The sequence below is a fragment of the Phyllostomus discolor genome, chromosome 3, assembly GCF_004126475.2.
Source record: "Phyllostomus discolor isolate MPI-MPIP mPhyDis1 chromosome 3, mPhyDis1.pri.v3, whole genome shotgun sequence".
Lineage (NCBI taxonomy): Eukaryota > Metazoa > Chordata > Mammalia > Chiroptera > Phyllostomidae > Phyllostomus > Phyllostomus discolor.
The window spans coordinates 192,875,227-193,019,405 of NC_040905.2; the positions used below are offsets into that span (position 1 = coordinate 192,875,227).

The window sequence follows — 144,179 nt, forward strand, 5'->3', positions numbered from 1 at the left end:
TTTAATTCTCACAATGAAGCAAGTCTATTATTAGCCCCATTTTGCATTTAAGGACGTGGAAGCTTAAAGCAATTATGTAATTTCCCCCAAATCACATGGCAAGTAATGGGCAGGCTCTCCTGCCTGATTTATTGTGCATGTGCCACGTGCCACTTGCCAAGTTAGGGCCTACACAGAGGTTGTTCCACACTGTCCTCGCTGTGCAGCCCAGCACCAGGAGGTCGGCCGGGGTGGGCCTGGCTTAGACGGATCTGATTAAGAGACCTCCATCATTGGATTTCCTTTCAGAGCTGCAATCATATCTCTGATCATTAGGAGTGCCAGATAGAATGCAGGGCACCGAGTTACATTTGAATTTCAGATAAAAATAAATGCAATAATTATGTAGTGTAAGTATGCCCCAGGCAATATTTGAACATACTTAGACTAAAAAAAATTATTCACTGTTCACGTGAAAATCAGATTTACCTGAGTGTCCTGTGTTTTTATACATCAACTCTAACAAGTCTAATGATAATTAACAAACCTGCTCAAAGAAACAAAGGATGTTGTCCAAAGCCACGATACAGGAAGAATTTCTAAGCATTGCCGAAGGTGCAAAGCCAGGCATTCTGATGAGAAGGATAATGATAACAATAGCTGCTCCACTGAGCACCTCTGTACTTGGCAGGCACTTTCCTAAGTAAGGCCTTTTATGTAATAACTTGCTCCAAACTCACAATAAGCCAGGGGGTGGGCATTACTGGGCAAACTTGCCCAAGGACGGACAGCTAGCAAGCTGAAGAGCTGGGATTCCAGCCATGGTGGTCAGTTCCTGATAACCCATTCTCCTAAACAGTATGGCTCAACTGGCCAAACTATGCAGGGAATACTCCACTCGGGTTTACACAAACGCTAGAGGTTCCCTCTCCACCTGTTCTTCTCTGGTCACCACCAACACAGGCCCCCTTGTTCTCCCTCCTGGGTGTCACACCCATTCTCCCTGGTCTGGTAGCAGTCTAACCAAGGCAAGCTAACCTTTTCAACTTTGGAACACAAGTGAAAATACAGGAAACTATGGAAAGGATAAAGAAACTTAAAATTACCTTCATTTCCATTCTTAATAGTCTTGCTATAGACACATATATTTGTTTTATAAGACACTGTGTCAGTCATACCACACACACTCAGTTTTGTGACTTCAGTTAACAAGATGCTGTGGCCCTGGCCAGTGTGGTTCTGTTGGTGGGAGCGTTGTCCTGTACACCAAAAGCTGCAGGTTTGATTCCTGCTCAGGGCACATACCCAGGTTGCGGGTCCCCAGTTGGATCATGTATGGGAGGCAACTGATGGATGTTTCTCTCTCACATCAATGTTTCTCTCTGTCTCTCCCCCCAACCCCCACTTCTTCTCTCTAAAATCAATAAACATATTTTTTTAAATAAGACATTGTGAACATTTCTTCTTCTCTACAAATGGTTTTCGAAAATGCTATGGACTGAATTCTGTCCCCTGACACTCATATGTTGAAGTCCTAACCCCCGACGCGATTGCATTTGGAGTAAGGAAGTAACTGAGGTTCAATGAGGTCATAAAGTGGGGTGCTGACTCCAGTGGCATTAGTGCCCTTATCAGAAGACACACCAGAAAGGCAGCTCACTGCTCACTCCGTCTCCTGAGGGCACAGCAAGAAGCAGCTATCTGCAACCCAGGAAGAGAAACCTCACCAGAAATCAACCCTGATAGATCTTGATCTGGGACTTCTAGCCTCCAGAAGTAGCACAAAATACATTTGTTGTTTAAGCTCCAGCCTGTGGTATTTTGTCATGGCAGCCTGAGCTGACTAATAGAGAACATGAGGTTTTTAGAACTATTCCATCTGATGGCTATACCAACACTTCTTCGACAAATTCCCTATTGTGAATTCCTCAGACTGCACCCACATTTGCACTTTGACAGCTAATATCTATTAAAAGTATCCTCTCCTGGCTTGTTACCTCGGGCTAGATTTCTAGAGGCAGAGTCACTAGTAGGGTGATTGACTGTCCCAGTTTGCCCTGGGCTGTCCTGGTTTTTGCACTGAAAGCCCCACATCCCTGGAAACCAGGACAGTTGGTCACCGCATCCTTGGGTCAAAAGCAAGGACACATCCCAAGACCTTCTTACACACACTGGTGGATTGCCCACCACACGTGCTAATTTCCACACCCACCATAAGAGGTTTCCCTCCCAGTCAGTTACAGTCCCTCATCTGTAATTTACATTAACGTGCTTCTGCATAGACAGTGAGAAATATGAGGTGTAAATTAAAATATACCCTAGAAACGGTTAATTAATATGTGAAGTGTCCTAATCAGAAATCCACATTCCAGAGGTGGCTGGTTAGCATTTGAAAGACCCTAATCAGGAGCCCCCACTCTAACTCCAGTGCCTGCTACAAGCACCACAACAAGTGCTTGCTTTAAATATCACTACCTGAAGCTGCATACTGATCTTGTTCATTAGCATAAGAGAGTTTAGAAATAATGATTCACTGGTGAAATGTGAGCTGTTCCAGAACCATCCTGACTTGAATTAACAGAATATTTTGAAAAATCATGGTATCAAAACCAGATTTTTTTTATCAATACTTTAGGTCAAGAATTCCGTTTACTCCCATCAGCCCTAGATTTATCAGAGGTTTGGGAAATGGATGACTAGGGAATGGTGGTTGTGGGGAGCATGATAGCAGAACTCAGGGCCTGGGTCCAGGGTGGATAAATACCCTACAATGTCTGGAAAAATCTGGCACCCCAAATCTCAGGATGCAGGAGAAGTTTAGCCAACCCTCAGAACCTTGTGATATTTTTGCCTCAAAGTCAACCTTCTAGGTTGGAGAATCACAAGAACAAAGGGTCCACACTTCAGTGGGCTTACAAAACAGATCTACCATTTTTGTGTCTATTATTGTATTGGGTTTTGCTTGTTTGTTTATTATTTTGTTGTTAGATGTGGCTTGCATTGTAACACATCACCCAAAAGTGAGGTTTTGGGAAAGGAGACCTACTGCTCTCACTCACCTTTAATCATTGGAATCCATGTCTATGCAATGAAAAAGAAGCCAATCCTTGTGAATGGGCAAAGGAGTTTGGGTGAGGCCACAATAGTGGGTGCCTCTAAAGTTTGCTTTATCATGTGAATATCCTTTAAAGTGCTGTTAAACACCAAGAAAAATGAAATGCAGTAAAAATGAAACTAGTAAGCTCCCCTGTTTTATTTAATACAATGCATAAGGCAAAATTGTCTGATGCTACAGTTTGCTGAAAACTATGCCTGATAAATGTGAGAGTGTGTACATGTGCGTTCTCTCTGGTTCATCCAGTTACACGCGTATTCATTTTGTTTCACTGATAGGCCAGCTTTAAATTCAGTCCTCAAAAAGGCAGGCTGAAACTCCGAAGCAATGCCACTACTGGTGGAAAAGGAATCCCCCTAAAGAGTGGTCTCCTCTTTTTTCCTCCCTCCTCCCTTCCCTCACCCCCCACCAAAGAGCCAGCACAGAGGCTTGTGTGGTAGTCCATAGCATAAGAACCGCCTGGAAGGTCCTTAAAACCCAGATCACTGGGCCCCACTGCCAGAGGTTCTGATTCAGTAGGGCTGGGCGGGGCCTAAGAATCTGCATTTTTAACAAGCTCCCAGATACAGCTGATGCTCCTGGTCCTAGATAGACACATTGAGAACTATTGATCTGGTTCTCAAAGTCGGCTGCACCTGGGGAGATTTTTAAAGGGTCAAGACTTGATCTTATTTAACTATAGGAGTGATATTGCAACACACTCACAGGGCCCACTTAGATTCAGGGTGGAGGGAATTAACATGAGGCATGTCCACCAGGGGAGAGAAATCTTAGGAGGCACCTGCCTGTAACATCAAGGAACCTAACTGGCAACGAGTATCTTTGTGGTGATCTTTGGCCGAAAGGCACCAACACTTTTCAGCTATCATTTTCTACCAAAACTTGCCTAAGACTTGTGCATAATTAGACTACTTCAAGTCAATTCATAACACTGGGATGGGAAAGCACAGGGCAGGTTTGCCAGAAGACTGTTGAGCTCCATCCAAACCATCTGGGTGAATCTGTCCCCTTTTTCAGTGACAAAGATATTTGTAAGCCTCTCCCACCAAAAGGCAAGTGGAGTTTGATACCTGGAAAAATAAAACACCCATTTATTCAATGATCTGTTCATCAAATTTGAACTACTTGTTAAACGACCTATTCCCAAATTATACCAACTTTACCCATTTATTAAAATTTATCCTAAAGAATATTCTGCTTGAGTATATTAAAATATTAACATATTCTGTTCTATAGAGAAATTACTAGCATTTCCTCCCTGCTATTAGAAGCAAAGACTACTTGTTAAGTGAGCAAATGAAAGGTATTTCTATTACCTATAATTCTGAGCACCTCCTGCCCCAGGAGTCCAATTTAAATTATCCCCTTGGAAGAAAATATCAGAATAGTTAGGGACCTGGAATTCACACCCAATTGAAATATCTCTATGAACTATAACAGGTTGATATGCACCCTGAGGAGGTGTCTTTACAACCCCAATTATCTTTTAATTTATGTGGATCTTCCCATTATCTTCTGTTTGGCTTTTACTCAGATTAGCAGCATTATTCATTCATTCATTTGTTGAATAAATATGTTTTGAGCACCAATTATACGTCAGGTGATCTATATGGAAGGACAACAGTGGACCATAGAAATTTCCTCCTTTGTGGAGTTTTTAATATAGCAGAGACCTAGATGGTCAAATGAATAACTCCAAATTAATACATAATTGCAAATTCTGATGACTAATAGAAAGGCAAAGTATAACAGAAAAACAAAGCCACGTGGTTGAGGTAGTTATAAAGTAGAAATTATGAGTTGGGACATTGTCTATTTCCTTCTACCTCTACAAAGATTGATTAGGAACAGACATCCAAGGAAATGAAATCACTGTCTTGAAGAGAAGTCCACATCCCATGTTCACTGCAGCATCACCCATAATCACTAAGATACGGAAACAACCCGAGTGTCCATCGACTGGCGAATGGATAAAGAAAATGTGATACACACACGCACACATGTATATTACTCAGCTATAAAAAGAGAAAATCCTATCATATGCAAAACATGGATGGACCTTGTGCTAAGTGAAATAAGTCAGACAAAGATGAATACTGTATGATAGTCTTACATGGGGAATCTAAAAGAGCCATACCCAGAGAAAGAGAGTAAAGTGGTGGCTTTCAGGGGCTGGGCGGTAGTTGAAATGGGGGGACGCTGGTCAAAGTATACAAACTTCTATTTATACGATGAATACCTTCTGGGAATGTAATGTACAACATAGTGACAATACTTAACAATACTGCATTATATGATTGAAAGTGGCTAAAAGAGATCTTAAATGTCCCACCACTCACACACAAAAAATATAACTATGTGAGGTGATGGATGTGTTAAGCGACCTATTACAATAATCGTTTTGCAAAATGTGTGTATCAAACCATCACACTGTATACCTGACACAATGTTATATGTTGATTATATCTTAATAAAGCTGGAAAAAAGAGGAAGAGACACCCACCTTCCTGGTACATGCAAAGGACAATTGGAAATATGCCTGCTTATCTGAGGAATAAAAGATCTACTTAATTGAGTTTATTTCAAAGATTAAAAAAAAAAAAACAAGTCAGCTGTGTGACCATGACCTTCCACTCATCTCATTTCAACTAGAAAAGCTAGAGCCCCACCAACTCAGTCTCTACCTCCTGATATTTCTTACCCCATCAATCATTTGTTTGGCTGTTGTAAACTCAGCCAAACAAAAAATGCTGAAACTGTTATGAATAAAAAGTAAAGATACCTACTCTGAATATATTTAATGCCCATTAAAACTGTGTATGAAAATCAAGAATCCCTCATGTTTAAATATTTACCACACACAGATAAATCCTAGGTCTTAAATAGAACAGTATAATTTAGTTCAATTTCATTCATTCTAAAATAAGGATTCTCCACTGTAATTATCCAGGTAAAGTCAGTTACTCTCTAAAACCTTCCTTGATTCCCCCAGGCATACTTATTAATAGTTACGTCCTTCTCCATGCTCCCACAAGACTCCCATTACAGCTCTTTTCAGCATTGTACCATAAATACCCGGAGGCCTTTGAAATTACTTTCCTGGCTCTCTTACTCAGCTGAGGCCTTTGAGGAGAACAGCTTGGTCTTATTCATTTGGGCATCGTTGGTACACAGCAGAGTGCCAAGTTCATCGTAATAAAACTCAATAAAGTTTGAGTAAGTAAATAAGAGGCCTAAATCAAATCTTGCATAAATCAAATCTTATAACACATGGAGGAAGGTGGCATTTGACTTTGACTTGGGCCCTGAAGGAGACAGACCTGCAAAGATCTAGCATTCAAGAGAGAACTGCAAGGGCCAAGGCTGTAAAAGAAGGAAAAAAGATATAGAAAGAAAGCTACTGGGGAGAGTTAAAGAGAGCGGAGGAGACGAGGCGAGTAGAGCATGCAGGACTTGAGCGAGGGCACATGCCAAGGGAGAAAACCGTGCTCTAGAAAAAGGGAGGAGATGTTCACAAAGCAGCTGTCAGTGAAACTGGCTGCAGCAGAAAGAACGCAATGGGAAAGAACAACAGGTAGGGAGCCTTCAAGGCCACGTTCACAACACTCATATGCTTGGCCCTTGTTCAGTGAGCCGTGGGGGCTTTTGACACGGAGGCCAGAGCTGAACTTTAGAAAGAGTACGGTGCAGGGGGTAAATTGAAAAGGATGGAGGGAGAACTCAAAGCCAAGGCTATTGAAATGATCTAGTGAGTGGTTATAAGGCTCCCCTAAGGCAGAGGCCGGGCAGGGAGGGAGGGGAGAGGCACACAGTGAGATGAAAGTACACAATATTTTTCAAAAACGGCATTAAAGACAGGCAAAACTAGGGGTCAAGGTAAATAGTTCTCTTTTGGAACAGAAGCAGCAACAGGCCTATGGTGTTTTCATTTAAACCTATATTTGTTAGATGGCAAGGACAGCAGCTGGCCAGCAGTAAGCTGCCCCTTATCTCTAGATCCCGGCTATTTCATTCCTCTGCCCAGAGTCTGACTAATGAACGCTCTATTCTTCAAAAGAAAACAATGTCATTGAATGAGGTGAAAATATCAGAAATAGGACGGTCTGATTTTTATGGACAGAGTTTCATATGATAGATTAGAATCCATCTATTTCTTTCCCAATTGACCCATCAACCCAACTACCTGACCTTGAAAAGTCATTTTCTTCCTCTTTCAGTACAATTTTTAAAACCGAAGTGTTTTTAGAATTGGAAAGACTAACCTAGGATTGAGGCTTGCAGCAAAGAAAAAGAAATCGATCTGTTCAGAGAATCAGTGCTCTCCTGATTAGACAGACGGAAGGGGAGTAGCTGGAAGCCTGTCCCGTGGAGACCACACATTATGCAATGATGGGAAGGGAACTAATTTATTGGCACCTGTTACCCTTCAAATACTGAACTTGGTCTTGTGGACTTAACAATGAACAACAGAGTCGTGGCAGGTGTGGCTCAGTGGGTTGAGAGCCAACCTGCGAACCTGAAGGTCACTGGTTCGATTCCCAGTCAGGGCACATGCTTGGGTTTTGGGGCCAGGTCCCCATTTGAAGGGGGTGGTGAGAGAAGCAACCAATAGATGTTTCTCTCTCTCTCTTTCTCCTTCCCTTCTCTTCTCTAAAAAATTAATAAAATCTTTAAAAAAAAAACAACAGTGAACAAGACAAGACAATCCCTGCCTTCAAGGTGCTCATGGATATATAGGACACACCACATACGGTGAGATGGGAGCAACAGTGGAAATAGCAGGAGTGTGGGGAGCCAGAGAAGGTTCCCAGGGACTTCAGCAAATAGGCATCACCCAAGGAAGAATACATCAGGGCCCAGAAATCAATGTCTCCTGAACTTCCGTATCACACTTCCTGATTTCAAGGTACAAAATGATAGTGATCAAAACGGTATGTTCCAGCATAAAAACAGATACACAGACCAAGGTTCAGAGCCCAGAAATAAACCTTCACATACATGATCAACTAGTATTCGATAAGACAGCCAAGAATACTCAACGTGGAAAGGACAGTCTCTTCAATAAATGGTGGTGGGACAACTAGATAATCACACAAAGAATGAAATTGGGCCTCTATTTCACACCATTCACAAAAATTAACTTGAAATGGATTAAAGACTTAAACATGAGACCAGATGCAATAAAGCTCCTAGAAGAAAAGATAGGGCAAAAACTCTTTGACATTGATCTTGGCAATATTTTTTTGGATTTGACTCCAAGAACAAAGGCAACAAAAGCAAAAACAAACAAATGGGACTACATCAAACTGAAAAGAAAATAATCCTCAAAAGGAAAAGGGCCATGCCCTGGCTGGGTAGCTCAATTGGTTGGACTGTTGTCCTGATACACTAGGGTTGCGGGTTTGATCCCCAGTCAGGGCACATGCAAGAGTCAACCAATGGATGCACGGATAAGTGGAACAACAAAATCGATGTCTCTCTCTCCCCCTTCCTCTCTCTCTCTAGAATCAACAAATAAACAAAAAAGGGGAAAAAAGGGGAAAGTGTTGTTCCAAAATGGGGTAAACTATCTTGAGAAGATGTGTATCCTGTTATTTACACAGATGTTCAAACACAAGCAGGGTGAGCACTGGGCAGAGATGTGGCAGAGGGTCTCAAAATAAGAGGCAGATGGAATGGGCGACTGAAAGCTTCCTTTCAAGCCTGACACTCTGTGAGTCTACACTGAAGGTTTATGTGAGGTTTGCTCCAATGCTCTCTCTATCCCTATGGAGCTTCCTGCCCAGGGAGTATATATTGAGAAATAACAGGCAGCACCCTAAACAACCAGGACTGGTGGAATATAACCAGATGGTGATTTTATCTGTGTCACCCACTTTCCCTTCAAATTGTATTCAGTGAGATAAAACGTGGGCAATCTCATGATTTTTGGACCACTATCTGATCAAGAGTCTGATGGTTACTTCAAGCTGCAAACAGTATAAATCCAGCAATTAAAAATCCAGCCTCCTGCGGTAATAATCAGAGTTTCCAACTCCTTTGAAGGTAAGACTCCCTTTCTTCCCAAAGGGGGCAGGGCCTGGAGGGAGGGGTAAGGAGTGTGGTAGCTTCTTCCACTGGCCAGTTCTTGCCTCTGCCAGCTTGTCAGCTGCAGTCTTCGAGGCCCTCAGGCTTGGGGTTGGGCAGGATCCAGTGGATATAGTTGATAGGAAAGGTAAGAACAGCAGAAAATGTTTTACCTATTGTGAACAGGGTGGAAAGATGTTAAAGTTGTTTACTGAGGCAGTTTGCTGATAGCTCGCACAGGCCATGACCTTGACCCAGGAGAAAGCCTGCTGGTCTAGTGTTACTTACTCTCTCTTCTGCCATTAGGAATCCAGATACACAACTTTGGCTTGTCTTCTGTTGAGGCCACTTCTTCCACCTTAATAACTCTAGTGGGAGTGAAGGGTAATTCTCTTTCGCGGCCCCATCAGCCTGATAGCCCAGGTTCCCTCGGATATCCTGGGAGGGGCGGTGGTATGGTGTCGGACAACAGGCCTCTGTGTTCCCCTAACTGCTTTCTGTTCCCACTGGAACTCCTCTCACTTGACAAGGTGAGAGGGGAAGATCCCCTGAACTCCCCCCCTTAGATCGAAAAGGAGGACTTATAGCGCAGCCACTCTCTCTCCAAAGAAATTCTTGTAACTTTTCCTAACTTTCCACTCTTTCAAACTTGTTATATCCTTGATATGACTGGGTGTTTGGTGAGCTGTGATTTCAATTTAACTTCTGCATACGGTCTAGAATCTCCTTTGAAATGTATGTGGTTGCATCAATTGAAACCTCCAATATAACATCCTGTTTAATTTTAAGTGACCAAATGGGAAAGAAATCAGAGAACTTATTAACAGCTACATAAGCACTTGATGCTCCAATGCAAAGCCTTTGTAAGAGAATAAAGAATGCGGAGGAGGCCTGAAGCCCCTTGCTTCCTGCTCCTTGAATGTCTGCCTTTTCCATTCCCCAAATGCAATGGTGGGATGTTAGCAGTGCAGTGAAAAGACCAAGGTGAAGTGGCCCCTACAACGACCAGGGGAAGTGAAGCAAATTAAACCACTAAAAGACCACATTTGATCCCAAACCTGGTGCTGAGTCTTCCAGGCATCTTACTGTGGGATGAGAACAGTAGACAAGGTCAGGCTGTTATCCAAGAGAAATGAAAGCTGGTTGGAGATGACCAAGTCTCCACTGACACAGGAGAGAAAGATCTCAGTCTTTCAACAAATGTTTGAAACGGGAAGTAAAAGAGGAAGGGGTAAGAGATACCACCGGGCATAGATTCAAGAAGTGAAAGAGAAAGAGGATGGCTTTGTTCCTGTCACTGAGTAATTCAGAGCTTCCCAAGTGGCCCAGTTGCGTGCTATGAATGGGCTACCGGTGTGCCACAAGACCTTAAACCCTCAAGCCTTTGAGGCTGCTGGAAACCCTGGACTGGTCACCTCTGGCCATAAGCAGCCTTACTTGGGGCTCGGCAGGGGGTGGCCCAAGATGAGTGAGAGCTGTCTGTACATCACACAGTCCCTGCAGGCAGGAGCGGAGTATGTGCTACTGAGTACTGCATCAGTCTCAAGGCACTGGGCGGAGCCAAGGAGAACCCTGCCACCTGAACAGCCACGCTAGCAGCTAACCATGGAGCCCAGGCTACCCAGTGCGGACAAGTGGCCCGTGGATCTTCCAGAGGAGTTTGTGTTCCCGGCAGACAAGAAGCACGATTCACAGCAAGGTGCCTCCTGTCTGTGTTGAGAAGGGGGAGCGGGAAGGTTAAGCTCCTGCTGGTGGCCTCATATATTGGGGATTTCTGCCTGTTTGTAATTGATGTGTCCTTTCCATGGGGACTGCTCTAATGATATGCGACAGGCTGCACATTAGGGTCACATTAATATTTTGAAATACTAGATATAAAACAGCTCAATTAGATTTGAAACCATTGAAATGATTTGCATTAGCACAAGAAATGCAACATCAGTCAATAAAGGAAAAGGATGAGCTGCTGTAGTCCCTAAATACAACAACAACTACTATGAATTTTGGAATAGTTGCAAAACACTGGTTTAAATACGGTTTTATGCTCTCCTCATGCAAAGTTACTCACTGGTTGTGAATGTCCAAAATTCGAAGAGATCATGATTACAACTTTCTTATTAGAACTGGATACAGCCCTTTCAAGCATCAAGCTTGAGTTTTAAAAAGTTACATTTTCAAAAGCCAACTTGTTTTCTCATTTAACAATTGACTCTGTTTGGGTGTTTTATGCAAACCTAATATCTTTCTCAATTTTTAATTTTCCTTGTATTTACATGATGTAAAAAGTGACTTCTCACCGTCTCACATAGATGTCCCAGAACCCCTTCAGTCTACCTACAAGGTGCTGTGAGAATATCACCATTTTCGGTATGAGCCATGATACCGCGGTAATCCCCTGCCTCTGAGTACACAGGGTAAAAATCAGTAGTAAGGGGTCTTCCCAGCACTATCTTGAGTCGGCGGAGGAGTTTAGAGGGAAACTTTTCTGTTTCCCTCTCCAGTGTCACATTTGTAAGTTTGCACGCTCCATCAAGAACCTCTCCATTGTGCACATTGTATTAAGGACGTTTCCTAGAAACTTCGATCCTCAACTGTGGATCTCATTCTCCAGATGCTTGCAAGAATCCCATCTTGGGAGGACTGTGCGTGGCTGCCTCATCCCTCAGGCTCTGCCCTCCAGTGGGAAGCCATACAAAAACCTGGGCCCTGCACTCTCCCGGGTGTTTGATATGACCAAGCCACATTTTAGTTGGTCATTTGGCCACTTTGAAAGAAAAAAAGAAAAGCAAAACCAATTTAATCTAGGTAAGGCAGATGCTGCTCCCCAGACCACACCTGAGTGAAAATGCGCACGTGGTCTCGGCCAGGTCCCTCCGGGCCCACTGGCATCCCGGAGATGGCCCGGAGAGAGCTGTCGAGGTTATCATTTACACTCATTTTGCCTGCTTTCCCTGACTGGCTTTTGATCCGGGTTCCAATAGGTGGCTAGCAAGAGCTAATTACAATCCCAACTAATACACTGTGTCAGTTGTTATTCATTAACAAATTATGTTCCTGACAAACTGCTCTAGTGTGGTACCCTAAGTACTGTAATTAAAATCTTAGAAAGTTGCATGTGGGCCTAATTGATTTCCTTAATGTATTACTCAGACTAAACAGTCCATTATTTGTGTCTTGACGGTTATGAAGGGGCAAACTGCTGCCGCCACCCAGGCAGCAGAGGGGCAGTCTGGGTTAGCGGGGGAGCCTGCCAGCGCTGGGGGGCCCGCCTCCCCAGCGGTGCCACACGAACGTTCCAATGACCGTGGTGGTTATTCGCCACCAGAAATGTTCACACAGAAAGGGTGGAGGGTAATTTGATTTGTGTTTATAATTCGTGTGTCCTCCTTGGATTTCCAAATGTTGGGAATGTCAGGATGACTCCCTAGTGTACCGATGGAGAAGAGGAGAGATGTGTCCTCAGGCTGTCATGGCCCCACGTCCCACAGGCTCTCCCCTCTAGCACTGAGCACCACAGGGCAGAAAGGGAGAGGGGAAGTGCTGGGGACAATGCCTGCACTTTATCTAAAGTCATGTGTGATGCAGACAAGTCCAAATCTGGACATGTATTTGGCAAATCTGGGATGACATGGATGGCCAGTATCTCCACTGAAAGCCATTGAATTAGATTGTATCTAGGCATTCCTTCAAGTGTTCGACAGCCTCTCAGTGAGTACCTGGGATGGGTAAGGCCCAGAGCTTGGCTTTAAAAAGGAAGAACATGCAAAATAAGCACAATCATAATAGTGGCAAATGTGTATTATATGCCAGGTACTATTTATTCTAGGAAACTTAAACATATTAACTCATTTAACTCTTGCTCAGCTCCTATAACCTAGGCACTCTTATCATCCCTGTTTTACAAGTGAAAAAACTGAGGCAACAGAGACGACAAGGGACTTGCCTCAGATCACACAGCCAGGATTTAGACCCGAGCAGTCTGGCTCTGACTCCTGACTTGAACCCTTGTGTTATACTGCCTCTCTTAAGTCTAGTAATAGCTAATGAAGACTTCGCATGTCCTTACGAGTAATTTTATACTCACAACATCTTAATGATGTAGGTACCATCATTATCCCTGTTTCACAACTGAGGAAACTGAGGCACAGAGAGGTTGCATAACTAACCCAAGGTCTTACGGCTTATAAGTGGCCGAGTCAGGATTTGAGTCCAGGCCCTGAACCTACATTTTTAATCTTCATGCATTTTAGATAGAACTAGCAGAGATCTGAGAAATCATACAGGGATCTGGGGCCTACACAGGTCAACCAATGTAAATAATTAAACTCTAGGTGAGCCTGCCCTCATTTCTAACAGATGGAAAGTAAGGTCCAGGTAAAAAGGTGCACAGCTGGGATGTTACAACAGATGGTCTGATGCCCAAAGCTGCCCTTGACCTCTGTATTATCGTGCCTCTTGCACACCCAGAGTTCTCAGACACTGCTCCCCTGCCCTCTGCCCTATTCGCCCTCACTCAGCATCCTGCAGAACAGGGATGGACCACAGCATCTGAGGATAAACTTAGCAGGTTAGCAATGCATTCCATTATTTGCTACACACTGAAGAAACTAAAATGTGCTTAATTTTGGAATTTCACTTTCATTTTTTTAGGAGGACACATCAAATAAAATGCAAATTATAAAAGACATTTCTCACATTTTTCTGATTCTGAAAAGAAAGCGTCAGTTGTGAGTTCTCTTGGAAGAACTGGACTATTTTGTTTGGTGGAACAGGCGACTGGGCTTTTTCAACAGGTTCTATTATATCTCACGCTGTACTGAATGCACTAAATGAGAACTCTTATTGCCCACTGGCTGCCCTACACATGAAGGGCTTTCCTGGGGCTTTCAAGCTCTCTCCTTGGTTCTTGAACTGCAACTTGATGTGACTCATTCCCACTACCCTCTGAGTCACTTCCTGGTCGCTGGTTCATGGGATCCATCATCATGAATTGCGTTATTTCCACTTCTCTCAGACCAGTGTCTTTGCATATAACCCAGCGCAGGCCTCCCAATCATTTTACCCCCAGACTTCTACTCTGGACATCACAAATTCCTTTCCCTTTAGTTTCTGTGGATACAAAATAAAAATACTGTCTGAAGTTAATCATCACTCTTCGGTAGTGCTACCTTTACATCAGAGTTCTTAAAAACACCTGATCAAACTCGATTGCCTATGACAGATTTTTCCCTCTACATGTCACTGTGTGCGAGCAGATGGAGACAATACAATCATCAGAAAAGCTCCACACACTCTTTTCAATTTATTTGATATATAGGCAAACATCTGGTGTAGGGTGAGGCAGACATGAAGCTGGAACCTAATAAAGATAGAATTTCTTCTTCTCCCTCGCCCTCTCCCCCTTCTTCTTCTTCTCTCTCTTCTTCCTGGAACTTCCACTGGGTGGTTGCTGGCAGTTTTTAGTTTTGGGAGGTTGAGAGAGCTCTCAGAATCTTTGGAACAAATAGATTCCTTTGTTTTTTTGGAAAAGTGTCAGCATTGGCCCTGTAGTTATATTATACAGGGTGGGGCAAAAGTAGGTTTACAGTTATTCATATGGAACATAATACAATAATAAATAATAATACAAGAATAAACTGTTTCACATGCTCACAGCTGTAAACCTACTTTTGCCCCACCCTGTATAAGTAAGTACCCACCCAGTATCCTTGGTGACTACAGATTTCTGGTCACCAGAAATCTGAATGATGTTGCAGATTAAGATGCCAAGTGTCCTGCCCAATGATGTAAGTGGGGTACCTTCAGCCAGAACCATGTCCAGAAGCACATGTCTAAGTGGGAACCTAGAGTAGGACCGCTGGTATTTAAGTGGTATTTAAAGACTGAAGAACCCCAGCTTTTGAAATGTATTTTCAACTATTAGAGTTCATTCACAACTTTCTTAGTACACATTTTTTAAAAGATATTTTAGAGAATGTTTTATATTTTACATAGTATTCCAGTAAACACATGCCAGAAATATCCAACATAAACAAGTTTCATGAAATAATATTTATCCTTAACACACAAAATGCTAATATTTCTATATATTCTATGTCATTGTTTTTAGTGTTGGTCATATCCTATGGAATTCATATTATGACTTCTTAACTGGTCATAATTTGTAGTCTGAAAAACATCCATCTATTGTGATTGCTTTATCTGGATCCAGGAGCCAATCTGTGGAACCCAGGAGACTTGGGGCCTTCAGCTTTGAAGTTCAGGGATGTACAATGATGACAGTAGTTGACTTTAAAACTTTCAGGATAGACTGCAAGATATTATAGGCATGCCCGTTAGTTTCAGCTTTAACTCTGGGGGCACCTGGGGCGGGCAGTAGGCACCGTCCTCTGAAGTCCATCTGCCGCGGCTTCTGCCACCTGTGTCTCAGTCCATAGTTAAAGCTTTGCTAATTTGCACTCAGAATGTCAAAAAATGGGTTTTTGTGGTGGAACCTGATATCCTGGGGATCGGCAAAAAATGTCAGAAATGGGCTCTTATTAGTGAACTTAAAAGTATTCTCTGTCAAATATATTTCAACTTTAAAAGTTTTTTTAAAAAAGAACACTCATAACAAAGATGTTTCTAATAATACTTTTTAAAAGTATCTTTACAGCCCTGGCTGGTATAGCTCAGTGGATTGAGTGCAGGCTGCGAACCAAAGCATCGCAGGTTCGATTCCCAGTCAGGGTACATGCCTGGGTTGCAGGCCATGACCCCCAGCAACCTCACATTGATGTTTCTCTCTCTCTCTCTCTCTCTCTCTCTTTCTCTCCCCCTCCCTCCCTTCCCTCTCTAAAAATAAATACATAAAATCTTTTTTAAAAAGTATCTTTACCACTGAAATAGAGGACAGACTGACAGTGACCAGAGGGGAGAGAAGAGGGAATTTCAGGGGAGAATGGGTAGGATTTACAGGAACAAATTTAAAGGACACATGGACAAAAACTAGGGGGAGGGTGGTAATGGGAGGGAAGTGGGGAGGGTTGGGTAGGTGGGCTGGAATGAGAGTAAAAGGGAGAAAACTGTACTTGAACAATGATTAAAATTAAAAAATAGAAAAAATTTTTAAAAAATTAAAAATTTTTTTAAAAAGTGTCTTTACTTATGTAGACTGGCTAAGATTCCCTACCCTGTACAATTAGGGTATCAGAACCCAGAGAGCACGCAGCCGGCAACACCAGGGAGACCTGGTTGCTGCCAGAAGCTCTGTGTGCACCACCAGGGTGTGGCCACTGATGTGAAATGTCCTTGTCTGGTAGTGACTGAAAGGGTGACACAACCCTGCCTCTCTAGTCTTTGCTTTGGTCTCCAGTGAGCAGAAGTTCATTGGGCCATCCAAAGGGCCAGACAGAGGCCGTGACTTCATCAAGCCTCCAGAATAGGTTGCGTGAACTGTTTTGCTCCTGCTTGCTAGTGAGTGTGTGTTTGGCACATGTCTGCTTGTGTGGCAGAATGTGGTCTGAGATTTGCTTTCACTATAACGTGGTAGCGAGGTTATGTGGGAGAGTCAAACAATCACCCACCTCAAACTTCTTTGGGGTGACTAGTGTTATATCACAAAAAAAATAAGAGCTGTGATTACCAAATTGATTAAATCCAGTTCATGGGCCCCTTCTGCGAGTGTAAATCTCTGTGGAGAGCAAGGAACGATGGAGAAGCAGGCCACTTTGGGGGTGAGTGGCTGACAAACACAGCCAGCAGAACGGACGTGTAGAACAAGTCATTGTTCTCTTGACCCTCAGAATTCCTTGGTGAGGAAAACCCAGCAGAGGGAGGGTCTTCAGAGGATGAGGACCTCAGGCCATTGGTCATTTTACTGTAGATCATAAAAGGAACTATGACCTTACCTGGTGCTCAGAGGCTGCTGAGTCCTGGGAATGCACGTCACGTTTGGAATCACAGTACATAACAAGAAGGATTTATTTCATTGATGTTCTGTTCTACTTAAAGGCTGGTGTTTTACTTACAAAGTTCACTTTCTCAGGATAAATACGGTAAAAGAAAAAAATGGTAGGAACCCATCTAAGTCTAAGGTATATCGACTGCTGAGATTCAGACCTTCCCAATGAGTCAGACAAAGGGGCAGGCCACAACTGAATAACCACAGGGAAGGAGCTTTCTGAATTATGGGGCTATTTGAAAAGAAGCTGGCAGAGAAGGTTTGAAAAGTGAGAGAATGGAGACGGCGTGTTTTGGGTCTGCTTTGTATATCGCTCCCTGGCCATGAATTGGGTCCGATCCTGGCCATGAACTGGGTTATGGGCGGAATAAAAGAAAACATGTGGATATTGTTCCCAGCACATTGCACCTGGGGAATTAAGTGTACCCCAAACAGGGAGAGGGATCTCCTCACTGCTGTATGGGTCCAACACAGAGAACACTCAAGGGAGTGCAGAGAGTCAGGGCTGACATCTCGGGTATCACTTGGAGAGCAGAGACATCAGTGTTGTCACCCCAGGCCCTGGCATCAGCGACGGGGTGAGGCATGACCACTGAGGAGCTTCTCAGTGGTGGCCAGTCACTGTGTAAGCCAGAGAGACAGAACTTGAGATCAGTGTTTGTACACTCACATGGTTTGGGGCAAAAGCCAAAAACTTTTGGTCATTACCCACACTGAGCTCCATTGCACCTATTTATGCAGGTAAGGGTTAAGGGAACTTAGATTAAATTTGGGGATCTCATTAAAATTGTGGTGATTTGGGATTCTCCTCGAAAAATAGAGCTTGGGAGGCGCTGCAGGGACACATGAGCGGCTGCTGCCCCTGGCCCCTACAGTCACCCCACTTCGGGCCTCCAGGGGGACTCAGCCAGCCAGGGAGCCTCAGTGCTGCATGCACCGGCTTTTCTGCCAGCTCTGGGCCCCTAGGACCTCCTCCCCAATGCTTGAGCACAAGCTGCTGGCCACACACATCCTAGAGCTGGGCCTAGGGTCGGCGGCTGCTCAGTGTGGCAGGGCTGGGCTCTGCGGCGAACCCATGGCCATAGCTGGATGATGGGACAGCTCCATCCAGAAGTGCCGGCTGCTGGTGGTTGGTGTGGACAAGTCAGTGCTCACCATCCAGTTCGTTATGATCCAGCCATGGAGGACTACACAGAGCAGTGTGCGGTAGATAGATGACAGAGCCACCCAGCGAGATACTCTAGATACAGCAGGACGAGAAGAGTTTGGAGCTATGAAAGAGAGAACAGTACGTGAGAACTGGTGAGGGTTTTCCTGTTGGTCCTGTCAGTCACAGAGGCAGTTTGAAGATATCTGTAAGTTTCAAAGACAGATTCTCAGAGTAAAGGATCGTGATGAGATCATGATGAGTTTCCAAAGATTTTAACTGGTAACAGAGCAGGTCTGGACCATCAAAGACAGGTAACACAGAAGAAGGACAGCAGTTAGCACAACTGAAGGTGACTTATACGCAGGTGTCAGCAAAGATTAGGATGAATGTAGATCAAGCTTTCCATGTACCTGTCTGGGTTATAAGGGAATTTCAAGAGCAGGAATGTCCTCTTTCACCAGAACCAACGTGGAAAGAAAAAGACAACAAAGGCTGCCACTGTGTCATTTTTTAAGAATCCCTTGAGTTTTAGCTACTGCCAGGAAAAGCCCTCATTTTCTTCTGTCCTTGGAGTTTACAGCAGGTTGATACTTTTCTAGCCTCAGACAAATGATCACCATGCCACCAAGAAGCGGGCTAATCCTTTCCGTGAAACTAATCTAATCCGATGGTCACTTCAAGACAGATTTAAAGGAAACACTAAGGCTGCTTCAAAGATTTTCTAACTTTTAAAAAATATGTATCTATGTACACAGACACATTCTTTTTTAAGGGCTTACATTTTAATAGGGATTAATCAAATTTGGAACCCAAGCTGTTTGCCAAGCTGAAGTCACAGGTTTTGAAATAACTTTTAACTTCCAGAATCATACTGCCGACTGTTACTCTGAACAGAAACATAGGGAGCTTTTTTTAATGTGAATTATTGCCTGTCTCTAAAACATTCGCTGTCAACTTCAGTGACCTTAAACACACTGATTATCCAGAATTCTCAAAAGGGAGACATCTCAGACCTTTACAGATGCCAGCACCTTTGTTTTCCATTGGCCCAAATTATGCCTATTGTATTCATACACTAAAAACTGCTTTAAAAGCCTTTCTTGTTACTGCTACTCTGAAAGATGATAACATTCTATATGGCCAAATATTTGCATCATTCTGGACTTAGAAATTTCAATGTTCTTGGTTTCCAAATTTAACTCTTCTTACACCCATATTGACAGTAATATAAAACATTTATGTGTGTCTTTTTAAGTATTTCTGGATAAGGGATTAAAAAAACTAACACTGTTTTTGTTTGTAATATAAAATATGGAATTGATCTTTCCAGGGTCAGAGATGATTAATGTTTTTGCTATGTGCTTTTATACATTACTTTCTTATCAAACTAGTTAACAAGTACTTTTATATGTTTGTAAGCAACTATGCTTTCACAGCACACCTTGTGTATGTGAAAAGATAAATACTGAATTCTCACTTTTTTTACTTTTTATTGAATTTATTGGGGTGACACTGGTTAATAAAATCACATAGGTTTCAGGTGTACAGTTCTACAACACATCACCTGTATGTTGTATTGCGTGTTCACCACCCAAGTCAAGTCTCCTTCCACCACCCTTTATACTCACATAACCTTTTCTACCTTCCCTTGTCTTCCTTTCCCTGTAGTAATCACCATGCTGCTGTCTGTGTCTATGAGTTCTCGCTCTCACACTCTCTCTCTCCCTCTCCCCTCCCTCCCTCCCTGAGTCTTTCTCTCTCTCTCTCTTTTTTTTTTTTTGCTTAATCCCTTCACCTTTTTTACCCAGCCCCACAACACCCCTCCACTCTGACAGCTGTCAGTCTGTTCTCTATCTATGAGTCTGTTTCTATTTGGCTTGTTTGTTCACTTTGTTCTTTAAAAAAAAGATTTTATGTATTTATTTTTAGAGAGGGGAAGGGAAGGAGAAAGAGGAAGAGAAACATCAATGTGTGGTTGCCTCTCAAGCACCCTCTCTTGGGGACCTGGCCTGCAACCCAAGCATGTGCCCTGAGTGGGAATTGAACCAACAAACCTTTGGTTCATAGGACCAAGCTCGATCTACTGAGCCACACCAGCCAGGGCCATTTTGCTCTTTAGATTCTACATATAACGGAAATCATATGATACTTGTCTTTTTCTGACTGGCTTATTTCACTTAACATAATGCTCTCTAGGTCTACCCATGCTGTTGCAAAGGGTGAGATTTCCTTCTTTTTTTTACGGCTGTGTAGTATGCCATTATGTAAATGTACCACAACTTTTTATCCATTTATCTACTGATGGATGCTTGGGCTGCTTCCAAATCTTGCTGATTGTAAATAATGCTGCAATGAACATAGGGGTGCATATATTCTCTCAAATTAGTGTTCCAAGTTTCTCTCTATATTTCCCAGAGGTGGGATCACTGGATTATAAGGCAGTTGCATTCTTAATATTTTGAGGTAACTGTGTACTGCTTTCCACAGTGGCTGCACCAGTCTGCATTCTCATCCACAGTACACAAGGGTTCCCTTTTCTCCACATCCTTGCCAACACTTGCTGTTTGTTACTGTTCACTTTTAACTGACAAAGAAAAGTGGAAACTACAGAAACTGTGGTAGAACTTTACTTGCTGTTCTGGTCCTGGTCCTGCTTGTACCCACCTTTGGCCAGTCACATAGCTACTCAGGAAACCTTCCCAATAAGAGTACAACAGGTGAGGATCTGAGACCACTTTCAACATGCCTATGAGATATTGACAGTTACACCAAGTAGTACATGCAAAACTTTAAATTGACAATTAGTATAACTGTGGGTGGCTTCTGATTTTGTTTTTTATTCTGTGGATTGTGTTTGAACAGTTCAAAAGTATGTCCCAGATTTTGAGATACTACGTGGTATTGCATAGTTGTCACTGTATTAAACATGTACAAGAGTCCCATGAGGTTTATAAAGTGTACCCTTGTATAGCTTCAGGCAGTAGAATTAAAGTTGATCTTTCACACACACACACACACACACACACACACACACACACACCCTGAATAGCATAATCAATAAAATACAGTTTTAAGAAACAGAGCCTCAGATAAGAGCTTGGATGCAAGGAGTTCATTTAGGAAAGAATTCAGGAAAGATGGAGCACAAGAAAATAGCAATACAAGAGTACAATATCAGGACTTCTGGTCAAGATAATGGCTAGCCTCCTTGCACAAGCACATCAAAACTGCAACTAAACTATAGAACAACCAGCATTCAGACCCATCAGAAATTGAGCTGAATGGAAGTCCTTACAACTACGGATTTAAAGAAGAAACTGGTAAGAGGAGAGGAGACATGGGATGGGCTGGTCCCACACCAATGTGTGGCGGATAAAAATCAGGAGGGATATCTAAGGAGTGAAGGGTTGCAGTTCCACACCAGGCCCCCCAGGCCAGGGTTCCAGCACCAGGAAGATAAGTCCCCCTTACAGCTGTAAAAACCAACAGAGATTGAGGTTGTGAAATACAGAATCAGCTGCAATCCCAGTAGTTCCTCTTAAAGGGCCTGCACATGGATTTACTCAGACTCGCTACCATTGAGCTCTAGCACTGGGGCAGCAGGTTGAAAGGCATCAGGAACATACTGAATTGTCAGGCATCAGGGAGAGAGCTGGGAGAGCAGCTTTCTTCCAGACAGAAGTGCTGACAGAGGCCATTGTTCCTTTTTGGGCTCTGTTCCCTCAGAGTCACAGAGCCAGAGCCAGCAGACAGGCACCATATCCAAGATTCCATAAACCTGGCTTGATGATGAAATTCTGGTCAAGATGGTAGCACAGGCAGACATGGCTCGCCTCTTCACATAACCACATCAAAACTACAACAAAAATATAGAACAACCATCACTCAGGTACCTCAGAAATCGAGTTGTATGAAAGTCTGATAACTACAAAATCAAGTTGAATGGAAGTCGGACAACTATGGAATTGAAAAAACTACATCTATTCAGACTGGTAGGAGGGGCACACACAGAGAATGGGTAGGCCCCACAACCATGTTGATAAAAATTTGGGAGGGATATCTTGGGAGCAAGGAGTCCCAGACCTACACCAGACTCCCCAGCCCAGGATCCCAGTGCCAGGAAGATAAGTCCCCACAACTTCTGGCTGTAAAAACCAGCAGGGATTGAGTCAGTGGAGGAGGCTGCTGGAGACCTCCTCTTGGGGAACACACACAGGGACTCACCTACTCAGACTTGCTCCCTCTGAACTCCAGCCCTGGGGTGGCAGCTTGAAGGGCACAAGTGGTATATAGGGAGAAAATGAAGCGTCTGGAATCAGGGTGAGCAGAGGCTATTGTCCGTTTGCTGAGCCCTCCCCGCCCACACACACACAGCCGGTAGGCTAGTGCCATATCTGAGACTCCATCAACCTGGCTAACATGGTGTGACCCACCCTGGAGACCCACAGATGCTCTACATCACCCAGCTTATGGGCCCACCCAAGCTGCTTTTCCACAAGAATGGCTCTCTTGGCTCCAAAATCCTATCAAACAAGCAACAGCTGGCTTCAGTGAGCCCTAGAGGCAGCCAGATTATAGTCACGGCTTGCCCCCACCTGGGAATCTCCAAGCCCAGCACAAGTAGCAGCCATCTCAGATTGCTTTACCACTCAGGAGGGTGTGTTGGGCAAAACACAAGTGGGGACTGACCTTGGTCTGCACCACCCATGAAATCCCATGGCCAACATACCCAGTGGATACCTACAGACCATGCTGGAGCACCATGACTCTGCCCCTGCACAACTGATCCTCTATGGAGGGAGGGGTTGGTGGTCAACGGTCACAGCCAATCCTTGCAGCTGACTGGAATGGGAAAATCCCTCCCATTGATCTGCCAACAGCAAACAAGGCTCAACTACAAGAGGAAGATGTACTTAGCCCACACAAAGGGTGCATCTCTTTTTAAAATTTTTTTATTGTTATTCAATTACAAAGAGTACATCTTGAGTACCCAGCTTGGGTGATAGGGGAAGCTGTGCCATTAGACACTATAGGACACCTGCTATAGTGGGCCACACTACCAAGACACAGCGTCACAGCTGCTCTACCTAATGCATAGAAACAAACACAGGGAGGCTTCCAAAAGGAGGAGACAAAGAAACGTCACCTGAATGAAAGAACAGATCAAAACTCCAGAAAAAGAGATAAATGAAACGGAGATAAGCAATCTACCAGATGCAGAGTTCAAAACACTGTTTATAAGGATGCTCAAGGAAGTTAGTGAGGACCTCAGCATCATAAAACAAATCCTTAAGTGAGGACCTATGCCAGAAAAAAAAATTAAAAAATTAAAAACCTATTCAGAAATGAAGGATACACTAATTAAAATAGAGAACAATTTACAGGGAAACAACAGTAGAATGGATGAAGCTGGGAATCAAATCAATGATTTGGAATATACAGAACCAAAAAATGACCGTGTTGAATAACAAGAGAAAAAAAGAATCCCCCCAATATGAGGATAGTATAAACAGCCTTTGGACAACTTCAAAAGGTTCAACATTTGCCTCATGGATGCCAGAAGAAGAGAAAGAGTAAGAAATTGGAAATTTATCTGAAAAAATAGGGAAAGAAAACATCCTTAAAATGGTAAAGGAAATAGACATGCAGGTCCAGAAAGTACAAAGAGTCCCAATTATGATGGATGCAAAGAGGTCCACTCCAAGACACATTATTAAAAGAACAAAGGTTAAAGATAAAAAGAGAGCCTCTTAAAAGCAAGAGAAAAGAAGTTAAGTTACCTGAAGGTTTCCGGATGGGAGAGGGAAGGAGAATGGGGGAAGAAGTGAGGGGATTAAGAAGTACAAATGGGTAGTTACATAATAGCCATGGGGATGTAAAATGCAGTATAGGAAACAGAGTAACCAAAAAGCTTGTATACATGACCCATGGACATGAACAGTGGGCGGGGGCAGGGATTGCCTGAGGGAGTGGGGGGTGCTGGATGGAAGGGGACAAAGGGGGAAAAATAAGGACACTGTAATAGCATAATCAATGAAATATAATTAAAAAAGAAAATTGTGAAAAGAACAAAAACCTGGCTGTCACTGTTTGCCCCATCCTGGTGATTTCCTGAGGCCCTGCCAAACATTCAGGCCCACCCAAGCTGTTTCCACTGGCTCTTCCACATGAATGCCTTGTACTGGGCCATGCTTCAGATTTTCCTGAATTCTCTCAAGCAAACAGCGTCTAGCTTCAGTGAGCCCCATACCTCTTGCTAAGTTTCCTTAGGCCCAGCACTAGCAGCAGCTGACCTTAGGAAACCTATTTCAAAAAATAATGAAAGAAAACTTCCCTAATTTGGTAAAGGACATAGACATACAAGTCCAGGAAATACAGAGAGTCCCAAACGACATGGATGCACAGAGGCCCACTTCAAGATACATCATAATTAAATGCCAAAGATTAAATAAAAAAGGAGAATCTTAGAAGCATCAATAGAAAAGCAGTTAGTTACCCACAAGTGAGCTCTCATAAGACTGTCAGCTGATTTCTTAGAAGAAACTTTGCAGGCTAGAAGGAATTGGCAAAAAATGTTCAAGGTGATGAAAAGCAATGACCTAAAACCAAGATTACTCTACTCAGCAAAACTATTATTTAGAATTGAAGGACAAAGAGCTTCTCAACCAAGAAAAAGCTAAAGGAGTTCATCATCACTAAACCAGTATTAAATTAAATGTTGAAGGATCTTCTTTAAGAAGATGATCAAAAATATGCACAAAAATGGCAATAAATACATATCTATCAACAATTGAACCTAAAAAACAAAATAAACAAATAAGCAGAACAGAAACAAAATCATAGATATAAAGAATGTGTTGATGGTTGCCATATGGGAGGGGTGTCAGGGTGATGGAAGAAAAAGGTGAAGAGATTAAGAAGTACAAATTGGAGTTACATAATAGTCATAGGGATGTAAAGTACAGAATAGGAAATGGAGTAGCCAAAGAACATATATGCAGGACCCATGGACACAGACAATGATCTGGGTATTGCCTGAGGGAGTGGGGGGAGCTAGGCAAAGGGGAACAAAGGGGGAAAATTTGAGACAACTGAAATAACATAAACAATAAAATATAATTAAAAATAATAAAATAGTCTAGACGAGTGCAATATCAAGTTGGTCACTGCTGTGTTACTAGGGCTTGACCCACTAAGACTTTCCAAGGAACCACAGAGAATATGCCTCATTTATGCACCAGCTCTCATCTCCCATTAGAAAAGGGATGCCCCACTGGGCATTAACTCCCCACCCTTTCAGGTTCCATGTGCCTGAGTGGGTTTCCACAGCCACCTTACAGCACAGCATGAGAGAAGTCCCTGGGCAGGAAGATGAGATGCAGGCGAAGTGAGGCACTGTCAGAATATATTTGCACGAAGCTAGCTGTCACCACAGTTGCTAGAGGACAACGCAGGCTGAGAAGACATTAGGATGTGCAGCAACACACATGAAGCATCTGATATAGAACTTTTCTTGTGCTGCTCAAATCTACTCTTGCCCTACATTAAGTCCCGCTCATCAGACAGCCTTCAAGTGGTGGCTTTCCACTGTCTCTACAAAAGACTTAACACAGGAGGCTTCCTGGAAACAGCTACAGTTCCAACTACCCCAACTGGTGCTGCAGAAAGGGGTATGATATAATCAACCTACTGCCAGGTACCTGGCTGACACCTTCCCCATACCATCACAAGAAAGGGAAATTATCAATTATGTGAGTTGCAGTTCAGTTTCAAGTAATGGATAACTGACCCAAAGTGGTTTAAACTAAAAAGGGAATCTATTGGCTCATGTAACTGAGCAGTCCAGGAGTAGATGTGAATTCAGATAAGGCTTGTTGTGAAAATGTATGCTGTTATTATACAGGAACTGAAAAAAATTGATGCATGGCAAGAAAAAATGGATATATTATGTCAATATTTTAAAATATTGCATCTATCCTGCATCCTCCCTGGTTCATGTGGTCCTGATGGATCTGTGAATAAGGATGCCTCCCTCTTCCCAACGCCAAAGTGGTCATGTGGCCCAGGCTGACCAATCAATATGCCTGTCTCTATGGTCATGGTGAATGGTAGAAAGATAGGCCTGTGATAGAAGCAGAGCCATGATTAGTGAAATGGAAATAGAAAACATACATTATATTTAAGGAAATTTAAGAATAAATACCCAGACTGCTAAAGAGAGAAAGGAAAAGCAGAAAAAAACCCAGAAGTAATATCAGTGACTAAGTGATTTTAGTAGTAAATAATAGAATATGAAGTGCAATAGTGCAATTTTCCTTTGGCAGTCCAGCAATACACAGCTTAGCAGAATCTTCCCTGGGATTTTTCTGCCAGAGTAATCAAAATACCTCTTTTCCCTTGAGTCTGCTATCCAGTGGCATCCCGGAATTTCCAAGTCACGTGAGCCAATCAACTTCCTATTTTGCCTGAGCTGATGTGTTTAGAGTTCTGTTTTCCAACAAGAAGTGTTTCACCATCACACCAGCTCACTCTCAAGTCGGCTGTAATTCCTTTTTCTGAGTCTACTTATGGGAGATGCCTCGTGTGCAGGAGATGGCCAGGTGGATATTTGAGATCGATCCCTTCTCACCAGGGATCCATGGTGACTGTAACAGAAATAAAAAGAAAGCAGGGCAAGTGTGATTCTCACTGCAGATTCCAGGAAGCGCATTCATGGCCCCAACATTCCTTAAATATGACCCCAGACCTCTTAGTTGAGAGACATTTAAGTGATTTACAACATGTAAAAGATAAAGCCATTGTTGCATGAGAAATGAAAAGTTAGTTCCTATTTACAATCCTTCACACAAGCCAGATTCGGGACCACGTACATTATCAGCTCTCATCTGATCGGCCCAAACAGTGCTTTGTAAACAGTCCTTTCTAAAACTAGTCCACTAGAGCCAATTTATCAATCCAGATGTGAGTTGGAAGCAAGGTTGTGATGAATAAACACTAACTGCAGCCAAATTAAAGCCTTTCTGAGAGCCTTTGTAACGGGGGGTTTCAGGGGAATAGAAAAAGGAGCTTAGCTGAGTCTCTCACCCACAGGTGGCAAACACAAGGCCCTCGGGGCCAAATCTGGCCCTCCACCTTGCTTTATCCAGCTACCCAGCAGCAGCATTGAGCTGTCGCTTAGCTGTTAAGGAGCAGTTACATTTAGGCAGGCCTAAAATTACGTTTGGCCCTTCGAAGGCAACCTCGAGGCTGATGCGGCCCCCAGTGAAAAGGAGTTTGACACCCCTGCCCTAACTCTAGGCTCCATGCAGGAGGGGAATAACATCAAGCCAGCAATGGCCACCGCCTGTGGAGCTGCACGTTTTATCCCACTTTATTCCCACAACTGTTTTTTAAGGGAGGCATTTTTAATTTACAGATATTCACATTGAAAAACTGAGGGTCCCAAAAATCAAGGGGTGCCCACGGTTGTATAACTGGCCCGTGGGAGAGCTAGGAGTCAAGCTCGGCTCTAGCTTGTCCAAGGCCTGTGGTCTTCTCAAAAGCCCATGTTTTATTCCACAGCACTATGTGGCCATTAATGGATTTGCATTTAAGGCATTCCTTCCAGAATTAGACTTCCAGGCAAGACTTCTGAGAAATCAAATCACACTAATTCTTACAGTATTGTTTGGTCTTCTCTTCTAGAAGGACACTCTTCTAGAGAAACTGTTTACTGCCTTGAAATATTCTCTTATAAAACCTCAGTTCAATGGTCGCCTGTGTCCCAGTAAACAAACATTTTTTTATTCTTTGCCACCGGCTTAACAACACATTACTGCTATTCACAAGAAACTGTATCCAAAGCTTTGCCCTAATTATAGGTATCCGTAACTAAAAGGTTTATATAGTGTGATGGAATCAATTTTATTAATTTTGCAGTATCCACAGATTTCCCCTCTCCCCCAGTCTGCCAAAGAGATCTGTAATTAATTACCTGCCCAGTTTTCCTCCTTAGGAGACACAAAAACATAAAAGCATTCCTCTAATTACTTGGTGCTTATTCGTGCCTCTATAAATCTGACTCTTCTCCAAGACTGAACCACCTGGGACTAGTTTCTATCACGCTGCTGTGAAAAGCTAGCAGCACACCAGGTACAGAAGCACACACGCCTGGCGGCACGGCAGGGTGGGGTGATTCCTGGAGCCCGAGCATCTCCGATGTGTTTTCCCACAGTGTTATCGGGGGGGATTACATGAAACAATATACACAAAATTCTCTCTGAACTACAAAACACTGTGCAGACGCGTGCTGCTACAACCAGGTGGTGTGTGCCACGGAGATTACCTTTTGCCAGGGGGTGAGCATTTCAGTTTACATAACACTTTTCATTGCAGGAGCCCCCAAACCTTGCGAATAGTATCCCAAAAAATAACACTTCAAATACAGTGCATATAAATAAACAGAGTCTAGCAAATGAGGGCACCAATTATGATGACAATGATGAAGGTCTTAAATGAGCACATCAACACTTTGACATGTCAGCTCTCAAGGATGTTGCCATGTAAGTCACAACAGCCTTCTGAGAGAAAAACAATTCTCATCATGAATGTTTCCCATCAGCATTGGCTGTTGGGGTGAGGAGGGAGGAAGAGGGAAAGGGAAGTGGGAAAATATTCTAAAATACGAATTTTATTTCCCACAGCAGGACATCAGAAAACTCAACTATAACTGCACAACTCTTTTAAGAGTTTCTCTTTGTTTTCTGATGGTAACGGGAGAAAAAAAAACTAAGCTGTCATTTTCAGAATGATTAAACGCAGAGAGAAAAGAGGCAGAGGTTAGTGAGAGACCAATTACGGCACTGCTAATCTGTGTGAGTTGGGCTCCTTCCAAAGTGCAGTACAAATGGATGTGAGGAGTTGGGGAAAGGACCGTGGGTGTGAGGAAGAGAGGGCTGCCAAAATACAAGCCAGGGAGGCCCAGGGAAAGTGCCCCTGGTGCTGTGGCAGCCGTCCAGTGGGGCGCAGCCCTGACCATTCCCATGCACCAGCTCCACTGTGGCGTGCACTTACAGATCTGGCTTCTGGCTCATTCCCTTTCTCTGGTAGCTGGGCATGAAAAACAACCATCCGCCACCAGAGCTCAACTTAATTCCCAGTTCCTCTCTGGAAACCATCTGTTGGCATCGTGAAATATTCTGTGTAAAGGCTGTGCTGTGGCTGGTCGGAAGAGGAATTTCAGACCCTCCATCAGGGTCTTTGTGGATGAAGCTAAGCCAGTCCTTGGAAACTGACAGAAGAGTCTGTGCCTCTGCAATCATTTGTGTTGCCCCGGCATCTCACCGCTCCTGCCAATGACAAACAGAAACCCCTGACAATGTTTCCTCTCTCCTGGCAAATGCGATGATGGCACAGCTGTTTTCTCACTATAAAAAGACATTCACTCCTCTCTGTCATTCCAGATTATAGCAAAAGGTCAACTTACACTAGTGATTGAACCACCATGTGTTATGTGAAGAAATGCAAATTCACCAGGAGAATCTCTAAGATTTTCGATCATTCTCTCCATGTGCCAGTGCTAAAATGTGAGGGTGGTGCTCACTCAATTTTGAATGAACGCAGGACAAGGAATTTGGGTAAAGACTGCATTATCTGCTGTTTTTTTTAAAGTATCACTAGTTATGTTTTTTTATATTTGTTGTTCAAGTACAGTTTTCTGCCATTTACCCCCATCCCAGCCCACCCACTTCCAGCCCTCCCCTCCTCCCTCCCATCTCCCCTCCCCTCCCCTTGTTATTGTCCATGTGTCCTCTATACCAGTTCCTGCAAACCCTTCCCCTGAAATTCACTCCCCTCTCCTTTCTGGTCACTGTCAGCCTGTTCTCTATTTCAGTGTCTTTGGTTATATTTTGTTTGTTTGTTTTTTGTTGTTGTTGATTAGATTCCTGTTAAAGGTGAGATCATATGGTATTTGTCTTTCACCGCCTGGCTTATTTCACTTAGCATAATGCTTTCCAGTTCCATCCATGCTGTCACAAAGGGTAGGAGCCCCTTCTTTCTTTCTGCTGCATAGAATTCTATTGTGTAAATATACCACAGTGTTTTGATCCATTCATTTACTGATGGGCACCTAGGTTGCTTCCAGCACTTGGCTATTGTAAATTGTGCTGCTATGAACATTGTGATGCATAGGTTCTCCTGGATTGGTGTTTCAGGGTTCTTAGGATATAGTCCCAGCAGTGGACTTGGTGGGTCAAAAGGCAGATCCATTTTTAGCTTTCTTTTAGTTTTCTTTAGTTTCCCATGCTGTTTTCCACAGTGGTTGTACCAGTATGCAATCCCACCAACAGTGCACTAGGGTTCACTTTTTTCCACAACCTCTCCAACATTTGTTGTTTGTTGCTTTGTTTATGATGGCCATTCCAACCGGTGTGAAGTGATATCTCATTGTGGTTTTAATTTGCATCTCTGTGATGGCTAGTGATACTGAGCATCTTTTCGTGTGTCTCTGGATCCTCTGTATGTCCTCCTTGGAGAAGTGTCTGTTCAAGTCCTTTGCCCATTTTTTAATTGAGTTGCTTATCTTCTTAGAGTAGAGTCATGTGAGTTCTTTATATATTTTGGAGATTAAACACTTGTCTGAAGTATCATTGGCAATGGTCAATTAATATTCAATATAGGGGGCAGCAACATAAAATGTAGTAAAAATAGCCTCTTCAACAAGTGGTGTTGGGAGAGCTGGACAGCTACATGCAAAAAAAATGAAACTGGAGCACCAAATTACACCATACGCAAAAATAAATTCAAGGTGGATAAAAGATTTAAATATAAGTCGTGACACCATAAAAGTCCTAGAGGAGAACATAGGCAGGAAAACCTCAGCTATTCCACACAGCAATGTTTTCACTGATATATGTGCTCTAGAGCAAGGGACATAAAGGAAAGAATAAACAAATGGGATCTCATCAAAATAAAAAGCTTCAGCACGGCTAAAGAGAACAATGTTAAAATAAAAAGAGAACCAACCGTATGGGGAAACGTATCTGCTGCTTTCAGAAGTCTTCATGCAGAGCCATTTTAATTCCTGCCCTTTTCCCCTCTGGGTCAGGGAAGCCACTCGATCATATTACTATGGGGGTGGCCAAAAAGTCTGTTACATTTTTTTGTAAAATAAAAGACACATTTTCTGTTTTCACCAATAACTTTACTGATTGGGATATTTTGAGTACGTCAGCTATCTCCCGCTATTGGCCTGAAGTGGGTAGAGGCCAGGGGTGCTGCTAAACATCTGCCAGTGCATAAGACAGCCCCACAGCAAAGAACTATCTGCCCAAAATGTCAATAGGACCAAGAATCTTCACAAACCACTTTTGACATGTTTGATCAGTCACAGCACCTTCTCCATATATGACACAATCTAGTTTTTTTGCCTTTTAGTTGCCTTTTTACCTTTCTTGAAATAATAAAGCATAATATACCAAAAATGCTGCATGTTTTCTCCCATCCTCATTATTAAAATGGCTGCAGCGCAATTCACCAATGTTGATTTTTTTAAATGCAAGCTGATATAATAGCTGTCACAATACAATCTAACAAAATTGTTTTGAATAAAGTAAAAGACAAGTAAGTGCTACTACAAACACTGTAGGAAAAGAACAAGTGAACTTTTTGGCCAACCCAATATATAACTGCTTTGATTTGTATTGAGTACTTATTGGGTTAAGACACATTTGGCAGTGCTCTGAGAAACACGATAAAAACTGGGAGGAAGGATAAGCGGACTTTCAGTAAACATCAAAAACTACACACATGAATTTGCCTTTCCCTTCCCAAACCCTCTAAAATGACAGTAAACATTTTTTTTAAAAGATAAAACATGAACCTACAGAAACAAAGAAGAGAGAAAAGGAGATGACAGCCACAATATTTTGGAAATGGAAATCCAAGGAGAGGAAAGAAACGGGGTACAGGAGGGGTCAACCAGAAGCAAACTAGTCCATGCCTCGGAATCCCCAGGAAGTCTCGGAATTCACGCCAGGTGCCTCTGCAGGCAGAAATGCTGAGTGGGTTTGGAAACAGGGCAAGTGATTGCAAGTCTTTCAGGAGTAAGCAATTTCCCAGGCCCTTCACCAGCTCTTTGTGGTCAGGCAGCCACAATCCCAACTCCAGGGGAATGTTACAAGTGTCCTGGACTTGGGGACACCAGACACAGCCATAAATGAAGTGAGTCACCACAATCAAATGGGTAGACTGAGTGAAAAAATCACATAATAAACAGCAAGTCCAACCCAACTCCACTCCCTCCTTTATGTTACTTCTCAGAAATACTGCCATTCAGGTTTAAAACTGCAGACAGGAGAGAGAAAACTAGTCACAGAGAATTAGGGACAAGAATGGCATCCTCTTCTCAACAGCAGCACTATCAGCTTGGTCTCCCTTTTGCTCTCCAAACACTCGGCTGGACAGCTTGGACTTCGTACAGAGGCTCCCACAACATACTGGTAAGTGCTTGGTGTGGTGTATCCACCCAGCCCGTTCTCACCAAAACAAAAACAAAAACACAAAAATGTTTTTTAAAAAGCCTAGGTTATCAATCTACTGAGACCCTGAGGAACTGCCTCACAAAGGCCAGCGGGGATTGTTCCTAGGACCCTGTGTTCTTTGGGTAGTACTCTCCACTCCCTGTTCGCCTCTTGGGATTATGACCTAAAATGTAAGTACAGCAGCCAATCCCAAACACGTTTCTGACTCCTGCAATGTAGCCAAAGACTGATTTCATCACACTGTCCTTTTCTGCTGACAGTGGGAGAAACGACTGGATCGTGGGCTCGCTCGGATGAATAAATAAGTGGCGTGGTGACATCTGGAGCGGCAGCCTTCCAGGTCTGCAATTGCCACAAAACTGCAGACATGAATACTGAAGCTGGGGAGGGGACACTGGGTTTAAGGACCATTGATCTGACATTACCTCACCCCTTGAACATCAGCCTTGATTCCCCTTTCTTGGCTGCATTTGGGGGCCAAATGCCAGCTCCTCATAGTCTGTGTAATGGAGACAAGAAGGTGATGCTCAGAAAATCCACAGTTTATACAGCCTGCAGCAGCCAGTATGCTTAACACATACTGTAGTCCTGTTGTTACAAGTGTTCTCTTAATGAAAAAAAAAAAAACCAACCAAGAAAGAAAGAAAGACAAATACAGAAAAAAAAAAACCGATAAAGCTCATCTTTTCAGGTGGTAGATGGAGAAGCTGGTCACTTTTGCCGTCAGCAAACCAATGGAGGACTAAGTCAAATCCTCCTGGTCTGAAAAAGGAAAGTGAGAACCTCATTTTTATATTTGGAAGAATTTAAGAGAAACAGTTTCTAGGAACTTGAATGGCTACAACTTTACTGTGCCTCTGGTTCCTGGGTTTTGTGTTTGAACTCGGTCTCTGCAATTTGAACCTTCTTCTGGTAAGGCTGGTCTCCCCTTAACTCATGAGGAGGAAATTTGCACATTTCCAAGGTTCAAATGCTGAGTGAATTGGGAAAAATAGTGTTATTAACTGAAATTTGCAACAGAGGGAAAGAAGATGGTAAGTTTGTTTGGGGGCTCGTGAATTTGAGATACCTGCAGAACATTCAGGCTGAGGTTCTTATGAACACCAGAAGCATCACAATGTAACTTGAAAACTGAGACATGAACTCAAGGGATCAATCGTGTTTACTTCAGTTGATTTGGAATTCCCTTGATTAGGGCAGCAATTTTCAACTGGTATGCTGCAAGAGGCACACTGATGTGTTGCAAGCATTTTTAAAACATGCAATACCTGATTATTTAGTCAGGGGCACTGACCTCTTTTCCTTTAGACTGTCAAAAAAAAAATGACAACAGCACAATAGCCATCCAGTGTGAATGAATCGAAATTACACCTATGTTTTTTGTCAGATTGGCAAAACATGTATTCTTTTGGTGTGCTGCAGAATTTTAGTACTTTTTATGTGCCATGAGATGAAAAAGGTTGAAGATTGCTGGATTAAAGGATAAAGTTAAAGCCATAATCTTGGATTAACTCACCAGGGGATAAAGTGAAGAATTTGTTTAAAAAAAAAAAAAAAAGGCTGTTTCAGTCAGGGTACAGCTAGATTATGCGGCAGAACTAACAACTCCCAAATCTCGGTGACTTTTTAAAACATCAAAGGTTTCTTTCTTATCTGGTTTATGCTTCGAGTTGACTAGGAATTCTGCTCAGTGTCATCTCACTCTGGAATTTTGACTATTGGGCAACCACCCATCCAGAACACTGCTGGTCTTTGCAGCAGGAGAAAAGAAGGGTCTCTGGCAATTAAACGTGCTAGCCCAGAAGTGACAGACGTTGCTCCTGCTCATAACTCAAAGGCCAGAACTCATCACTTAGCCCTACCTAACACAAGTACAAGGAAAGCAGGACATGCTGCCCAACCATGCATCACGAAAGAGATGAATGCTGCCTAAGGAGCCACATTAATGACTATCCCCAGGCCCAGGGTGGAATTTGTATGGACTTGTTATACTCAAGATGCAAGAACTAAGAGCCAGCATGGAAAGAACAGAGAGAAATAACACTTAGACATAGGAGGAGGACCAAGAAACCAGGAATCGTGGATGGCTGACCAGGAAGAAGGAGAGAAAGCGAAGAAAGAAGCAAGTTATCAATGCAGAAGTTTCTAACAGAATGGTGTACCATGCACAGTAAGCAGGGGTATTTAACAAGGCAAGCTGGCTGTCACACAAGAGGCACTTCCAGATGGCATTCGTTTGCTTGATGAATTTCTCAGAGTCGCGATTTCTGTTCCTCACCCTAACCCTAACCTCTCCTCTCACCTTAATTCTAAGAATGCATACATAAGGCTGCTTTAGCCTGTGGCTACCGAATATTCTTGCTCCGATTTCATTCTTATTAAGCAAACTTCTGCTTCTGATTTGACTTTGCTTGAAGGTCTGTCTTCAGTAAGAGAATGTGTTAATCACAGGAGAGCATTTCACACCACATGAAAACTCATGGCTCATTGGGTAAATTTAAAAGCTGGTGTTCTGATCGTCATGGCAGTGAACTTGGTATACAGTGATCTCTCAACTAGAATGTTCCACCCTGGACATGCAGGTACATGTATGCTATGTAGACCAACATAATGCGCACAGCGTATGTATAATACCTGATTTTTGTCTACAATGAGCATTTAGAAAAATTCCAATGAAAACAAACTCCATGTTGAAAAGAGACAGAGGAAGGAGTAAAAAGAATTCAATAGCGAGGAAAAGCTGGATAAGGAGACTAGGGAAGTAACAGAAAGGGGGGAAAGAGAGACTCTGAGCAAAGACTGCAATTTCAGAAACCTAAATGTTTGGTGGCCTTTTTATTTTCACTGAATTGAAAACAGGGCTGCAATTGTTTACAAAGTCTGCAATTTGGCAAAAATTTAAGTTAAGGTTATTGATGGTGGGATGAAAATACCAAAACTAAATACATGCATATATGCCAGAGGCCAAGTATATACCAGGTTTTTCAATTTCTAAAAATAAACATGCTGGTAATTGCTAAATAAATTACAACAAGACCAGATTATATATTAGGATGTTATATACAATATGAATTACAATATAATAAATTATAACATTCTAATATGATGAATTCGGTCATTAAAACTAGATTGTTGGAGAGTGTTAAATAGCATAGGAAAAAAGCTTCAGTACATTGTTCAGTGGGAAAACAGCAGGATTTTAAAATGTGTCTGCATTATTTATCACACCATGTTCGAAAAATAGAAGAGACTGGAAGATTGAGTGTGGAAGAAGTGATGAGATTTAGGCTGGGTTTTTTTTTTGTTAATTTTATTCTTTATAGTTTCCTGTGACTTTCAAATTTTCTATAATGAACTAAGAATTCTTTTAGATAATGTAAATTACTTTTGTACAGAAGCATGCTCCCATTGGCAACTCAGTTTTTCAATTATTTTTGTTAGTTATATTGGAATTAAAAACTCATTAGATACATTAAATGTAACATTTTTAAATGCTCAGGGTATATGTGCTCTCGACTGCTTTTAAAATGAAATTGTAATTAGACAAAATAAGAGAAATGAGACTAGAAGAGCTCTCTGAGGGTAATGGCAGAGGCATAAAATGCCCTATTTCAAATATTGCGAAATACTTAGCATACAAATGGTAATCTTGTCGACATATTTTGCAGAATGCAATACATATAAATTAAAACTTGGTTTTAGATCCTCTTGTCGATTTTAATATAAACAGAAAAGTTTTCCAAATTTCAAATAGAGTTAAAAGTTTAATTTTACATTATTTGAAAATGAGATAAACCAATACTGAAAATAAGATTATGGAGGAACTAGTTCACCTGCCTAAGAGCATATACTACTGTCAAATAGTGGAACCACCCTTTACACACTTACAATATATGCGTTAATTTGCAACACTATTAGTTCTAAGGTATATCTGGTGATGCAAAAGAAATGAAGACAGTTTCCTGTCATCTAATGGATTCTGCAAAGACTGAGGCAAAGTCAGCTGAGAGTAAGGGAGCATTGTGAAGTTCAAGGCTCAAAGAAGGCAGAGAGGCTTTTAAGGTAACTTTGCATAGAGTAGGAGACTGCATCCACCAGGAAAGTGTGATATTGCCATGGCTTAAAGGTTGAGACCTAGTTGTGGATCCAGAGTATTTCAGTGATAGTAATTAAATGATCTCATTGAGCAAGATGGACTCCTAAGGTGCAAAGAGAAAACAATTTCATTTTTCACTCTCAACTGCCCATCTTTATGCTTTCTTCCAGACCACTGGGAATGGTTCTTTCTGATTTCTTCCTTTGCTACCAGTTGGAGAAAACTCGCTGCTCTTAAAGGACTCACCTGATCAGAGCAGGCCTATGCATGAAAATCTCCCTTTAGTCATATCATAATCAATAAACTGATCTCTCATCATATTCATATGCGCCACTCACACTCAAAGGGGGAGAGATAATACAAAGGCAAGGATCACTGGAGGTGATCTTACAATTCTGCCTACCACATTTTTTTTTTAACAGAACAGCATGTATGTTTCTGGCACTGCACAAAGTACAGTGGGTACAAAGATTAGATGCCTTTGAGTTGCTCATCCTCTGGCCTCACACTATCCAATACAGAGGTCGCTGGTCATACACGGCTATTGAGCGCTCAGAATGTGGCTAATCCAAGTTGTGAAGTGTTATAAGAGCAAACTGCGTACTGGATTTCAAAGAATTAGTTAGTATCCCCCACAAAAGAAACAGTAAAACATCTCATTAATGTTCATATGTGATTTTCATATCAAAATGATAATATTCGGGATATATTGGTTTCAATAAAATATATTGTTTAAATTAATTGCACCTGCTCCTTTTTACTTTTTGAAAGTGTCTATTTAAGAAAGCTTAACATCACAAATGTAGCTCACATATTGAGCAGTACTGGTCTAGACCAAGAAGAAGACAAGTGCTTCCAAGGGTCCCAGGTGCCATGAAGGAGGAGGAGCCGATTGTGTTTTGAGCGCACACACGGGGAACGGTCAGTTAGCTGGGGAAGACGATGTGAATAGGAAAGGCTTCAACTGTCTGGCTCCCCATTCATCGCAGAGAAGGTAGAGGGCACTTGCCCACACAACAGTCCTTCTCCAATAGATAGGAATCCTTTATATAAAACTGCAAAGCAATTAGCACTGACTTTCTATTTTAGAAGCCACAATTCAGAGTAAGATTTCAAACCAGGGGCTCACTGTAGAGCATCCCCATGCCTTTTTCCCCCCAGGAATGTTACCTTTTCTCTCAAGTTCTAAGGAGTCTCCACAAGACTTGCAGCCAGGGGAGCAACAGGCAGCAGCAGCTCATCCCAGGCTTACCCCTGAACCTGTCTACAAGGCCCCCTTTTCTCTGACTTTCCAGTGCGCTAACAGCAGCCCTGCCGTGGCTCACTTCTTTCCTGTAACATTTGGAGAGAGCCAAAGCAGAGCACCGCCTAGGCTCTCTCCTGGTGCTTCTCCTACCCTAAACCCTTCATTTCACTGTCTCCAACTTTAATAAACATACTCTCAACATGAAAAACTAACAAAATAAAACAAATACAAGTGTCCAAATTCAAGCGAACACTTCTCCGGCAAACCGTTCACTGTTATCCATCCACCTAGGCCTTTCCCTGCTTTCTCCTGGACCCTGACCGACAGCCAGCTCTCTCTCTCTCTGAGCTACTTTGTAGGGTCAAAAGCTTCAAGGCTGTCATCATTGCGAGCAGCCTGTCTTCAAAAGTCCTTGTAGGCAGTGTTTCTCTGGCTTTTGATCCCTCCCATAGAGGGCAGCTATTACCAGCTTAATTAGAGACTACCTAATTACCTTCTTGGCCCTCCCAATTAGTTCAAAGAACTCTCTTTGGCTCCCTCAACTTATGACAAATCAAAAAAAGAATGTTGAAATGTGATCTATAAAATTTTTTCTATAATGGCTTTTTTTTCTCATGGGGACATTCCCAGTTAGTTATCTTTTATCTTTAAGACTAGATCTCACTTCCCATAATGGCCCATACAAATAATGTTTACTCATTAGGCAAATACTTTTATAGGCAGATAGTTAATACTTGTTAAGCATATGCTATGTATTAGATGTCATGCTAAGTATCTACTCACATCATCTAATTTTTGTAATAAAAAGGTAATAATGATGAGGGACTCAAAAATTGGAAAATTGTAGTTTAAGTAATAGCTAAATAGCTTAGTAATCCATGCATGTAACAGCTATTGTTCCAGGAACTGAAGGTGTGACCCACCCTGAGTCCAGGAGATCATAATCAGTTCCACCTTTGTGCCCCAGGAGGACTGCAAGCAGTTCAAGATGGTATGTGAGCCACTGCACTCCAGTGAGATGGCCACTGCCCAGGACACAGCTAAAGACCACTGCCCAGGGCAAGAATGCTGCAGTTTTTTTATTACAATTAACTTTCCCCTGAATTTCAAACCCCTCACCTGCACTTTGTTCTCCTTATGAAAAGAGCCATTTTAAAGTGGTATTTAAGACAGTCTATTAGGGTACAAACCTGCCATCTTCTCAGATCGCCAGCCATCTGAATAAAGCACCCATAAAGCCTCAATCCCTGTCTCTGCTTATTGGGTCTGGTAGGTGACAGACAGCACAAACATCTCTTTTTATTTGTGATAAAGTTAAGGATTAAATGAGCAAAATCATGAGGAGTGCTAAGAATAGTGACTAGCCCTGGGAGAAATGTTCAATAAATGTTAACCTATATTTTTTATCCTCACAAAGATCCTGTGTTGTGCCCTGGCTGGTGTGGCTCCATTGGCTGGAGCATCATCCTGTGTAAACTATAAAGGATGCAGGTTCGATTCATGGTCAGAGCACATGTCTAGGTTGTGGGTTCTCTTCCCAAGGGGGATGGGGGGAGGGATGCAGGAGGCAACCAATCCATGTTTTCCACTCCCATGTTTCTCTCTCACAGCGATGTTTCCCTCCCTCTCTCTCCATTCCTTCCCCTCTCCTAAAATCAATGAACCTGTCCTCGAGTGAGGATTAAAAATTTAAAAAGATCCTTTGTTGTAAATAAGATGATCGTTTCTGTTTTACAGAGAAGTAAACCAAAGCTTAGAGGGCTTAAATTCCTTGCCCTAGATCAGTTGTTCTCAAACCTGGAGGGCTTATTCAAATAGCTTGCTGAGCCATGGCTGGTGTGGCTCAGTGGACGGAGAGCTGGCCTTTGAACCAAAGAGTCTCCAGTTCAATTCCCAGTCTTCAGCACATGCCTGGGTTATGGGCCAGGTCCTCAGTTGGGGGCGTGCAAGAGGCAACCACACATTGATGTTTCTTTCCCTCTCTTTCTCCCTCCCTTCCCTTCTCTAAAAAAGTAAAATAAATAAAACCTTTTAAAAAAATAGCTTGCTGGGACCCACCCTTGATTCACCTCGGCCAGCCACCTTTGGGCCTGCTCTTCACCACTTACTTCCTCAGCAGCCCCTCTTGGTCATGCTAACGCAGCTTACAGCATCTAAATATCAAGCTGTTAGAACTTGGACAACTTTGAAAAGATTACAAAATATTTTTAAAATACAGTATAAAATGACCTACTACACTACATATTAGGAAATCCTGAACAAAAACAGGGCATCAATTCTTTTTCTAAGGAGCATGTTATTCATAAATTCTCATTGGCAAGGGTCCTCTGCTGATTTTCAGCCAACAAATAATGCTGGTGAAGATGAGTAACATCTTTTCTAAATAGGCACGTGGATGGACTTTCCCATGCAAACTACGGCTCGTTCTTATAGAGGGATACACACCACCTTCATGACGGTGATTTGCTCCAGAAGGAAAGGAAGGCTGTGGGGCTGGGAGGAATTCACAAAGGTTTTAATATGAATACCAATCTTTTTGTTCTCCAAAAAAAATGCGAATCAATTCTGGAAAAATACTGAGATTTGTTAAAGCTGGTTGATCAGTACACAGGTGTTTATTATACTATTGTCTCCATTTTTCTAAACCTTTGAACTGTTTTGTAAATGCATATTTTTAAAAGGCCCTATGCCTACTAGTTAACAGGAAAAGCACCTGGAGGAAAAACAGACACAGCTCCACCTTCCACAGGTGGTGCGGAGGAGGTGGCCCTGAATCAAAACAACCACAGACTGGTACAGAGTTACAAACTGCCAACCTTCCTACACAGCCAAGGTCTAGAGTGCAAGGGAATCCTTTAACCCTGGCACCCGACCTAGACTTGGGAGTCAGGGACTGTTCCCCTGTGGAGGTGGAAATTCAGCTACGAGCTGGGGGACATGTAAGTGTTAATCAGGAACAGGCAGGTTGGGGCATAGAAAAAAACTGTAAAAAGGCTAAATGTTGGGAAGAAGCAAGGACTTTTAAAGGAATGAAAGCATGTTTGTGGGTCTGAAGAACAGTGAGCAAGGAAAAGGCGGACACACGGCAATGCTTAAGAGATGGGCAAAGGTTACATTGCACAGAATTTTCGGTATCCGGCTGATTTCTTTGAACACTCTGTGACCAGGGTTATGGTTACTTGTGGAGCTGTTAATATGCACCCCCACCCCGTGCCCCAGACTATGAGCGCAGAGAGGAGAGCCACCAGTGGGCAAGGGCCAAAACATGTAGAATCGTGTTGAGAATGCAGACTTGATTAATGCCTTAGCAGAATGTAATGAGCCTTCATGGTTACTTGCAAATAGGTCGAAACTGTAAGTATGAAAGCCTTGACTACTAAGCATCTATAGTATTACAAGTGGTATACTGGCAAACTGGTTTTTCAAAATAAGAAAAAAACAACTCCTGATTGGAGTGTTTGCCAATTTCTATGGTGTAAACATTCCCACCATGTCTGATTTCAACCACCCGGATGGTGTTACAGAACATGGAGTTGGAAGGACAGGTGTAGATAGGCTTTCCTGGGCTGACACAGGCTGCCTTCTGCTCACCGTTGTGTTACAACTCTATTCTAGACAAACTCTAAACGCATATGATATTGTGTACTTTGGTGCCAGTAAGAAACAAGCAGTTGCTGATGGCAGACAGAACAGAATGCATTTTTTCACTGAGATATACAATGCTCTCTTATTTTATGGATGTCACCAGGATGACTTTTAGGTCTTGCCACTATGTTGTCAAATCAGAACAAACCATGATTTCAATCTAACCCTGAGCTTATAAGCCTCGTTCATCCCCACCTTCCCTATGTGTAAAATGAGGAGTCTCTTGAAGGGACAAACTCTTTATTATTTTATGAAAAGAGGTCTTTTATCATCAAGATCTAATTTATGCCCATTAAGGGTTGTAGCTTTCTAGCTTCATTGTCAGGGTGTGAGGACACAGAAAAAGTCAGCCATCTCCTTGCCAGTGCTTGCTGACTCCTAAATTTCTCCTCTTCTCTGTACAGCAGAAGATGACCAGTGGAGCTGGTTAAGAGATTTGACTTGGCATTTTCAACACGTAGTCCTTAGCCTACTATGAGGAGGCATCTAATAGGTCAAATGTCTATATAATTATGTAAACATTCTTTGTGTCCTAAGTTAATTCCACCAGGACTTGAGATTAATTCTACAATTAAAATTTTAGACACCTGAATTCCTAGAGCCACACTAGGTGATGGCCTACTGTGTATTAGGTCCTCAGGCACCCCTGACTTTCTAAAGAAGTATAAAAGAAAAAAATCACTGTTATCTCATGAATCCCAATTCAATACAACATAGGTGTTTTCAGTATCTTTCATAAGCCAGATCACACAGAACGCAGAATTTCTTGATTGCTAATTTTTTTCTTAAAGACTGCCGCGTTTTAAAAGAATGGTCTCCTTGGCAGAGGGTATAAGGCAGAATCCTCCAGTGTCATTGACAAGGGGTTACAATAATTTCCCTTGTAAAATATTCCTATATGATTCATTTAATGCACGAAATAAAAGTGAATGGTGGCACACACTTGCATGGAATATCATTTGAAATATCTCCAAGGACGTGTTATTACTTTAAAAACATCCCATTACAATAATTTATCATGAAATCTTTATTCATTCATGCTTGCTTCCAGGGCTGCAGTTGGAGCCCCAAAGAGCCACCCAGGGGCACGTGGCCATGAATTAGCCATATTGCTCTGAGAGATGTTCTAAATTTTTATTATGGACATGAATTTTCACACATACCCAAATTAGGGAGGATAGTAAAATGAATTGCCATGTACCCACCACCTAGCTTCGATAATTATCAATTCACAGCTGATCTTGTTTTATCTTCACTCCCTTCCCATTCATTCATTCCCACGTTGAATTCCTGAGAGCTTTCAAAGGAAGTTATGGAATCTTACCCTGTGGCAATAACAACGACTCGAATTCTCTCACGGAGACTAGACTTTCTTGTAACATTATAGTCTGAGCAGAGGCATCAAAGAAAGAATTAACATATTTTTCAAGGCACTCTACTTACATGCTCAGGGTTTTTCATCAATCATAGAAAAGAAGGTGGCAGTGACTCATCAAGCCAGAGGGCTGAGTCACTGAGTACATATGACACTTTCCAGTTTAACCAGCTCTTTGACTGTGAGCACCTGTCACAGCTGGCCGTCCACCTCTCCCTGATCTTCTGTAGTGGGAAGCACTGTTTACTGAATCCTCTACCCTGCCGACACAGTAAGAAATGGTTTCAACATTTTTGCAGGATCATCACTTTTTGGAGAGTTTACATTTAAGTCACATTCCAAAGCAAATTCATACCTTTACTTTAGAAGTAAAGCAAACCACTGGAAAGAGCATTGGGGGAGACAGAGAGATTCTTTCAACCAGCAAGTCTGCATCTCTCAATTTTTCTCAAAGAAATAACCAAGGAAGTCTGCAAAACTATATATATTCGGGTATTTATTGCAATCAATTAAATATTAGTAAAATATTGGAAACAATTACCGAACAATAGAGGATTGAAGAAATGAACTGTAGACCATCTACCCAATGGAATATTATGAAGCCTTAAAAAATGATAAAGAAATGTTTGCAATATATTAACTAAAACAAAGTTATCTTTTTTTAATATATTGGAAATTATTATTTTTTTAAGATTTTATTGATTTATTTTTAGAGAGGGAAGGGAGGGAGAAAGAGAGAGAGAGAGAGAAACATCAATGTGTGGTTGCTGGGGGTCATGGCCTGCAACCTAGGCATGTACCCTGGCTGGGAATCGAACCTGCGACACTTTGGTTCACAGCCCGCACTCAATCCACTGAGGTATGCAAGCCAGGGGCAAAGTTATCTTTAATAAAATGTAAAAAAAAAAAAAAAAAAGATGGCAGAAGAGCCTATAGCTTGAGACTTAGGAGACATATTAACTAATTACATTGTATTCATTGTCATACATGTCTCAAACTAAATACATCAGTTATAAAGTGACTTTGACCCAGCTGGCCTGGGAGTAATTTGTGTCTGAAGCAAGCAAAGAGGGAAGGTTTGAAATCTTGGGCTTTCAAGTTTCAGCACAAAGGTAGACCATCATAAACAAAGCAAGGAAGCAAACTGAATCTCCTTACAGGTGAGTGTAGAGATTCAAACAAAAGCTTACTTTACATAAATGATTCCGATAGTTTATATAATTTTAGGAATAATTTTGGTGAAATTAGTAAGAAAATGTGATTTTTCCAAGTACTAATTATGCTTTTACTTTGTTAAGGCAGCTGGATTTACCTGAGATAGGGTAAAAGGAAGTCACCAAGACATTATACTTTCAGACTCCTAAAGAGGCATTTTAGCCTTAAGAGGGCCTTCCAGAAAGTGGCTGTAAGCATACAAAATGAAATTAGGAGAAATTAAAGTACTTAAACTATCAGAACCTCTGTTAATGGGTGTGTTGTGCTATGTAGCCTGGTCCTGCTTAAAAACTCAACCACAGCTCCCACATGCAGGAAAGAGAAAAATCAGGAAACTGGATTTTTTTGATCCTGCTTGTGTCCTCCAAGCCCCAAACTGTTTAACTGGCTAGAACATACTGCTTTGCCTGTAGCCTTGGTCCCCCTTCCCTGGCCCTCTACAGGCCTGAACCGCATTCCAAGTGAGGTTCTGTCCCACTCCAGCTCCCGAGCCCGAGTTCATCCTCTGTGTAGAACGACTCTTCGCCCCACCAGAGAGTGGGGCCCAAGATGACCTCTTGTGTAGCCAGAGGAGTGCGAAGAGCAGAAGCCTTCTTCCCTGACCAACAGTACCTCAAGAATCCTTTTCGGTTTCCTGATTGTTCTCTGATCAACACCCAGAGAGAAGCCCTGAGTGTAGCCATTTGCCCCTGAAAGTGGCCCTTGATCGTCTAGAAACCACAGGTCTTGCTCCCTACATCTGGGACCACAGTGCCCCCTGGTGGATGTTTCCTGCCTGGAGATCCTTGCAGCCTCACTCCACAAGTGGCACCACAATATCTCCGTAGGTGGGGACTGAACTGTAATTTGCCAATCCTGTGAAAAACATAATTAGGACTGGGGGCTATCCCTCAGTGGTATGCCCACTGATACATTTTCAGGCTGTTTACAAGTTGGACTGTTAAACACAGCCATTATTGAAATTTAAATTACATAAACTTATTGACTTATATCAAAAGCAAAGATCAATTGACTTATATCAAAAGCAAAGATCATAAATACAACTCATCACTTCTTTTTTTTTAAAGTTTTTATTTATTTTTAGAGAGAGAAGGGAGGGAGAGAGAGACAGACAGACAGACAGAGACAGAGAGAAAGACAGAGACAGAGAGACATCAATGTGTGGTTGCTGGGGGTTATGGCCTGCAACCCAGGAATGTACCCTGGCTGGGAATCGAACCTGCGACACTTCAGTTTGCAGCCCGCGCTCAATCCACTGAGCTACGCCAGCCAGGGCCAACAACTCATCACTTCTTAATAATCTTATGACATTTTACTATTGTGTATGCCTGTAAGTTATTTTCACCTATTGTTATTTGGATGGTGGAAATTACTCCACTTGTCCAGTCATGGCTGAACTGAAACCGCAGGTTGGCTATGGCTCTAAGTTCAGCAAAACTCAATGAAAGTCAGAATGAGTTGGCTGTATGGAATTTAAAATAAAGAATATTGTATGTTTCATTAGCACTTATAAATTGTGTGCTACACACCCTTCTACAGTAAAATGTATAAACTGATAGACTGTTTTTCTGGAGAGCTAACTGTTAAATATCTTGCAGCACACTCCAGTGCCCCTTCCTTCCACTCCAGCCCCAGTTAAATCCTCCTGATTCTGGTCGTCTCCCACTACTGACTCTGGGCCAGATGGACGTTGGAAGCTCATTCCCAGCCCCCTCTTGATTTACCTTGTCCAGGTGGAGGGACACCCATTAGCACAACGCACCTGGCTTCTTCTGCTCCCTCGCATATTCCTCCCCCAGGGAGGTGAACTGACTTACCTGGCCGCTGTGTTTAGAAGGAGAAAGAAGTCACGCATGGCTTAATTCCTGCCTCTGTTCCTTTTCTTAGGAGCTACCCACACAGGGAGCACCTTTTCCACACGAGGGAGCCTGCCCTGTTCTGGTGTTGCCCAAAGATGGTGAGTGGTCAAATTCTGGAGTCTGTGTTAACAACTCCACTTGCTCCAAGTCAGAAGCTATGCTCTGTAAAGTAGCATTGATGACCTGCTGACTCCTTTGTCTTACTTCTCAACTGGTTAAAAACTGAATGGGGAAAAAGGAGACTACTTATTGGGCCCCTCAGAAACTCCCAAAGCATCCTCCATCACGAGCCTTTGCTTCTGAGGTCCCAGAATGCCTTGTGGCAGCGCCTATATATATATATATATATATATATATATATATATATATATATATATTGGTATGCACAAGCCTTTAAGTTAAGAAAAACTGGCAAATTCATTTGACTAGAATTCCTCTTATTACCAATATATGTATGTGGTAATAATAATGCTTACACAATAGAGCATCCTTCATGTGCCAGATATTATACAAAGAGAGACCTTGAAAAACAAGTATCATCACTGACCCAGAGTGTTTTAGTAACTTCCCAAGGCCACAGGTGACGAAGCCAGATGTCAGGTTTCAAGGCCCTTGCTCTTTCCATTACACTTTAACTGCCCTCCCCTTTTCTTTCTCTTTCCTCCCACCCCATCCCTCTAGTCTTCCCTACACTCTCTCTCTCTTTCTCCTTTCTTGCACCAGTCCCACCACCACCTCCCCTCATTTCCGTTGTTTAGCCCTCTGACACATTGAAAAATGAAGACAGCATTTGTGACCTCAGAGATCGCAGCGTATATATTTTTTAAATTCTACAAATCTTACCCCAACAGCTGGGCCCTCAAGAAACTTGGCAGTAAGCAGTAGGAAAACCATGGCTGTCTTTTTAATATCCTCCTCAGGTTTCTCAGGAGGGATGTTCAGCATCCATTCAAGGTCCTGGGGGAGGAGGTCACAAAGAAACTAGTGTGCATCGATAGAGACCGCAGGACTTCGCAGGACGGGGGGTCTGTGCAGGTTTGGCCAGGGGGCTGGGCTCCAAGCAGAAAATGTAGCCTTTCCGCAAATGGAGTGTTTGCTGTTGCTGCTGAATCGAGGTTTCTTTTGCTGGTGTCCACAGTTGTATAATAGGTTCAGCAACTGAGCAAACAGTTTAGAAATTACCTGAGAGAGGAATGAGGAGGGAAAGAAAAATATATGTAATTAATATATTACTGCTTATATATCATGATTCATATATTTACATATGATTAATATCTGTAGTAATACATTTGTATATCATATATAATGCATTCTCAGTGGGGTAATGTGGCCCTCAAGGGTGTCAAAATTGGTTCTTGGGAAAGAGGGTGCAAACACACCACTCTTTTTATATATAAAATACAGACAATACCTACATACATAGAGGACCTAAACAAATACACACTATGTCTGTGGTATCAAAATTTCATGGAGGGAATATTAAGAAAAACATGCCTGAAAAGTCTCCTTAGGGGAGCAATAATTTCTTTAAATGACTGAAAAATACTGATGTATATAAAGAGCCTCGCAGAATGTGTGACACATGGTAGGTATTTAATACATGAGAACCGCAGTTGCTATTGTCATGGCTGGTTGTTACAACTGTCCTACAAACTAACGAGAGAACCGGGCCATCCCATCCTCGTCAGCGTAGAGAGGGATGTACTGTGGCAAGTTCCCAGATGAAGTTAGCTTAAGGTGGACCCTGCAGGAACTAGAAGTCAGAACTGCCCTGGCTGGTGTGGCCCAGTGGACTGAGTGCCGGCCTGTGAACAGAAGGATTAATGGTTGATTCCTGGCCTGGGTTGCAGGTCATGTCCCCAGTTGGGGGTGTGCGAGAGGCAGCAGATGGATGGTTCTCACATTACTGTTTCTCTCCCTCTCTTTCTCCCTCCCTTCCCATCTCACTAAGAGTAAATAAATAAAATCTGAAAAAAAAAAAAGAAAGAAAGAAAAGCGGCAGATTCTTGCACATGACCGAGATGATGGGACGACCTCTGGGACGCTCAGAAACACTTGTGCATGACGGTATTCAAATCCAAAGAATGAAGCGATGCACAGATGTTTGCGGGCAGGGCACAGGCTGCCGCAGGACCCACGGTAATCCTCTGGGGAAAGAACATGCTCCCAGATTCACTTTCCTCCTGGCTGAGAACTCCTCCACCAAGCCTTGTGCACCTGCCTTTGTTTCTCCTTACAGAGGATCTGGCTTCTAGAAAGCACTCAATAAGTGAGTTAATATGGGGTTTAGGCAAATGTTGAGCAACTTGTCATGCATTACTTTTTGCATACCAAGTGGTTTCATATATAATACCTTATTAAATCATCATAATAACCCTGTAAGGTCGGTATGACACCCCCACTGAAAGGATAAAGGAGCTGAGCTTGGCGAGTTCACTTAGTTACTTGTCCTCTTCGGCCACCCAGTAACGCAGAGCAGAGCAAGCCTCCTTTCGCCTGTACTGCAACACCTGTGATATTCTTCTCCCACAGCGGGGGAAGACACACGAAATGGTAAAGCTACGGAGGAAAAGTCACACACTGAGACTTGGGGGCTCCCTTGTGAGGGACATAGTAATGTCTGTAAACTGACACAATGAAGGCATGCAAGAAGGGGTGCTGTCTCCATGGGTATGGAGCTAGCATGTGGCAGAGCCCGCTGAGGCTGGGCAAAGCTATCAACTGCCCAGTTACAGGGAAATGAAAGCCCATCAAAGTAGAGACGCATCTCAAGATGCTGTGAAATTTGGGATGTAAAATAAAGGACTGAGAAGGGGAAGAAGTGTTGAGAACAAAATATGATATGAATTATTGGACACACACTGGTGTCATTTTTTATTTCAGGGCCAGAGCTTCAAAGGTAGGAATGACAGATATTTGACTAAGAATGGAGAGCATTTTTACAAAGGCTGAAAAGAATGTGTTTAGTCAGAGACCAATTCATCTGGCCCAAAGGGCTGTCAATGGAAAACAGATGGGAAGAGAGGGAAAAAAAAAAACACCTAGATAAAACTGAAAGGGGGGTAGTCATTAAGGGAGGTGGGGAAGAATTCAACTGGGAGGGTGATGCTGGGTAATTCAATGAGAAAACAATTGGAAAGGACATCAGAAATGGAATGTACGCAGCAAACAGCCAGGTATCGTGCACAGAACATGACCAACACAGTAACCTTGAAATTACAGCACAGGGTGACAGACAAGACCTCGTAGCAACCACTGTGAGTTGGCGGGATGAGAGGATCCATGGGAACAAAGTGATGGAAGGGTGCGCTGTGCACCAAAGACCTGTTGGGAGGAGGAGGAGCAGCCTGGAGGCTGTGATAACAATAGATCAGAGGAATCCCAGGACACTTGGATGAAGATGAAAGAGAGGAGCAGGAGTGATGTTATTGTGGAAGCAGAGCCCAGCCACTTGGAGCAAAGCCACAGAACTGGCAGAGCACAAACAATGGAGATAACATTCTGGACACTTCATTCAGATAAGAGCAGATTCTTTCGCTTGCCTTCCTAACAGTTGCAGGTCCTGGAAGGTAGAGGAAAAAAAATAAAAACTGCTCTGATCCCAAACACTGGGAAAAAGTCAATTTGCGGGAGTGGGTGGAATGAGCTCCTTTCACAAGGAAGAGCAAGGCTGAGCAGGATAAAATGTGTCCGGAGGACTTTAGGAAGCTAGATTTCAAAATATCTGAAGAAAATATAGGCCTAATCTCACAAGTTTCCAAAAGAAGACAGTACCAGGAAGTGCTCAGAGGCATGACGGTGGGCAACCCCACTGAAGAGAAAAGAGGGGAGGAGGTTCTCACGGAAATGAGCGTGATGGCACACAGCACTTGAAGCCAGGACGCAGGACGAACATTCAAAAAGATGGAGGCGAGGACAACTCTATGGTGGTGATGCAGAACCACATGAATAGCAGCAGTCACGTGAAAACCCTCGAAGAACCGAAGCGCGCAAAAACAGTAGGAACCAGAGAAAGTGTTTGGGACCAAGGAAATTGTCATAATAAATGGTAGGAAGGACATACTATGATCTCAAATGAGACCATATTCCTTTAGGCTCGGACAAGGACCGTGCCTGTGGGCCTGGAAAAACAAAAGTAAGAGTGTGTTGAAATCTAAGGTGGGAAAAGATGTAACTGACGCCTTTTGAAATCTAGCCTGAGGTCAGAGGTGGTGGTCCACAGTCTGTGAATCAAAGGGCCTACATTTGCTTATCTTCGAACTTTCTTATTGCTAAGACTTTGGGTCCCGGGCTCTTAATTAAAATGGGGTATCACAGCTCTGCAAAACACAGGCAGGCATGGACTGCAAAACCACAAATAATAAACAGGGTCTATGACAGAGGAACTCACACTTTCCATTTAAAGTTTAAAAAATATTTTGATACATCTTTTCTTCTATATACATTGTTGAGTAGAATTGGTTTCATAGTTTCAAGTTCCCATTGGTGTTCCCAGTTTGTCTCCTTTTTTCTTAGGTTTCCTCACTGCCAACTCCAAATTATTATAATGCACATGTAGCATAATTTCTTCAAAGTCCATTTATGTTGTAGCATGTATCAAAATTACCTTCCTTTTTAAGGCTGGATTATTATTCATACACATGCATCCTATTGTATGTGTATACCATATTTTGTTTACCCATTCTCCTGCCTGTGGATATTTGGGTTTTTCCACCTTTTGACTCAGGTGAATTATGCTGCTACGAACATGGGTGTACAAACATCTGTTTGAACGTCTGCTTTGAATTCTTTTGGGTATATAGCCATGAGTGGAATTGCTGGATCAAATGGTAATTTCATGCTTAATTTTTTGTGAAGAACAGCCACAGTGGATGCACCATTTACATTCCTACCAGAAATGCACGAGGACTTCAATTTCTCCACATCCTGGTAACCTCCTGAGGGCAGGGTTTCAGAGACCCATCCAACATGGGTAGGACCTGGAATATCATCGCTTCCCAATGAATATGTAGAAGTAATGATAATAAATGAATTAACAGATAAACATGATGTCAACAAAAAGCCAGATATGATTTTTATTTATTTTTAAAGATTTTATGTATTTATTTTTAAAGAGAAGGGAAAGGAAGGAGAAACAGGAGAAAAACATCCATGTGTGGTTGCCTCTCACATGCCCCCCACAGGGGACCTGGCCCGCAACCCAGGCACGTGCCCTGACTGGGAACTGAACCAGTGACCCTTTGGTTCGCAGGCCAGCACTCCATCCACTGAACCACACCAGCCAGGGCATCAGCTATGATTTTTAGTTCAACAAGCCTGGTATGCTCGAAATAAACGTATTAAATCAGCTTTAGCTAGAAATGAAAAACCTGTTGAATGAGAGAAAAAAGTGTTGGGCCAGGAGAAAAGAAAAACAAAGAATCCAAATTGTTTAAACACACTGAACTTTAGCAGAAGATCTGTTTCACAATATATTGCTAACAATTTTTCTACTCTGTCTTGCAAAACTAATGAGAAAATCAGGTCAAATGAGAAAAAAGAGTATTGGGTTGTGGAAAGGATACTGTTTAAACATAAAACATGTGAGTGCCAGGCCTTTGCCCCAGTGGATGGCTGACTGCACCATAAAATCGACTTTTTTAATCATAACTAGATAACTGAGTGGAGATAAATACTACTAGGGATACAAGAGTTGACATTCTAGAAGTTAAGAACCACCTATGCGGCTAACTGGCTTTCCGAAAGGTTGGGAAAAAATTCCAAACTATGAAAACATCTTTCCCATACACTTTTCACAATAATATTGGAAGCCTTAACTGTCAATTTTAACACATAACAATATCATCTTGTTTCAAAATGCTTGTTTTGGTGGGTGACTAAGTTGTCCTTTCATTATTAATTGAGCTCTTCCTCTGTTCCAGGCAGTCCTCCTGGTAATTAAAGAATGTGAATCTTCTAGCAGGAGAGACAGACACGAATCAAGAAACATAAATAAGCGATATAGTGTGTTAGAAGACAGCCAGTTCAATGGAGGAAAAAAGCAAAGCATCAGCAATGATGGACTGGGAAGTGTGGGACATTTTGTTGTATTAAATAAGGTGATCAAGGGGTCAAGGTAAGTTTGTAAGTCTCACTGGGAAAGTGAGATTTGAGCAAAGATTGGAGGAAGAGAGGAGGGCAGATATCTAGAGGGCATTTCAGGGAGAGAGACAAAAGACCCAGGTGGGGTGAACACGGCCAGTTCAAGGGACACCAAGGAGCCCAGTGTGGCTGAAGCAGAGTAAACTTGGGGAAAGGTGCAGCCGATGAAATCAGAGAAGTAATGGGGAGGAGGGGGAAGGGAAACCATTGTAAAGATGGGACTTTTACCGAGTGAAGTGCAGATCCATACAGGGGTTTGAACATGAGTGAACTGATCTGTGTTTTAAAAGGACCTGGCTACTGTATTTAGAATAGACAAAAAGGCAAGAGCGAGACCATGGTGGGCACATGAACGGAGTGACCATGGTGGCACAGATGGAGACTGTGCATTGCCCCTTGGCATGGGCTCTTCCTAAGGCTGATCTAGCTACCATAACCTCTAAATGCCCAATCTGCCAGAGAGAGAGCGACCAGCGCTGAAATGCAAAAATGGCACTATTCTTTGAGGGATCAACTGTCCAGTCGATTGCAATGGCCCTTCCTGTGCTGGAAGGGCAAATAATTTGTTCTTGCAGGAATTGGCATTTATTCTGAGTATGCACTTATATTTCCTGCCAGCAGAGCTTTAGCCTGTACCACTCACCATACAGGAGTTTACAGAGGGTCTGACCCACAGACATGGAACTCCACCCATTATAACATCCCACCAGGAGACCCACTTCACAGTGAAGGAGGTTTGGGAGTGATCTCATGATCAAGGGATCCATTGGTGTTATCACATACCACCATCCCCAGAAAAGTCAGTTTAGCAAGAGCAAGGGACTGGCCCACTGATGGTGCCGCTGAAGCACCACGTTGGAGGCAACACTGTGCAAGAAAAGGGTCTCATTTGCCAGGGTGCAATGTACACACTGACTCAGAGAATCCTACAGTGCACTGTGCCCCAGCAAGAAGACCAGTTGGGGCCAGGAACCGAGGCAGAGAAGCAGGAGTGGTCCCACCCACCACTCCCAGTGATACACTGAGGAGTATTCTCTCCCCACATCCTTGGACCCTGCAGAGTTAAACAGCCCTGGTCCTCAAAGGGGGAGACTTTTGCCAGGGGACAGAGCAATGGTCTCACTGAACTACAAGTTATTGCTGCCACCGTTTATGTTAAGGAATCAATACGCAATGAGAGTCATCAACTTGGCAGGGACAACGGATCCTTATTAGCAACAGGAGGCAGGACCACTGTCACACATCAGGGACAGGAAGGAAGTATATGTACAATTGGTCTCAGTGCCTCTTGCTACTCACTCAGCCATCTGTGACTGTGAATGGACAAGGGCAGCAACCCTGGCCTGAAAAGAATGTAATCACTGAAGGCACATTCTGCTCAGGAATAAAGGTCTGGCTCACACCACTAGGTAAACCAAGAGCAGTAGAGCAAGGGAACTTAGTATGTATAGTGGAGGAGGGAAATGATGACTACTAGTAGTTGCCCTCAAACCACCTGCCGGTGTGGGCTGTGTAGCTTGTCCCACCACCCTACCTCTTCTAAGTTTCCCTTTACTAAGAGATGCTCAAGGGGCCCCTGGAGCAGCAGCTTCCTGAGTGTGTGTGGGTAAGTGGGGTTGCAGGGTGCAAGCAGAGGCCTGAGGCCTCCAAAGACACCCACTGCTCAGATCGCCTTTCAAGAAAAAAACAGACCTGTGAGAAATTCAGCTAGCTGACAGCTCTTCCTAGGCAGTCCCTGGCCACTAAACATGACAGGGACACCAGAGTCTGGAAATTCTGCACAAAGACTGACTGCTGTAACAAGTAATCTTTACTCCAGAGGCGCCTGATACGCTGCCTAAGCCTGTCAGCTCTGCTCCACAGTCTGAGCTTTTCTCTCTCCAATTCTGCTTCCTTCCCTCTTTCCCTTTGCAGCAAACACATCAGCATTATGGTCTGAAGGCCTTCCTTGCCCAATCTTGCTTCGTCCCCTTTATTTTTCATAGCTGATACCCACCAAAAAAGTTCTTGTACTCGTAACTCTATTTCATTGTTTGCTTCTTCCAAGAGACCTAAATTGACAGGGTGACTGAACATGTATGAGATTCACAGGGCTGAGAAACTTGGGGTGGGGGAAGATGGTGTTTGAGGAAGACAGCAGCCTGAGCAAGAGGCCCAAAGATATTTTTAAAGCTCAGTTGACCCTGGCTGGCGTAGCTCAGTGGATTGAGCACGGGCTGGGAACCAAAGTCTCCCAGGTTCGATTCCCAGCCAGGGTACATTCCTGGGTTGCAGGCCATGACCCCCAGCAACCACACATTGATGTTTCTCTCTCTCTCTCTCTCTCTCTCTCTCTCTCTCTCTCTCTCTCTCTCTCTCTCTCTCTCTCCCCCTCCCTCCCTCCCTTCCCTCTCTAAAAATAAATAAATAAAATCTTTAAAAAAAAAAGCTCAGTTGTCACGGGCTGAAATTGTTTTTAAAAGTAGATATATTTAATTGAGTGCAGAATGTATTTAGTTGTATGCAGAAATACTCTTAATAATGAGTTGCCCTACTTTACAAACATCTTGAGCTGTCCTGGCTGGGTGGCTCGGTTGGTTGGAGCGTCATCCTATACACCAAAAGGTTGTGCATTCAATTCCCGATCAGGGCGCACACCTAGCTGGCGGGCTCCATCCCCAGTCAGGGTGAGTACGGGAGGTAACCAGTCAATGTTTCTCTCTCACATCAATGCTTTTTCCTTCTGTCTCTCTGTCTCTCTCTCTCTCCCCCATCCTCTCTCTCTAGACTAAATAATCATCCTCGGATGAGGATTAAAAAAAAAAAGTCTAGAACTTGGAAACAGGTTCTATTAACATAAAATTTATGTCATAAACTAATAGGTTTTAGAAACAATGGAGATGGAAGGGCTTACGACAAACACCGTTATTTTTATGAATACAATTCAAAATCAGACATTGTCCATCACTGTATTTCCAACACAATGCTTGCACAGAATAGGTGCTCACAGAACATTTGCTGGATTCGCTCGGTAGCCTGCAGAACGCTTTCAGTGAGGGCAGCCACTCTTGAATGAGGAGGACTGTTCCAAGGAAGTTTCCTAATGTGAACATATGTGTGGAGAGCCTCTTTCTCTTACACCCCACATCGACTCCCATCAACAAAGCCTGTAAATCCTACAATAAACCCAGAACCCAACAATTTATCACTTGTACGGCTTCCACCCTGATACAAGCACCCACTCTGTTCTGGATTCCTGCAATAATCTCCTAACTCAAGTCTCTAGTCTGTCTGTCTTTGCCCACCCCACCCAGGAAGTTCTCCACACAGCAATCAGAGTAATCCTTTCAAAACACTAGGTCAGATCCTGTCACTCCTCTGCCTTAAACCCTCCAGTGATTTTCCATGTTGCTCTGAATGAAAGCCAAAGTCCTTGGCTCTGGCTGGTGTAGCTCAATGGATTGAGTGCTGGCCTGCAAACCAAAGGGTCACTGGTTCGATTCCCAGTCTAGGGCACATGCCTGGGTTACAGGCCAGGTCCCCAGTGGGGGGGCATGCAAGAAGCAACCACATATTTATGTTTTTCTTCCTCTCTTTCTCCCTCCCTTCCCCTCTCTATAAAAATAAATAAAAATAAAACAAAAGAAATAGCACTTATCAACACCTGATCTAGTATAAATATCTGATTTTAGTTTATTATTTATCTATTATCCCACTATAACAGGGTTTTCAACCTTTTTCATCTCATGGCACACAGACTACTAAAATTCTGCAACACACCAAAAAAATACATTTTTTGTTGATCTGACCAAAAAGTAGGTGTAATTTTGATGCATTCATACCAGACGGCTACTGTTGTATTGGCTGTTGTCATTTTTCTTTTATTTGATAATCCACAGGGATGTACAACCATTTACTATCTCTGGGCCACACTGGAAGAAGAGTTGTCCTGGCCCACACATGAAATACACAAACACCAATGAAAACTGATTAGCAAAAAAAAAAAAAAAAAGAGTTTAAGTAAATTTATGATTTTCGGTTGGGCTGCATGAGGGCTGGACACCCCTGAAAGGAAAAGAGGTCAGTACCCCTGACTAAATAGTCAGGCATTGCATGTTTTCAAAATCCTTGCAGCATACCAGTGCACCTGCTGTGGCACACCAGTTGGAAAACTGCTGCACTAGAATAAAAACTCCTTGAGGGCAGGAGACTTCGTTGTGTTCTCTGTTGTATCCCCAGCACCCAGAACACTTCCTGGCAAGGAGACAGTCTCAATAACGATTTGCTGAATGAATGGTTTTAAGTCTAGTGTTTTCACCCTGATATTTTCTAAGTCAGCAGATGCTGCATCTCTGCTGGCTCATCCTCTTCCCTGAAATCATTTGACTGATTTCCAAAATACACAAGCAAAATTCCCTGGCTTGTTACCAAATACTTAGAATGATGACTCCACTTGATTTTTTTTTTATCTTGGTTTAATAGCTCTTGAAGAAGCCCAAGCCTATCCTACAAGGCCTTGCTCCTGGAGTGCCCTACCTTTGATGGCCTTTGATTTGGCGGTTGTGGTCCTATCATGTGTCATGTGCACTGTGGGTCTCTGGGCAAAGGCAACTACACCTTACAGGGACGCATACGGCCTGTCCGAACTGTGCCATTGGGTCAAGAGTGGGTATGTCTGGCAGTTTCTCCAGAAATTAAAAGGAAAACAACTTTTTCTTTTTTCTTTTTTTTTTCCCGTGTGGGAATCTGGAGGCTGGCCAGTGGTAAATTATATCCAATGAGAACACTAGACCAGTACTATGATCCCAACTCACTCTGTGGCTGTGATGTTTGTGTGGATGGCAAGACCTGAATGCAAAACAGCAACTTTTTATCTTAGCACTGTACTTTAGGAAATGTTCTCAGGCCAATCTGTCAATTAACTGACATTTAAAATCTACTGTTGTCACAACTACTTGGGACAATATATTGTATACATCTAGAAAAATTTTAGAGACACTGAAAACAATGCTTATTTCTAGGAAGGGGGGAGAAGGACTTTTACTTTCAATCATTCCCCCCCCTTTTTAAGATTTTATTAATTTATTTTTAGAGAGGGGAAGAGAGGGAAACACCAATGTGTGGTCCCCTGCTGGGGACCTGGCCCACAACCCAGGCATGTGTCTTAGACTGGGAATTGAACTGGCCACCCTTTGGTTCTCAGGCCGGCACTCAATCCACTGAGCCACACCAACCAGGGCACAACCATTCCTTTTCTATGCTGTTGAATACATATACATATATATAGTCATGAGCCAAAGATTAGTTTTAAAAAAATACATACTAATACTGCCCTGGCTGATATTTCTCTTTCCCTTCCCCTCTCTCTAAAAATAAAAATAAATTTTTTTAAAAAATTAAAAAATGCATACTAATACATGGAAGGCCATCTCTCATCTCCTCTTTCTTTTTTTTCCCCTGCAGACAATAGTAGTTGTGCCAGGAAACTTTTAACTCTATACAGTAAGTATATTCTAATTTTTAGAATGTCTTCGCATGTTTTCCTACAACTGTTGTCAATTTTAACTAAAGGGACTGCACCATTTTTTCAATCAATGTATTTGAATATCCACATTGTGCTGGACTCTGAAGGTACCATTATTTTTTTAATATATTTTATTGATTATGCTATTACAATTGTCATATTTCCCTTCACTCCCCTCCACCCTGTACACCCTCTCCCACCCATATGCCCCCCTTTAGTTCATGTCCATGTGTCATAAAGTTCTTTAGCTTCTACATTTCTCATACTATTCTTACCCGCCCCCTGTCTATTTTCTACTTTCCATCTATGCTACTTATTCTCTGTACCTTTTCCTCCTCTCTCCTCCTCCCACTCCCCTGTTGCTAACCCTCCATGTGATCTCCATTTCTGTGGTTCTGTTCCTGTTCTAGTTGTTTGCTTAGTTTCTTTTGGTTTTGCTTTAGGTGTGGTTGTTAATAATTGTGAGTTTGCTGACCTTTTACTATACATATTTTTTTTTAATCTTCTTTTCTAAGTCCCTTTAACATTTCATAAAATAAGGGCTTGGTGATGATGAACTCCTTTAACTTGACCTTATCTGAGAAGCATTTTATCTGCCCTTCCATTCTAAATGAAAGCTTTGCTGGATAGAGTAATCTGGGATATAGGTCCTTGTCTTTCGTGACTTGGAATACTTCTTTCCAGCCCCTTCTTGCTTGTAAGGTCTCTTTTGAGAAATCAGCTGACAGTCTGATGGGAACTCCTTTGTAGGTGACTGTCCCCTTATCTCTTGCTGCTTCTAGGATTCTCTCCTTCGTTTTTACCTTGGCTAATGTAATTATGATGTGTCTTGGTGTGTTTCTTCTTGGGTCCAACTTCTTTGGGACTCTCTGAGCTTCCTGTATTTCCTGGAAGTCTATTTCCTTTGCCAGATTGGGGAAGTTCTCCTTTATTATTTGTTCAAATACGTGTTCAATCTGTTGCCCTTCCTCTTCCCCTTCTGGTACCCCCTATAATTCAGATGTTGGAACGTTTAAAGATGTCCTGGAGGTTCCTAAGCTTCTCCTTGTTTTTTTGAATTCTTATTTCTCCATTCTTTCCTGTTTGGTTGTTTCTTTCTTCCTTCTGGTCCACTCCATTGATTTGAAACCCAGTTTCCTTCCCATCACTATTGGTTCCCTGTGCATTTTCCTTCATTTCTTTTATGATAACCTGCATTTGTTCATCTAATTTTTGCCCCAAATCAACCAATTCTGTAAGCTTCCTGATCACCAGTGTTTTGAACTGTGCATCTGATAGACTGGCTATCTCTCAGTCACTTAAAATGATGAGTCCTGGGGCATTGATCTGTTCTTCTGTTTGAGACATATCTCTTTTTTGGGGGGCGGGGGTCTGGTCGCTCCTGTTACGTTGAGGGGCGGAGCTTTAGGTGTTTATCAGGGCTGGGCACCCCCGTCGCTAGATTGTGACGTTGTATGTGGGGGCGGGGCGGGGGCGGGAGGGAACAATGGCGGTAGATCCGTGCTCCGTGGGATCTCAGTCCCTTCCCTGGGATCCTGGGTTGTGCATTCTGCCCTGCTCCACAATCGCCACCTCACTGGGTCCGCCAGCTGCCGCTTGTGTACTCAGGGTCCACCGGCTGCGATCTTGCACGCCCCAGATGCCTTACGCACTCCCGGTTGCCTTACGCGCCCAATTCTTTCCGCTCTCTGAGCCGTGACCCACCCCTGGCTGCTCCTCTCCGCCCCTCCTACTGGTCTAGATGAACGGGTCTACTTCAACTTCTTGGCTGTCCGACTTCCATTCAGATAAATTCTCTGTCAGTTCTGGGTGTTATTCTGCTTCTAAATTATTGTTGTTCCAATCTTGGTTGTGCGTGGAGGTACAGTGCATTCACCTATGCCTCCATCTTGGCCGGAAGTTGAAGGTACCATTATGAACACGAGTGACACACATCTGGTCTCATAGAGCTTACTGCGTTGGGAGTCAGTCAACATATACAATTAGCACCTACTGTGTTTCAAGCACTGTTCTTTGTGCTGGGAAAGAGCCTAGAATAAGATAGTGAGTTCCTCTACACAAGAAGCAGACATGGCAAGTGGGGTAGTCATGTGAGACAGACAATATACAAGTTAAAAAATAATAATTTTAGATAGATCCATGAAAACATTTAAGTCAGGGTAATGCTGCACCTAGCTCATGAAGTTCTGTGTGACTTAAATGACAGCATCCATGTAAAGTGCCTATAACAGTGACATAAGGAAGTAAAGTTTAACTTGGAACCTGAATGATGAAAAGGAGTTAGCTCTTTAAAGATATGGGAAGACTGAGTTTTAAGCTTAAGTCATCTCAACTGCAAAGGCCTGCAGACTAGTACTAGCTTAGCATGTTTGAAGGATGCAAGAAATATAGTGCAGAGCGATGAAAGTAAATGAGCAAAGGAATGAGATGAGGCCAGAGAATCTGGCAGCAGTCAGATCATGCAAGCTGTCCAAGGACAGGTAAAGTGTTTGAATTTTATTCTAAAATGTAATTAGGTATTAGTAGTAGAAATGACATGATTTGATTTATTGAAAAAACCACTCTGACTGCTGGTGTACCTGTTGGGGAAAAATGAGTGGAAGTGATCACTTGGGAGGTGGGTAAAGGGTAATGATGGATTAGCCTAGGGTAGCAGAAGTAGAAATCATGAGGAATGACTGAATATTGGGATATAGCATGGAAAATAAAGTTCACAGAACTTGATAATGGACTAGATGTGGTAGCTGAGAGGGAGGAAGGCAGGAAGGAGACCCATCAGGTATGATGACTAGATTTTTGGTCTGACCATCTGGGTAAGATGGTGGTACCATGAACTATGATGGGAAATGAATGGTTCTGTCTGGCTGAGTTAAATTTCAGAGGCTTGTTGTATTTTAAGTGAAGATATTACAGAGGCAATTGGCTAATCCTATCTATAACTAAGGGGAAAGGTCCAGGCTGGAGGCATCTCAAAACAAGGACAAGATGAGATCACTTGGTGACTCACAGCAGAGATACCAAAAAATGGAAGGCAGAGGGTTGGATGTTGAATTACAATGAGTAGATACTTGCTGTGAAGGGCAAATACCTGGTTAGAGAACAGGGAGGTTGGTCAGGGAAACTTCCACAGAATATATGAACTCCTAGTATGCATGGAACACCAAGCAGTGACATTGTATCCATGAGGACACTGTCCCACCCAAATACTTGCAACTGATCTCATAGCTAGTGGTCTAATTGTAACTTTGCTTTTTACCCAAACCATGGAAAGTCGGAAGTGCCACAGCCCTGGCTGCTGTGGCTCAGTGGACTGAGCACTGGCCTGTGAACCAAAGAATCGCTGGTTGGAGTCCCAGTCTAGGGCACATGCCTGGGTTGTAGGCCAGGTCCCCAGTAGGGGGCACATGAGAGGCAACCACACATTGATGTTTCTCTCTCTCTCTTCTTCCCTTTCCCTCTCTAAAAAATAATAAATAAAATTCTTCAAAAAAAAAAAGTGCCACAACGTAGTCCCTTAATGTTAATGTGCCCTATGAAGAGACAGAATAGCCAGGCACCTAGGAGCAAAGGCCCTGGAGCCATTTTGTTTGGGTTCAAATTCTGGATAAACCACTTTCTAGGATGGTGTCTCCAGGGTCCTATATATTATCCAATATATCTGTACATCAGTTTTCTTTCCTATAAATGGACATACTATTAATAGCTAACTACTTATGGGCTGCTTATTATGTTCCCTGTACTAAGATTTTAAGATTTAACATATTATTCAACACCCCGCCCCCTATAATCAATACAGTTGAATGCTGTTAATATCCTCATCTTACTTATGAGGAACCAGAAACCCATTCACCCATTCCACAAACATCTGTGTGTCTGCTCTGTGCCAGACATGTGTCTTCGTGCTGGGAGTAGTACACTGGTTAACACAACAAGAGCCTTGCCTTCGCACAGTTTCAGTCTGGAGTTTAGAGAAGGGAGAAATACGAAAAACATAAATAAGTGTATTGTAAGGTAATTACAAGATGATAAATGCTATGGAAAAAAACTGAGCAGGATAACTGAGCTTTGGAAGTTGCGATTTTAAGTCGGGTATCCAGGGTAGACCTCACTGAGAAAGTGAATTTTGAGCAAAGATTCCGAAGATTCCAAGGAGTCGAGACAGCGAGCCACCCAGGCGTCCGGGGACAGAGCACTCAGAAGCGGGAGCAGCGAGTGCAAACCCAGGTGGGAGCATATGCTTAGTATCCACCACGAACACCATCCAGAGGAAGCAGGCGAGTAAGACGTGGTGAGGCAAGGGCTATGCACCCAGTTTAGAAATTCTGGCTTTTACACTGGTTAAGACGAAGAACTAATGGGCAGTTCTCCCCAAAGGAGTAATATAACGTGATCTCCTGTTATTGCTCAACGTTCACACAGGCAGTCCGGGCGCTAGAGACTCTGGTCCCAAGGTTAAAGAACCAGTCGCCACCACAAAGGCTCAGCTACGCAACAAGCGCCCTGTAAGCGCCGACTCATTACTCTGGTGATCAAGATCCTTTCACTTAAGCCTGGCCCCGACCTACCGCCCTCTAGCCTCCCAGCTCCGGAGCTCAGCATCCACCGAATCCGGTCTCCACGTAGCGCTTTCCCCGCTACCGATTGCGCAATTCGAGCCTGGGCAGCCGGGCGGAGTCTAGACGTAGGCGGAGCGACGGCAGGCGGGAGAACACCCAGGGTTGCAGACGCAACTAGGCACCCCTGGAGTCCAGTAGACACCGGGACTGCGCCTGCGCACACAGGATCCAGGCCGCGGACATTCCAGAGCCGCCTTCACCCCGTCCCAATTCCGGGACCGAGTTCTTAGTTGCGCCTGCGCACAGTCTCGCCGCAATTTACGCCTGCGCTCTTTGCGCGCCCGGCCCCATCCCCCAGGTTTTTCGGAAGGGGGAGGGGGCGCGTCTCGGCGAGTCACGGTGATGGCGGCCACCGGCCTGTGGTGAGCTAGCGGATTCTCTACTTGTTTCCAAGAGGTCCTCGAGGCTCCTGTAGACTCAGTGGCTGGCGCCAGGAACTTGACAAAGCACGGCGGCCCGAGGTCGCGGGAAAGGCCGCAGTCGCGGAGGTAGCGACGCGGTCCGAGGCCACGGCTGGGGGAGAGGCCGATCCGCGGAGCGAATGTGACAAACCCCCACCCCCATCGCCTTCCTCCCGAGAGCACGAGGAGCGCGGGCGACCCCGGGGCCCCGCCAGGCCACAGACCCCGCCCAGCGGCCAGCACCCGGAGCAGGCCCGGCAGCGGAGCGGCGCGGCGGCACCATGCAGGTCACCCTGAAGACTCTGCAGCAGCAGACCTTTAAGATCGACATCGACCCAGACGAGACGGTGCGAGCGGCGGGGAGCAGGGGAAGGGGCGGACGCGCACGGGCCACCGGGCCTGGGTGGAGGGGCGGCGCGACAGTACGCCGGGTCCTCGCCTCAGCTCTGAGCAGGGCCCGGCGGCGCCCTGAGTGGCGAGAGCCAGTGTGCACTTGGGAGAGCGTGGCGTGGGGCTCAGGCTCCTGGCTTTTGATGAGGCCTGCGGGCTCCAGGCGCGGGCAGGGTCGGGTGTCCCTGACCCAGTGGCGGGCAGCTGTCCGGACCCTTCGGAGTTGCCCACGGGCTTTGTGGCAGAAGTAAGGGGAAGCCGTGGCCAGACGCCGAAGGCCTGGTGGCAGATGGCGTGGAGCGAGCGCACGCACGCGGGGTACTAGAGGCCTTGTGCTAAGAGCTCAGTCTGCTTCGCCGGGCCAGAGGTTGGGGGGGGAGGGGGAAGTGGTCAAGGCTTCTTTGCGGTGTAGCTGGGCACTCTGGTGTGGGTGCTTAGGTGGGGGAGGGAGATGTAGGCATCCCCACTACCCCTGCGTGGACCTGGTTGGGCGCTAAGCTCTAAGATAAAGAGCCTTTTAAAAAAGGGTGTCAGGTTCCGTCTGCCTCAGGGTGAGAGGTGAGGCGTGGGGAAAGTGAATTCTGTGCCCTCTACCCCCCAGAAGTGGTATATCTTGGCTGCAGTTCTCCCGCCACCAAACCCACACCTATACATAGATTGCTCTTTGTGACCTATTTGGTGGTGAAGATTTTTGCTTTAGACCCCTTTCAGGCCCTTGATATTAAAAGTTTTGGAATTGTAGGAGTTGGAACCCTGCATCCTCCCCTTCCTGCCCCCCAGTAATAGCACTTCGTGGGAGAAAAACGAAAATAAAAACTTGACTCTTAATGCAGTTAAGCCTTTGAAAACTTCGTAAGTCCACATGGTAAATTCTCAGGCCATCCTCTGAATGTTTGACTGCCAAAAGAGCCACTATGTTGAAGTCAGTACAGTTCTATGCCAAGAACCTAAAAATGCCATGGGCAAAATCCATATGTTGTGGAATTGTCACTTTCTACACCGTTGAAGTTGTCATAATGCTAAATTTAAACAAGCAACTTTTTGCCCATGTGTATTTTTAAAAAAACAGTTGATTCTATTCTTGGTGTTAATTAAATAGATCTGAATTTCATTGTGGCTTTGTACTTACTTGCTATGTACCTGACTTGCAGAGATGAGATGATTAGATGGTATTTGATTGGTGATCGCTTAATGGAAGTGATTATTAATTAGTGAGTGGATAGATACCTTTGAGTGAGGATATAGTAGTGTATGTTTATCTCATTTAATCTAAATTTTCTACACCTTTAATCATTTAAGAAACAGTTCCCAAACTTTTTGGAATTGTGGCACAAAATGATTTTATTCAAGATACGCGTAGAAGTATGCTGTGTGATTAAATTCTTAAAGATGCAGAAAATATCGACTACAGATGAGAAACTTCAGCATCCTCAGAAGTAATTGACAACACCCTGTGGATTGATGTCACTAATAGAAGTCAGATTAATGAACGTTTCTACTGCTTAGTGTGTGCCTAATAACTTAGAGGATGAAAGTTAGAATGCAGCTGTCTCTAATGTTTTCGGATAAAACTTTTCATAATTGTCTATTTGATTTTGGTTCTTTGTAGTATTAAATGTTGGTGCTGCAGGAACTTTACCAGCTGATAATATTCAGAATTAATTCCAGAATTATTGAAACAAAATTTTTAAAAGTATCTGTGAGTTTATTGAAGCTGTTTAGTCACTTTTTTTCAGCTCCACTGAAGTATCTATATTCTGTAAGATTTGTATAGCTCTTTGGGCACTTTGTATTACCACAGAGCCAGTATTATGTTTGTATAGATTTTTAACTATTTGCTATTTTCCAGTTTATTTCCGAGGCAATGTATTAGTTATATGAGTTACAAGATGTATATAATTTCAGAAAGCTCATTGTTACAGAGTGGCTTTTCAGCCTTATTTTGCTATTTGTATAAATGTACAAACTCCCACTGTCTGGGGTAAGAAATGAAAACATTTCATCTGTGATATATAAAACATTTACATTAAAAGGAATTGTAGTGTTTCATTTTAGTGAATTTAAATTTCAGAAATGTTTTTTAAGATGGAACTATATTAAATTTACTTTATAGTGGTTTTTAAAATTAATATTTTTGATACAGAATTTAAGTGTAGAATTCTAGTAAGAAAAGTAAAGATTATGTTTATTTATAGAGAGACTGAGTATCCTGTTTCTAATCTGTTGTGAAAACCAGATAACCGAGGATATTAGAGATTTAAAATAAAGAGGGAAATGGATTTTAGTGAGATTTATGTAGGAAGATCCACATAGAATGAAAAGATTTCATTTTCTGAGACCTCTATTTTGGCTACTCAAAGGTTTGTCCTTGGTTGGTATTTGCTTAGAACTGAGGAAGTGAAGTAACTTGAAGTTTTCAGTAGAGAAACTTCTTGTGGGGCATGAGTAGGAGCAAAAATAAGTGAAAGAAAGAACTGAGATAAGAATCATAGGAGTGATTCATTTGCTGAATAAGTAAATGTTAAGTGAGCTTTGGCAAGACTGGATGGAGGGTGCAGGGACTTGTAGCAGCTGGTGTGGGTCTTCTGGAAGCCTAAGGGACCTAGTTAAAGTTTAGGGGGCTATGCAGTTGAAGTTGTCCAAAGGGGAAAAAAGCAGGAGGATTTAAGGTGTGTGTATTTGCTTTAGTTTCTGGCTGATGAAAATCCTCTCTCTAGTTTTTAACTAACAGAATTTTCTTAATATTTACTAGCCATTTTGAACCATTGCACGTCTTTTTTTATTTGTAATAGTAATGCATCTCCTCTTATAAAATATTCAAACTGTATATATAAACAAAATGGGAAGATGGGATGGGGAAAAACCATTGCTTGAAAGAATATTCTTCATTATGTGGAGAAATTTAATCTAAAAAAGCATTTTCAGCTGTCTGATAGACTGATAATAATACACAATTCTTAAAAATTCTAAAGATTGGTGGTATGATGGAGATTTAGAAGGAAATGGAATACACAAAGTTTTTAAGCTCATATCTAAAGTCACTTAATTTTTTGTTTGTTTTGCCATTACTTAAACCCTTGTTTGAGAAAAGGTGGATTAAAGAACAAAAATTAATATTATTGTAATACAGTGAAGATCTTATTGTATCACTGAAAATGACAAGGAAAAGTGTGTGTAAGCAGATTTAATCCTTCAGTCCGTTAACTCCTTCCACTGTTGTGTACTTTCAATAACTGGACCAAAAAAAAAAATGCCCAGCTGGAATGACACTTTAAATGCACATGCTAAAATGTAATTATATTACTGTACTTATAATAGTGATGTCAAAGCTGTGTATATACATTGGAAGTTTTTGCTAAGAGAATTGTAAAGATACAGTAGTTTTAATTACTATAAATAGCATAGTGTGCTGTACAGTAATCTGCAAACAATTGTTTCACTATGCTGTATATCTGTATAATGTTGATTATCATATAAAATATTGCTTTAGTTCTTATTCTATATATGGTATTTGCTAGCCATTTTTATGAGTGAATTTTTCCCATTATGCTTTATTGCATTTTAATTTAGTTGTGCTGGAGTTGTGCCTTAAGATGTTTCCTGGATTATTGAAACATCAAGTAGTAAAGTATTAAAAATCTACATTGCAGAGATGAAACTAAGGTTTCTTGACTTACTGGTATGGTTTCTGCCAGACTTTTGCTCTTGCTATCCTGGCACAGCATCTGCATTTAACAAAGATCTTTTGAATGAATTGAATATGTTCTTTCGGTGAACTGTCAAGTCATTGACCCTGTATGTTTGCCTATTGATTCATTTATTTAATATTCGTTGAGTACTTATTAAATGTCAGGTCCTGCTGTCATAGTGCATACATTATAGTGGAATTAACTAGTTTAAAAGAAGATTTTTAAAACCTGATAATTATGAGAGCTATGAAATTGAGGTAATCTGATAGTGCATGACTGGGTGGCTACTTTTGAATTGGTCACAAAAAGCCTTTCTGAATAAGGTGACATTTAAACTGAGATCTGAATAATAATAAGCATTCAGATGGGGAGAGTATTTTCTATAGGTAAAGACCTTTAAAAAGAGTGTTTTGGGAACCAAAAAGTCTTGTGTTGCTCGGGGAGGGAGAGTGCAGATTAGAGATTGGAAGGTTAAGCTAGGCACCAGAGCCTGTAGGTCTCTGTAATCACCTGGGGGTTTTCAAGGTAGAGTAGGAAACCTGGTGGGATTTTAAGCAGAGGAGAAAAATGGTGTTCTGTCTGATTTTAAAGAGTTGGACCACTATATGGAGAATGATAGTAGAAAGAGCAGGAGTGAAAGCAGGGAGACCAGCGAGAAGACTTGCACAGTAGTCTTCTACTGGGCGAGTAGTCTCAAGCAGTGGAGGCTTCTACCAGGGAGGTACAGTAGAAGTAGGGATATGAAGAGAAGTGGATGAATTTGAGATAGTTTGGGAGTGTAAAGCTGAGAGAATTTTTTGATGGATTAGAGTGGGGGAAAGCGAGAAATCAAAAATTAAACCTAGATTTTTGGTTATATAAATTGTATGAATACTTACAATTTTTTTTTCTGAGATGTAGAGGGCTGGGAGAGGGGTTGGGGTGGGGACTCAAGACCTAAATGTAAAATACCTGTTCAACATTCAGGTGGGGATGACAAGGAGATCCCAGGGAGAAGTCTCCTCGAGATAAAGACTGACAATAGGCAGCAGATAGTAGTATGGTTGACTTCAGATGAGATCATCCAGTAGTCTTTTTTTAATGCCTAGTCTCTTTTGAGCCCTAATGCCCATCCTAATCATTGTTTGCATTTAATTAGCATCTATTTAACTAGAATTGAGGAACCTTGATGAGAATGTTGCTGGGTGATAGGGTGTGGCCTAGGGCTGAATCCTGGGATGCTCTAACAGTGTGAAGATTGAATAGTGACGAGGTCAGTCAAGGAGCAACCTTTGAGGTAGGAAGAATCCAAAAAAAAAATGTTTCGGGGAGTAGGACAAGGTCAGATGTGTCTGATAATTGAGAAATCAAAAGTAAGATTTAAAACAAGACACAACTTTTGGTTTTGGTGACTTGGAGGCCATATTTGACCCTGATGAATAGTCTCCATGGGCTGGTGAGGCCAGAAGTTAGATTAGAGTGGACTGAGGAATGTTTGAGAGATGAGGAAGTGGAGATAGTACCTATAAATAATATTGATAATTATCCTTGACATTGTCCTTTTTCCTGGTGTAGCTTCCTTTATCTGTGGAAATTATTACAATAATTCTGAGTTTCATAGCATGTGTCAGACATTGTTTTAAAAAGAAACCCACACCTGAATTGTGAAAAATATGTAATAGTGAATGTTTTAAAAAAAAAAAAAAGACTGGCATCATTAGTAACTTGCCTGGGGTCACACAGTCAGTGACCTTGGTATTGATAATTTTAGTATCTAGGAAAGATAGTCTTGCCCATACCCTGGGTTTCTATTCCTTAATTTCTCATCCAGTGATCTTTCCTTCTACTCTACCTCAGTCCCATTGATAAGTAACTAGCACTTATCATTACTATTAGCTATAGCTCTTTCCCTATCCCTACTAATCTGTTTTTGGTATCCCACCTGACCTTTCCTCTGATTCCAGTTCTAATGAGACCTGTAGTCCATTTTATCCATACTCCTTTTCCCTGCCCCCTATCCCCAATTTACTGCTTCCACCCTTGCCCAGCTACAAACAGGCCAGATAATTATAACTACCTCCATGGGCAAAGGGTCAGCATGACCTCTCTCTTGAGCCAAGTTGCCAGAGTTTTGATCCTGGCTCTAGCATTTGCTGTGTTATCTTGGGCAAGATGCCCAGTTATGTGCCTTTTTCCTCATCTATAAAATAAGAGCACTGCCATTGGAAGTCCTAACCTCACAGGGTTGTTTCGAATGTTATACGAGTTTGAAATAACATACATAGAGTGCTTAGAGCTTCGCACCATGGTCCCACTCACACTCGATTGTTCTTGCTTGGAAAACCCCAAATGTGATTAAATTGAACCTTCTGTGCTTGCACTTGTGCAGCTACATGATGAACACATAGCCACATTGACTTGTCTCATTTAAATTCATGAACATTAACCTTCACTAGGCCCATCCTCTGCCTCAATCATACGTTTCCCTGATCCAGTCACAGATTTCATGTCATCTCTACTTACTTTCTGATGACAGTAGATTTCATATTTTATTGAAATGTTGTAGTTTATTGAGAATACAGAAACTACTGGGGTTTTACAAGGGCCTACCAGAGCTACCTGCCTGCTAACCTTTAATTGTGGATGGCTGTCCATTGAGGATGGTGCTATCGGAGGCCAGTCCCTTCACTTTTCTGCTGTATCCTGTACTGCCATGTCATCTGTGAAGGACATGACTCCATCACTTCTCCTTTCCCTCTTCTGTGTCACTGCCTTTTCCATTTGCAGAGTATGCATATTTCCTCGATCTTAAAGAACTCCCCCTCCCCCCTTCCTTGATCCACCTCCCCCCTTCCTTGATCCACCTCCCCCTTTGGCTACTGCCTCCTTTCCCTCCTCTTCCTTACAGCGAAACTTAGGGTCAGCTCTTGAGTCTGTTTACATTTTTCTTATCATACTCTCTCTCACATATATCATACCGTTCTCAGCTTGAAGAGTTTTCTCCCACTTTGTAGTTGTCCTGTGTCCTTGAGCACAGTACTGAAGTCTCTTTTCTCATTGGTAAAACGGAGTAATAATAATAATAATTTACCTGTCTTCATAGAGCAGATGTGATAATCAGATGAGATTGTGGATCTGAACATTTTTAGCGAATTGTGAAATTAGAAGTAAGTGTATGCAATTTTAGAAATAAATTCTGCTTTCATCAGTTTTCCGTTATTGGTGGATGTTTTCATTGTCCTTTCTAGAAGAGGTTTGTGTAACTGAGGTGTCCTTTTCATTCTCTCAACTTGCTGTAATCAGCAGTTTCAAACAATTTTGAAGAGAAGTGTTCTTCTTTTAGCTTGAAAGTTGTGAGATTATTTGATGGGTAATGTATAAAATTCTTGTCACTTTTGGAAAGAAATGTGCTAAATTTAAGCCTGCTATAGCACAGCGAATCCTGCCGAAGGACACCGCACCATCTGTTCTCTATAAGTTTGGATAAATAAATTTCTTGTGTGTCTAAGAGCTAATTTTATAACTGAGTGAACTTTATAAACCCTTTAAAGTATTACATAAACCTTTTCTAGCAGAGGAGGTAGACTGGCTATAAATGACTATTACATAGGAACAGGTCCTAGGTGCTTCAGGAAGTAGAGAGAAATTTATTTGTCATTCCCTTACCCTCCCCCCTTCTGGTTGGATTAGGTAGTTGGCTTTTTTGGTAGTGCGTTAGGTCGTTCTCTGCCTATATAAAAACTTAAAAGTTACAGGTATCTTGGGAGTTCTGATTTTCTACTTCCTCAGTCTTTAAACTCTGTGCCTCTTTTGATCTTGTTGAAATCATACTACTAGGAATATGTTTTATAATGAAATAGATTAAATTGGCACTAATAGGTTGACTTAGGAAACCAAATACAATAGTTTCTGTGGGAGATATGGATTCTGAATAGTATATTTAAAGTAGTAGATTTTGGGATCATAACTCTAATTTAAGAATTAATTGCCTTTGTTTACTGTCTGTAATACATTATTAATACTGTACTCTCAGTTATTGTTTCAGTAAAAGATATCACTTCTCTTGTGCTGTATTCTTTCACTCCTTGGCCTGATGGGAAGATTTTTCCCATTGCACTGAAGTCGACTAACATATTTATAATCAATTCTATTTTAAGAGTTAACAGAAACCTACTTTGAGGGAGAAGTTCAGGTAATGCTGTTAGGTGCCTGTGCCAGTTTCTGGAATGGAAGGATACCACCCAAGGAATCAAAAAGGCAGGAAAAGGCTTTGCCCTTAGTGTAAATCTGTGAAATACTTTTATAAACATGCTAGGTTTGGGACTCTCTTTCCTATTGCTAATGATTGTCAAAATTGAGTTGCTCTTACTTTTTTATTTGCTAGGCTGTATAGTATTAGAACTACTGCTTCAGACCCCTGCTCCTCCCCCCCCCCCCCAGTAAAATCTGCAGATTGCAATATATTCTTATATAATATAGGCAAGCAATGATTGGGGGAGTGCGATGAGATCTTTTGTATTTTTTTGTTTTTATTTATATTTTATTGACTGTGCTGTTACAGTTGTCCTGATTTTCCCCCTTCAGCTCCCTCCAAACAGCACCCCCCCCATTCCCTCAGGCAATCCACTCACCATGCTTTGAGTCCAGGTGTCATGCATTTAAGGTCTTTGGCTACTCCATTTTCCATTTCCTATACTGTACTTTACATCCCCATGGCTATTCTGTAACTCCCTTTTTGTACTTCACAATCCCCATTCCCCCACACCCCCCTCCCATCTGGCAACCATGAAAACACTCTGTATTCAAGATCCCATCTCTGTTCGTGCATGTGTGTGTGTAGGACAGGTTTGTTTGTTTGTTTGTTTGTTTTTAGAGAGGGGGGGAAGGAAGGGAGAAAGAGAAGGAGAGAAACATCAATGTGTGGTTGCTTCTCACATGGCCCTCACTGGGGTCCTGGCCTGCAACCCAGGCATGTGCCTTGACTGGGAATGGAACTGGCGACCCTTTAGTTCACAGCCTGCACTCAGTCCACTGAGCTACACCAGCCAGGACTCTGTCTCTGTTCTTGTTTGCTTAGTTTGCTTTTAGATTCAGTTGTTGATAAGTATTTTTGCCATTTCATTGTTCATAGTTTTGATCTTTTTCTTAAATAAGTCCCTTTAACATTTTCTATAATAATGGTTTGGTGATGAAGTCCTTTAGTTTTTTTCTTGGCTGGGAAGCTCTTTATCTTCCCAGCGATTCTAAATGATAGCTTTACTGAGTAGGGCAGTCTTGGTCTTAGATCTCTGCTTTTCATGACTTTGAATATTTCTTGCCCATCCTTTCTTGCCTGCAAAGTTTCTTTTGAGAAATCAGGTGACAGTTTAATGGGAACTCCCCTGTAGGTAACTCTCTGTTTTTCTCTTTCTGCTTTTAAGAGTCTTTCTTTATCTTTAACCTTTGGCATTTTAATTATGATGTGTATTGGAGTGGTCCTCTGTGCATCCATCTTGTTGGGGACTCTCTGTGGTTCCTGCACTTGGATGTCTATTTTCTTCACCAAGTTGGGGAAGTTTTCTTTGATTTTTTTCAAATAGATTTACAATCTTTTGCTCTTTCTCTTCTCGCATCCATCTGATGCAAATGTTGGAATGCTTAATGTTGTCCCAGAGGCTGCTTATACTATCCTCATTTGTTTGTTTGGATTCTTTTTTCTTGTTCTGATTGGTTCTTTTTTGCTTATTTATCTTTCAGATTATTGACTTGATTTGATTCTCAGCTTCATCCACTCTGTTGTTTCCCTGTAAATATTCTTTACTTCAATAAGTGTATCCTTAATTTCCTTTTTTTTTTTTTAAGATTTTATTTACTTTTGGGGGCGGCAAAGAGAAAGGAGGAGAGAAACATCAGTGTGTGGTTGCTTCTTGTGCACCCCTTACTAGGGACCTGGCTCGCAACCCAGACGTGTGCCCTGACTGGGAGTCAAACCAGTGATCCTTTGGTTCACAGGTTGGCTCTCAACCCACTGAGCCACACTAGCCAGGGCTATCCTTTGTTTCTGGCTGTATCTTTTTTATGCTCTTGAGGTCCCTCACTAAGTTTCTTAAGCATCCTTATAACCAGTGTTTTGAACTCTGCATCTGATAAGATTGTTTATCTCCAGTCCATTTAGCTCTTTTTCTGGAGTTTTGATCTGTTCTTTTATTTAGGCTATGGTTCTTTGTCTCCTCATTTTGGCAGCTTCCCTGTGTTCTGTGTATTCGGTAGAGCTGCTTTGACTCTGTGTCTTGGTAGTATGGCCTTATAGTAGGTGTCCTGTAGTGGCACAGCCTCCCCTATCACCCATGCAGGGTACTCGAGGTGCACCCTTTGTGTGGGCTGAGTACATTCTCTTGTAGTTGAGCCTCGGTTGCTGTTGGCAGATCAATGGGAGGGATTTGCCCAGGCCAGTCAGCTGCATGGATTGGCTGTGACCATTTACCATCAACCTCTGCCCTCCATGGAGGATCAGCTGTGCAGGGGCAGGGTGGTGGTGGTGCTCTGATGTGGTCTGTAGGTTTCCACTGTGTGCACTTACCCTGGGGTTTCTTGAATGATGCAGCTCATGGTCATCCCTCACCTGTGTTTTGCTTGGGGCCACCCTGCTTGTGCTATGAAACAATCAATCTGAGATGGCTGCCACTTGTGCTGGGCTTGGAGATTCCCAAGTGAAGCCAAGTGGGTGGGCCTGTGGCTCTCTGAGGCCAACTGCTGCTTGTTTGAGAGGATTTAGGAAGTTGTGAAGCATGGGCCCAGACCAGCTATTCACATGGAGAAGCAACCTAGATGGGCCCATGCCTTGGGTGTGGCAGAGCCTCTGGGGACCTCTAAGGTGGGTCAAACAGTGTTAGCCAGGTTGATGGAGTCTCAGATATGGCACCAATCTGCTGGTTCCATGGCTCTGCAGGGAGAGAGCTCAGAAAAGGGGCAATGGCCTCAGCTCACCACGATGCCAGACAGTTCACCTTCTGTGCCACTTGTGCCCTTCAAGCCTCCATCCTGGTGCTGGAGCTCAGAGGGAGTGAGTCTGAGTAGGTGAGTCCACGTGCAGGTTCTTTAAGAGGAACTGTTCCGGGCTCCAGAGGTTTCTTCCACGGATTCAATCCTACTGGTTTTTGCAGCCAGAAGCTGTGGGGACTTATCTTTCTGGCAGTGGAACCCTTGGCTGGGAGACCTGGTGTCCAGCAGGGACACCTTGCTCCTGAAATATCCCTCCCAATTTTTACCCACCACACATAGGTTGGCACCAGCCCATTCCACATTTGTGCCCTTCCTAGCAGTTGGGATGAGTGTGGTTTCTTTAATTCCGTAGTTGTCAGACTTCCATTCAACTCAATTTATGACAGTTCTGAGTGACAGTTACCATATTTTAGTTGTAATTTTGATGTCATGCAAAGAGGTGAGCCTTGTCTACCCTACGCTGCCATCTTGACTGGAAGTCAGTCAGTTTCTTCCTTCCTTCCTTTCTTTTTTAAGTTCTAAGTTTTCTCTTAATTTTTAAATATTAAATTAAGGCTTGTTATAGTAAATAAAGTAAAAAATTGATAGGCTTTGGGCCACTGGTATAAGTAAGTACTGGACTCTGCTACTAGTCATATTTCTATACCTACACTATACTTATTTTTGAAAAATAAATTGCTTAGCAACTAGCTTTTTTTTTAAGATGATTGCAAATATTTAATTTACTCATATGTGCATATATATTGCCTTCCTTGTATACCTTTCTTATATAGTCATCATTCTTGTTGTACTACATAGTATTCAAATGAATATATGTGCAATAAATGCATTTTATCATTTCACCATTGATGGATTTTACTGCTTTTGGTATTACCTGCAAAAGTGTAGTGCACATATTTTGTACTTGTGAACATCTCTTTAGGATTGATTTCTAGATAGGGAATTTATTGGATCAAAGACTGGCAGGTTGCTTCAGAAATGCCTGCATCAGTGCTCACAGATATTACAGCATTTGTTTACCAACACCTACTTCCATATGAGTAGGTAGCTGGGACTCAAATAGCGATATAGCACAGATAAAATGAGCTAAATATTGTGAAGTTCTTGGCATACTACTGGGCATCTGGTAAGTTCATAGACCTATGAGCTGTTACTCATTTAGCCATGATGTTTCTGGGCAGTTGGCATAATTCTTTTTCCTATGTATAGCTGTAACCGCCATAAGGAACAACATAGTGACACAGTAATAAGGAAAATATACTGTAACATTGAGGAAGCAGGATTATCAGAAATACTCAGTTGCTGACCTAATCAATAAGCCTTGGTCTTAGATATTTTATGCAAAAGTCGTATGTAAGAAGACTGACACACAACATACTGCTATGAAGGGAATATAATTTATAAGATACTATTTTGATATCTGAAACATACTACTTGTTAAATAAAAATGACTGTTTTTAATGGTTATTGGCCTGAACTAGGGTAGTGCCATGGGATGCAATGCGGTGTTCAAATTGGGAAATAGGTGGTACATTGGAACCACGGGGAAGTGGTTTCATGTGAGGGATATGAGAGAAGCAAGAGAAAAGAAAGCATCGCACAAGGGAGTGGGTTAAAAGGGGTAGCCCATCAGCTTTTGCATTAGCATTTTTAAATAGGCTACAGGCATACCTCAGAGATACTGCTGGTTCAGTTCCAGACCACCACAACAAAGCGAGTATCAGAATAAAGTGGGTTGTAATGTTTGTGCTGGGGTGGCGGGGAGGTAGCATGCCTTCAGTTCATTAAAAAAAAAAAACACAACATCTGTGAAGCACAGTAAAGTGAAGCACATTAAAACAAGGTATGCCTGGATGATTATGGTTGTTTCCCTTTTGGGGGAAAAAAATTAAAGCCATGCCAGCTGTTTAGTATGAGATACCAAGTATGCTTTTCTTTCAAAGTGCACAATTTCATGAGGGAAGTGTGTGTGTCGGCTAGAAAAAGTTTGATTTCTTGAGTGTTAACCATGCTTTGCCTGTAGTTGAATTAGTTATAAACTCTGTTCTAAATTGCAGCAAAATGACAGTTTAGTCCCTGCTTGTGTCTTAGTCTTGGATAAAGTAGTCCTGATTATTTCCTGGGACTGGTGAGCTCAGTTTTAGATCCATCCTGTTGAGATGACTTACCGGAACCGGAGCTTTGACACGGGGCTTGGCACAGTTACAGGAGTCATAACTGCAGGCCCTGCTGGCCATAACCTTTTCAAGAGAAACCGCATACACTGTTGCCACCTGTTCCTCCTTTGCCACACCTGGAAAGAAGGCCTTTCTTTATAAGTTCTTTCAAAGTGCGCACAATTTGATTGGGTTAGGGAAGGTTTAGGCAAAGTACTGTAGAAACCATCCTTCAACAAATACAGTGATGTTGAATTGCCCACGGGACATCCATTAAAGGTGTCCAGTAGAGAGTTTGGGTATACATTACCGAAGAAGGTTAGGAGAGAACTGGGCTAGAAATACAGATGACATCTGGATGGTTATTAAAATGCAGTGTGAAAAGGAGACAGATCAGTATTGTCAAATGTGATAGACAGGTCAAGTAAAATAGGGAAGGACTAAGAAATGTCTGATTATGATGTTGCTGAGATCAGTAATACTGGTAAAAGCAGTCTAAGTGGAATTGTGGGAGTATACACTACTGGAGAAAATCAGCGGCAAAGTGAGAGCGAAGTGCATGCATCTGTTTATCAGGATTGTATTGCGCACTTGAGTAATAGGTGTGGGGTTACCAGTGAGTGAAGACAATGTGTAGTTTTTGAAAAACACTTGAGACTAAGAGGAGAGAGTAGCTAGCAGGAGACAAGGGGTTGTGAATTTTATTTGTGTTTTTTTTTTTAAAGAAAATAGAGAATTGGATCTATTTAAATGTGAATGAAAATGAGCTGGCTTTGAGCGAGAAGTTGAAAATAAAGCTGAGGGAGGGTAGGAAATATAATGACTCGGGTATGGGAGAACACTGGAGGGAGAACCTGGGGGTGGGAAAGAATTACATTTAAATGAAAGCACTACTGTCTTTCATTTTGTAGGCGGGAAGGGAATTAGGTTGATCTGGATGCCACCCTCCCTCCCCCCACCCCCAAAAAGTGTCATTTTGGTGGCCGAAAATTGAGGGTGAGTTCCTCTGATGTCTTTTTTGTTTTGGGTGAAGTAGAAATGGACACAGGCGGTTAGTGTTGGGGATCAGATTTAGAGGGGGAGTGCAGGTTCGAAGTACCCTCTTGGAGAATGGAGGAGAGGGCTAACCAGGAGAATGGGAGGATTTAGGATATCATTCATTTTCTTCAAAAGCATTTAGAAGACTGGATATAAATGTGGGCAGGCAGTCGGTTAGGTAGTTAATGGTGAAATTTGTTAGCTAAATGAGACAGAAGAGTGTGACACCACGGAGTGGTTGAAAGAAATTTATGTTCAGTACTGATGATTTAAGTGTGTCGATGCAACGTGAACTTGTGCCTGGCAGGAGTGGCAGAAAGACAAGAAAGTCTGTGGTACTGGGAAGAAAGTGGTAGAAGGTAGTGACTTTGCTGTCTAAGCTGAATAGAGCTAACAGTAATGAAATGAAAGTACGGGATCTAGGGACCAAAGTCTTAATAGTGGATGCAGGACCAGGTGTAATGAGCAGTTGCTGGGAGAGTTGGTAGGAATATGGCATTGGTACTTTAAACTCCAAAGATGGAGCAGTTTGGGGATAAGAAGATTCAGCCCGTGTTCTGTGAATACTAGATGACTTAAGTGGATTAGAGGTAAAGGTCATTGTGTTCAGGGTAAGGAATAATGCCAGATTTTGGATAGGGGAGTGACCCTGGTTCCAAAGTCTAGTTCAGTTATTTTCTTCGATACATCCCCTGAAGTGATACTGGTATATTACCTGAAGTGATGATACCAGGTCAAATCCCCCTCCCCCTCAAAAGTTCAGGACTTTTGACATATCGCCCTCAAAACAGTTATTATTTGACACATTTTCATTTTGAGGATGTATCTCTTTACCCTTACTACCAAGAATTGTATACAGGACAGTCTTTCCCTGTATAACAGTCTATTGGACTAAGGATGTCTGACATTAACATCTATGCTTTTGGTTACTGAAGACAATTGAGCTTTTCTTTTTGACTCTGTAATTGTGAATTGCCTGCCCCTGTCATTTGTCCATTTTTCTGTTGCCACAAGAACCATATTCTACCATTTTACTTTCCTTAATTTGTTTGATTTGCATTTTTCCTTTTGATATTTATTTTGTTATTTCTATTTAAGTGTGTGCTTAGTTTATTAATTTTTCTTCTTTGTTTAATAATAAACACTTTTAGTGTTAGTCTGATTACTTCTTTAGCCAAACCACATAGGTACTGATGTGCATAGAGTTTTCCTTATGTTCTTAATATTCTTTAATTTCATTTTTAATTTCTTCAGAGCAAATGTTATTTAGTAGTAAATGATTAGGGGTATTTTGTTGTTGTCTTTTGTCCTGCTTTAATTTACAAGGGTAAGTACGCCCACCCCATCCTGTTTTTATATATACAAAGCTAGAAAACAGTTATTACTTGTTTAGGTTTCTAAAAATAGTGAAATAGTCAGTGTGGCCTAAACTGTGAAAATAATTCTAAACACGTGCGTGGCCTAAACTGTGAAAATAATTCTAAACACGTGCTAGAAATAAAAATACAGTTTCTATTGGATAGAAACTATGTATATCAATTAAATCTTAATTGCCTACTCATCCTGACCTGTCCAAGAATGAGATTCCTGCTTATTTCTTTATTTTTGTGTGTGTCATATATTTCTTTTTTATTTTCTTTTTCCAGCAGTTGATAACTGAGTATCACCTATGTGCTAAACCATCACGTACTGTTCTGAGAACTGGGTTTATTCATAGTGACACATGTGGTCTGTAATTCATGATTTTCACCAAGCAGTCACAGTTGCAAATATTGTATCACTTCCTTTCTCAAAAAAATGTGGAAGGAAATTTATCATTCACCACAGAGTGCTCTCACCAAGCTCTGCCACCACGCAGTTGACTTTGGGCAAGTCAATGAGAATGTAAGATAGCACTTCAAACTGCTTTTAATATTCCTTTATAATTATAAATTATTGAGGACTCAAATAGCTTGTCTGTGTGCTTATTTATTGGTATTTGTCATATTAAAAATTAAGACACTTAAAAATGTTTTAACTGATTTTGCTATTACGGTTGTCCCAATTTTTCCCCCTTTATCCCCCTCCATCCAGCACCCTCCACTCCCTCAAGCAATCCCCAAACCATTGTTTATGTTCATGGGTCACACGTATAATTTCTTTGGCTATTCCATTTCCTATACCTGCCCTTTATAGCATAAAGGCTATTCTAAAGCTGAAATTTTTAAGGTGTTTATTTAAAAGTGATAAACCCACTACATGTTGTAATGTATCTGTTTTGGCATGAATTATGTTCTAAACAGCAAAAGGCAGTAATGAGAAAATTGACATTGTTTTCATCTTTTGCAAATTTCTTTGTTTACTTAATAGAAAATAGATGGATTCTCATCTGTTTCTGTATTTAGTTCTTGCGGTATCACATGCTTTGTAGCCTCTGGAAAACATAACTGTATACATGTGAGAAAATGAGAGTGAAGAGAGGCAAACAATTTTTCTTGACATTGCAGACCACCTGGTAAGGTCGTATGAACCTTCAGGGCTCCCTGGACTATGCCTTGAGAATCTGTAGGCCTTAGCATCAGGTAGCAATATAGGGTTTAACTACATTGTCTTTAAAGGTCACTTTATCTCAGAAATTTAGGTAGTATTCGGTTGGCCAAAAAGTCCATTATGTTTTTTTCTGTACGATGGTTCTAGGAGTGCTTGGTTGTCTTTAACTTCATTCAAAACAATGTTCAAGTATATTGTAACAGCTGTCATATCAACGTGCAGTAAAAAAAATTACCAAAATTGATGAATTTTTGTACAGCCATTTTAATATTAAAGATGGAAGAAAATTTGCAACATTTTCAGCATATTATGCTTTATTATTTCAAGAAAGGTAAATATGCACCTGAAACACAGAAAAAGATTTGTGCAGTGTGTGGAGAAGGTGCTGTGACAGCTGGAACGTGTCAAAAGTGGTTTGCAAAGTTTCTTGATACTGTTGACATTTTGGCCAAATAGTCTTTGCTGTGGAACTGTCTCATGCATTGGAAGATGTTTAGCAACACCCTGACCCCTCTGCCCACAAGAAGCCAATAGTGGGAGATAGCCAACATACTCAAAATATCCAAATCAATAAAGTTGGTAAAAATTTAAAAATGTTTCTTTTATTTTATTGAAAAAATGTAATGGACTTTTTGGCCAGCCCAATATCTCTTATTTTCCACTGTTACATAAAGTGCTAACTGAATGTATAGCAAGTCAGAACGCTCAACATCAGTGTTATTTAAAGCAGGGCAGACCATAGAGTTGTTAAACAAGTTGTGGGCTCCCGTACTTTTATTCTGAACCACTCCTAGCATAGAGTTTACCATTTAATAGAAGAGTATACTATATTAAATTGTTGATTTCTGTCCAATTTATATCACAGTTTACTGATGTTGAGATCAGATTTTCTGAGTGCTTTTTTTATTAAGTTGTACTTGTGTTTTACCTCTGAAATTTGGAACAGAAGAAAACAGTGAGCTGAGAGTTCGATTTTTTAAAGATTTTATTTATGTATTTATTTTTAGAGAGAGGGGAAGAGAGAGAGAGAAACATAGACCTGTTGCCTCCTGCACACCTCCAACAGGGGACCCGGCCCACACCCAGGCATGTGCCTTGATTGGGGAATCAAACCCCTCCAGTTTGCAGGCCGATGTTCAGTCCATTGAGACACAACAGCCAGGGCAAGAGACTTCTGATGAATTTCTGCTCTGGGGAACATTAGAATAACAGTGATGCTACTGACCCATTTCAGGAAGATCAATGTAGCAAGGATTATGTATATAATTTGCAAAATCTCTGCATCAAAGCTTGGAGTCAGAAGAGCTGGTTTTGGGTTTCAGCTACTGCATAGTAGTAATGTGATTTGGCAAGGATATTTAACTTCTGTTTTGTTTCCTCATCTATAAAATTGAGTGGATGATATTCCCATTTGTCAGAGTTTTGAGGATTATATGAATTTGTATCTTAAAGTCATATAGACATTACTGTAATTTTATTTTGAAAGATTATATCATAGCTTTTTAATTGTACAAAAGAACCCTTTCTGTATCCCTATCAGAATTTTTCACCTAAAGCTCAGAACTGTCAACTAGACAGTTTTTAAAAGTATTCTGGGAATTTGAAGGAAATGGAATTTCCCCCCTTGTTTCTTATTCCTTTAATGAAACTAGTTTCATTATGTTTCCTTGCCTTTTAACTCTTATGCCACCTTACTTTACAGTCAGTTTCAGAAGTGAGTCAACTTCATCAGGAGCCTGTGGTCATGTAACGTTAGGACTCCAAGAGACCACAAGGGTCATCTACTGTATTCTATTCAGTCCCTCTTTCTAGATGCTGAGAGAAACCAAGCTACTTGTTTAAGATCATTTAAGTAGCACAATGATTCTCAGCCTTGGACTTTGGAACTACCTATAGTAAAGATTTTTAAAACTACAATGTCCAGGCCCCTCCCTCAGAAATTATGCTTTTAATTGGTCTTTATAAAGCCCCCTTGGGTAATTATAATGAAACATTACCCACTTTTCAAGTGAATTATTTCCCTTAGAACATTTCACATTTAACTTTTATTGTAGATGGGGCCGTTTTATTTCTTAGACCTTGACTATCTTACTCTGGGAAATAAGCCCATAAATTTTATAATGAGAACCAAACTTTTTGATGTTGAACCTTTATTTTAAATAGATTTATCAATTCAGCTGGTAAAGTATTTAAAATATCTGTGTATGTGTAACAGATGGTGGTAAAACAAAGTTTATACTTAGCATACCTAATAATATAGGTTAACTTAATAGTGAGTCTTTTGATACAGTCTTATGAGGACACGGTCATTAAGATTTTGGCAGCATTAATTAATGTGTGTAAAATTTTTTTCTTATCAGATTCTGGATTGTCATTTGTTGTTTAACTTTTTCCCCAAAAACAAATTTTTATTTTTCCTATAGGTGAAAGCACTGAAAGAGAAGATTGAATCCGAAAAGGGGAAAGATGCCTTTCCTGTAGCGGGTCAGAAATTAATTTATGCAGGTATGGATTGAATATTGAAAATGTGCCATTTGCTTTACTACAGTGATATTCTTTTAGTTTTAGAAATCATCATTTTGTAAATGGAAGTATATACAAATTGATTCTTTCAGAAACATGATTGTACACATAGCAGTGAACAAGCAGTCATTTGACTATATGAATTAATATTCAGTCCCCCTTTATTTACATTTGCTTTATAGATGTACATATATATAGCTAATAAGGTTAGTTTTGTTTAATCTTTTGTAAATTTTGGTATTTTAAGTTAATTTTTATTGAATAAATTTGATGTGTGACATTGCAAGTTTAAGTTGTATGGTGTGTTAGATACAGTTATATAGTGATTTGTTTACTAAAGTACCCACACTTATCTTGTGGTGTCATTGTAGCACAATATTATTGTCTATATTCATCATGGTGTGTGCATTGTGTATCTGTGGTTTATGTACTACTAGTTAAAAGTTCGTGCCATTAAATACCATCAGTCTTAGCCCCTTCCCACCCTGGCAACCAGTTCCCTGGTAACTTCCTTTGACTCTGTTTTTTACAGGTATGATTTTTTTTAAATCCTTTTTTTTTTAAAGATTTTATTTATTTATTTTGACAGAGAGAGAGAGAGATTGAGATTGAGAGAGATTGAGATTGAGATTTTTCAATGTGCGGGTGCTGGGGGTTCTGGCCTGCAACCCAGGAATGTACCCTGGCTGGGAATCGAACCTAGGACACTTTGGTTCCCAGCCCGCGCTCAGTCCACTGAGCTACGCCAGCCAGAGCAGGTCTGATGTTTTTAGATTCCACACATATATTATACAGTACTTGTCTTTCTCTGTCTAACATAATCTCGTTTAGCATGATATTCTCAGAGTCCATCTATGTTGTCTGTCATAAATGGGGTGATATCTTCCTTTCTTGTGGCTGAATAATATTCTGTTGTGTGCGTGTTGGTTTTTTGTCCATTCACCTTTGATGGGCACTTGGGTTGTTTTCTTTATTTTGGCTACTGTAAATAGTGCTGTAATAAACATAGGAGTACATATATCTTGTTGAAATCCTGTTTTCATTGGGTATATACCCAAAGGAGGAATTTCTCTATAATTTTTCATAATGGTTGGACCAATTTACATTCCCACCAACAATGTATAAGGGTTCCCTTTCCATCATTTTGTTCATTTTTTTTGTTGTGCAGAAACTTTTGAGTTTGGTGTAGTTCCATTTGTTTATTTTTTCTTTTTTATTTGTGTTTTGGCATCATGTCTAAAATGTTATTGCTAAGGACATTATCGATGAGCTTCTTCCCTTTTTCTTTTTTTCTTACATTTATTGGGGTTTCCTGTATTTAATTCTAGGGGCTTTACAGTATCAAGTCTGATGTTTAAGTCTTTGATTTATTTGCAGTTAATTTTTGTGAGTGATGTGGGATAGTGGTCCAGTTGTATTGTTCTGTGTGTATTTCTCCAGCTTTCCCAGCATCGTTTGTTGAGGAGACTAGCACTTCCCCAGCTTTTGTATTTTTAATCAATCTGAGCCTTTTTTTAATCTTTCGAAATGAAACTATTTATACTGATTATGTTTTTTCATGTACTTGGAATCATTCTGTGAAATTAAATTTCATTTTATCTGTATTTTAATAAAATACCTGAAGAATGAAGAATATAGAAAACCTTATTTGTCAAAAGACAATAAATAAGTGACAAGAATAGAAAAGGTTAATATTCAGATTATATAAAGAGCTCTTAGAAAATAATAAGGAAAGGATAACCCAGTTAAAGAAAGTGACAAAGGATATGAATAGGAAATTGCATTACTGGCCTTACTACTAACCAGGAAAATGTATTTTAAAAATAGACTTAATATTCTACTTTTCTGGAGAAAATGCTTTTTATTATTCTTCAAAATCAGCATAACATCATCATTGTAGATGTCAGTAAGGTTGGTCTTGGATTGTTCATGGATTCTTATCTTTTCCTAGATAGAGATTTTGTAATATCTTTGTAATAGTTTAAAGAAAACACTAACCCCAAAATTAAGAATCAGAACCCTAAAGAAGCAAGTAGTTGGTGGCAGACATAAAACTAGAATTTCTGGTTGCCAGTTTCACTTTTTCTTGGTCCCATATAGAGGGACTCTTCCTGTCCATCTTTATGCCTCTAGCTTTTTATTCAATAACTTTTTAAAAATGGAGAACTAAATTCAAGGAAAAAGAAACTTGCAGGAATCCTGCCCTAACATTAGACCTTCAGTATTACCAAAGTTTTTTGTACTACTTTATGTTTTACCCAGCTCTGTATCATCTTGTCATTTCTGTATACTATTAAAGTACTTTTATTATGAGTATCTCACTTTTATAGCATTGGAACATTTTTGTTTTGCCAGATATCTGGTTATTTGTAGGAGCAAGACGTTTGTTCTTTTTCTTTCAAGAAAAAGGTTTATAGGTTATCCCCCAGGGAGATTCCTTGGGCAATCTCAATACTGAATTTTGTTTTCTTAATTTCCTTTGTTAGGACCTAGTTAATATTTCCTTAACCAGCAAGTCTTTTATTATAACTAAGAATTTTTAAGAATTTTAAAGAATTTCTTGGGATATGTGTATACTATATATGTTCATCTTTTAGTCAAATGCTTATACCTTTTTAACTAGTTGTGTTCCATTTATATTTTATCTTTGGCTTATTGGTTAATGTTTTTCTTTTGGGGAAAGTATTAATTGATAGAATTGATGTTGGTGGTTTAACTTCAGTTATGGTAAGGCAGAGGTTACTGTACCTTAAATAACTTTTTTTTTCCCCCTTCACATACTAGGCAAAATCCTCAATGATGATACTGCTCTAAAAGAATATAAAATTGATGAGAAAAACTTCGTGGTGGTTATGGTGACAAAAGTAAGTTTTAGCCTTATTCTGTATATCTTCATGCATGTGAGCTTTTAAATAATAATGATTCCAAGTCCAGCCCTTACACCTTTGAGTGAATACAGTTTATGCACATCCATAGTGGCGTGCACTTAACTGTTTCTAAAGGTTTTAATAATTTACCTTCGGTCAACCAAAAGTTGATTAAAAATTGTATACACCTGTAGTTAGAACATAATTTCAAGTTAATTAAAACAATTAATATATAGAGTGGCATGTTAAATATTATTAGGTTTTAGCCCTGGCTGGTGTGGCTCAGTGGACTGAGTGCCAGCCTGCAGACTGAAAACCAGTTCAATTCCTAGTCACAGCACATGCCTCAGTTGCAGGCCAGGTACCCAGTAGGAGGCACGTGAGAGGCAGCCACACGTTGATGTTTCCCTCTCTTCTGCCTTTCCTTTCTCTTTAAAATTAATAAATAAAATATTTTTAAAAATCATTTGGGTTTTTTGGAGTAGTAAAACCAATGACTATGTAATTATTATTAGAAAATGTGATTCTTGGAAATTGAATCAGTGTTTCTTATTGTAGTTTTTATAAGGGTATCTTAAATGGGCTTGCTAAATTACGTACTATGCCTCATATGCTTCTTAAGGTTTTGTAGCAAAGGCAAGGCAAGTAGACTCATAATTTCAGCGATATTTATTAGTTAATGGGATAGGTTTTGAGAAACTAGAAAGGAAAAAGCAACTGAAAAAATGATGGAATGATTATTATGAGTAAGTTTTTAACAGGAACATTTCTGTGATTCATTGGACTGAAATATATATATGGGATAAGTTACAAAAGCCAAAGGTTTTCTGTAAAGTAGAAATAAATATAGGTTCTTTCAGAGATTTTATTTATATAATTGTTTAATAATACATAAGTATGCAGTGAAGAGTTAAGACAGAACTGTGGAAGTACTCATGCCATTGATTTTTAGGATTGAATTGTCATAATCTGAGAAAAATAGTTTTACTTGTAGCACTGAAAATAATTTTAAATTAGAAACCAGTTTATCAAAGACAAAAAAAATAGAATAAATGTGGGTTTTAAAGTCACAAATAATTGATATACACAGTAGGAAATAGAGTTTATAACATATTTTAACTACTACATACTTTTGTACTAAGGAACAAAAGCAACACTTGACATGAAATGGACTTGAAAACAGATTTTTGAGTGTGTGGTCCAGTGTCATTAAGTACATTCACATTGTTATGCAGCCCTCACTATCATCAGTTTTCTAGAACTTTTTCATCTTCTCGAAGTGAAACTGTGCCCATAAGACAGTAACTTTCCATCCACATCCCTCCACCTCTACATTTTTCATGTAAGTGGAATCACACATTATTTATCCTTTTATGACTGACTTATTTCAACGTTCATCCATGTTATAGAATTACTGTCCTTTTTAGGGCTGAATAATATTCCATTGTCTCATCTAATTTTATCATGCATAGTACATAATGGAAAATTCGGTGGCCACACATTTGGATATGTATTTGTTATTGGTCTTGTTTTCCTTAGTATTATAGTAACCTGGAATATTAGAACATAACTAAGAATTAGCAGAGTGGGTCTCAGAATGGATGCATGCATTTGGAGAATAACTACTTGGAGCCAGGCCCCCTTCCCCTTTTTAATATTCATTGATTTTAGAAAGAGAGAAATAGTGATGTGAGAGAGCAACATTGATTGGTTGCCTCCTGTGCCACAATCAGGGTTCGAACCCCCAACCAACCCTTTGGTGTATGGGATGATGCTCCAACCAACTGAGCTACACTGGCCAGAGCCAGGCCTGTTTTTATTCTACATAGGATTCCAATGACATTGGTGGTTGCTTTATTTTCAAGTTAATAGTAGAGGACAGATATTATATGGGGAAGACAACTGCTATAATTAGGCATTACGGAAGCAATGAGAAATTGCCTTATTACAAAGAAGAAACAGGAAAAGCAGTAAGATTAAAAGTTTAGCAAAACTTCAAAAAGCTAGGTGGGTTTAGTGCTGTCTAGAACAAGGCTTAAGTCACTCTTTCTGGCAACAGAGACCTTAAGGTTGTGTTACAATATTATATTGATTACGGATTATCTTAAGGAAAATATTAAGTGGATATAATACATTTAAATTACATTTTTATATGGATTGGTGTTTTAAAATATTAATAATTTGTAGAGTATTAAATTGGCAGTTTAAAAAATTACAGAGCTAAATACAAGACTCTTAGAATAGGGGAAGGAGGAAATAAATGCTGTTACTACTTTTGAAAGTTCCTTCCCCCTACCTTGCACTAGCCACTTTTTTCCTAATGCACTCTACTGGCTCAAATGGACCCAAACGTACCAGTGCGTTGCTTTTTTGTTGTTTTATACTTGGAGCAAGCTGTTGAATTTTAATTCCCATCTTCCATCAGAACAGTTACTTTCTGTCATTAAGAAAAGTTATGAGCTAAATAGGTAGTGAGCATTGATGGGCCTTGGGAAAATGAAGAGACTCGTAACAGTATGATTTTTACCCATATATGATTGCTTTTTGTTCTGTGGGAATCTTTATGGCTGTGCTTCTAGTTCAGAAAGTACAGTGTGTGTGATTATAACTTTATTTGGCCTTTAGTTTTCTTTTTAACTGTATGCATATCTCAGAGGTTCTGTTAACATCTTTGTACTTAATACCTATCAGTTTAAATACTTTTTTTTTTTCATATTAGCTTGCTGTGAAGGTTGAAACTGTTGGCTAAAGCTAATTGAGGTTGGTAGTCAATATATGTACTCTCACTAGCTTTGAAAGAGCAACATCAGCAGTAATTCAGAGTGCTAATGTTGACTGTATGTCATTTTACAAAGTTTTTTTTCAAGTTACAAGTTTGTATTATTAGCATTGTGTTTGTAGCACCCGGTACTTAGAGCTCAGGTAATAATGTAATATTTTATCTTATTCATTATGTTGCTTTTTAATATGTTTAGCCCAAAGCAGTGACAACACCAGCACCAACAACAACTCAGCAATCAAATCCTGCCACCACAACCACAATTAGTTCCTCCACGGCACCAGCTGTGGCTCAGGTCCCAACCCCCACCCCTGCATTGGCTCCCGCTCCCACACCTGCGTCTGTCACTCCAGCATCAACAACAACATCTTCTGAGCCTGCACCTGCTAGTGCAACAAAACAGGAGAGCCCTGCAGAAAAGCCAACAGAAACACCAGTGGCTAGTAGCCCAACATCAACTGACAGGTAAGAACTGGATTCTAAAAAATTGAATCTCAGAATGTGCTCATAATTAGAATTTCATGGATGTATTTATTTTGGTTATTGTTTTTGATCAAATTAACCTTTCATATCCTAGGTTAATCCTTTTCTAAACTTTGAACTCTGGAGAAAATAGTATACTTTTGTTTAAGTTTCTATACTCCAGATTTGTTGTATACTCTGCATTTTTTTTCCTAGAGGGAAAGGGAAAGAGGATCAAAGTCATTATTCATTTTGTGTAGAAATCAAATGACCAAGAAGAATGATAAAGTTACAATATATATCGTAGCTTGACATATTAGTGTTCTACCTTTAAGTGCAGTTTCTGTGTCTGACCTAATCAACCATGTGAGGAGGTGTTTGAATCTCCTGGTTCATTGCTCACTTGGGGCCTCTTCTCAAGGAGTTGATTCCCTAACAGGACAGCGCGGGCTCAGGTAATAAAATATTTTCCCTGTGCCTGCCTCCTATACTTTGCTTTAGGCATTCTTAGACACCATCGCCTAACTTGATATTTCTCCCTTGTACAGTTAAAAATGCATTCAGCACTTTTACCTGGTGGAAGACAATCCAAAATCAGGCTAAGCTATTACAGCAAAAGGATGTTGGTCAATTCTGTATATGGGAGAGAACTTAAAAATTTAACAAATTGGTTTCCCAAACCATTTAAACATTGTAAATATAATTAAGAATGTCTGGAGTTGGTACACTGTATCTTACTTCCTTAAATGCTTTAAGCTCCTTAAAAAACTCTGTCATTTCAGAATTGACCAATACATTTTAATGTGCAGATTCTGATACCATCCATTCAGATTTCTTTATCATCACTATATGTTTTGTTTCTTCCTAGGGATATAGTTTTATTCCCCTATCCTAAGAGTCAGGATTCACTATTCAGACCTCCAGGGGTTGCATAAATGAGTTGATGGTCAGTGACCCAGAAGAGCAGACCCTGCAGTTGTTCCCATAGTTGGGCTTTGTACACCGAATATTTACTCTTACTTCCAAAGTTACGCACCACAGAGAAGACTAACACGGGAAGGGAAGGATGAGAGGTGCTCAGAAAACAAGCTGTGCCTTAGTCCCTCTATCTGTGCCATGAAACGTTTAGTGCCCTGTAAACCACAAAAGTTAGTGAGATAACTATCAGGAGATACTCGGATAGAATTTGAGGGGTGTAAGAAAGTTTGTCATCACCACTGGCTTGGCATTTTGTTATCAGGGATTTGTTTCTTAGGTCAGTTTTGTTCTTTAAAAACTATTGGAATGCAAATTCCACTCTTAATTCACTCTCTAAGATTGATAACTGACTTAGAGAAAGTGCACTTGTGCACAAGAACTGTATTGTTTGTAATTGAGGGCAGATTGTAACCAACCTAAATATTCCTTAGTAAGGTAAGGGAGTGACTTGACCTGTAACTTCCTTGTATTAGGGAACAGTGGTGATCCAGGTGCTGCAGTCAGTAGACGCATCAGCATCACTGGCAGTTGGTTTGAAATTAATTCTTAGGCTCCACCTCAGACCTTTAAATTAAAATTACCTGGAGGTGGGTCTCAGAAGTCTGTATTTTTAACAAGCTGTCTTGGTGAATTCTCAGGCTTCCTGAAGGTTGGGCAGCCTTGATGTCTAGTACCGCAGGCCAGCTAAAGTATGCAATGTATATGCACATTGAATGAATGTGGTTTCAAGGCTATGTTATCAAGTGTAAAACAGATTGCAAAACCCTATAGGTGATAACCATAAACCAAACAAAAACCACAAACAGCATTGTGTATTTTCAGTGGGTATGCATATTAATGTGTAGAAAATCAGTAGCAAAGGGACAGACAATACACTGATAAGCGGTTTCCTCTGCTGATAGTGAGGGGAGAAGTGGTGAGGTGAAATCAAGAATGAACATAGTGGCTGATGATACCTCGGTCTTAGCTGTAATGTTTAGAAAGAAATGTTAAGACAATGTGCAAAAATAGCGCAGATTATTCTATAAAAGAACAGTAATGAAGGTGACTGATCCTCCCAGACAGTAAAATGTATTTTACGTGGTAATGATTACAACAATTTAGAGTGGCTCTTACTAGAAAGACTGCTCAGTGAGAGACAGGAGTCTGGAAGCAGACCAAAATACATATCCGGACTTAATCTAAGATAAAGATAGAATTCAAGACCACTGAAATAATCTTAACCAAAAAGTCAAGGAAAGGGGAACAATGAATAAATTTGACTACAGAAAGAATTTAAATCTTGGCAACCAAACTGAAAATTCTTTAGTAAGAGCTTGATTTCGTCAATTAAATGGAATACCATGCATCTCTTGGGAAACCTTGAGGTGGTTGTGTTTGTACTGACATGGAATATTTGTTAAATAAAACACACAAAAGAGGGCACAAGTGGTTGTTGTATAGAAACTGGTGGCAGTGGTGGTCTCTGGGCAGGGGTCTCGTGCAGGAGAATTAGTTCCCAGCATATATTTCTTTTTGAAATGTTGCCTTCCATGCATGTTAGTTTTACTGTCTACAGGGTCCAGCAGAAGTAACACCTGCTTGAGTGTGGTTGGTAGGGTAATAATATGGGTGTACTAATTTATTGTTTTATTTTGAACGTTTTACCTAAAATGTCATATGGTGTGCTTGAGTATGATAGTATGTTACAGAATTACATGCTTATGATTTTGTAATAAAAGATTTTATAATAAAAAAGAGGCATTATTTGTCTAGGCCCCGTAGTTAATTAAGATACTTTAAAAATTATACCAAAGGATTATAGTAATCATATTGGATATTATGTCAGGCACTTTGCTAAGCTCTCTACCAGCAGTAACCTACATACAACATCTTGGGATACATGGATACTATTGTTGACCTTGTTGTGTTGATGAAAAAACTGAGCCTTAGAAACTAATTTATGAATTCAAATTTAAGTATTTCCCTTGCTTTCACTGTGCCACAGTGTTTTCTCACAACAAAAGTGTTCTATGTTAGTCCCTTTAAACTGGTTAACTTGCAGTTACAACTTGGATTTGTCCAAGCTTTTGTGGTCATTCTTACCTATAAAATGTAACTGAAATTCTGCTATGTAAAGAATTCCCAGGCCTTTTTAGCCTTAATGCAGTTTCCACATGTGCTGTTTATCATGTACTACTTTTGGCATTTCTCCTGTGACTTGACTTACAAATTATTTGACTTCTTGTGTAAACTCCTTTAAGGAAATAGTTGTGCATCATCTTTTTTGTGTTCCTTAAGTAGTAAGTTATCTGTGAGATGTTATTTTATATTTTTGAACATGTAAAACAATGGACTTGCAGAACAGAATGAGAACTAACATTCTCAAGCCATAAATGTTATGACTAAAGGTTTGAAGGTTTAATTTAAAAGACTGTTTAAATACTATAGCCCCATGTTTATGTTTAATTAAAATCAAAGAATCTCTTTAGAAATTAGACAGCTACTAAACTATGAAACAAGGAAGGACTTAGGACAGGAGAAGCAGCAGGAGTGAGCCAAGGCAGGGCTGTTAGCTCACTGCAAAGTCCGAGAAAAGGAGACCTTGGAGACAGGCTCAGGGAGTTAGCCCAGGACGAGCTGCTGCCACGCATTGCTCCCCTGGCTGCAAGTGTTGTGGGGTCCCTTAACATGTAGGAGATAAAAGTCTGTGGGAGAAGAGGGGGAGGAAGGTAAAGGCACAGGTGTGCTCGCAGAAGGGGGAGCACCAGTTACTAAACTTCACTGTAAATTTTACATACTTTCTGATATGTTTTTCTAAAAAACTGTTACAGTACATCAGGAGATTCTTCTCGATCAAACCTTTTTGAAGATGCAACAAGTGCACTTGGTAAGTATCTACATTGTGAGTAACCTTATAAAAGATAGGGAAGAGGTTTAAGTTTTATTTTTCTAGATCATGATAATGTGGGGTTTTTTTTAAGATTTTATTTTATTTATTTTTAGAGAGAGGGGAAGGGAGGAAGAAGCAGAGGGAGAGAAATATCGATGTGAGAGAAACATCGACCTGGGACTGAACCCACAACCCAGGCATATGCCCTCACCAGGAATCAAACCAGCAACCTTTTGCTTTGTGGGATGACTCCCAGTCAACTGGGCCACATCAGTCAGCGCATAATGTGTTAGTTTTCATGGAGTTTTTCATGGTTGCTTACAATAAAGCTGCTAAATGATTGATTTAGACAATGTTACTAAAGACTTTGTAAGTTAATGTTTTATACTTTGAATCCTTTTTTTTTTTCCAAGATTTTTTTTAATTTTCAATTACAGTTGGTATTCAATATTATATTAATTTGGGGTATACTACGTAGTGGTTAGAAATTTATATAATTTACAAAGTGATACCCCCAATAAGTCTTGTAACCACTTGGCACCACATATATTTATTACAATATTATTGACTATATTCCTTAAACTGTACTTCACTTCCCTATAACTATTTCGTAATTGCCAATTTGTGCTTCCTAATTCCTTCACTTTTCTGGCCCAGCCCTCCCATCGCTGTCCCATCTGTCAACCATCAGGTTGTTCCCTGTATCTATCAGTTGTTTCTGTCTTGTCTGTTCGCTTACTTTGTTTTTTAGATTTCACATATAAGCAAAATCGTATGGTATTTGTCTTTCTCCGTTCAACCTATTTTATTAGTACTTAGCAGAGTACATTCTAGGTCCTTTGATATGGTTTGAAATAGACATTGAACCCTTTAAATTGTACTGTTAGAGTTAAGCATACTTCTTTCCTTAAAAAAAATAATTTTTATTTTCCAAATGTGAATTTTAAAGGGATCTTAACAAAGGTTGGTCTGTGTACAGGTTTATTACAAAGTGTCTTTGAAATGCATATAAAATGTTACTAAATCCATCTCAAACTTCATCTTTATTCACCTCCAGCCTTTTAGTTTGTAGCCTTGTTAGGTTTCCATCTATACCTTGTTACTTCTATTATACTTGCCATGAAAATGCCTTTTTATTTCAACTTTTTAAAAGTATATTTTATTGATTATGCTATTACAGTTGTCCCATTTTCCCCCCCTTTGTCCTCCTCCGCCCTTCACCCCCTGTCCCTCATCATTCCCCCACATACATACTCTCCCCTCGTTCGTGTTCCCTCATTATAGGTCCTACATATAAGTTTTTTCGCTTTTTCATTTTCTACACTATTCTTAACCTCCCCCTGTCTATTCTGTACCTACCATTTGTGCTTCTTAATCCCTTACCTTTTCCCCCATTCTCCTCCCTTTACCTCCCTGCTGATAACCTTCAATGTGATCTCCATTTCTGTGATTCTTTTCTTGTTCTGGTTGTTTGCTTAGTTTGTTTTTGTTTTTTAGGTTCAGTTGTTGATAATTATGAGTTTATTGTCATTTTACTGTTCATAGTTTTGATCTTCTTTTTCTTAGATTAAGTCCCTTTAACAACATTTCATATAGTAAGGGCTTGGTGATGATGAACTCCTTTAACCTGACCTTATCTGGGAAGCACTATCTGCCCTTCCATTCTGAATGATAGCTTTGCTGGATACAGTAATCTTGGATGTAGGTCCTTGCCTTTCATGACTTGGAATACTTCTTTCCAGCCCCTTCTTGCCTGCAAGGTTGTTGTGTTTGTTTTGTTTTGTTTTTGTTTGTTTTGTTTGTTTGTTTGTTTTGAGAAATCAGCTGGTAGTCTTATAGGGAACTCCTTTGTAGGTAACTCTCCTTTTGCTGCTTTTAAGATTCTCTCCTTATCTTTAATATTGAGTAATTTAATTATGATGTGTCTTGGTGTGTTTCTCCATGGGTCCAATTTCTTTGGGACTCTGAGCTTCCTAGATTTGCATGTCTGTTTCCTTGGTCAGATTGGGGGAGTTTTCCTTCAGTGTTTATTCGAGTGAGTTTTCAGTTTCTTTCTCTTCCTCTTGTCCTTCTGGCACCCCTATCAGGTGTTGGGATGTTTAAAGTTGTCCCAGAAGTTCCTACACCTGTTCCCATTGTTTTGAATTCTGGTCTCTTCATTCTGTTCTAGTTGAATGTTTATTTCTTCCTTCTGTTCCAAATCATTGATTTGAGTCTCAGTTTCCTTCCCTTCACTGTTGGTTCCCTGTATATTTTTCTTTATTTCACTTTGCATAGCCTTCACTTTTTCCTCTATTTTGTAACCATACTCAGTCATTTCTGTGAGCATCCTGATTAATGTCTTTCCACCTTTCCTCTACACCTAGTCTGTCAAAATCCATTTCTCCCCCCATTTTTCCATTGTAACTTTTTTGGTACAGTCCTGCTATTTCTACTAATTACTGGTCTACTGGCTGACACCCTCATTCATGCCATTTGGTACTCACTGTATCGCTGGAAATGGTGGAGAGGTAGAAGACTGGGAGCAGTAGGAGGGAACAGCAGCTCCAGGGACATACAGGCTTCTGTATTCCTTGCTTAGCTGCTGCAGCAGCAGGATTACAATAGCAGCAGCATCTCGTAAGATCTTGGCTGGCCCTCTGACCTGATTGGACGTGAACTCCATGATACCCTTATTACCATTGAAAATGGCACACTGGGTTGCCCATAGCATACAGGAGCAGAATAGTTGTTTAAATAATCACCTGGATGTACCAAACCCACTCTCGTATCTTAGGAGGACTGTTTTCTAGGATTACTCTGCTATCAAATGAGTATTAGTTAGTGTCCAGTCAGGAAAACAGAAATCATTGTATTTCAAACAGAGAAAGGCTTAATCTTAGGAAATTGTTGCAGACATACTAGAAGGGCCAAAGGAGATTGATTACCCAGGTGTCAGTAAAGTGCTTTGTAGTCCCAGAGCTGGAACCAGCTGGCACTTGCCCCTGATGCTGCTGAAGCTCTGGTAATCGCCATTGCTGTGTCAGTAGACATGCGGCGATGCTGCCGAGCAGCAGCCCAGGAGTCTACTCCTGGAGCTGCTGTGGTAATGCCTTGCCTTTACATCTTTCATCTGCTAGAGTAGCCATTCCCAACTTTATGGTCTCGGGATCCAGTTACTCTTTAATCTTTCATTTACCAGTCTTTACATTGATACTCTGCTGCTTTACACTTTCTTCCTTTGGCTTCTGTGATACCACTCTTCTTGATCCATAAATCTGTTTGGTCTCAGGCTTTCTAGTTAATTATTTTTATTTTACCCAAACCTTAAATATGTGTGTGTGTTTTTCTTTTACATTTCTGCTCTACGCTTAGTTCCATTTTGAAACTATGGGAATGACAGTTACACCATATGCTATATATTGGCTTAGCCAAAAAGTCTATTACATTTTCCCTGTAGTTAGTTGTCTTTAACTTCATCTGAAACAATGTTGTTAGATTATATTGTAACAGCTGTTATATCGGCGTGTGTTAAAAACAAGCTTATCAAAATTGGTGAATTTTTGTGTGGCCATCTTAATATTGAAGATGGGAGAAAATACACATCAGTTTCAGTGTATTATGCTTTATTATCTCAAGAAAGGTAAAAATGGAACTGAAATGCAAAAAAAAATTTGTGCAGTGTATGGAAAAGGTGCTTTGACTGATGGAATGTGTCAAATTGGTTTGCAAAGTTTCTTCGTACTATTGACATTTTGGCCAAATAATTCTTTGCTGTCGGGCTGTTTTATGCATTGGAAGATGTTTAGCAGCACCCTGGCCTCTACCCACTAGACATCAGTAGTGTGAGGTAGCCCACATATTCAAAATATCCAAATCAATAGTTACTGATGAAAATTAAAAATGTGTCTTTTATTTTATGGAAAAAACATAATGGACTTTTGGCCAACCCAGTAGAATTCCCATGTACTATACTATAAGGATTCTCAAAAATTTAACTCTAGTACACATCTCCCTATGAGCTCCCAAACTCACTTTTAAAAAAAAAATGGTTCCTTTGAGAAGGCTTTTTTTTTTTTTTTCTATTTATTTTCAGAGAGAGGTGAAGGAAGGGAGAGAAACATCAGTGTGCCAGAGGTACATCATTCTGTTTCTTCTCACGCACCCCCTACTAGATGGAGACCTGGCCCAAAACCCAGGCATGTGCCCTGACTGGGAATCTAAGCAGTGACCCTTAAGTTCTCAGGTCGGAATTCAATCCACTGAACCACAGTAGCTAGGGCCCAGGCTCATTCTTAAACTGCCAACTAGAAAACCTATAACCTCCACAAATTCCTTACACATATTCAGAAACATGAAACGTTGGCATTCTTCTCCTCTTCGCAGTCATAGCCACCGCATTCATGGGTTACGTATTACCATGAGGGCAAATATCCTTCTGAGGGGTTCCAGGTGACTCCTCTATTAATCCCCATCTGATTATTCTTCTTTGTTCCCTTCCTTGCATGTATCATCATCCACCCTCTAACAAAATATTGGCATCCTCTTTTGACCCTCTGCCTCTCATGGCCTAGTGAACCTGGGAATCCTGTTGCTCCTTCTGCCCAAAGCCTGTGGAATATTTGTTTCACTGCCATTTCATCACCTTAGTATATGTTCTTACCTCACTGATACTCTTTAATTACCTGGTTCTAGCTAGTCTGTTCTCTGGCATAGTAGTCTTTCTAAAAGGTAAATCTAATGAGGTCATAGTTAGTTCATGTCATAGCTCCTAGGTGACCTAAAAGATAAAGTCAACATTCACTCTTATGACATACATAAGGTTCTTCATCCCTACTTCTGTAACCTCTTTAGCTCTGTCTTGTGTTGTCTATTGACCCTAATTTTCTTTGTACTTTTAAGATCTAAAAAGTGCCCTGGCTATTGTGGTTCAGTGGATTGAACCCTGGCCTGCAAACCAAAAGATGGCTTGTTCAATTCCCAGTCACGGTACATGCCTGGGTTGCAGGCCAGGTTCCTGGCTGGGGCCATGTGAGGGGTAACCAATCAATGTATTTCACACATCAGTTTTCTCTCCCTTCTCCTCTCTCTAGAAATAAATAAATAAAACAAATTAGAAAGTATCAGACTGCTGAGGCATTTCTTTGTGATTTTTTTATAACTTGATTAAATAGGGAGTATAATTTCGGAAGCCATAGCATAATGACTAGGCGTGGGGGCTCTGGTCCGACAGCCTGTGTCTGTGTCTCTGCACCATGACTTCCCAGCCGCTGATACAGGGTCACACACTCTCTGCACCGGAGCCTCATCTTTAAAGGAGAGGAAAAGAAACTTTCTCACAGAACTACTGCCTGTTAAAATAGTATAGTTCTGATACTTAACCAGTCTTAATTTTGGTTGTTTTTTGTTGTTGTTGTTTTTATATATTTTATTGATTATGCTATTACAGTTGTCCCATTTTCCCCCTTCACTTCCCTCCACCCTGCCCACCCCCTCCCACCCACATTCCCCCCCTTTAGTTCATGTCCATGTGTCATAAGTTCTTTTAGCTTCTACATTTCCCACACCATTCCTGCCCTCCCCCTGTCTATTTTTTACCTACTGTCTATACTACTTATTCTCTGTACCTGTTCCCCTTCTCTCCTCCTCCCACTCCCCTGTTGCTAACCCTTCATGTGATCTCCATTTCTGTCGTTCTGTTCCTGTTCTAGTTGTTTGCTGAGTTTGTTTTTGTTTTTGGTATGGTTGTCAATAACTGTGAGTTTGATGTCTTTTTTTACTGTTCATGTTTTTATCTTCTTTTTCTTAGATAAGTCCCTTTAACATTTCATATAATAAGGTCTTGCTGATGATGAACTCCTTTAACTTGGCCTTATCTGAGAAGCGCTTTATCTGCCCTTCCATTCTAAAGGAAAGCTTGGATGTAGGTCCTTTTCATGACTTGGAATACTTCTTTCCAGCCTCTTCTTACCTGCAAGGTCTCTTTTGAGAAATCAGCTGACAGTCTGATGGGAACTCATTTGTAGGTAACTGTCCCCTTATCTCTTGCTGCTTCTAGGATTCTCTCCTTCATTTTTACCTTGGCTAATGTAATTATGATGTGCCTTGGCGTGTTCCTCCTTGGTCCAACCTCTTTGGGACTCTCTGAGCTTCCTGGACTTCCTGGAAGTCTGTTTCCTTTGCCAGGTTTTTGAAGTTCTCCTTTATTATTTGTTCAAATAAGTTTTCCACTTGTTGCTCTTCCCCTTCTCCTTCTGGTATCCCTATAATTCAGATGTTGGAACATATAAAGATGTCCTGGAGGTTCCTAAGCCTCTCCTCATTTTTTTGAATTCTTGTTTCTTCATTCTTTTCTGTTTGGTTGTTTCTTTCTTCCTTCTGGTCCACTCCATTGATTTGAAACCCAGTTTTCTTTCCATCACTATTGGTTCCCTGTGCATTTTTCTTCATTTCATTTATTGTAGCCTTCATTTGTTCATCTAATTTGCAACCAAAATCAACCAATTCTGTGAGCATCCTGATCACCAGTGCTTTGAACTGTGCATGATAGATTGGCTATCTCTTGGTCACTTAAAAGTATTGGCTGCGGAGCTTTGATTTGTTCTGTTTGAGCCCTTTTTGGGGGGGCGGGGGTCTGGTCGTACCTGTTAACGTATTGAGGGAAGGAGCCTTAGGTGTTCACCAGGGCAGGGCAACCCAGTCACTGGGTTGTGACATTGTATGTGGGGGCAGGGTCTGAGAGGGAACAATGGCCCTTGCTCCACTCTCTCTAGGACTTCAGTACCCTCTGCCGCTTCCCACAAGCAGATTGGGCCCTTCTGGTGCTGGCTCCCGGGCGGGTGGGCTTGTGTACATTCTAGGACTCTGTGGGTCTCCCCAAGGAACTCTCTTGTGAGGCTGGGAATCTCTCCTGGCAGCTCAATCCCCACAAGTGCTTTTAGGCTTTATTTCCCAGCACTAGGTCCCTGGATTACGCGGTCTGTGTTGCTGCCCCATTTTCACCTGGTTTGTCTGCGCGAGAATGTGTGACTGCGGACAGCCAGCTAGCTGCCTTGCGCACCTCACTGGGTCTGCTCGTTGCCTCCCGCGCCCAGGGTCTGCCACCGGGTCTGTCAGCTGCCCCTGTTAATTTTGTTTTTATGGATGCTGATTTTTGTGTCTGGGTATGAGATTACCAAAAATACTTCAGTGGCTTTGTGTCAGCATTATATCAGTGATAATTTAAAAAGTAGAAATATTTTAAAGTTTTTCATAGAATGGTGAAGGAAAAATCATTACCCTAAACAAACTTTCAAACACCACATTTGCTTAGTGATAATTAGTTTTTTAAATTGTACTTTCCTAACTATTACATACCTTTATTTAAAATTCCACAGAAGAAAAAAAGCCATTCAACTGATGAATGTCATCTAGGTGTCAGGGAAACAGTGATGCAAAATAATATAGTCCCTTGTACCTGCATTCAGATGAAGGTGGAGGGAAATGTGAAATATATTGCAAATCATGATAAATGATACGTTAAAAACTAGTAGCGTTCATAAAGAAAAACAGAAGGCACTTTGTAATTAGGCAATACCTCACTGAGACTGTACCATTTAAATCAAGGACTGTAGCATGCAAAGGAACTGGTCATCACAGAGGCTGGGTGTACGTAAAGGTTCTGGGGCAGGAGGAGGAGGAGTTGTGAAGTACGCTGGAGAAGATCATTGTGGTTGGAGCGTCGTGTGTGGAGGATTGTTGAGGGTTGGGAGCCCGAAATGAGATGAGGTTTTCTTTTTTTAAAGCTTTCTTTGACAACTGCCTAAAGAATTAATTGTAGGCTGGGGAGCAGGAGAGGAGGAAGGAAGTTTTAATCTAGACCAGCAATTATTCTGGACTGGTCTTAAGTGAAGGCAGTGGAAGAAGAACTGGATGAGTTCAGGATGTAATTTAGAGCTAGGACCTACCAGATTCGCTAATAGATTAGATATGGAGGCAGGGGAAAGGGAATCGAAATCACCAAGGTTTTCTGATTCGAGTACTTGGATTGGATATTGGTGCCATTTTCTGAAATGGCAGAGCCCTGGCTGGGTGGCTCAGTAGATCAGAGCATCATCACACATACCAAGAGGTTTCAGGTTCAATTCTTGAGTGGCACATACGTAGATTGCAGGTTTTATCCCCCAGTCAGTGTGCAAATGGGAGATAACCAATTGGTGTTGCTCTGTCTCCCTGTCCCTCCCTTCCTCTCTTTCCCTAAAATCATTAATTAAAAAAATTTCTTCTGGTGATATTAAAAAAGAAGGAGAAGAAATGAAGATGGCAGATAATGGTGGGACACATTTGAGGGGAGAATCTTTAGAAATCCAAAGTCATATTGGTGCTGGGTTAGGAGTGGAACGGGAGGAAGTGGCCACAGCATGCAGACATCTAGGGCTGTTAAAGGAACAATGCAGACAAATGGACCAGTTCTTGAAAGAGAATTGGGATGTGGTCAAGGGAGGCAGGTTTTTGTTCTTAGGATGACATTCAAGGACACAGTTAACTGCTGACCAAGGTAATTAAGTGGAGGGGGGGGTGTGGGAAATGGACAAAGTAGGCAATAACTAAAACACCCAGTTCTTTGAGGAGACAAGAAAGGAAATGGTACCCAGAACACAAGTGGAAGAAAAGATAGTTTACATGAGGTAAAAGCGACTTACTGTGTCTGGGTCATTCTACCAGCTTTGTATGGTATGTGAAATTTTAACTTTATAACTAACCTCCTTTCCCCCTCTGCTTTGATAATAAAAGGTGTTAAAGGAAAAACAGCTTGTTATGGCAGAGTTGATTGCTTGAAATGCTCTTCTTATTATCAAAAGTCATTTCATCTGTCTCTTCTTCCAGGTTGCCTTCCCTGACCTGCTAAATAAATCTGTCCTGTATTTGTGCTACATTTGTACCTGATATTTTTATTGTCATCATTAAACATACTATATTAGTTTTCTATTGCTACTGTAATAAGTTACCACGCACTTAGCAGTGTAAAACAAGACAGATTATTACCTAACAGTACTGCATGTTAGAAGTCTGACCCCGGGCTCACTGGGCAAAAGTCAAGGTACTAAATTACTGGGCTAAAATCAGGGCTGCGTTCCTTCTCTTCTGGAGACTCAAGGGGAGGATCTGTTCCAGGTTCTTTGCAGCTTGTAGAGGCTGCCCACACTCCTTGGCTCATGGCCCCTGCTCCATCATCATCAAAGGAGCATAGCACCCCTGACCATGCTTTTGTCCTCACTTCCTTACATCTGTTTCTCTGACCCTCTTAATTCGTTCCCCTCTTACTTTAAAGGGCCCTTGTGGTTACATTGGGCTCACTCATAATCCAGGGTAATTTCCCTATTTTAGCTGATTAGCAACCTTAATTCCTTTTTGCCAGGTAACCTAACATACTTGTGGGTTCCAGGGATTGGGGGGGGGGGGCATTATTCTGCCTACCATGTATATGTTGTGGTTTATACTGTTAATTCATCTTCATATTTCTAGCACTGTAGTGTTTGAAACATTGTATACATTCAATAAGGATGTGCAAAATGTTGAGTCGTTAAATGTTCCCTTTCTTTTCCCTCCCCCCACCCCTGTAGTGACTGGTCAGTCTTATGAAAATATGGTAACTGAGATCATGTCAATGGGCTATGAACGAGAGCAAGTAATTGCCGCCCTGAGAGCCAGTTTCAACAACCCTGACAGAGCAGTGGAGTACCTTTTAATGGTGAGAACCATTTTACTTTCTTCATTGCACTTTAAGACCAACATCCCAAAGAAACAATGATTTTAAAGGAATAATAACAATTCTCAGTAGAATAATAGTATATGCTAGATAATTTGCATAATGCTTTCATTTTCTTAGTATGTTAACATTTTGTGTTGATAAAATACCTGTCCTGAAAAATTTCGATACAATTTTTAATTACTGAACAGCGTGGCTGACTGAGGTATACAACTGGCTCTTCTTTCGGAGCAGACCCCTCTGCCCCTCTGATGTCCTCGGGCTGATGGCTTGTGTTGGGGGCACGGGCACGTACGGGTTTGTTTGTTTCTGTGTAATCTAACATTTTAGTAGCTTTATTGACTGCCAGCATAATTTTGAATATACTATTTAGAGCAAAAGTTTTAAGTTAGAAGCCTAACCTAAATTTTATTTGACTTATACTCTAAATTTTTATAATTAATTGACGTTTCTTTTTCACTGGGAGATTTAACTTAAAATTTTCAGATAATCTGGTTTATCTGGACAGATCCCAGATAACTTGACCTTATCTGAGAAGCACTTTATCTGCCCTTCCATTCTAAATGAGAGCTTTGCTGGATAGAGCAATCTGGGATGTAGGTCCTTGTCTTTCATGACTTGGAATATTTCTTTCCAGCCCCTTCTTGCCTGTAAGGTCTCTTTGGAGAAATCAGCTGACAGTCTGATGGGAACTCCTTTGTTAGGTTACTGTCCCCTTACCTCTTGCTGCTTCTAGGATTCTCTCCTTCGTTTTTACCTTGGCTAATGTAATTATGATGTGCCTTGGTGTGTTTCTTCTTGGGTCCAACTTCTTTGGGGCTCTCTGAGCTTGTTGGATTCCTTGGAAGACTGTTCCCTTTGCCAGATTGGGGAAGTTCTCCTTTATTATTTGTTCAAATACATGCTCAATCTGTTGCTTTTCCCCTTCCGATTCTGGTACCCCTATAATTCGGGTATTGGAACGTTTAAAGGTGTCTTGGATGCTCTTAATCTTTTCCTCAATTTTTTGAATTCTTATTTCATCATGCTTTCCTGCTTGGTTGATTCTATCTTCCTTCTGGTCCACTGTATTGTCTTGAGACTCATATTCCTTCCTTTCACTATTGGCTCTCCTCCGCGTGTCTTCCTGCATCTGTTTTATGGTACTCTGCATTCTTTCATCTAAATTTCGTCCAAAATCCACCAGTTCCGTGAGCTTTCTGATCACCAGTGTTTTGAACTGCGCATCTGATAGATTGGCTAATTCCTGGTCGCTCAAAAGGATGAGTCCTGGGGGACTGATTTGCTCTGTTGAAAACATGGTTTTTTTTTCCCCCTGTCTCTCCTTTTTTTTTTTTTTTCCGGTCTGTTTGCTCTTGTTACGGTGGGGGGCGGAGCCTTAGGTGCTCACCAGGGCTGGGCACCCCGGTCGCTAGGTTGTGTCGTTTATGTGGGGGCGGGGCGGGAGAAAACAATGGCAGTAGTTCCGTTCCCCTGGACTCAGACCCTTGTCTGGGCTTCTGGGCCGTGAGTTCTGCCCTGGTCCACAATCGCTGCCCCTCTGGGTCTGCCAGCCGCAGCTTGCGTACTCAGGGATCACCGCTGCCTTGTTACGCGCTTGATGGCTTTGCCCGATGGCTTTTGCGCCGATTTCGCGCCAAACCTTCCCCCGACTTCCGCGCGCGCCGCCGACCGGAGCCAGCCCCTCGCCCGCCGGCTCGTCCTCTCCTACCCGTCCGGATGAACGCGTCTACTTCAGCTTCTTGGCTGCCCGACTTCCATTCAGATAAATCCTCTGCCGGATCTGGGTGTTATTCTGATAGTAAATTATTGTTGTAAATTATTGGTTTTCTAATCTTGGTTGTACGAGGAGGTATGGTGCGACCACCTATTCCTCCATCTTGCCGGAAGTCTCGAATTGCAAAATTCATTTACTGTATTTTGCCATGTATAATACACACTTGTGTGTTTGGCCCAAACTTTCAGGGAAAAAATCTTTTAATTTCTTAATTCAATTTTTTATTTGTTCATATTTAAATACTTATTTTTTATATTATAAAAGAATTTTTGCATTAATTTTCATACATATTATAGTCTAAGAAATTTTAGTTAATAAGTATTTACAAGAACAGATACAGAGGTAAATCAGGTACTACCTGTATACAATGTGCATCCTTATTTTTTCCTCAAAAATTTGGGCAAGAAAGTGCACATTATACATGGCAAAATACAGTATACCTTAGATCTATACTGTCTGGTAAGGTAGCTATTAAGTACAAGTAGCTATTTTAATAAAAGAAAGTAAGTTAAAATTTTAGTTTCTGAGTAACATTAGCCACATTTCAAGTTATCGGTAGCTACATGCGGCTAATGGGTATTTTATTGGACAGCATGACTATAGAATATTTCCATCATCATGGGAAGTTCTCTTGGACAGTGTTGCATTGTATTGGGTTGGCCAAAGATTCATTAGGTTTTTTCCATATGATGGTTCTAGTAGCACTTATTTGTCTTTAACTTCATTTAAAACAATGCTGTTAGATTGTATTGTGACTGTTGTCATATCAGTGTGCATTTTAAAAAATACTTATCAAAATTGGTGAATTTTTGTGTAGCCATTTTAATATTGAAGATGGAAGAAAATAAGCAACATTTTCAGCATAGTATGCTTTATTCTTTTAAGAAAGGTAAAAACGCAGCTGAAACTCAAAAAAAGATTTGTGCTGTGTATGGAGAAGGTGCTGCAACTGATCAAAGGTATTAAAAGTGGTTTGCGAAGTTTCATTCTGGAGATTTTTTGCTGGACAATGCTCCATGGCTATGTAGACCAGTGCAAGTTGATAGTGATCAGATTGAGACATTAATTGAGAATAATCAACATTATACCACATGGGAGATAGCCAATATACTCAAACTCTCTAAATCAAGTATTGAAAAATCACTTGCACCAGCTCTGTTATGTTAATCACTGTGATGTTTGGGTTCCACATAAGGGGGGGGGGACCTGGACCATATTTGTGCATGCGCTTCTCTACTAAAACAAAATGAAAATGTTCCATTTTTTAAAACAAATTATGACAGGTGATGAAAAATGGATACTTTACAATACTGTGGAACGGAAGAGGTCATAAGGCAAGCAAAGATCACCACCAGCCACACCAAAGGCCAGTCTTCATCCATAGAAGGCAGTGTGGTGCATATGGTGGGATCGGAAGGGAGTTCTCTATCATGAGCTCCTTCCGGAAAACCAAACAGTTAGTTCCAATAACTGCTACTCCCAATTAGACCACTGAAAGCAGCACTGGACAAAAAGCGTCTGGAATTAGTCAGCAGAAAGCGCATATTCTCCCATCAGGATATCGTAAGACGCATGTTTCTGTGGTGACCAGGCAAAAACTGTTACAGCCTGGCCAGGAGGTTCTGATTCATTGACGTATTCACCAGACATTGCACCTTTGGGTTTTCATTTCTTTTGGTCTTTACAAAATTCTCTTAATGGAAAAATTTCAATTCCCTGGATCACTACAAAAGGCACCTGGAACAATTATTTGCTCAAAAAGATAAAAAGTTTTGGGGAGATGGAGTTATGAAGTTGCCTGAAAGATGGCAGGAGGTAGTGGAACAAAACAGTGAATACACTGTTCAATAAAGTTATTGGTGAAAATAAAAAACTTCTTTTATTTTTACTTAAAAATAGAGCAAACTTTTTGGCCACCCCAATATTATAGCAATATGGGTTCTTCTGTACTACACTCACACCGTTTCTGACCAAATGTAAATGTATGCAGCTTTCAGATAAGACTTGATTCTTCGCTTCTAATTGAAGGAGACATCTGTTTGATGCTTTTGGAAATTAGACAAGGCTATTAAATATATTAATAAATCTTCTACTCTGAGTAATTTAACTAACTTTAAATGACAGGATATTTTAAAGGTTGGGCATTGTGTTACAGGGGATTCCCGGAGACAGAGAAAGTCAGGCTGTGGTTGACCCCCCTCCAGCAGCTACTACTGGGGCTCCTCAGTCTTCAGTGGCTGCAGCCGCAGCAACTACGACAGCAACAACTACAACAACCAGTTCTGGAGGTAAAGTGGAATCTTTTGGATGGGGAGGAAATGGCTCTGAATTCGTACTGTGAAATAATTTCATCTGAAGTATTTTGAAGTCAGGTTCATTCCCAGGGGCTTTAGATTACTCTCAAAGCACATTCTTTATTCATCAGTATTGGAGAAGGTTCCAGAAGAAATTTTACCAAATAGATACAAAGATATTTTTGGTTATATTAAACATCATTGCTCTAGTTTTGGTAAAGAGCATAGTATTCTGAAGCTGTTTCCAATGGTTTCCTCGCCTTGTCTCTTTCTCTCCTTATAAATGTCATAAAATATGTATAATTTCAAAGCCAGTACTGTCTTAGTGGTTATTATACAACCAGGGAAATAAAACCTCAAGAGGTTTAAAATCTTGTATCAAGGGGTGAAAGCAAACTTAAATTCAAGTGTCCACTGGCCAACACTCATATTTCCATTGCCAAAAGTTTGACTACAAAGCAAAGTCTTAGGTAGGCTCACAAATTACTTGTGTTCTCCATCATTCTTCTGTATATTGATAAAGTATTCAAACTTAATTTTGAAGAGGCCAATCTTTGATGCATTTTCTAGTTCTAATTATGGCAGTCAATTCTGATTGACAAAAATTTCTAAGCACTTTTTTTAAAAGATTGTATTTACTTATTTTTAGAAAGGGGAAGGGAAGGAGAAAGAGAGGGGGAGAAACATCAATGTGTGGTTGCCTCTCGAGCGTCCCCTAGTGGGGGCCTGGCTTGCAACCCAGGCGTGTGCCCTGACTAGGAATTGAACCTGCAACCCCTTGGTTTGAAGGCCGGCACTTATTCCACTGGACTACCCCAGCCAGGGCCCTAAGCACTTTGTATACATTCTCCCAGAGGACCAGCTTTTCATTCCTTGAGATTCAGCATGGGAGTAGAAAGAAGAGGCCACAACATTGGTTCAGATTGAGGAGCTGCTCCTTTCAGCAACACTTACTAACTTAGCTTCTGACTCTTATTTTCTTCATCTGTAAAACTGATGTTACCCATAGAAAAATAAATACCTGTGTTTGTGGTCATTTTAATTTGAATGATTATCTTGAATTAAAATTTAGGAAATAACATCTAAAAAATTCTCGTCCATTAGTAACCTCAAAAACACAGTTCTTTTGTATGCAAATTTTGATTTTTATATAATATAACCAGATAAATACCACCACCCCCAAAAGTCACAAGTTCTAGATCGTATACTTTATTTCATACTATTAAATAGTTTTTATTATTATAAAGGGATCTTATTTCAAGTGTTTATAGATTATAAATGTTTGAAATTTGAGGGTCATAATAAAAAATTCTAACTGTAATTGAGTTTGCATTAATAAAACTCCATCTGATCTGCAAACCTGAACTCTTAACTTTTAATTATTAAATACAGGAGTGGGCAAAAAAGTAGATTTACAGTTGTGACTACGTAAAACAGGTGTTATTTTTTAACTTACTTTTTTTTAGAGAGAGAGAGAGAGAAAAAGAAACATCAATTGTTCTTCCACTTATTTTTACGTTGTTCATTGGTCGCTTTTTGTATGTGCCTTGACCAGGGACTGAACCTGCAACCTTGGTGTAGTGGCATGGCCCTCTAACTGACTGGGTTACCTGCCCAGGGTGAATTTATTCTTGTATTATTATTTATTAATTTGTAGTTTTCCATACAAACAACTGTACACTTACTTTTGTCCACCTGTTTTGAATCTCCCAGGAATTCAATATCAAGTTTGTATATCTGAGAACTCAAATTACATATTTTTCTACTTTCCAGTGTCTACTATCTAAATTACAATTAAGCCAGCTCTTCGTGTATGTAATTGCTACTTTTGTTTAAAAACATTTATGTGTATTTTAGGACACCCCCTTGAATTTTTACGGAATCAGCCTCAGTTTCAACAGATGAGACAAATTATTCAACAGAATCCTTCTCTGCTTCCTGCATTGCTACAACAGATAGGTCGAGAAAATCCTCAGTTACTACAGGTGACTACCCAGTGTTAATTTCAGAAGTGGGTTTAGAGTGTATATCACAGTTTGAATGTCAGCGAGTACTCCTTCCCCTCCACCAACATTAAACCAGTCCTCTGAGCTGCTTCTTCAGTAGAATATGGTATAAAGGTAGATGTCCTAAAAAAAGAGTTGGGTTGGGCATGGAGGTTCGTTTGATTTTAGTTGGTCAGATGATGAATTTGGCAACTACTTCATTAAAGAATCTGAGAAACCCTTCAGCAAAGGAACTTGGTCTTTTTTCCCAACCTTGTTATTAGTGGAGCACCACCGCTTAGAAAATATACTTGTAGGCTTAATTAATGTTTAGGTCACAAACTATTTTAGTTTGTACGTCATTGTACTGCCTGCTTGTGTGGAAGACACATGTAGATTTTCTTTGTTCCTATAGTCATGTAGTTTTTTAACATTGATTTTTTTTGGCAGGGTACATTTATGAATGAGAATTTGAATTCTCTTTATTCTTCATTGTTTATCTGACTCAAGAACTGAGCTTCTTTAATAATATACAAGGAATCATATCCTTCCAAAGACTAAATAATCTAGAACCATTCCAGAATATTACAATTGCAAAGTTGTAGCTTCTCTCTTAGTTATATTTAGAATTCTTATTTTCCTGGAGATATTTTATATCAATGTATTGTTTTTCTTTGTCCTTCAAACCACCACAGCAAATTAGCCAACATCAGGAGCATTTTATTCAGATGTTAAATGAACCAGTTCAAGAAGCTGGTGGTCAAGGAGGAGGCAGTGGAGGTAGCAGTGGAGGAATTGCAGAAGCTGGAAGCGGTCATATGAACTACATTCAAGTAACGCCTCAGGAAAAAGAAGCTATAGAAAGGGTGAGTTTAAGTAAAACTAAGAGTTCATTTCTGAGTCACAATAACCACATTCAGGTGCTCAGTATCTACGTGGGGCTAGTGGCTGCTGCACTGGGTAGCGCTGCTCCAGAGGATTTCCATCATCGGAAGTAGTTCTCTTCGAGTCAAGCAGAGCATTTCCCTTAGGAATTGCAGCAAAGACAAGCTCTTCTTAGCCCTGCTCTCCCATCTTGTCCTTGTGAGCCCTAGGGACCAGCAGTGACTACCATTCTAGCATGAAATAGTTATGAATACACTAAGAAACTAAAAATTTCATTGACGTTTTAATATTCAGGGAAAAAATGATCTTTAGTTGTCTGCTTAAATTAAAATTGCCCATCTTTTCATTTATATTTCAGATGTTAACTTCATACTGTCACTAAAATGTAAATTTTATATATATAATATGTATATAATATATAATATATATATGAGAATTCTATAAAAAATTGTGTACAGTAAACATCAGAACCTGGTGTCCTGATTTCTGTTTCGATCCTTACCTGGTCGGCCAGTGTAGGTCATGACACTACGGTAACCTGGTTTTTATGACATTATGAGTAGTCATTCATTCTCTGGCCCCACTGTTAACTTTCGTAAATGGGGAATCATAGTACTTGCCTGTTGTATGAAGTGTTCTGAGATGGAAATTCCATAAAGTGCTTTTTCACTTAATACTTAGAAAATCACCTGGACAATAACTTGTTCTTTGTTTATGATATAAACATATCAAGTGTTCAGGGTTTATAATTATGTATTTTTTAAAAGATACTTTATATCTGGCTGGTAAATGACACTTGCCTCACTTGTTCTATCCTTTTTTTCTAAGTTAGGGTTCAGTTTTTGATTTCTATATTGGAGAAATTTTGTTGCTTGTGCTTTTAATGTCATACTAAGAGAATATTGCCTAATACAAGTTTAAAAGATTTACTCTTGTCTTCTCAAGAGTTTATAGTTATTATTACATTTAAATTTGTAATACATTTTAAGTTACTTTTTGCTTATGGCGTCAAGCTACACCGTTTTGCACCTGGCTGTCCAGTTGCCCCAGAACCATTTATTGAAAATACTACCCTTTTCCCACTAAGTCGTCTTGGCATTGTTACTAAACATCAATTGACCATAAGTGTGAAGGTTTATTTCTGGGCTGTCAATTCTGTTCCATTAAACTGTATGTTTAGCCTATGCCAGAACCTCAGTCTTGATTACTGCTATGGCTTTGTATTAAGGCTTGTTTTGTTCTGTTTTAGGATTTTATTTATTTGTTTTTAGAGGGGAAGGAAGGGAGAAAGAGAGGGAGAGAAACATCAACGTGTGGTTGCCTCTTGCGCACCCCCTGTGGTTCTCAGGCCGGCACTCAGTGCACCGAGCCACGTCAGCCAGGGCGCTTTGTAGTAAGTGTTGCAATCAGGAAGCGAGCACTTCAATTTTGTGCTTCCTAAGATTGTTTCGGCTCTTCTGCATCCCTTGCATTTTCATATTTTTAGGATCAACTTCTCTGATATCCACCCCCACCCCCCCCCCCCAAAAAAGTGGCTGGGATTAGGATATTGTGTTTTTTGGTAGATCAATTTGGAGAGTATTGCCATGTTAGCAGTATTAGGCCTTATCAAGCCATTAGGTCTTACTATGTACATGATTTCCTTTCATTTATTATTAGACATTCTGTAATTTTCTTTCCAAAATGTTCTGTAGTCTTCAGTTTGTACTTCTTGTGTTAGGTTTATTACTAAATATTTTTATTGTTTTTGATGTTTTAAATGGGAGTGTGTTCTTAATTTCATTTTTTGGATTCATTGTTATTTATGTAGAAATACAATTTATTTTGTGTATTGATCTTATGTATATCTTGCAGCCTTTCTGAACTCATGCATCCATTCTGATCATTTGGGTGTGTGTTCCTTAGAATTTTATATATGCAAGATACTATTTGCAAGTAGACATGGTTTTACTTTTCTAATATGGATGTCCTCAGTTGTTTGTTTTGTGTGCTGATTGCTCTACCAGGGGTGTCCATCCTGCAGCCCAACACAAAATCATAAATTTACTTAAAATTTGAGATTTTGTGATTATGTGTCGCAGTGTATTTAATGTGTGGGCCAAGGCAACTGTTCTCCCAGTGTGGCCCAGAGACACCAGAATGTCGGACGCCCCTGAGCCTCCTGTGTATCGATCAATAGTAGTGATGAGAGCCAACATGCTTGTCTTATTTTGGATTTTAGGAGAAAATATTTCTTTTCACTATTAAGTATGATGTTAGCTGTAAGTTTTACTACATTCCTGTTATTTGATTGAGGAAGTTTTCTGCTATTCCTAGTTTGTTGAGTGTTTTTATAACAAAAAGTTTTTAGATTTTGCCAAATGCTTTTTCTGTGTTTAAGCTGGTTGTGTAGTTTTGTTCCTTTTCCTGTTATGTGCTTTATTAATTACTGATTTTTGTATGTTGGACCAACCTTGTATTTCTAGGGTGAATCCTAGTCAGTCGTGCTATCTATAATCTTTTTTTATGTTGCTGGTTGGGCCTGCTAGTATTTCATTGAGGATTTCTGCATCTGCATAAGAAATACTGGTCTGGTGTGTATGTCTGCTTTTGGTATTAGTGGAATAATATTAGCCTTATAGAATCAGTTGGGAAGAGTTTATGAAAAATTGGTATTAATTTTTCTTTAAGCAGTTGGTAAAATTCAGCAGTGAAGTTATCTGAGCATGGTTTTTCTTTGGAAAATTCTCTAATAACTCATTCAGCCTCTTTACTTGTCATAGGCCTCTTCAGATTACCTATTTGTTCTTGAGTCAGTTTTGGTGTTTTTTGTTTTTCTAGAAATTTGTCTGTTTCATGTAAGATACCTAATTTGTTGTTCATAATATTTCCTTTTTAACAGTTTTTATTTCTATAAAAAATAGTAATGTATTCACATTCATTCCTGATTTTAGTAATTTTAATTGTTGATCTAAAGGGGGAAAAAGCACTAACTTTTGGTTTTGATGATTATGTTATGTTTCTAGCTTTATTTATTTTCTCTCTGGTTTTTATTATTTTCGTCCTCTGCTTGTTTTGGAATTTGTTTCTTTTATTTTTTAGTTTCTTAAGGTGGAAGCTTAGGTTGTTGACTTGAGGCCTTTCTCTTCTATGCAGACGTTTGCGGCTTTAACCTTGCCTGCAGGCACAGCTCCGCCAGCGTCCCATGAGTTTTGCTTCGCGGTTTGGTTTTGTTTGCGTTGTGGTTTTGTTTTAATCCCCACCTATTTGTGTATTTCTCAAGTTTCCTTTTATTACTGATTTCTGAGCTCATTCCATTGTGGTCAGAGAACACATCTTCTATAATTTTAGTTCTGTTAAATTCATTGAGGCTTGCCTTATGGCCTAACATGGTCTTTATGGAGAATGTTCTGTGTATACTTGAGAAGGACACACAATCTTCTGTAAATGTCTGTGAAGTCTAGTTGGTTTTTTATGTTGTTGAGTTGCCCATTTCCTTTCTGGTCTTCTGCCTAGTTGGTGTATCCCTTCTTGAACATGGGGGCTGTTGAAGTCTCCATCTGTTATTGTTGGATTGCCGCTTTCTCCCTTCAGTGCTGTCCATTTTTGTTTCATCAGTTTTGGGACTCCTATATATATATAATATGTTTATAATGAAGTCTTTCTGCTGCTTTATCATCATAAAATGTCCTTTTTTATTAGTAACAATTTTTATGTTAAAATCTATTTTGTCTGATATTAATAGTCACTCCAGCTCCCTTTGTAACTGTTTGCATAGTATGTATCTTTTTCCATCCTTTTACTTTCAGCATATTTGTATCTTTGAATCTAAAGTGTGTGTCTTGTAGAAGCATATAGTTGGATCGTGCCCTATCTACCTTTCCCTTCAGCTAGCCCAGCTTTAATCTGGACAAGACCTAGGTAACAAAATCATTTTTTAGTTTCTTCTCCTCTCATGGATGAATAATCCTGCTGAATTGGGACTTGTGCCCAGTTTTCTAAGGTCATTTCTTGATACAGTCTAATATAAGGCTATTGAGACTGTTGAGGAGGGGGTTCATAAATAGCATTTGGTAGACAAATATGTAGGTTCTAATGAATTAGGTCTTTGAACTTAGTGTTTAAAGACTTTGAAAGCAGTGATTATTGAGTCACAAGTGATTTTTTTTAGTAGGCTAGGAAAGCAAAAGTGGCTGTAAAAATTAGGCACATAAAAATAGAACACCATAAATCTTGATCTCAGAAATATCATGTAGTATCACTAACAATTGCCCGTTTTTCTTGTGTGGAGTGTTCCATGAAGCAAGGAGATTGAGAATGCTATTTGATCCTAATGAAAGACAACACTTTCTTTTTTTTTTTTTTTTTTTTTTTTTAGAAATAAATGATAGATATTTATTCAAGGGTCTTGGAGTCTGCAGACTGGGAGTACAGCTAGGCAAAAACTGAGAAGTGTCCCAAAGGAAGAGAAGTTGAAAGTTCTTGTAGCAAAAGTGAATTCTTCAGAATTATCAGTCCTGCACCCGTAGCCCTAGGATTGGTCCAGGACTGCATCAGTCAGCTGTCAGGCCGTCAGGTTGATGGATGCCAGGTGGTTGAGATGGGCGGCAGGAGTTCGGGTCAGTTCCCAGGACCTGGGTAATGGATGCCAGGCGGACATATATGTGAGTCCTTCAGTGCTTAATCAGGTGGCCTGGATACGTGAGTCCTTCAGGTGATCATGAGAGGGTTACCTGGAGGTCCAGATGACAACACTTTCTTTACAAACCTGAGGTGTAGTTAATCTCATCTCCAGTTGCTCTTATTCAAATCTTCACCTTTCATACACTAAAAGCCATTTAATTTACAAATTTCTGTAGAGTCATTTATTTTTAAACCGCCATAGTAAGCAGCTAATTTTTAGTGTTAGTGCCAGTTGGTGTTAGCAAAGTGCCTGTTAGTCGAGTAGCTTTAGCCGGGAACAGGGAGTTTGGTGGGTGGGTGTCAAAGGAAAGGGTCTAGTTCCGTCTGGCTCCTTGGGTGGGACAGCAACCCCGTATTCAGATAGGGGTGGGTTCCTGTAAAATTCTCACGAGTTTTCTTGTGTCTTCCATAGTACATTTTTCAAGTGATGATCAGTCAGTAGTGTTATGTTGGAATAATAATGTTTTTCTTTCTTTCTTTCTTCCAGTTAAAGGCATTAGGATTTCCTGAAGGACTTGTGATACAGGCATATTTTGCTTGTGAGAAGAATGAGAACTTGGCTGCCAATTTTCTTCTACAGCAAAACTTTGATGAAGATTGAAAGGGACTTTTTTTTTTTTTAATCTCACACTTCACACCAGTGCATTACACTAACTTTGCTCACTGGATTGTCTGGGATGACTTGGGTTCATGTCCACAATACTTGGTATAAGGTAGTAGACGGTTGGGGGTGGGGAGGGAGGGGTCTAGGATATAGGGCAGGGATAAATACAGTGCATGTCTGCTTCAGTTAGCAGATGCTGCAGATCCACACAATATGTAAAATAGACAACCAAAAACCAGCTTTTGCAGGTCTTTATATCTTGTATAAAACAGTAGGTAATTTCCTAGTTTCACTCTTTTTAGTATACTAGATCCAGAAATTTAGTGTAATGCCCTGCTTAATATTTCTTTGACTTAACATTGGTTTCAGAAAGAATCTCTGCTACCTAGAATCTACAGTCTGTATTTCATGGCAACACTGGATAATGGCTTTATGAAATTGAAAAAAAAATTTTGGAAGATCTATAAACAGAAATGCCAAATTATTGATGGTTATTGTTGCTGCTTCAAATAAGTATAAAATTAATGTCAAGAAAGCCCATTATTTCATGTTAAATACTTGGGGTGGGGGAGGGAAGAAGGGGAACCTTTTCTTAAAACGAAAATAATTACTGCTATTTTCAAATCTCTTGATCATTGAATGTGAGACCCTTCTAACATGATTTGAGAAGCTCTATAAGTATAGGCAGAGTTATTTTCCTGTTTACATTTTTTGGTTTGTTTGGGGGGGAAATTGGTAGGTGTCTAATTACTGTTTACTTCCTTGTTACATTGCAGTAAAAGTTTTAAAACCACCATTGCATGTTTGCTTTTGATGTATCCCTTTGTGAAAATAGCGCTTTGGGGCCAATGGAGCAACACAACCTTCATGCTCCCTCTCTCCCCTTCCCTCAGCAGAAACGTGTTTGTCAGCAAGTCGTGAGTTCAAACTGCTGCCTTTTTTTAAACCCCACAAAATGCTGATTCAGTTTAAAATTAATGCAAATGTTTCAAAACTGGGTTTCTGATATTTGTAAATGTTTTTCCTTATTAGATAAGAATGTATGACCATTAAAGTCATTAGGATTATATTACTTTCAAAAAGAAGAGGTGGACAGAACTATAATCCTGCACCTTTTATTGCATTGGAAAGACTGGTGAAATCTTTTGGAAGGGTTGGGAGGTGTGGCTGGAAAGAACTTTGGAAAATATACAATCAAGATATCTTGTGGCATATTAAAAGAAAAATCTTAATAGCAGTGTTGGCTTTTATTTGGATTTTTTTTTTCATCTCAGTTTTTTCTTTATAATCTCCCTCATTGGCATTATTTGACCATAAAGAGGGGGCATATGTCTACTTGTCCAGTTTTTCAAATATAAACAAGACTATTTAAAGAAATTTTTTTCCTACCATCTGATACTGAGTCAAGATGATGAATTTGCACAGATTTCACCCTGCATAATCACTTGCAATAATCTTTAGTATACCATTTTGGGGATAAATTTTAAGCTTTTCCATCATGCACTCGTAACCTGTCTGTTTAGAAAATAAATGAAATCATGATTTTTTCCCAAAAATGTTAATCATTAAGTTAATCTTCATATGTTTATTATTCCTTAAACCAACAGGCCTTTGGACTTTGTATTGCCTGTATGTTTTATGATGAACCATGCACAATATCTCAGGAGAATAAAATGAGGATTTGTCAATCCGTTCGTCTTTCAAGGCAGAGGAGTTGGGAAGAGGGTGGCATTTCTGGTCGGATTGTGGAACGCTTCCATTTTACGACATTTTATCTGCTACTCAATCGTTCGGAGATAGAGAAAACTGGAACGGGGAGGCGGGGGCGATTAGCAGCCTCTTCCTTACTCGGGAATGTGACAGCAGAAGCTGGTGTCACGGAGCTCCCGTCCTTGGACAATGAAACTACACACACGTGGTGGGATTGATTCCTACCGCGCAGCAGTTCGGCCGCGCCGGCCACTGTTCACAGTGCCTTGTTTATCTGCTCGAAGGGCCAGACCAGACCCTAAGAAAGAAGTAGGCTTTTTGGGGGACCTTTGCTGTTGTGTTTTCATTTGCAAACAGTTTTGGTAAATCTCTTAATGTAAGTGACTATCTGACCTTGCAATTTTGCATTTGAAGTACTAATGTCATCTGTTCCTTGAAATGTTTTTATTGTTTAGTTGCTCTATGGAAAAATGGGAGGAAGCTTACGTTTATATTTGTTAAAATCTTATTGCCATCCTCAAGTCAACTGTGTCTTCACATTGTATTAAAACACTGAAGTATTCCATCAGGTCATTTTTTCCTGTACAAGATGCCTAGGATTCTGAAGAATTAATGATAAAATCTTCACAGTGCATCCAACATCGCATCTCTCATTTCTTTGAGTGATTTTTGCCATATAGAGTCGTAGGAAGAAAGTTGACGGTGCCTCTGTCACCAGTCCCTCTGTTTTCTTTAGTGAATGGTGACGGTAGCAAATAGAAGGCCAGGCACTGGATCAGTTTTACTGGGTCTCTTGTTTTCTCAATAGAGTATCAGAACAGAAACGGGATACATGATGGAATGTAAGTCAGGTTTCATGAGGGCTTTTAGAGATGTCAGGATCCCCGTTTTTCCTATGCATCGTGTCTTACAGCAGCTAGCTGAAGATAGCTACCCAATGCCCAGCAAACGGCAGCAGTCTCAGGGAGTGAGGACTTCCTGACCCTTCCTGACCCGGTCTGTATTGGGAGAGCTCCCCCGCCGGGAGGACCACCTGTCCTTGTGGTTCACCTGCGCTGTCCATGTTTTCACTTCATCCTTCCAAGCAAGGGGGTGGTGAACTACAGCCCGTGAGCCAAACCTGGCTCACTGCTGAGAATGGTCTTTACATTTATATGTTACGTTTTTAAAAATTACAATGGGTAAAAATTGTTCAAATTTCAGTGTTCATAATAGTGTTTCTGAAATACAACCATGTTCATTTGTTTACATATCATCGGTAGCTACTTCTGTGCTACAGAGGTTTGACGGTGAATGGTTGCAGCAGAGACTAAAGCCTGCAAAGCCTAAATAATCAATAACTCGTTGCCTGGCCCTTTACAGAGCAGTGTGCCAACCCTGTTCTGAACTGCGACTAGCCCGTTCTGGATTGAATTATATGATGCTTTTTATTCCTTTTTGGCATTCTTGGCTTCCTGACTCCAGGTCTCAGTTTCAGGTTAGTCGGTTTGTTACTGGCTCAGGTTCCCTCCAGAGGAGCGGCATCACCCCCACCTCTGCACGGACAAAGGAAGGAGCATTGTTGGCTGTGTCGGCCTGGCGTGTGTGTGGTGTGTCTTGAAACGATTCTTTGCGGTTGCTACACTCTTTCTTGCTCTTAGAGGAAGATAATGAAATTCAGCAGTAAGTGTACTGTCAAAGGCACCTGGCACAGTGATGAATCAGAACAAAAAAGGTAGCGAATCTTTGATATCAGGGTCGGAGCAGTTGAACATCTGGAAAAAAGAGTGGGTGGAACCCTGGAGGAAGAAATGTAGAAGTTGGGCCTGTCTGGGTGGCAGACCGGTGTCCAGAGAGTGTGTGGGTAGTGGGGAGGGGCAGCGGCAAGGAGGCAGAGAGGGAAGGCTTGGGCTCGCCAAGGAAAAGAGACGACACTGCGATAATGTTTCGGGAACCACAGGGACCGTGATAGTGACAGAGAGGTTGGACAAGGCCTTCCCTAGCATGTTGAGGTGAGATGTGGAAAGCTGGCTCCCCCAAGTAGGTTTTTCACTGTGGAGAGGACTGGGGAGGGGGCGGGGCACGTTTGCTTCCTGTGTGATGCTGCAGATTGCAAAGTGAATGGGAACGTGGTCTCTGGCATTGAGCTATAAGGACTGTTGAATAGTAATGGAGCCATTAATTTTTTTTTTTAAAGTACAACTTGTCTTCCAAGAACACAGATTAGAAGACAGTGAGCCAGACTTTGCCTCATGTCTTACTCCGTTTTCTGTTGTTGAGTTAGGTCTTCCTCATCCTGCCCACCTGGCTCAGAGTGAGTTGCAGATGTTTAGATGGTACAGTCCTCTCTAGTTCATGAGATGGTCTTGAGGGCACCGGGGGCACCTGGCCTCAGCCTCAGCCTCAGCCTCAGCCCCAAGCAGCCTTATCTTGGCACCCAGTGTTCTGTACAAGTATTATGTTCGCTGTGATGAAAGTTGTTGGAAAGCTGTCTGCCGCACCTGTACTAGGTCTCCAGATGGGCCTCCTGCCTGTCAATGGCCTCCACGCTAAGCATGTATCTAGTGTGGCTGGTTCCTGCCTATAGAATAGCCACCTTACAAGCTCAGAGGATGTTTGGCGTGGATCCTGTGTTTGGTCATTGATAGCTGCTTTCTCTTTAACAAAGTCTGAAATTGTTTCAAAATGTGAGCAGTGTTTGGCTGTAAATGACAGGGGCCAGTCTGGGCTTTATTTGCCTGCAGTGGCAGAGTAGAGCATTTAATAAATCAGTTCAAAACTGTTAAAAATTGAATACGAATGAATGGGGCTGGTGGGGCTATGCCTTAGAACAGCTTGGGGTTACAACAGGACTTAAACACACAAATTTCTTTTTGGTCAGGCCTGCTTCTGCTTGTTTGATAGCATTTTTTTACTTAAGTTATTGGGGTTATATTGGTCAGTGGGACCAGCTTGATTGCGTTTTGGCTTAATTTCTATGTTCTCAGTCCTAAGGCAATTAAAGGATAAATACTTGGGTATTTTTTGGAAAGTTAAATGTTTTAACCAATCTATTACTACTTAGATTACAAGACAGTTGTCTTAGAGACTGTCCCTCACCTCCGCGTGTTTGGTTTTTCCCCACGACTCCAGTGAGACGTGGCTGGGGGGAGCACCGCAGCAGTGCCGCTGTGCCCCCTCACTGCGCCCGGGCTGGGTTGTGCCCTCGCTCCTTCCCCTCGGTCGTCTAAGGAAGGTGGGGTCTGCGGGCCAGTTGCTGTGCCTCTTCGTATTTAATAAACATGTTACGGGGAGATGTTTTCATAGTGGGAGTATCTTATTTCTCACCAAAATTCTGCCCATTAGTTTTACTAACCACTAATATTTATTGCCTGAATTATTACTAAGATGGTTGCCAACTGGGAATTTTCAGATGACATGACTTCTTTGCTGTTTATTAGCTCACGTTTTCCTGCATTCTGGCGTTCTCCCCCCCACCCCCCCAACCCCGTGGATTCAGATTCCTCTTTTATTCAGTGGTATATAATCCAATACTACCGCTCTTTGGATGCTCACAATAACGCCACGTGCATTCTTAAAGCTGGCTTCTGTGTTTGGCCTGCTCTTACTGCCCTCGAGAACTTCACTTTCTGGCACAACAGCGTATTCCAGGCTCTCGTACTTGTACTTGGTGTGCCCCATCCCTGGAATTCACCATTTCTTCAAGGAGCTCTGGTTCCCTTCCATGGAAATCACACTGAGGAACCAAGCTTGGTGCTAGGAGTGCTCATTGCTGCCAGTCTCACTGCTCCTGAGCCATCTGCCTAGGCTCATAGAAGATAACGCATATGCACACCCATTTACATCTGCATTTCTGTATCCATATATAGATCACTGGAAACTTGGGTTTGGGTACCTTGAATTCGAATCCAGCACCACAGCGGAACTTCTAGCTTCTCCCTTTCTGAATTTCAACTCCTTTCTTAGTGAGAAACTTGCCTCCCATTATGCTCAGTATGTGTACTTATTTGTCACCTTCCCTGTATGTTAACCAGTCCCAGGCACTCGGCTGCCTTTCTTGTTTGAGTGCTGATTACTGTCCTCACCCACTTTCTTTGCACAGCTGGAGCATTAATATTTTAAATGTTACTCTTCACTGCATTTAAGTGGAGGTGGAAACATGTTTAGATCATGCCTTCTGAATTTAGCACTTATAACAGTACCTCTCTACACAAGAGGAAGGGGTCTTATTTGTTGCTCCAGTTGCTGTGCCGCCAGGTCAGTCTCTGAATGCCCCAGAGTTGCAGCACGTGGAGGTAAAATGCTGGGTGAGTCTTCCCAGTTTCCTTCTGTTACTGCTTGGGACCAGTGTGCTGGTGGTGGTGGTGAAGGAGACCGCAGCAGGTTCAGACTAGAGGGGATGCACTCCGTGTGCTGGCCTGCATCTGTGGTCGGTCCCTCCGCCAGAACCCCCCGCCCCGGTGCTGCTTCTCTGGTTGGTAGTGTACATCCAGCAAGTAACGATCAGTCACCTAGGGCTGGGCATGTGGTTTGGAACTGTGGCCTCTATCTTGCTAATTCCTTTGTGTCCAAAACCATACGAAGCCTTCCTGTGACCCCCTTTTTCCTCTGATTTGGGCCTGAGGCCTCTGTTTTCTCAGCCACTTGTAAATACTGTAGAAGTGAAAACCCAGCAACTGAGGTGGGGGATGAGAGAACATCTAGCGAGCTTTCTTTTTTTTTTAACTTAAGATTTTATATATTTTTAGACTGAGGGGAAGGGAGGGAAAAGGGAGAGAAATACTGATGTGTGGTTGCCTCTCAAGCGCCCCCTACTGGGGATGTGGCCTACAACCCAGGCATGTGCCCTGATGGAATCAAACCAGCGACCCTTTGGTTCCCAGGCCAGTGCTCAGCCCAGTGAGCCACACCAGCCAGAGCGTCTGGCAAGTTTTTTCAAGTCAACCACAGTGCCTTTCATCTCTGTATCCTCAGAACCTAGTAACTGGCTGGGCCAGAGGAGATGCCCAGCCAGTATTGCATGGATAAATGGGCAAAAAACAAATAGTTGGGATTTTCAGCATATTTTCTAGGGCTCTGCAGGCTTCGTACCTTTTTCTGGCACGCCTTCCATTTTAAGAAGCTGAGTGGCAATCAACAGTATCCCAAAAACTGCTTTGGTTTTCTTCCCTCAGCCCAGGGGCCTTGGCACCAGATTCTGAGAGATCTGACATGTAATATGGTGAACTGGCTGGTCAGAGAGAGAGTGGGATTCTGTTGGCCGTTTCAAGATGGGTCTACATCTGAGACTCGGAGAGCAGGCCAACAGCCACATTTCCGGCCTCCCCACACTGAGGCCGGCTCAGAGGGACTTGAGCTCAGTTGTCTGGGGTTCTGTTTTCACACTGCACACCAAGCTGACCTGAGCTGTGTCATTCCATCTTGTGTCCTGGTTTTCTCTGTAAAATAGAACCTGCCTCACAGGCTGCTGGTGGGAGTCAGGTGACAGTGGGTTGGGGAGCATTTTTACAAGGCCCGCTTTGTTGTGGCTGCTGGCGGCCGAACTTGAAGTCTGGAAGAAGTCCTCTGTCCTCCAAGGATGAGAAGGTTACCACTTGAGGACCGAGTGGGGCTGAGGACGCCTGTGCGATCTCTGGGCGCCTTCGTCCTTCCTGCTTCGCTGTTTTCACCTCCACACTCCCCAGAGACCCGTGGGGCTTCCCCCTCATCTGGGCAGCACGGCTCAAACATTTGATATCGTTGGCACAGGCAGAAAGTTACAATTTCTATGAACTGTTTCTGAGCAAGGCTGAATGTTCTGTCAGTTTCTAGGCCAAGGAATTGGCAGGTAGGTCTCAGGTCCAGATCAGGTTTGGCAGGGAACCCAGCAGACATGCCTGACAAGATGCCCACTGTTCTTCGCCCGTCCCACGGGGCTCTCTTCCCGATGTTTTCTCTTGATTTTTTCTGACAGTCTTTGTGATGTGCCAGAGGCACAGGAACTCAGATTTGGCAGGGGCTCGTGGGTGCCATTCAGTGATGAAGCGCAGTGCCTCTTTCATGCCTGATCTGCTCACCTCCCCTTGAACATGGCAGTCGTACTGCTGGCTCAGACTTCCCCTCAGGCCTGCCAGCGATTGCCCAGTCCCCCTCGCCCCGCTGCCTCTGGATAGGCCACCCTCAGACCCTAATTCCTGTGTGGGGGTCACTAAGCCAATGCCTCAATGTTTCATCAGGTCTTTAAGAAAGTGATGGTATAGCTCCCTGACCACCTCCCTCCCTCCGGCCAAGTCTTAATGCTGAAAAAATCCCTCATTTGGAATGAGCTTTGTCAAGTCCCTTCCCAGCGTGATGAACACCACTTCGGGGAGGGTCTGAGTGGTATGAACTGCGGGAGCTCTCACCTCCTCGTTCTGTGCACCACCCCTCTATTATTGCAGCCTAAATTGGAGCTTGCTGGTTTGCCAGGCCACTTACCCCGTGGCCTCCAACTGAGCCAGCTGTGCCAATACACCAGCGTTTTCTAGGTCTGTCCACATGGCGTCCACATCTGATCCATGTTACAGAAGCAAAAGCAGCCTACCAACCTCAGACAATGTATTTTCTAGCTGTGAACTCAGTACTGTGTGTACAAAGCTCTATTCTGGCCCGAGAGAAGGGAGCTAACCTTAGCATGTCCAGGCGTCTCACCCTGTTAAATGCTAGCATTATTGCCATCTTATGATGCATTAACAGGTTGATCTGGCCAAAGTTAAACAGCTACTGAGTGTCAGCCAGGCTCCAAAGACACCTTGGTGACACTCTTGCTGTCATCCCTGCCTTTTCACTTGCTCTGAGTGAAGTCTTTCCATCCTGTGATTAAAAAAAAAAATCCTCCTTGCTGTTTTGACAGGTTATTTGTTCCCCTGGTGATGTCCCTGGCTGTTGCTAGACCAGCAGTTCTTGAAAAGTGGCTGGGGCACCTGGGGGCTGGAGGGCTCTGTAAGGTCAGAACTGTTTTTCCTAACACGAAGACTGCTCTCACAGGCACGGTGGAGTTCCCGGACGCTATAGGGCTTGTGCTGTCGTAGCAGATGGAACGGAGGAGCAGATGTGAGAATCCAACTGTCTTCTATTAAGCCAGACAACAAAGATTTGCAAAAGTCAAACACTAATTTTTTTAGAAGTTATTTTTCATAAAGATTTTTTTTAAAAAAAACAAGTTATTTTAAATAAACTAGTAATGATACATTTTAGACTTATCCATTTTAGTTTTCAATCAAGTAACTATTGATCTAACCCACATGAACAAAAACTCTGGTTTCTCAATTTTTGAGAGACGACAGGTCCTAGGACCAGAAAGTTTGGGAACTGCTGTGTGAGGTTATGGTTTTGTCACTTTAGTCAGGCTCGGTCAGAACGTCAGGTGCCTGGAACTTGCTTGATTCCCCTCTGCCTTACTGCACCCCCATTCCCACTTTCAGGGTTAAAACAAACAAAAATGCTAACCTCTGCTTGGCTTTCAGCACCCTTTACAGACTTGCTCCAACCTATGCCTTCAGCCTGTCTCCCTGCCCAGCACAATTTGGAGCACTTCATTACCCAGGCCTTTCCCCACCTCCACACGTTTGCATGTGCTGGGCGCTCCACCTAGAAATTCTCTCATGTTCCCCACTGCACACCTGGGCCCCTACGCCACCTTTAACACCCCCTTCAGTGTTATGTGCTCTGAAGGTCTGCCTGCCCAGGCAGCAGAAGACTACTCCCTTGTTCTACTCTCTGAAGAGGTGATGTAGGAACTGCATATCTGACCATAATTGTTTATTTGCACATTTGTATTCTGAGAGCGTCAAAAGCAAAACTTGCCATAGAACCCGCGACAGTGGAAGCTCGGCACTTACAGCTAACGGGAACTAGAGGGAACTGTGCTTGGGTATGCTGGCTACAGGGCTGGGGTGGAAGGAAGGAGGTTTGGTCTGACACAGCCAAGGGAAAGTAAAATGAAAAGCCCTCGTGAATAACTGGAAAAGGCCGGGACCTGATAGAACAGGTTGGAGAGGTGCAGGGAGAATGCTCTCTACCGTGCCCTGGCACGCCCCCTTGTGGTGAGGGAGAGCCACGTTCCAGGTGGGAGCACAAAGCGGGGAAGAGCTAGGCAGGTGAGGAAGAACCAGCACCTCTGGGATATGTAAGAGTTGAAGCCACCTGTGGGGAATCGGGCCAGGGGAGGAAGCGAAGATGCTGGTGTGAAAATCCCAGCTCACAATGGCCCTCTATCGCCCAAGCTGTGCCGGGAAAGGTATATTCATTGAGCCCTGAGGCAAAGCCTAGCACTAGGCATCCCCTTGGGCCTACAGAGAAAATGGTTAAGGAGGTAGGCCCCAGATGGCCAAAAGTCTCACCATTTGGGAAGGGGACTCGGTCAAGTTCTCAGGGACCAAAAGGGCTGTTGCTGCCTTCACAAGGAACAGCCAACTTCAGAATTCCACAGGAAGTTAGAATGTGGGAGGGGGTTTTCCCCAGGGCTATCCAGAGGAGGCCGGGGTCTGGGGGTGAGCAGGGAGGAAGGTGTGGGTGCTGGAGAAGTCCTCAGGTGGGAATAGGACCCCACCCCTGCAAAGAGCTGACTTAAAGCTTTTGTTTTGGAGAGAGGGGGAGAGAGGTAGAAAGAGAAACTTGGATTGGTTTCCCTCTCCTACACACTCCAACTGGGAATCGAACTGGTGACCTTTCACTTTGCTGAGCAATGCCCAACCATCCAAGCCACACTGGTCAGGGCAAGAGTGGACTCTTGGCTGGCCTTGCTTCTCAGCTAGAGATGGCAGCGGCCCTCTCCAGACTTTGATGCAGAGAGCGCCACTTTTGGGGGGCTTGACACACATGGCCAGGTGTCTGCCATTGCTGCTCCGTCTGGACATCTATCCTGGGCTGACTCCTCCAATGACAGACCTCCCAGGGGTTGACTGGTATCTTCATATGCACGTGTTGAGATGGTGCTACTGAGTCACTCATTCATTTATTCGTTCGTTCACGTAGTGTTTGTTGAGCACTAAGAACAGGCCGCTTACCAGACTGAGGACACAGATTAGGGCCCAAACCCTGCCCTGGGGGTTCTGTGACAGAGCCTTGCCACGCCACAACAAGCACAGCAGCAGGTGCAGAATGGCACAAAGACGGGGCTTACAGAGGAGTTGGCGAGAAATCAGGGAAGGCTGCATGCAGCTGGGCTGTGAGGTTTGGTGGGAGCACACACAGCAGGAGATATGGGCGGAAAGGCGTTCCAGGCTGAAGGGGCAGCTTGAGCAATGGCAAAGATGCAGGAGAGAACCAGGCAAGTGTGGGAGTGAAGAGACTTAGTGTGGCTCGGGCACTGGTCTAGGGAGCTGGAGGTTATGTTAGGACAGGGTCAAGTTGATAAGGCGCTCAAATGCCATTTGTGGACACTCACACTTGAGCCTAAGGTCAGCGAGAGGGCCCGTGGGTTCTGTGGACAGGCCCCAAGGCCTGCTTCATCAAGTCATAAATATTTAGTGAGTACCTACTGTGTGCCAGGCACAAGGAGGAGGCTGAATGGGCCACCTGTCTTTAAAGCTACAGTTTAATGTTTTACATTTGAGGCTTCTGCCTATGATTCTATAATAGGGAAAAAGAAGGTATTGGCAAAAATAAATAAATCTGCGACCTATCACTTCACTGGGAGTCACTGCAGGTTTTGTTTTGATTGATGGGTGGTGGGGGTGCTGGTAGTATCATTTTTTTTGTTTGTTTTTTAGCAGAGGAGGGAGATGTGGTCAGATCTGTTTTCAAAAAGATAAAAGATAATGATGTGGCTTCTCAGCGCTTCCTTGCAGCCACAACACAGGAAGCAGGAGGTCCACTAAAGGGTGGGGGTGGGGGGTTCTCTGGGCCCTGCTGGATGCTCCCAGGACAAGACAGGGGTGGCAGACAATATGGCTCCTCCCTCCAGTTTCAGGAGCCAAAAGGAGATGTCAGTTCCTTCTGGGAAGGAACTTGACCTCCTCTGAGGCTGAGAGCACAAAGCCAATGCAATCAAAATACCACCCAACCCCTTTCCTTCCTGGGAAAGCGACCACATGGAGGACTGCCTGGTAGAGTGGGAAGAGCCCAGTCTTTGAAATGATGCCGATGTGGGTTCAAATCCCAGTTTGGCCATTTGTTAGTCATGTGATTTTGGACAACTCACTCCTATTTTCCTGACCTGAGTGTCCTCACCTGTAATGATGATAATTATTATTTACACCTACCTCACTTGCCAGGTGTGACACATCACAAAGCCAGAGCCAAAGCAGCAGCACACGATGAAGCAGACAAATAAATGGAAGAAAACAGAAGACCCTGCAACAGATCTGCGAGCAGCTGAGAGCTTGCTACGTGAGAGACGTGGCATCATAAATCTGTGGACAAAGGACGGGCTGGTTAGCAAATGGTGTTGGGGAGACTGGCTTCTACCTGGACAAAAATAAAGTCATGTGACATGTTTGTATGTGTGTCTTCAGTTACCTTAGGTTGGTGAAAGGCCTAAATATGGAAGGCAACCCTATAAAAACTCATGAAGAACTTTATAGGCCTGGCTGAGCAGGAGACGCCATCACGGACCAAAAGGCTCCCACAAGGAGCCCAAGAGCCAGGACATCCGCTGCAGGCTGCCGGTCACGCTGTGCAGGTTTCTGGCCGGACGAAGCAACTCCACCTTCAACCAGTTTGCGCTGCAGAGGTTGTTCGTGAGTCCCTTTCCCGGAGCGCGGAGTGATCCACAAGATGAAGCTGCCTGTCCAGGAAGACAAATGAGACAAGACGGCTGTGTCGTAGGGACGACAGGTGTGTCCAGGAGGTGCCCAAACCGAAGGTGTACACACGGTGCATGAGCAGCTGCATCTGTGCAGCCGCATCCTCGAGGCCGGGACTCGATCCTCACCTTGAACCAGCCGTCACGGGACCCCTCCCAGGGCTCGGCGGGCACCAGCCTGCTCTCTGGTCCTCAAGAGGGCCAAGGGCTCTGCGGACTTTTTGGCAAGGCCCCGGCTACCCTGCACAGCCACACCAAATGCCATATGCCCACCAAAGGCCACAAGTTCAGGCACCCCAGAGGCTGACGGGCTAGCCTCAGCCACCAAAACTACCCCAGATCCTGCCTTGTTGTGAAAAAGATTTTTGATTGGGGGGGGGGGGGGATGAATAAAAGGAACATGAGTATTATCTCACCTCAGGGAAGGGAAGGATTTTTAAAGCAGATCCCAAATGGAGAGGAGGAGGTGGAGGTCGGCCTGGAAGGGCACGTGCTGCCTTTCAGGAAGAGGCCTCTGTATCGCTGAGGGGGGGCGGGGAGGGCCGGGCCCTGCCCCTGCCTAAAATGTTCAGAGGAGCCTGGGGAAGCGTTCAGAGGCAGGGAACCCGGGGGCTTTACCTTGGCCGAAGGGAGCTGGCCTGGTTGGGCAGTTAACTGAAGTTCAGCCACTCTGGACTTTCACCTCCTGGGCTTGTCCTGTCCTGGGGTCACTCCCCCTTCCTCTGTGGAAGATTCCATGTGTGCAATGAAAAAGGCCCGTGGTTTCCATTCCTGGCTGTCCATTATCTGCTGCTTCCTGTAGGGGTGCTGATAGTGCTTACCCCTGGCCAACTAGTTATGTGACCTCCAGAGAGACCTCGGTCTCCAGTGCCTGACACGTTCATTGCCTGCCAGCACACCCCACCCCCGGGTGCACCATTCAGTTCACCACAGTGCAAGGCTCCACAGTTGGAAGCTCCCTGCGCTGGGGCCTGCCTGTGCTCCCCCTCCCTCCGTGATGAGGCCCCCTGGGCAGCGGAGAGGGGAGCGACGCAGCTCCGCCCCCCATCTAACCTCCCGCTTTCTTGGACCGTCCCAGTACCAGCGGCCACAGGTAAGGTTCTCAGGGAGCAAACACTGCAATGGGGCTCAGAGGACACGATGTTTGTCAGGGATCAGCACCTTCGAGGAACCCGGCGGAGGAAGGTGCCGACCTGACAGAGGCTCGGCCTGCCCACAGGGTGACCTGGAGTGAGCCTTGCTGGGTCCAGCTGCCCCGAATCTGGCTGAAGTGGCTGGGCCTTTATATCCCCTCCACGGCCCCCTGTCACTTGGTCGCCAGGTGTGGCTGCCCCAGGGAGGTCATGACCTTGGGCAAGGCTGCTCCCTGCAGCTGGGCAGCAAGTCCTTCCACGAAGGGGCCTCTGGGAGCTGGCCCCATGGTTACCCCAGTCCGTGAAAGCAGACTGTGGGGATACTAGTAACAGCCAACTTGACTATTTACGTGCCAGACAAGGCTAACGGCCATTCCTGCTCTAAGGCAGGGACCATTGTTATCATTATCCCCGAGTTCACTTGCCCAGGTGAGGAAACCTGAACAGCTTCAATGACTTAGTGATGGAGTTGGGATTCCACCCAGAGAATTTTTAATTTTTTTAAATACCTTCTTGGAGTAATCTTAAACTTCTGGAAAAAAGATAATGCAGGGAGCTCCTGTCCATCCTCACCCCTGTGTCCCCTGATGTTGACATCTTAAACAATCATACACTTGTCACAACTGGGAAATTAATGCTGGTACTTTACTATTAGGCAAACTGCAGGCTTCATGTGGATTCCCACTGATGCCCTTTCACTGTTCCGAGATCAAATCCAAGATACGGCTTTGCGTTTAGCCTCACGGAGATCTGGCCTCTCGGGTGTAAACATCTGAGCTGTCGGCCTCACCGCCTGCTGTTCTCACAAAGGGTTTGCGGCCAGAAACTATTCAGGTGCTGCCCGCTGCCCCAGGTGTGTGTGGGCAGCCCCAGAACGCGGCACCTGACTGCTCACTGTTTTCTCCGTGCCTGTCTCCTCGCTGCTGGCGTGTGGAAAAAACTCCCACAGAACCCAACTGAGTACGCGCTTGTTTTGATCTGGCCCATCAGCCGTTTCCTCGTGCTCCCCTGTGTGTGTGGGGGCGGGTGCTGAGTCAGGCGCTGCTTCGGGCTTTCTCCCTGCTTGCTCTCCAGAGGCTACCAGCTAGCTTGTCCCTCTGTCTGAGCCGCCATCCCCTGGGCTCACTGGCCCTGCAGGTGTGGCCTGAAGCAAAGAGGAGTGAAGTAGGGGATCCCTGCTCTCAACCCCACATCACTCGGTAGCCCCCGAGACCTCAGAGATGCCCGTGTGGGTCTGTCTGCTGGGGGCCGGAGCCCCACAGGCAGCTGCCTGAGCACCCTGCCTGCACGCTGCGGAATGAAGGGGCTTTGCTGGCTGGGACGTGGGAGAGGTACAGATAAGTGCACTCCTTCCCCAGCTTGCCGTCTGCCACCTGAGAGGCCTGTGCATGATTCCAGGTTCAGGTTTCCCATGGTATCAGTGAGGACAGCACCCGGTTAAAGAGGGTAGGCTGAAGCCAGATGATTCAGGCCTCTGCCATTTATCAGCTGTGTGACCACTGTCATGTTACTTAACCTCTCTGGGCCTCAGTTTCCTTTTCTGTACCATGGGGGCATAACCTCCAGCTGCCAGGGCTCTGGTGAAGATGAAGGGAACGAACAGGTGCAAAGCATTGAAAACCGTGCGTGGCATAAATAAACTCTCTACAAAGATTAGTTATCACCTAATTCACGTGGATGTTTAGAGAGGATCAAATGAGATTATTGTAAATGGCAAAGCATGCTAAAAAATGATTTCTGTCATTTTTAAACTATTTTTTTGTATTGGGAGACATAGTAGGCCATAGGAAATCATTCTGTGTACACAGTGCCTTGAAAACGTCTGAACTGATTCCCTGCTTCCCAGGGCTGCTGTGAGGGTGGAACGAGAGGTTTCACGGAGAGAACTTCCCCTGGTGCCTGCACCTATGCACCAGCATAAGTCAGCTGTTGTGATTAGCATAATGAAAAGTAACCATAATTGTCCCTGGTGCCATTGCTGTTGTTGGCTGTGTCTCTGCGTAGCCTGGCTCGCAGATGTGGCCCAGGCGGAGCTCCAGCTGCAGGGACCTAAGGTAGACCAAGGCAGGGGAGGGTGGAGAAGGGGGCTCCCCTAAGGCTGCTTTTGTTTGGCAGCTGCCTCCCAGTGTGCACTCACAGCGGCTTCCCTGTGTGCATGTAATGCCGTAATTGCAGCCTTCCCAGCTGTTGGCCAGGGAGACAGCCCAGAAAATGAGGTTGGCTCTGTAAATATTGAACCAAATTATGCAAATGACTCACAAGAGACGCAGGTGCAGAGGCAGGGTCTAATTGGTGGGCTCTGGCCCAGCTTGCGGGAGACCCCGCCCCTTCTCCTCCTCAATTTCTCTGCCAACCAAGGGCAGCCCCCTGGGGCCCGCTGGAGCTGGGATGAGGCGGGGCCGCCCCTGCTCCTCATGACTGTCAGAAATGAGCGGCTTCCTCGGTTAAATTAGGGGTAGTGATAATGTTGAGGGGCAACGGCATGTAGTTCTTGTTGTATCCTCATCTCACCCCAAAGAGGCTGCCTCGGCAAGTAGCTCTCCGGGGACACAAACCCGGGCAAGGTGCTGACTCTCCCCTGCGCAGGGTGCCCAGCTGCAGGTGCAATGGTGGGATGGCAGGATTTCCCTCACCCCCAGAGGAAAGCGTTTCAGTGCTCTTCCCTCCCAGCAGGCCAGGCCCTGAAAACTCCTGTGGTGGCTGAGTTCACTGTGGAGAAACTCAAGATTCTAGACACGTGGGCTAGGGAATGGGGTTGGGCAAATAAAACTCCAAAGCTCTTTCGCAGTCATGGAAGGGGGTCCCTGTAGCCTTCACAGGGATGAAACTGCATCTGGTCCATCTGGTGCGAGTGCGCACGTGTGTGGAAATGCATGGAGTGAGGGCTTGGGCTGAAGGAGCAAGGACAGGTTGCAGCGAGAGCCCCTGGGAGAGCCGGGGTGGGACGGTGGGCCAGAGTGGTGTCTCGAGCACGGATCCATATTCTCCCTGGAGACTGCACCCTGAGAGGGTGGGGGTGCAGGCCGAAGGTGTGCAGGGACACAAACCATACTCTCTTTAGCCCAGAGATCCAAGTGAAACACCAAGTCAAGGAAGGAGCCTTTTCTCAGCTCCTTCGTGAACAGTGGCGGGCTCTGAAGTGACAAGGACAGCAAGGCCAGAGTGCCACTTTGGAAACTCAGCATCTCATGCTCTGTGTGTCCTGAAAGATGATCCTCTGGGGGGAGCCTGGGTGCTCTCAGGGGACACCTGCCACAGTGGCAAAGCACAGCCACAGTGATCACACATCACTGAAGGAGCAGGGGTGGACGAGTGTGAAGAAGTGTTTGTGAATTTTCATGAATCAGCCTGGATGTCTGTCCAGGGACTTGGGGCCAGGGGGTATGGAAGGGCTTACCTCTTGGGTCAGCATGTAAGGAAAATTATGCTAGTTTCCCACGTCTACAGTGACAAATCCCTGCAGACTTAGCAGCTTACAATAACACAGGTTTGTTGCCTTACAGTTCTGGACGTCAGAGGGTCTCACAAGGATAAAATCAAGGTGTCAGCAGGGCTGTGTTTCTTTCTGGAGATTCCAGGGAAGAATCCATTTCCTTGCCTTTTCCATCTTCTAGAGTCTACCTGCATTCCTTGCCTGGTGGCCACATCACTCAGGCCTCCACTTCCATCCTCTGACCATCCTTTGTCCCCCTCATCAGGACCACTGGGGTTCCGCTGGGCCCACCTTCATTATCTCCTTTTAAGGTCAGCTGATTAGCAAGCAGCCTTAACTCCCTTTTGCCATGTGACCTACCATATTCTCAGGTTCTGGGAATTAGGATATGGACATCTCGGGTGGCGGCATTATTATTCTGCTGATTGCAGGCAAAAATGGAAACAATGGAGTTACTACCATTCAGTGTAACCCCAAGACTACCCAGGTTGGCAAGGCCTGGGGAGATTAGGTTATACTTAGAAATTCTTACGTTCGTGGAAATAAAACAAGGTGGCATATTAAACAAAGCCAGTGTTGGTGACATGTTCCCTATGTAAAGTTAGAAACTATGGTACCATGCTGGTATTTTCTTCGGACCATCGCTCGTTCGGGATAAACGTTAGAGAATGTTTTCCCTCCATGGTTTTAGTAAGAAATTCATCTGTTGATTTTGTGGTGTTGCAGATGGGCCCGGCTAAGAGGCAGCTTTCTGGCTTTTTTCTTGTCTTAGTCCTTCTTCCCAATAGTGAAAACCTTTCTGATTTGACAAGTGAATGTTCCTAATTACATCTACTCCCAACTTCATAAGAGATCATCTTTATCTGAAACGATCCTCTCCATGGAAAGGGTGGATGGGTGAATCTAGTGAAAACAATTATCCATAAAGAAAACTGGCATTTTTGGAGGGAAAAAATAAAACAGATGAGTTCATCCAACAACAAAAATGCTGTTCTTGCTGCCAATCAGCTGGGGGGTAGCTGAAGGGACCCAGAAAGTTCTGTTTCCTGCCCATCCCACCTAAAAGAGCCCCGGATCCTCATCATGGGGATTAGAAGGCAATTTTGTCCCCAGTTCACCCCTTGTACATGTCTGGTCCCTCTTTACCTACCTCTCTAGGCTTCTGTGACCCCACCCCTCCCCAGGTCAACCTCAAGGCCCGGGCCACTCGAAGAGCCGTTGTTCTGGGAGAACCCCAGCACTCCCACACCTGCTGGGTTCGGCAGCCTCTCCCCTGTTTGTCTGACAAGACGTCTTTCGAGCCCCAACTCAAAATATCAACTATTCTGTGCAAAACACTGCCCCCAACTCAAAGACCGGTGGGTCCAGGCCTCTGTCTGCCCAGAGCCAGAGAACTGGATCTAGTAAGTAAGTTAAAGTCATCATACATGTCCTTGACTGAGCCCATCCCACTGAGCCCTGAGACGGCTGTGCTGTGTGCAGGGCCTCATTTTCTCACGATGCGCTGTGATCTTGCAGGAACACTATGACCCAAGTCTTACCCTCTCCACTTTTCAGTTCAACAAAGGTTAGAGAGATTGGAAATGTGCTCTAAATGATGGAGCTGGTAAGCGCCAAGTCAGGCCTCAGCACCAGTCTGCTAAGCCCCAAGCCCATGAGCTTAACCTCCCTGTATATTGCTGGAGTGCTGGATGCAGAGGCTGAGAGTGTAGCGGTCCATAGGCGTGGCCTGATGCAGTAGACCAAGCATGAGAACTGCCATGAGAAAGCCTTGGCTTAGGTCCCATTGGGGCCACCTCCCTGCTGTGTCTTACTGGGCAGGTCACTTGGCCTGTCTGAGCCTCACTCAGTTTCCTTGTGCCTGTCTCATGCCCTTATTGTGAGGATCAGGTGAATGAGCTCATGAACACCCAGGTGATCTTTCGCAGCTGAGCATTAGGGGGTTTTTATCAAGGGGTATCAGGGAAGGCTTCCTGGCCAAGGGAGCAAAACAGATACAAGGAACAGACGGCCTCTGTCCTGAGGCCCTGGGGGCAGACACCGGGCAGACAGGGAGAAGACACCAGAAGAGGCCCAGCTGCACAAGCAACGGCCTCCAGAAGTTTTCCCAGATGCCGTAAGAATGTAGGTGGGACAGTCCTTGGCTTGATCACATCCCACTGCTCAGGGAATCAGCTCTGTTGTACAAGGAAGGAAGGAGGGAGGGAGGGAGGGAGGGAGGGAAAGAAAAGCAAGAAAGAAACAAGGAAAAAAAAGGAAAGGAGAGAAGAGGCCTCTGGGGAGAAAACTCCCATCTTGCTGAAGTGCTAAGTCCATGCCGGAGGCCAGTGCTCGCTCTGGAGAGGGGCTCACGGTGGGCTCCCTCTCACCGAGCCACAGGGGGGCTCATTTGGTGAACAGAACACCCTGCTGAAGGGGGGCCCAGCCCCTGCTCAGTGTCTGAATCTTGGCGTCTCAGCTTCCTCATCGGTAACACAGGGCAAAGAAAATCAAAATTATCCATAACACATAAAATACCAACACACACGAAAAACAATAATCGTGGTCTTCTGTGGGCTGGGGAGCTGGGTGGCAAAGGGGACTTTACACTGTGTGCCCTTTATATGTTTTGATATTTTGAACCACGGGCAGGCATTAATTACTGAACAAGTAAACTTAGAAAAAAACCAATAAAGTCAGTAAGAAGGTCAAAACCAATAAAATCAAAAGCAGTCATTATCGTCCTCAGCTGCCACAACACCATCATTTAAAAGAGCTGGCACTTACCAGCTCTCTTCCCATCGTCTGCCTAGGACCTGGGTCTGCAGGCTTCTGGTCTCCCACCGCCACGCCACACCGTCCTCCCAGGGCACAGGGGGAGTTCTCTGTCCCTGCCAGGGTCAGAGTCCTCGGAGAAAGTAGGAGGGGAAATTCCAGCTTAACATTAAAGACCATAGAGTCGTTGGCAGCCACTGAGGAAGAGTTGGAGCCGCTCCAGGTGACCTGGAGGGATTTCCAGGAGTGCTGCTGACAGAGGAAAGCAGGAGGCAAGGGAACAAGTGACCTCATTTTCTAAAACAAAGACCAACAGTATAAAACTACAGACAACCAACTATAGGTTTGCCGGGGGCGGGGTGGAGGGGGGTGGTTGGAGAAAAGGAAGGACACACAACCAGATTGGGAACAAGAACTGCCTGTGGGGTATGGATGGGGTGGGGGATGGGACTGGAAGGCGTTTGTGATTTTAAAAAATGGATACCTTCTCATTTCTGAGAATGTACAGATGCACGTGTATCCATGAGTTCATGAAGACGTGCAAGAAAAGCTGACAACCAGCACTAATGGTGGTTTGCTCAGACTGGTGAGATTTTAGGTGGCATTTGTGGTCCAGATAGTTCTAAGAATAGTTCTGATTATTAAAAGCCACCATGTACTATCCATATGATCAGGAAAAAAAAAATCTAACTTCAATGGGATGTGTGCTGCTCTAACAGCTGCAGTTCAAATAAGGTCAGAGTGCTCTTAAAATTCCAGTGGAGTGATTCCAAACTGCCTGCAAAGACCTCTCTTCCCCACCCCCCCCTTTTAAGTTCCCCCTCCTCTGGTAAACTCAAAACCCCAGAGGCGCAGCTCTGACCCCAGAGGCAGCCCGGGGGAGGGGGGGGGGGGGAGGGGCGGGGGGTGCCGCCTCCTGCGGGGGAGACCCTTGGCGGACCCAGCGCTGCCTGCCCCAGCGCTGCCTGCCCCAGCGCTGCCTGCCGCTGCTCTCACCTCACCATTCTCCCTGAAAGGCCAGGCACCCCTCTGCTGACTTTGACACTCACACGTATCCCCCAGGCCATTCCTCACGAAGGGAGGCCATTTCCCTTCAGTGCCACCCTCAGGCACTGCAGAAACCAGCTTCCAGGGCCTAGTGGCAGGGCTCTTTCAGCTTACACACACGTGCATGCACACACACAGCTACTTCCCACCCAGCAAACCCATGGTGCCATGGGGCTCGGGGCTCCTAGCCCAGCGCATCCTGCCCCACAGGAGGGTGAGTGATGGCTCTTAGTTACCAGCTTCACTCCCAGCTGTGTCTGTTGCCCAGTGGTGAACCTGGGACCCACCTTCAGACCTGTGCCCCTAGGGGCTGAGCCCCCACTGGGGCAAAGCCCCAGGAATGGGGGAGGAGAGGCTGCCAACAGCCCCTCTCCTGACATAGAGGACAGGGACTTGAGGGATGGACGTCACCTGGAGGAATGTCCTTTCTCTCTCCTCTGTCTTCACTTTCGCCCACAGAAGGCAGTCACTTGGGCAAGAACGCAGTCACTCAGCCATACATATGTGGCAAAAGTAGGTTTACAGTTATCTATATGGAAAATATTATAATAGTTAATAAATAATAATACAAGAATAAACTCTGTTTCGTGTACTCAACTGTAAACCTACTTTTGCCCCACCTGTGTGTAATGGAATATTCAGCCACGAAAAAGGACATCCTGCCATTTTTAACAACATAAATAGATCTTGAAGGCATTATGCTAAGTCAGAGATAAGCCAGACAGAGAAAGAGAAATCCCATACGACATTACTTTTTTCAAAGATGGGAAGACTAACAGCACGTTTGTATGCTGATGGGACTGATCTAGGGGACAGAAGACACTGGTCCCGTAGGAGAGAGCTGGGGGAAGGAGTGCTAGGGTTGTGTTCTTGTAACGCATGAAGGGACAGACTACACATCAGTTATTCCTCGCCCTCCATCCTCAGAGCTGTAAGCTGTATGGTTTGATTTATTTGATGGCATAGAGCCAGATGGCATTTGAGCATGGGGGACACGTGTCTATTTCATGGACAGCTCTACTCTGGTAGGAAGGATTCTGAAAACTTGGAGGTCAGTTTGAAGAGGTGAAAGATAATGCCAAATTTTGCATCACCTTAGCTCGGGGGCCTGGACACAGATGTCTTCAGCTCCTTAGACACCTCTGCATTGTGTTTGCCCAGCTCTTGGTTAACAGTTACTGGAATTCAAATTCCCAGTAAGGAACACCACTGGGACCCCAAGTTGCACGTACTACCTCTAATTACTGGTGTTGTCTCTCCATTGTCAGTACAACTGAGAGTGGTATTACTGTGAAAAGAAGCAAGATGTCAAGGAGGTAGGAGGAGGACCTTGGGAGAAAGGTGTGGAGACCCAGGGAAGCGAGTTTCATGAAGAATAGGGTGATTGACGTGAGACTCTCACAGAGAGGTCAAGTGAGATAAGGATGGAAAAGTCCCCCCCCCCACCCCGGATTAGGTAAAAGGAAGCTATTGACCTTTGTCAAACCAGTTTCAGCGGACAGGTCAGGAGGAAACCTGACTGCCGTGGGCTGAGGGTACGTGGGAGGCAGAGCAGTGAAAACAAAGTGTGGGGGATACTCGTTTAGTTCATTGGCCCCAGCATGAAGGAAAGAGAATCATGATGTTGTAAGGGCAAGCTTGGATGAAGGGAAAGTTGTTTCAAGGTGGGAGATTTTGGAGGGTTTATAAGCAGAAAGGAAGGACCAGAGGAGGAAGGGATGGCGATCAAAGACAGAAAGATGGGGAGGTCGGTAGAACAGAGTTTTGAAGGAGATGGAAAGGATTTGAGCACAGGTAAAGGAAAAGGAAGACAATGAGCAAAACTACAGAGATATTCAGAGATGGAGAAGAGTTGGGCGTTCACCTGAAGACAAAGTTCTGTAGGATGAAGGGCGGTGGGCAATGTTTGGGTGTGAGAAGGGGACAAAAATGTTTTCAAAAGGCTGGAGAAGCAAAGGGGCAAGGGCTGGACGGAAGGATCTGGGAGCAGCAGCAGGGGCCTGCTGACTCCATCCCGGTACGGTTAGAGCCCGGGGCTGTGCCTGCCCCCCCACCCCCCGGAAAGGAGGCAGGCCAGTGGGGCAGAAGGACAGGGGATGGTAACATAGGGTCCTCAGATTAGGATTAACCAAAAACTACAAATTAGGAATCTGTCAAGTATTGCGAGTACCTTTGTGCCCACTCAGAGGTAGCCCCTCGGAATCAGGCTTGCTCACCACCCTTGCTATTTTTGACTGGTCGAGATGTGGCGGGATGACAGGAACTCAGCTTTTCTCTCTATCAAAGAAAAATCTGGGGAATCAGAGAGCAACTAGCTCCAGGTGGCTCATTCGTTTAGAAAATGCAGCTAATGTGGGGCTCTTTGTAATAAAAACAGGCCAGAGAAGTTTCTTTGAGCACAGTAATGCCAGGGCTATGCTGTTATAAAGAAAAATTTCAATATTTTAGTTGTCCTCTTTGGAACATAGTTAATGGTTTCCGTGGTGAGGGGAGCTGGCCTCAGGCAATCCAGAGGCAGCTAGTGAGTGATCTCTGTTGGGGAGATCAACCCGCCTACCCGCTCCTCCTCCCAGGCCACAGAGTGACTCAGAAAACAGGTAGGGGAATGTTTCCAGTAACAACTGGTGAAACTCGGGGCTCCAGGGTTTGTGAGATGCAAGAACTGAAGGTTAGGTCTCAACCACAGGAGGACAACAGAATCCCCCAAGTTGGGGACATGCGGACACTGGATGGAGGGGTGGCTTAAAGAGTGTGTGGGAGAAACTGGACAATGAGAGACAGAGGAGTCCGAGGAAGAGGAGGACTGAGTGTGTTGTGTTTATGTGGATGGTGAAGCCGGAGAGTCAGGCAGTCACGTAGGACCTTGCGCTTAGAAGGAACCTGTGCTTGTTTTAATCCTCTGACATCACCTTCTTGAAAAGCTTAATTCTGAACACGGGGCCTCCCGTTTCCATTTTGCACAAGGGCCTGCAAATGAGGTAGCTGATCCTGTGGGTACGGTTCTAAGAATCCAAACAAGTTGTTTGAAGTCACCACTGCTGCTTTGGGTGGCTGTGAGGCACTTGAGCAACAAAGCCAACTGCACACCAGCAGGCAGAAGGCACCAGACAGAGCCAACATCTCTACCCAGACAAGAGACCCTCAGCCTGACTTTCTTGATATCCCCCCTCAGGATAAGAGGGAGCGATGCTGTTTCCTTACCTGACTCCCCATCATGACAAAATAAAATGGCCCAGCTACACCCTGTTAACCAAGGTAATGCCCTTATCCTTCATCCCCATGGGAGGGCATTATGTGGTTGCCATGGTCAGAGATCCTTTGAAGTAATTGCTTCAGTTTCTCTGCTCTCTGTCCTTCACTCAGCACCCATTGATTGCTCATCATTATGTAACAGAGTGTTTCATCCCCACTCCATCCATCAAGAGTTCAGCATGTCCCAGCTCCCCTGCAAACAATGGAGCCCAGCAGAGAGAGACCTGGAAAGAGGAGGAAGGAAGGCAAAGTCCTGCAGAGTGGTTCAACCTCTATTTCCCCACCCACTTTTCAACCCGAGTTCATATTCAGAAACCCCTCTTCTCATGTTATAAGTTCATTGCTTAAAAAGTAGCAATCTTGCAGTATGAATTTAAATCTGTATCATAAACTTTCCACCTTGGCACCTACGGTGAACTATGCCCTCCCCTAGATGCTGGTGGAGGACAGAGGTACAAAATAATGCAGTTGAGCCAATCCCTGGACACAGTCCAAGGCAGAAGGAATCCTCCTATGAACATCCACTTCCAGTACATGCTCCATGTAAAGGATCAGAATGGTACGAAAGAGACAAAATGAAATTCCCCCTTTACATCACATTGCCACGCCTTCCTCTCTCCCCAGCCCTGTCAACAGTTTTGTGTTCGTTCCCATTTTCTTTCTTTACATGTAAAGTTAAAGGCATGTATAGATATCTCCCCTGTACCTTTTTAAACATATAACAATGTTTTTATTTTAACCATGTTAAAATATACAGTTCAGTGACACTAAGTATATTCACGTTGTTGTGCAAATATCACATCTATCTATCATCTATCTATCATCTTCATCATCCATCCTTCCCTCGAGTTTGTCAGTCGTAACATTTTGTCATATATTTTTTTTTTAATTGAAAAACAAACCATTCCTGGAAATCCCTGCATATACCACTTTGACCCCATTCCTATTTATCCTTCTCCAACCATTTCCCAGAACTTAGTGTTGATCTTCCCATGGAAGTTTTTATCACACTGCTCTATTTTCTGCCTCTGTGATTTTGACTACTCTGAGTACTTCCTGTGTCTCAGCCTGTTTGGGCTACTATAACACAACACCATAGACTGGGAAGCTTACAAACAACAGAACTTTCTCTAAGTTCTGGAGGCTGGGAAGTTCAAGATCAAGAAGGCAGCAGATCAGGTGTCTGGTGAGAGCTGGCTTCCTGGCTCGTGGATGGTTCTTTCTGTTGCGTCTTCACGTGGCAGAGGTGCCAAGGGAGCTTTCTGGGGTCTCTTTCATAAGAGCACTAATCCCACTCGCAAGGGCTCCACCCGCATGACATAATCACCTTTCAGAGGCTCCATCTCCAAACACGATCACACTGGAGATTAGGTTTCAACATATGAACTTAGGGAGGACACAGGCATTGTCATAGCATCATTTAAAAGTAGGATCATACAGTCTATGTCTTTTGTGGATGGCTTATGTCACTTTACACAATGTCCTCAAGGTTTATCCATGTTGTAGCAAATGTCAGAATTCTTTCCTTTTCAAGACTGAATAATGTTCTATTATACAGGGTGGGGCAAAAGTAGGTAATAATTGTGAGTATGCAAAACACTGAGTTTATTCTTGCATTATTATTTATTAATCATTGTATTATTTTTCATATGAACAACTATAAACCTACTTTTGTACCACCTTGTATGTATATACCACATTTTGCTTATCCATTCATATATAACTTTAAAAAAAATTTTTTTAAATCCTCACCTGAGGATATGTTTATTGATTTTAGAGAGAGAGCAAGGGAAAGAGAGAGAAACACTGATGTGAGAGAGAAAGATCAATTGGTTGTCTCTCATATGTGCCCCAAGTGGGGATTGAACCTGCAACCTTTTGGCGTATGGGATGATGTGCCAGCCAACTGAGCCATCAGGCCCGGGCATCACATGTAATTTTTTAAATACAAGGTTTAATGATTTTATAATGTACATGATGATCTGAATCTTACTATTTTACCTAACAACACCTATTTTCATTATAGCTTATGTAGATCTATGTAGTTCTCTTACTTTTTTTGAAAGATTTTATTTATTTATTTTTAGAGAGAAGGGAAGGAAGGGAGAAAGAGAGGGAGAGAAACATTGAGGTGAGAGAGAAACATCAGTCAGTTGCCTCTTATATGCACCCTAACCAGGGACCGAACCCACAACCCAGGCATGTGCCCCAGCCAGGAATTGAACTAGCAGACTTTCACTTTGCAGGACAACACCCAACCAAATGAGCCACACCAGTCCGGGCTGTAGTTCTTTTGAAAAAGTAGTCTATTATACTATGCAGATGTACCACAGTCATTTAACCACTCTACTTTTGCTAGGTATTTAGGTGATATATAGCAAATATTATCAACAATCCCACCATGAGTGTTCTTGCTCATATTTATTATGCTCATGGGTAGGTGTTTTGTCAGGAGAGATGTTTAGAAGAGGAATTTCCAGATCCTGGATTATACTTATTCTTGCAACTGCCAAACTGCAATTCAGAAAAATATTCACTGATTTCTTCTCCTTCCAACAATATGTGAATGTGCTCCCTTCCCCAAACCTTTGCCAATATTTGATGTTCATCTTTCATTGCTGTTTCAATATTCGTTTTGTTGGTTATGAGGAAAGTGGGGCTCCTTTTCATTCTTTTGTTGGCTGCTTGAATTCTATGAATTGTCTGTTCATATACTTGACACATTTTTCTCACTTTATTCTAAAAACAACCCTGTGAGGGAGGCACTACTATTATCCCCATTTTACGGATAAAGAACTGAATATCCAATACCAGAGACTGTAACTTCACTGGACAGAGGGAAATGAGGGCAGGCTTCTATCCTTCAGTGTCATGCTGAGCCCTTAGCCTCTTGACATGGCCTCGGGCATCCTTGCTAGTGAAATCCTGGGTCACAAGGTTTCACACCGGCCAGTCCACATCCTCACTCCTACTAAGTTCTAGGCTGAGCAAGACGGACTAAGACTAAAGGTGACTGTGTCTAAAACCTTGAATGATGTGTTCTGAGCAGAGTGGCATTCAGGGTGATGCTCCTGTGACTTAGACAAGTTTGCAGGACTTGTGAGAAGTCCCAGACCCTGTGGTAGGAAGACCACGGTTCCCCAGTCCCCAGGAGCCCAGTGGATCAAACATAGCAAGGGAACTCATTTCAGGGCCAAACCTGTGCCTTCTTCCTGTACAAATGGAGCTGTGGCTACCTCTCTTGGAGCTGAAAAAGGCCAGAAGGGGTCACTGTCTGCAGGGTGGTGAGCTGGTATCAGATTTAATCCTTGTCCCAAATGGTCAGGTCTGGAGTCATCCAGTCCTTAGTCCCCCAGGAGTGACTAGGCAATGCCACGGTCCACACAGGGAAATGCCAGAAGATACGAGTGAGTATGAGTGCCCAGAAGGCAGAGAGCACCTCGGGCAGGGTGGGCAAGTATGCAGCGCACGAGTGGCCAGTGCATCCCCCCTGGGTCCATGGCAGACACTGCTAATCAATCCATCACAACCTGATCCCAATAAACCCACACAGCCTCCAACCCTAACTCAGCCCGTTCTCAGCACAGAGCCCCATAGGCCACTACCATAATTTGGCTGGGGCTCATAAGACAGACTTAGTAAATAGTCTTGAACTATGACACTTTTATCAATCTCTCTAACTGGTACTCAGATAACTTTTTTTTAATTTAATTTTAAATTATAGTTTACACTCACTATTATTTTGTATTAGATTTCAGGTACACAACATAGTGGTTAAATAACCATACACTTAGCCCTGGCTGGCGTAGCTCAGTGGATTGAGCTCGGGCTGCGAATCAAAGTGTCACAGGTTCGATTCCCAGTCAGGGCACATGCCTGGGTTGCAGGCTACGGCCCCCAGCAACCGCACATTGATATTTCTCTCTCTCTCTCTTTCTCCCTCCCTTCCCTCTCTAAAAACAAATAAATAAAATCTTAAAAAAAATAATAATCATACACTTTACAAAGCGTTCCGTCTGATGTTTTTAGTATCCACCTGCCAGTAGACATATACATAGTTATTATAATATCATTGATTATATTCCCTATTTTGTAATGACCAGTCTGTAGTTATTAACCCCTTCAGCTTGTTCACCCAGTCCTCCAACACCCTCCCCTCGGGCAGCCATCAGTCTGTTCTCTGTGTCCAGGAGTCTGTTTCAAATAACGTTTTATAAGCTGAGCAGAGGAGTGCTCTGCAGTGTTTTAATAATATCTTCTGGCACTTGACCACCATCTTCAATCTTCCACTCTATTAAACTTATTTTAGGAGATGATGGGGTTTTGGAATTGAACTTTCACGGACATCTAGAGGAGTTCTTTTCACACGTTATGATCTCTGGAAATGCAAAATCTGACTCAGTAAGCCCGGGTGGGTCCTGAGAGTGTGCTTTGCTAACAAGCTCCCAGTGGTATTGATGCAACTGAACTGTGGTCCACGCTCCGAGCAGCAAGGAAATAGACCACGTTAGGCATTGACTCACTGGACAGGACAGGAAAATTTCAGACAAACAGGAACCTAATGGGGCTCGCGGTGTTCTAGAGAAAACTTGGCAAGAGCCTGCAGGCACCTGGACAAGCAATCCGGGATGAGGTAACTCTGCCATGCAGACTCATGTTATGAAACATGTGAGTAGTTTGAAGAGAATACACACTCGAAACCCCCTCTGCCTTGTATGCAAGTTGGCATTCACGAGCAGGGAAGGGTGAGGGCTACTGGGCCACTTGCCTTGTCACTTGGAAGGAGAGGCAGTGCGTGGAGTGAGTCCAGCAGACTTCTTGCAGTTAGCTGGAAACAGAATAAGGGGGAAACCACAGCATCCCAGGAGTGGACACAGAGCCAGGGGCTATGCCCCTTCCACTGGGAGCCCCAGCCTTCTCAGGCCCAGGCTGGAACCTCAACCAGCCCACCAGAGACCACCTCTGTCCCTCACGTCCTGCCTTCTCTCTCAGATTCTGTACAGCACCTCTGCTCAAGCAGCCTCCCTGCGAGAGGGGAGAAGTTCCGTTAATGCTGGTTTCTTTACCGGCTTTTTCCATGCATATATTTCATATCAGGCTCAACTCAGGCTAGATAAGGGCTTGATAGCTAAAGTTGAAGTTGGTTACTCATGGGGGCAGAGGAGAACACTGGGAAATAGCTCCTGCCACCACCAGACATGGGCCTCCTTGAAAACCTCATACTGGGCGTGGGGGCCCCAGGGTGTGGTGGAAAAGGTTCGGGTTTAGATTTGAATCTCAGCTCCTCACTTAAAGTCCTCTGTGACTTTAGACAAGTTACCTGGTTTCTATGAGCCTTGTTTTTCTCATTGGCCAAATCTTATCTCCTTGCAGGGCTAAGGCCAAAGTTAAAGGAGGCTATGGACGTGTGAGTGCTGCAAGCAACAGCCACGTCATCCCCAGCAGTCACGTCCGAGCAGTGCCTTCCTGGCCTCACCATCCACCTTTCCTCTAACAGTGAAGCCACTGCTGTCTATGAAAAGCTGGGCAAGAGAGGCACTGACCCTGCCCAGGCTCTGCTGGACCAGCTTCCCCTCCTGTCCCCCCGGCAGCACACTGTGCAGTGCAGTGCAGCCAGCTAACAAGAAACACACGCTATAAAATGGAAGTAGTAAGAGCCACCTCACACTCTGTCATTTGGAAATATCTAGGGTGACCACACGTCACGGGGTGTCTAGAACCAGCCCAGTTTATATCTGATGTCCCAGCATCCCGATCAGCAACATAACACTCTCAGGGATCCCAGTTTAGATGATAAAGACTAAACCCTAAGGGGCTGTACAAATATCAGGCGGTATATGTTGCATTTGTGGTAAGAAGTGTAAATTAAGACTGGAAACACAGGAGTTGAAATGGTTTTTCTCTTCACCTTGAGTATTTGACAAGGTCTGTTTTCCTACCCTTGCCTTTGGGGGCACAAGAGGAAACTCAGGGAGTTTTGATGATCGGAGGGGGCCTCGTGAGTGGGCACATCTCCCTGACCAAAAGAGGAGTACCCCCCCCCCCCCAGGACTGCCTT

At 42.5% G+C, this 144,179-nt stretch overlaps 1 protein-coding gene, 3 long non-coding RNA genes, 1 other non-coding gene and 1 pseudogene across 6 annotated transcripts; 2 read left to right on the top strand and 4 right to left on the bottom strand.

The window, feature by feature from the left end:
- The first annotated feature begins 16,282 nt into the window (after positions 1-16,282).
- LOC118499755 lies at positions 16,283-19,809 on the top strand (annotated as a pseudogene).
- Positions 19,810-45,637: 25,828 nt separating this feature from the next.
- LOC118499756 lies at positions 45,638-62,717 on the bottom strand. Of its 2 annotated transcripts, XR_004902289.1 has the most exons (3): positions 62,420-62,713; positions 47,054-47,392; positions 45,638-46,432 (listed from the first exon to the last, which is right to left on the bottom strand). It is a non-coding gene; the product is annotated as an uncharacterized LOC118499756 (long non-coding RNA). The 2 variants fall into 2 exon arrangements; XR_004902288.1 differs by lacking the exon at positions 45,638-46,432 and having other exon boundaries at positions 47,014-47,392; positions 62,420-62,717.
- LOC114514374 lies at positions 57,063-57,245 on the bottom strand. Its single transcript, XR_003686041.1, has one exon. It is a non-coding gene; the product is annotated as a small nucleolar RNA SNORA23 (small nucleolar RNA).
- A 32-nt stretch (positions 62,718-62,749) lies between the features above and the next one.
- Positions 62,750-115,370, top strand: RAD23B (RAD23 homolog B, nucleotide excision repair protein). Its single transcript, XM_028511082.2, has 10 exons — positions 62,750-63,218; positions 82,057-82,138; positions 84,941-85,020; positions 87,999-88,267; positions 92,056-92,111; positions 101,696-101,823; positions 105,774-105,906; positions 107,770-107,897; positions 108,593-108,763; positions 113,932-115,370. The coding sequence occupies exons 1-10, from the start codon at positions 63,153-63,155 to the stop codon at positions 114,043-114,045; spliced, it is 1,227 nt and encodes a 408-aa protein (XP_028366883.1). The 5' UTR covers positions 62,750-63,152; the 3' UTR covers positions 114,046-115,370.
- LOC118499757 lies at positions 73,766-84,384 on the bottom strand. The gene is made up of 3 exons (XR_004902290.1): positions 84,373-84,384; positions 82,506-82,509; positions 73,766-74,771 (listed from the first exon to the last, which is right to left on the bottom strand). It is a non-coding gene; the product is annotated as an uncharacterized LOC118499757 (long non-coding RNA).
- A 15,734-nt stretch (positions 115,371-131,104) lies between the features above and the next one.
- LOC118499758 lies at positions 131,105-134,120 on the bottom strand. The gene is made up of 2 exons (XR_004902291.1): positions 133,835-134,120; positions 131,105-131,371 (listed from the first exon to the last, which is right to left on the bottom strand). It is a non-coding gene; the product is annotated as an uncharacterized LOC118499758 (long non-coding RNA).
- Positions 134,121-144,179: the final 10,059 nt, after the last annotated feature.

Bases quoted from the DNA above. Each gene is read 5' to 3' on its own strand.
- RAD23B (XM_028511082.2), top strand. From the start codon at position 63,153: ATGCAGGTCACCCTGAAGACTCTGCAGCAGCAGACCTTTAAGATCGAC. The intron at 92,112-101,695 runs GTAAGTATCTAC...CCACCCCTGTAG, and splicing joins AGATGCAACAAGTGCACTTG to TGACTGGTCAGTCTTATGAA. The intron at 108,764-113,931 runs GTGAGTTTAAGT...TCTTTCTTCCAG, and splicing joins AAAAAGAAGCTATAGAAAGG to TTAAAGGCATTAGGATTTCC.